We start from the raw sequence: 135257 nt of genomic DNA, 5'->3' as shown, positions 1-135257 counted from the left end.
TAAATAGGTGCAGCTTCTTGAATCAAGCTCCAGATGACACCAGATTTAGGTTGCTGACAATTTTGTATGATAAATGGCAGTTTAGGTGCAGGATTTCTGAACACTGTGCCAATGCCACCACATCATATTTATTTAACATGGCCGACATGGCCGACATGAGATATTGTGCGACCTCATGCAATTATGCTTCAAAGTGCACACATATTATAAGTCTTTTTGGACGCGTTTGAGACCGGTCTGAGAAATGTCCATATCTAGCTTTTAGTTTGAATACAATTTCATGAATAGCACGATTTGAAAATTTACTGCGCATGCCTGTTCCTAACAAACTAGCCAGGAACTAGGTTTAAAATAATGATTTTAACAGGAAATGTTTCAGTCATATCTGAATAGGAGTGCACATGTCCCAGGCATATTTTGGACATATGTAAAATATGTCACTTCATTGGACATGTATCAATCTGAGACATTTTTCAATGATCACGTTTTGGTAAGGAGTATGGCGAGCAATTAGCACATACAAAAAAGTTTCAGGAGAGACAACAGTGACAATCAATGTCCAGAACTGTCGCCTGGCATAAAAAAATATTTAAAAAGAAAAAAGGAGTATGGCTTCTGATCAAATTAGAATGTTAACAAAACAATTCAAAGCCACATTGGCTTGGACTCCTAACGAAAAGAGAGCCAAATTGCAAATTATGAGTATGCCAATTTTGACAAAGAAACAAAAGTACTACTTTTCACACTTGAGATTTGACGCAATTTTTTGTTTTGCAAAACAGATTTGCTAGATCAGCAAGTAAATTGTTATTACGTGTACACCATGGGTAAAAATAAACAGTATATGTTAAGATAATACATGTTAGAAAACAGTGATCCAAGAAGACGTCACTAGTAAATAAATGATGAGCCGGGAAACTCCATCATTTCAACCAATTACATATTGTCTGGCAGTCACAATTTTCTATGATTTGACAAGATAATTTACTTGCTATGCACATTCATATTTGTGAAGACTGTCCGGAAAAACAATGCCTCCGAAACTACATTGCAGTAAGATCGTAGAGTTATACTGTCAATACCTGGGTATTCTGTTGTTAACAGCACTCTATTTAAACAATGCTCCGTCTAGTTTAAATGAGTTCATTTGGTTTCTGAAATGAAATAGTTGGACAAACGCAGCACCCTGTTACATTTGCCGCATTTTCAGTTGCAATTGTCCTTGAGCCATCCATCTGTGTAGTTACAATCAGCCATGACATTTTACCATGTCCCATTTGCTTGAGAGTTTTTTTGTGGATACTGCTAAGCACTGCTCGAAAATGCCTAGGTGAACAATCACCGTTTTTTTGTATTTGGTCAACTCAATTTAATTAGTATCTAAGTTGAAGGATTGCCAACTTCATTATGAAATTTTGCAATTGTGGTAATGTACATATCCCAAAAACAGTCGTGCCATGATTAAACATTGTTGCAAAATAACTCTCGACAAATTCGTGGAACAACATAGTTCAAGATGGCTTATTCAGACACTGGATTAAACTGAACTGTTTTAGACTATCAATTTGTATATCTCTAGCTGTCAGTTAATTCTAACTTTTACTTCACTTGGCCCCTTTGGCGATCCAAAAAACATATCAGCTTTTAAAGACATTTTATTACACATAATATAAATTCTCTCACCAATCATTGACAAAAATGTCTAATGTTTGCCAGCAACCCGATTGATTTTCATTATTGAACATTATTTAATAATAATAATTTATTTGTTGTTTAATGGCCTTCGGCCCATTACCATCATACAAAATAATTGTTGACAAAAAATAAATTTATATTACGAAATATGTATAAAAATATAGATGAAGAGGGTGTCAATAGATAGTATAAGCACTATATAATGTGATGGGGATATTAATATTTATATATGCAAGCATATTAGGTTATTCTAACTTGATGTTAAATAAATAGAGCTAACGAGTTAATGACTTGGCTTTTAGAGGAGCTTAATAATTGTACTAGAGTATTCAAATTTTCATTATCGAACATTACTTGAATAAAAAAAACTACTGTAAATCAAATTGGTTGTACTTAAGGTATAGATTCAGGTTCGTAAGCACTTGGAAGTGATTTGTTTTGCTATAGTCTTGGCTATAGACTGTTAACATTTTGCAGCATTGTGAATAGTGGAACATACTCAAACGACGATTTTAAAATATAGAAAACAGGTACAAACATTCTCTCTTTTTAAATGCTTTGCAAGATTTAGCAAGGCTGTACATAAACAATAAATAGGAAATATGGTGAAAAAAGTAATGACGGGATCTCCATATTATGCACTACATTTAACTTTTTACAAAACAATAATAGGTTTAAATTTGGAACTGTTACAGCCATTTTAATTATGAGCATTAGCAAACTCCTTACTAAGTGAATGGTTATGCAAATTATCCATTATCTCCACATGTATTTTCCAGTTTACCATGGATGTTCAAATCTAAATACCTCTCACAATTCTTGTTTATTTCGATTGAAACTTTCACGCAACGTTTATCAGTTGTTTATTGACAAAAAGGGCGTCCAGCCGTATATATAGTATGTTTTGTTTTCGTATAACAAAGTTTTCAAGCACGATATGTGCTGTATATTCAATCCCGGTCAATGTCAAGACAAACTGGCAACACCGGTGGGAGCTAAGTAATTTTCCTACCAGAAAACACGAACGGATATAATGTCCGTTTTATGACAGTGACGTTAATCGTCTACATAAATGGTTATTGCATCACATCGACATGCTAAAATCCAAAATCAACCGACGCTTGCTGATGTTCGATCGACATTGGGTGGGTTGTGTCTAAATTTACCTTTCCTCAAACCTTTAAAAATACTCTGTATGACGCAGTTTTCTCACGATCTCCGGTGAAATGGACCGTGCGAAGTTAGACGGCAAGGTTGAAATGGGTCGTAATATTTTGCTACACAAGGGCCATTCGCAGTTTTTATTACTCAATCGCTCAAACGCCGGTTCGAAAAAGTCAAAATGAAAGGCAAACTATTGTAAATTGAGACAGGTTTCATTCAACTACAGACGAGACGAGTCGGTAAAAATTAAACGAACCACGACCTCTGGAAAGACCTCATTCATAGAGTGCCTTAGAACCAGAGGTCACTGAGCATGGCCGTACAACGTACTTGGCGACATCGCTACAGATACATGTTAGCAGAAAGGGGGTTTCCAATTAAGGTAACCAAGATGGCATCGCAAAGTGCTTGATTTTTCCCGCAGTGTTTAAAAACAGCAGCTCGTTGCCGATTTCTCTGTAATTTCCATGGTATTTTTAATTAACCGAGCATCTGACGTTAGTTAGTTAGTTAGTGAAAAAATAGTTATCGATGGCAGCACAGCAATGGTGTTTATTCGCAATGCTACCAGCACGGTGATCGTTACAGCGAAACGAAAAATGTACAAGTCAGTTTTAAATTGCCTTTAGAGAAAAAAATATGCGTAAAAAAATATTAAATAGTATACCACTGGAAGCTGCCAGACTGGAAGTTGTTGACATGTTGGGAGATAAGGATGGTAAAGTTTACTTATCATTTAAAACTGTGTTTTTTTGTTATTCCGCTTGCATGCTGGAAGCATCTACGTCTTATCTATTTTTTTGTCGTTTGCGAGACTAGTTGATAGCGCTTGAGGTAAGTTAAACAGGGTCGGGGATAGGAAGCTACACATCGCCGCACCATAACTGAGGCCAGCAACTCATTTGCAGATAACATCAACAGTGACTTGTCAATCAAAGAGCAACGCAAACAAACTTTCGGGACTTTTAATCACATACACATTTTAAAATCGATTTTTTAGTATGTTCCTGCATTGATAATGCTCTGCACTTTTAACACTATCTAGCCAAGTCTGTCTAGGTAAGAACAAGCAAAAAATCACTCCGAGTGCCCACAAATCTGCACCTTAATCTATGAAACTGTCTTAGTATAAAGTTCGATTATGATGAGCAGGGTGTAACATGGTGTACCAACTTCCTTCAAACTTTGGACACTATGTATGCATATTCACTGCATGCCATTTTGAGCTGAACGTTTTTAATCAGTTATTATGATTGAGTGGTTAACATGCCCATATCTTATTGCAAGATGCTTTACCATGTGCACGATATCGAAGCCCTTGGTGGGGGTCATGTTCAGTACACGCCATTTCTAGATGACGTTTTGGGTTCAGAAAATGAGGTTGTGTGATTCAATAAACACAACAACACAACATTTTAGGCCATTCTCAAAAAATAAAATAATGGCCAATAGCGCAAATAATCTGAATGCGCACTCACATATGCCCATTATAATACAATAACATAATAAAATATACGATTTAATTAGATAATCATGTTACAATATGTATTTAATAACTATTTGCATTAGTAGATATACATCAACATCAACACGTAGGATGTCCTGATTATGCATATTTTCTACATTATGGGTAGGTGAGTGGTTATTTAGACGTTGTTTAATTATTTAGTGCACTAAAGAGCCAATGCCATTCTGACCTTTGAAAGACTATTTGTCACATACTGTGTGTGCTGAACAGAATTATTCCTGTTTTATTGTCATATATACAAATAGTTCAGCCAATGTAAGACTCGACTCTAAAGTGTGGCACTTAGACAATGAGATCGGCTACATTTCAAGGCAAACATGTATACATATATGTGTGAGGCCAGTGAATTCGATTCTAGCAAAATAAAATACAGAACACATGTTCTTGGAACACTAAACACCATATATATATATATGATCTTTATGTACAAGTTCAAGGCCATCGGCCCATAAAAGTATATACATAAATATTCTTAAATTACAAAAAATCAGCAATATCGCTTCTAAGTTTCAATGTGTGATAAGCATAGGCTGCCAAACTTTTAATTATATTTGTTTCTTGTAAAGTTAATAATTCTACAAATTTATGAAAAGATGGAGGGTGGAAATAATATTTTGGAAGATACAATTGACGAAATTCAGAATAAAATGGGCATACTATTTCTATTTGATTTGTATAACAGACTTTACAAAGCCGCTGGTCTATCTCAAGAGTTCCCCTGTCATTTTCTATGCGTAGGCTATACGAAGAGCAACGAAAACGTGCTAAGGTTTTTCTGTGGGAGTTTATAGTGACCGAAGTAAGATATTTCTCCCGCTGTAGCTCTGTTTTAAATTCGCGAAAAGTCACGAGTTTTTCAAACGTACATATGTCACTTAGCCAGCTATGCTGCAAGTAACATTTGAATCCAACAGTAAATGTTTCCATAAACGTGCTAGTATTGTTAACTTCCTGACTGTACCAACATTTTTTCATATTACAAATAAACAACAATTTTTTTTATATCAGTGATCCATGTATGACTCTTCTATACTGTAAAGCATATCATAACATTTACGGGGATATCTATTATGGGGCATGTTAATTAATTTTGTCCAATATTTTGCACAGCGTTTCGCGGTATACTGAAAAAATGAGATACCTCCCACACTCACCTAATAAACAACTGTTTGGGGATTTTTGTGAGACACCAAGGTAATACCTACAAGCAAGAAACTGGATTCGTTCGAGGCAATCATACTGTCGAAACCCCCAAATTTCAGCACCATATGTTAAAATTGGCAAAATCCTGGAGTCGAAAAGTTTAAATAATACACCATAATTAAGGGGACCTGTTTGTCACTTATTTTCATAATGGCAAACATGGACTTTTTGGCTTGTTGTGCTAAAACCTTTGTTGCTGTCGACCATATAAGTCGACAAGAAAATACAACCCCAAGATATTTATAGTAGGAAACTGCCTCGATTTCTTCAACTTTTTTTCATTCTTAGACAAGTGACCACCAGCTTTAAAAACCAACATTTATGTTTTTCCCAATTCACTTTCATTTTCCACCTGACACAGTAACTATTTAATATTTTAAGAGATCTTTGCAACCCGATCACCGTATCTGAAAACATTGTTACATCATCTGCAGATAATAGGCAGAAAAGTTCGACAGGGTCGGAGGTAGATGAATGCTATGATCATTGCGTTGATGCAATTCAAAGAACAGTTTATGAAAAGGGAAAATAAAAAAGGGCTTAGCATGCAGCCTTGCCGAACGCCTACAGACAGTCAAAATATTCGGTCTTTCGATTTGGGGTGTGGACACACGATTTCACGTTTGAATATATGCTGGACAATATTTTAAACATTTTCCCGTTTATTCTCTCCTTTAACAGAATATATCACAACCTTTGTCTATAAACAGTGTCAAAAGCCTACGAAAAATGACGAACGAACAATACAATTTTCCCCATTTTCTGGTAATGTACTTTTGAATAATTGACTGCATAATAAAAATGTTATCAAACGTTGAGTAACTCTTCCTGAATCCCACCTGTGCTTCGTCGATCTTACCAAGTGCTTCTACCCAAAATACAGCCGTCTATTTAGTATCGAAGTAAAAATTTTACCAAATATACTGAGCAAGGAAATTGGAACACTAAATGTTACAATGGATGGTAAAGCCCTACTTAAATATGCAACACATTCAGAATTCTGAATAACGATGATTTCCCAGTGCTAGAGGCCGCTATAGACATATGTATAATATAGATTGCATGAATTCTTCTTAATCGGTCTGAAAATTTTGATAGACTTCACCGAATTTCATGTTGAGGAAATCCATGCTGGTGATTGGAGGATACTTGTTGCTCCTGTCCACACACTTGATGATACATGCCTTATCTGGGTTAACAAAACAGATAAGTGACTGGCGAGCTTGTTTTTTTATTTCACTGGATTCGGGGTTTACAACTCTGTGTACCTGTAAAGATAAAATACAAACATCTATCATTGCATCGAGGCAAAGATGGGATAAACATGTCTTTACAACTGTGATCTATATTTTAACCATATTATTACACAACTACACAACTAGCGTCTACGTAAATAATACGTACACACTAATGATTTTGAATATTCAGGGAAACGTACACAAGTTTTATGTAGGGGCTTACATGTGTAATACTACTTTTTGTTTATCAGAAAAGTACTTTTTGTTCCATACATCATCTATTCACTAGTTGTTTGTTGTCAACAATGTGTGCACACTTGGACGCTATTGGTAGTTAGCAGCCTGCTTGGAGTCTATTTTATACCGGCCTCGGACGTTTATTGAAAACTCAACCCAAAACTTACCGTTAAGCCATTCTTTATCAATAAAGATGAGAATATGTCACAAATGGCGTTAATGCTGTTACTTACCCTTGCTTTCAGTGTGTCAGAAGTCCATCTCTCCATTAAATATCCCAGATTCACAAAAACACCCCCTTTTTCTGGTTTGACGTCAATAAAGCTACCATCTTCACACGCCATCTAGAAAAATAATAATAAAGTCTAATCCATTTCTAGGACAAATACTCATAGTTGTTCAAATGTTCTTGCATAACACTCCAGAAAAGTTACATGTCAAGTGTGCAATCAGTTGACTATCTGTCTGATCGAAATGCGCATTTGCAGACTCGAGGAACATTGACGAAACTGTCATACTAAACCACGCGAACACTATATTGAATATCATTTAGCGGTAGCACGTAAGATACATTCGATGCGTTCATTTGCAATTCGCTCTAATTTGCGACGGTCATGCAAATGCACAAAATCTATTGGCTGTCATGATCACGAGTTCTAATATGTGTATATAATAACGCGATATTGGATCCTAGCTTGATGTCAGAAAGAGGTTTGTATCAATCCGAGCCATAAGTGATGAGTATTGCTAATGTAGCGGCAATAATACTTTGGTATATTCAAATTCAAAATAACTCAAATAACACCGAATACGCGCCTCGTATAACAATTCATTCCGTAGATGCAGGGAAATATATATTTTTAATCAATACTCATGTTTACCAAACCATGCTGATTAATTATTGGTTGCTTTGGCATGGTTTCTAGGGGACACGCCCACTTCTCTACTGTACTATAAATCTGGGAAGCATGCCTGTATCTAAATATCTAAAACTCTAAAAAAATACTCAAAATATGGGAGTCTTTTTCATTATTTACCCTCCAAATCGGAGCAATTTCGACCATATGATAATTTGCAGTCTCTATATATTATACAAAGCTGACTGTAAATTAACATACGTTACTAATGCTCAATATACACACAAAAGTAAAAAAATATCCTTGTTTACCAAATGACAAAACGATTCACAATAAAAATAGAAAACTAATCACCACAAAGAAATGAGCAGAGAGGTTAATGAAAAGAACCTAAATAATAAAGTCACACGAAGATCTATGGTTATCTTATATATGTTAGTCAAATATTTTGTCAATGTCTTCATTATAAGACTTGTTGCAATAGCTCATTCTTTATAGTGTCTGGGAGGTTACAGTTACGTGTATTGAAAAAGAAGAAGAGAAATCTATTATATTAGCCACATCTCTTGTACAATGCTTTCAATACTTGTGGCATTTGGAAAAAATGCTACAATGCTTGAGATATTGCAATTATCGATTATAATGAAAGTCAAACGACCATATATGATAATGTGATAATATATTAGCCATTAGTATACATAAGTCATTGCTCTTAAATACCAATTACGCAAATTACATGCAGAATCGAATCGGAATAGCCAAGGTAGATTGTGTTAGTGAAGTAACTGATACATGCCAGTAAATGGTCAAATCCAAAAATTAGCCGCCGAACCACGTGATCAATAAACAAATCTGTCTGTTTAAGAAGAATCACTAAAAGATGTGTTGTCTACAAAATGTTGTGTTAGGCGAAACACCGGTGTTTAACTAGTTTATGATTTAATGTCGGAAGTCCTTGACCTCAAGAAAGTGCTGCTAGAAGGCCTTGAAAGTATAATAATCAGAACCAAAGAAACATGCCTATGGACAGTATTGTGATCACGTATACATAGTGCTCCATGCAGAACAACGAAGGCTGACTCGAAGGTAATGAATTACGCAATAGCAAATAAAGCTGATCACATCACAACAATTGTTTGGTGATAAACATGATTATTTTTTTCACATTTAAATTACCTGTAACCCTCCTTTGTCATCTTGGAATACCAGAGTAATTGAACCATAATCTACATGTTCACCACATCGTATCTGATCGGTTTTGAGGTCATCGTCTTGGATTGGCGGATACCATACAGTACTCATTGTTGACATATTGGCTTCACTGTTAAGCCCTTCATGAGCTTTTACGAACAAAAGAGGATCCTACAAAAATAAGGTAATTTTTGAGAACGGTCTCTTTAAGATAAATGTTTGGCAGATGAAGGTACATTCGTTATCAGGCAAAACTATGGGTGTTCACATGCTTGAGGGGCCACTCAATTGTGTAATACGTAACTATAGTATACGTTGATAGAAAATAAGATAAAATAATATATTGGACAATTAGTAATATACACAGCAGTATTTAACTTGTTGATTGTTTTTTCCCATTCTTTAATTTGTTTGGCTGATTTTACTTTCGTGAAACCAAACACACACATTCATTATAGACACGTTATCCTTGTCAATTTTTAATGACAATCCATAGTTAAGAACCCAATATTTTGTCACACTCACCTCTATTGGTAAACCCCGCCCCACGACCTCTAATATGCGGTTGATTAACTGTATGCATTCCTGGTACAGAGTTGTCAATGCTTGGGAGAACTTTGGTACCTCTTCATTCGGGAATATCTACAGTACATACAAATATTGTTCAAATTATTAGAATCTGCCAAAATCTAGGATATATGTGCAATAATTATGGCCAATTGAAGTTATTGTACATATATTTGATGAAATTAATGGTATTCACTTAAAAAATCAAAAATATTGCTTCCTCAGGACTGAATACTTGTTGATACCGAATAACTTCCTTTCTGAAATCACAATGAATCAGAATAAAAGATTTATCGTCTTACCTTTGTATTTGCCTCTCCCTTCAAAGGTATATAATTGAATGATTCCTTATAGTCTCCAGGTCTGTTAGCGGAAAGACTGCATATAGCATAGACGCTTATGTATATTAAATTTAACATTCTTTTGTCTTAAGCTCCAATTAAATTTTGGGAGTTATTCACGTGGGTATATATGAACTTGTAATATTATTATAAACAATTATTAGTATGGCTATTTCTAAAATTATTCATCAACATCGTTTAATCATACAAATAAGACACAAGGTCAATAACACTATAGAATCATACATTTGAAGATACTTTGAAAAATAAAGTCTTAGATTGCACTGAATTCTTCATACAATATTTAAAAACAATTAAATTCCAAGAGTCGCAGAAAAAGACTTATGTATTCAATGCAAATATCTATTTCTGGTAAACGATTACAAAGACCGGGGATTTGGTAATAGGCGGTACAGGAAAGCGTTCTGTTTATTGTGATACAATATTGCATTGTGAACTCGAATCCCACCTATCTGAGTTTGTTTTGTAACGTGTGCTCCAATACGTCATATCACCAACAATAATAAAGGTACTTACCATTCACTGCCAATTGCAACATAACCATGGTTACTATTATCGGGTCTCGAGTATTTCACCTTCGTCTCAGTTGGTAAAGTGAAGAAATTTGCCGACTGCTGAAATGCGTTGTCAATCTAGAAGGATATAGAATGTTTCTAATTTATATAAGTGAAAGTACACATTGATTCAAGTGACTGTTTGACTGTATGTTCAGAGCGTTTATGACATGGCATTTACGACGATATACTTTTTATCTGTATCATATACATCAAATATGATCAGTAGACTATGAGAACAATACACTCTGACGAATTGACGAGGTCAACATAACTATCATACAATGTATGTTTTGATTTGCCTTACACAAATAATCTGCCTGTAAACTGTTCAACTACAGTAGTCACAACGCTGATTGATATCCATGTTCGGGTCAACGTAACATTCAGACATTGGAATCAATACCTCCAAAACACGAATACAATTTTACTGGGTAATATAATGTAGCAATATATCTTAAAAATCGTCTCTCTTTCAGGAAGTATTCAATCAATCGATATAAAACATTGCTTATTTTTCTTTTGATCTAAGAACTTTTAAAATCTTGTTATTGCATCACCAATATCACATGGGCTGCCACATTCACAAAGAGAACCTCAGCTCAGTCCGGCGTCTTCTCTACACCGATCTAACACATATCGCACAAGGAGTTCCGGGAGTTTGTTGTCGTCGATAGGCACGTATTTTACGGATATAATAAATTGTTTCAGTGATGTCTTAGCTATATAATTATGAATTAAACTGAGAAATATTATACAAATAAACTTGCCCTAAAATACCGTAGTTCTGGTCCGTGCTGGGGCGACAGCCTTTAGCTGTCATTTGACTTTTTGTGTTATATTACTGAAAACAGTAACACACACTTACAACATAATTTGATACAACATTTCTATTGTTGCATGTTCGTACTAAGTGCATTACAAATTCACAAACGCACTATCGTCTGTCTGAAAATAAAATAAAAAGAATTGATTGAACGCAAACAAAAGTCTAAAATGCTCCAGTTCATTGTGCCAAGGGCTGTACAATTCCCACCAACCATGAGCATTTCCTTTTGAGTGACTTAGAAAGCTGTAGCGTGAGCTTTACGACACTTGGTTTGACTCCTTTGATGCCGTTTGACACCTCTGACATAGCTCGTTCGACTCAGCTTGAATACACTGGAAATCACCCGCACAGTGACACACAGAACAGCGATGTTAAGGCCAATCCCAGCGAAGCAGATTGCCACCATACGCACTGTGCACTTAATATATAACATATTGTATATTTAACCTTATGTACCTTTGTATAACCTTGTTTGATAATTTGTAGAATGGCCTTTCATCTCTTGTAATGTACCTTTCATATTTTTAGAGCGTTTATTAGAATCACGTGAGATGGGAATATCTCTGATTATTTCGAAAGGGAATGAGTTAGCATATTCCTTTGCGGTCGAACCTGGTATTTCTACAGTGTAAGCGACGTCGGCTAAGTCGGTTGATGTTAGAGCTATTCACCCCAAACGTAAAGACATGTGACCCCGCATGTGGCCCAAGTACACCGTCACTGAGCGAAAGTTGTGCTTAGTAAATTACACGTTTTTTATACGCTATTGTCATGTTATTACATTGAAATTTGTATTATAACAACTTGTATGTTCGTAGTAGACATTATAAACATATACTACATACAGGATTTTTTTAAATACTTCATTTACAAGTTGTTTTCAACAGTGGCAGTACTTTAACATTTGAGACACAGCGCCGGTAATTATGTGATCATGGCAACGGCTACGGGAGTTTGTAAGATTTGGCAAGAAAGGGGACACCGAGGCATTACCTCAGCTGATCGTTTGGATGAAATAAGCTGAACTAATCTGCAATGAACTACGTACTGTGTGTACATTTGGGTCGAACTGCAACTCCAGTAGCCAAAACAATGTCATACACTGGCAAAATCAACCTTCCTATTACAAAGTATTTCCACTCACCGCAAGTTTTGGAATGCCGTGATTTATGAAATAAACACATCCAGCGGTAATGAAACCATGATGTACGTCATCAATAAGCTTCTGGTATGTCTCGGCATTAGGTGTATTTCTATTTAGATTATATGCCGAGAAGTCAAAAACGGGAATTGTCTGTGCTGCCATATTGCTACCATTTAATGAGTACAGAAGTCACGTAAGCCAGTTTATGTATTCATGAACCTTTACAATGATTTACGTTCTATGTGTACAAGACACGCAGGCCCTGTAGATAACAATAAAAAAAATACGGGCGACTTTTGAGGTTTCATTCCCAGGATGTGTAGATGAACATGTATATAAAGCGTGAATGTGTCGTGGAAGAACGGGAGTTATCATATCAAAATAGTTGTAGAAATACACTGGAACAGCAGTGCAGTGTTGAACAACTTTCCACAACGTAATTAGTCACCTTGCAACATTTTATTGTTTGACATCTGTGTATAATTGTGACAAATTTGTCACTATTTTGGTGTTATTTTTTATATTTATTGTTAATTTGTGTATATAGTTTAAAGTACTATAAAAGTATTATAATTAAATTAACGCATATCACATAATCCTAGTATTGGGGCGATTAAATGATACTAATTACAAGATTAATCTTTCTGGCAAGACGACGACATTTCATGCTAACTTGCTAAAGCTCTATGTTAAACCGGAAGTTGAGTCCAGTTTTAGTAATCCTAATAATGATACCTTTGAGGAGTGTTCATCTCGCCATACAGCCAACTCAATCTATACAGGATGTAGTAGTGAACAATTTGAACGAGGAACAAAAGATTGAGGTGAAGGAATTATTGGGAAAATACTCTGGTGTTCTGACCAATGTTCCAGGAAAGACCAATTTTGGAGAGCACGAGATAAGGATCGCAACTGATGAGCCAGTAAGCGGAACCTTAACCTAAACCCTATGCTATGAAAGATACAGTGAAGAAGCTCTGTCTAAGATGGAGCGCTATGGGGATAATAGAACTATCAAACTCTCCATACTTTCCCCCCAAATGTTCTGGTGAAGAAAAAGGATGGTTTTGTAAATTTCTGCATTGGCTTTTGACGCTTGAACAGCATTACAGTTTGTGATACTGAACCAATAGGGTCCCTAAAAAGCAAATTAATGTTGTTCCCCATCTTATAGCTACTCAATTGTTCGAAGCAGAATGCAGGGTGTGCAGAATTTCGTTGTATACTTGTTTGGGGATGAATTTGTGTTACAAACAGATCATAAATCACTTGTGTATATATAACATACTAATATGACAAATGCTGAAGTAATGCGCTCTACAGCCGTTTAGATACAGGATTGAATCATTTATGGGTGCAGATCATTGAGAGCTGACTTTCTAAGCAAAAGTTATTTTGCTGAGAACTAAAGGAAAAAGTGTCTCTGTAACACACTTTTTTTGGAAGGAAAGAGTGATGCGACAAATTTGTCACGAATTTGGTGTTATTTTTTATATTGACTAGTAATGTGTGTATGTAGGTTATGTTACTGTAAAATAAATAGAATTTAATAAACGCATATCACATAATCTACTTATGGTGCCAAGTAATGCAACTAATGTACAAGTGTACATTAACAAGTGTACGGCAACTAATGTACAAGTGTACATGAATCATATCATGGTCTAACTAGCAGTTTGTTGGTATGCGAGTGCGTATTGGAAGTTAGTTGTATGCACTTACAGGTGGGTTTATGGATTTTAACTATTGTATGCTGGAGTGATGACTGCTTTTGGGGTGCAAAGTAGGTTAGTGTGCTGGGTAATTCTGCAGTGTGATGTGGGCAGTTGTCCAGGAGTGAGCATCTTCTGTAATAGTGGTTATTCATTAGCGAAAAAAAAGAGAAAATGTGAATGCATTCATATTATTGCATGTAATTTCCAGTGAATCTCACTTGAGTGCTGACAGCACGGGAGTCTTGACATTTAATCCGTTTGCAAATAGAAAAAACGGAAACCTCAGGCAATAATTCATAGACCCCTTTCATAAGTCGAGCGCTTCAAATACTTCCTGTTTCAGATACGAGCCAGTAGATATATAAAAACTCCACTGTCTCAGTGAACATACACTGCAGCTATCCAGGAAGTACTGTTTTAAAGGTAAGAAACGCCGTGATTTATTTTGACCCGGTGTTAAGCTGAAAGGTAAAGTCTGCACCATGTGTATAAGGTTTTCATGATTTGTTTGTGTGTTTTTTTGTGCAAAAAGTCATATAAAAAAACATTGACCACTGTCTTCCATAGAGTACATCTGCAGACCAAATGTTTTTTTATACTGAAAAATAAGTGGCAGAGTAAACAATGCGAACAGCTAATGGCTGCATCCATTGGCGTGATCATGTAATTACCAGGGATCTGTTTCAAAGGTTAAACCATTCACGGCATGAACTCGCTGTTACATGGCGGTTATGCAGTAAAACCGCAGCGTAACCGTCGGACTATGTGGGTGTGTTACGTTTGAGTTGATTTTATGTATTTATTATTTGTGTAATTTCTAGTTGGGGTTTTATTGAAACGTCATATTGTCCTCGGTCGCTTTATGTTGTGTTCTTTTGTCAATTTATCCCTATTTTGCATAATTACTTGTACTGAGTTAGGGAGTCTGCTTTGGCTATAAAAAAAGCCTTTTGTTTTACGTTGAGGAGAGGACGGCAACTAGACGGTAAACTGATAGCAAGAAGAATCCAAATAGACGGTAAACTGATAGCACTATAATTTTTACCAGTATCACTGACTGGTTTATCAGTTTATTAGGAAATGGGGTTTGCTCTTGAACATTGTTAGCTGTCCGGTCTGGCTTGTGTTTTCGTTCCGGTGACGTGTTGGAAGAAGCTGCAAGAAGTCCACGTGTAAGCTGAAAATTGGTACGCTTCGATGGAGATGAAAGAATGAAGATTGACACCACCTGAGAGTTGTGACAAAAGTTCGAAGACGACGGAGTGACAGGCCAGCACAGAACGAACTCTTTGATTTGATAAGTATTGTTAATTTTGACTGTTTGTTCTTTTTGTCGTTTTTAAACGGAAGTCTATATTGGTTGTATGTTACTGTTAGCATTTTTGTTTGAGGTGTGGTGTAGCACACAAAGTTATGTGACATTTGAATAGGCCATTGAAAATATACTACCGTTCTATCTTGCACACTGCATGCATTCGGGCGTTTTATTTGTTATACGAGTCGAGTACCAGCGTCTGAACGTAACAGGGTGGCAGATCCGTCGCGTAACCGTCAGTCGGAAATGCTACGTTTGTCGTCCATTCAATCCAACGTAAATCAACGGTAATTTCTGAAAAACCGCAGATTTCCGTTCAATGTTTATAACGTATACTTTTAAATAACCGCTGATTAAGTTGGACGGAAGAAACGTAAGTAGTTTAGGCGACACTATAGGTACGAACATGAGGGCGCTGTTCATGGCTTGACGTCATAACGGTGACGTCATATTGGGATGGGATGACGTCATCCCATCCAAATATGACGTCACAATGGGGATATGTGAATAAATTATGAGGGCGCTGTTCGTGGGATGACGTCATAACGATGACGTCATCATCCCATACCGATATGGCGTCATCGTGGGATGTTATGACGTCATCCCACGAACAGCGCCATCATGGTTGTACCTATCGTGTCGCCGGGATGACGTCAGGCGTTCACAACCATTGACGTCAGGAAAGAATTTTCTGAACGAACGACAGAGGGCGCTCACACACACACACACACACAAATAAATACACGTCATTTTGAAAACTAACGTTGTTTATTACACAAAAGAAGAATATTAACATTAAAAAACATAACATTTTAAAAATGGTTGAAATACATAGGGTATACATTTTTGACAAAAAAACTAGTAAGATCAGTTACATTACATATATTTTTTTATTTGTTTTTGTGTTTTGTTTTTTGAAGTAATTAATCATAAATTGAAATGGTATACATTTTCAAACGCTGTTAAGTATTCACACTGAGTTATATAAGAATGATATTAGATGTCAAAATCTAGTAAGATAAGTTACATTAAATATATCTTTTGTTTATTTTTTTTGGTGTTTTGTTTTTTGAAGTAATTAATCATAAATTGAAATAGAATACATTTTTCAAACACTTAAGTATTCACACTGAGTAATATAAGAATGATATTATTATAAGTAATATAAGAATGATATTCTTAGGAGTAATAATGAGAATTAAAAAAATGACATTTTTAAAAAAAGAAGGTTGAAATACATGCAGTATACATTTTTAAACGCAGTAAAGTATTCACACTGAGTAAATAAAAATGGTTATACATGACATTTAAAAAAAATGATTGAAAATGATAGCAAAACTAGGTTGAAAACTCCCCAATTTTCCTACATTTCACTGTACCATAGAGAATAACTGCTAAAGTATGAACAACATGTTTATTCTATGTATGCTGCTGTATGATGTCAACAAGTTGGGAATCCATTTCGCGTGTTGATAACATGATTTTACAGGAGGGTAAGCACAATTCAGGGGTCGATTTATAACGTTGGAATAGCACACGATTATACCGTCGAGAATATTTTCCGACCAGTTCTGGGTGAATGCGTTGAAAGGCATCGTAACGAGTGGCAATTTTACGGGCATCAATATCGCGCAAAGCTTGGACGATGTATTGGCGAATTTGGCTAACCTGGGTGTCCTTATCGCAGAATCCATAAGATAAACAAGCGTGTCGTATTTGTGAAGGATGGTCTATTTCACAAGCTCGGCATTGCGCATAGTGGAATGGCATGTCGTTGCATTAAATGGCATGGCGCATAGTGGAATGGCATGTTGTTGCATTAAATGGCATTGCGCATAGTGGAATGGCATGTTTTGGCATCAAATGGCATGGGAATTGTGGAATGGTACGTGGTATTGCAACATAAATACTCAAATCTCAGGGATTAGAATGTAAACCTACCCCACCCTCGCCTCTAATGTTGGTTATCACAAACCACTTATTTTGCATCAAGGTAATACGTCATCAGTTATATCTGCAAGCCACTTACCTTGGAAAGCCACGCGATCGGAAATACATATATTTATCAACTATGCTTCAATGTTACCGTAGTACCTAGTGCGCCTACGTGTTTCTCACGGTTCACCGTACATATAAGCAATGGAGATTACATTTATAAATAAACATTAAGACTATTTAGATTTACTTTTGTTTAGTGACTGGTTGGGACTATTTTTATACAATAAAAATTCCTCTTTGTTATCTAAATAGTAATTCGCTTTTTTCTGTTTAACCTCGGTCTGTTTTTTGAAAGTTTAGTGTTGAAATAACATTAATATTACCGTTTCTAATTATTTCTTGTTATATCTACAAATGTCTAAAATATCTAAAAAAATATGTTGTGTAATGTAACAAATTGAGAACAGAACAGAACATCAACAAACAGTTTCATAAATTCGGACGTGATTAGGTTTCCAGCGTCACAGGGTGCTATTTAGTCGCCGAATTTCACATTCAAAGTCCAGATGAATTATATTGCAAATCAATACACATCGAAAACGTAACGAATACATTCTGGCCATATTTATTTAGATTTTATACTGACGGCTAAAATGGCGGATGATGTGTTTGATAATGGCGCGTGCATTCGATCTATACTCACCAGTGTTTGTGGAATACCATGGTTTGTCAAATAAAGAAAACCGATTGTCTTCAATGCATAATGTACTTCATCTACCAGTTTCCGGAAACATTCTTCGTCCGGGGACTCTCTCTGCAAACCATACGCAGTGAAGTCAATGACAGGGGTAGTTGGGGCTGCCATATTTGATAATTGTCGGTCCACGTCCGAACTGAATATAGGATGCCCCCAGTGGCGACCCTGTGTTAGGATATATCTTTAACACTTCAAAAACATTTGCTCTCGACACACGATGAACATGATTGCGATTAGCTATAATAAAACTGTCGCAATGATCCAAGATGGTATCAAAGGAAGAGACTTTCAAGACTATTTGAACAGCAGTCGTAGATTCAGGTGTCGCTTCTGCCTGCCCGTTAAATCTAGGGCGGTAATAGCATGGCATGTTCGTGGACTTCATTATTGTACGGAATACTTCACATGTCACCATTAGCGAAAACACTAATTGCCCCAACAATTCATGAATAATGAAAAGTGTTCACTGTGTACGCTGCATGGATTGGATGACAAAGCTTGCCATTTCATTGAACACGGGGAATATGATTTGGTCGTCTACTACTGACTTCCAAGTTATGATGCAGCATGGTACGATATCTGTGATAGCCGCCTTGAAGACATGTATACCTTGAGAAAAATACATGTTACTGCTAAAATAAACTTGTAAATATTTGTGTAAAAATAAGATTGTTGTTTTAAGTGTAGTTGATGATTGGGCTTCCCCGAGTACCTTGCGGCTAGAACACCGAAAGTATCTCAGCCACAAGACTTTTATTACGCGTAATCCTGGCGTGTATTTGTTATTAGAGGGCTCTCATGTTGATTTCTTCTTACTTCTTACAATTTTAGAATATTTTATCGATAGCTCATAATGATCTTTTTGTGAAATGGTTATAATTTACAAATAAAAATAATGTTATCGTGGTATAAGGTGTTACTTGATTCTTCAAGATCATCGTTCTGCCGATTACCAAGCGAGGAAATAGAACAAAAAAAAACACATATTATCATTGGCTAACTAGTCCTACTGCAAATTAGTTTGTGCTTCTCACTTTGAAAACAGCCAGAATGTACAAACATCGCGTGACCATGGCAATGTTTTGGTGGACATTTATAAAAGTAGTACCATTATTCTATCAGTGATACGTCATTAATAAAACACATTTACTGCTGACAGATTGTGGAACGATGTTGCTATGGTAATGATTACTAGGCACACCCTTTTTTCTCATGTTAAAATAATATTTTAAATACATTTCTAGGAATTATATATGTGCATACCTGACTGTATAACCAACCAGCAAATAGAACACATTTTCATTTAAGGCAGCTTCGCAACATAATTAAGTCAAATGGTTCAGTGTATTTTTTTGAGAAGTCACCCGCATTCAGATATTCACCCAACACGACATACCGACTATAATAGCTCTGAACGTCACGTGACACATATTTGTATTCGAGATATTGTTACATCATATATCACTCAACCTACAATAAAAAACATTCATCAATTTTGGGTCTAAAATCAATTGGTGATGCATTTATGAGTATGTTTTATATGCATTCAATCCAAAATTTACGCAACAAACTAAATATTAGATCATATAGTGGAGAATTTTGCAAGAAATTGATTATTAGATTTTTTTTTCATTTTTTTTCAAACTAATATGACAAGCAAACTATGTGAGCACCCGGGCCAATTGTCAAATTCTAATGTACTTTTGGGTCAAATTTTGAATGTTTTCTAATGTCGATTTTTCATATCATATTTTGTCTTAATTGGCCAAGAACGTTATGGAAATAATATATTGAAGGATTTCAGCTATTTCTTGTAAAAACAAAATGACTGCGAAATTTATTTAACCGGTTATAATTTCAAACTTGAGAGCATGTCAGATATAGATGGCCTGTGCCAAATGATTGTAAATATCATGTGATGATTAAAATACGAGGAATTGAGCAGATCTAGTTTGAAGTTTTTGTAAAATAAAAATTGATCTTGTGACTGACTACAATTTTATCCTACATCCTCAATTTCAGATCAATTGCCTGAAACATCAATTACATTAACAAATGTTTGAATTTTGGGCAGTTATGCAATAAGTTCAAGATGGCGACCAAACAATGTAAATAATCCAACCTTTTTTAATTATTCTTCTAAGAATCTCTAGTCCTAGATGCACATGCAAGATATCAAGTTGATTGGTTGATACAATCATTGAAAACAAATGCCAAAATTTTGAGAGTTTTGAGAGAAATTCAAAATGACGGCTTAAGCACATGACTGGTGAAAATTATTATATTTTTTCCATAAGGAGCCAGCGTTCTCTGTGCCACATGCGATTAAAGCAATCAAACGTAATAAATACTCAAAATACTGGTTTTTAATGAAAATCTAAGATGGTGGCAAAATAACATAACTGATCAGTTGAAACACTTAAGAAAAACAAATTTTTGTCAGAAATCCAAGATGACACTCCAATACCACGTGACTAATGCAAATTGCAACATGACAACTTTCTCTTCAATTGGATAACTTTGATATCAGTATGAAACTTCCGTCATACGTGGCCAAATCACGTGACCAACTTTGAGGAATGCCCGGACATCCTGGCTAACTCAAATTCAAAATAGCAGCCAAACAAATCGACCAATCCAAATTCCGATATGCACCATTTCATATGAGGGTCTATCATTATTGAAAGTTTCAAATAATTCTGTTCAATGGTTTTCTCAAACGAAATGGGACTAGTGTCATTCATGTTTGATACTGTGAGTGAAACATACTTCAGATGTGTCTCATCATCATCTACTATTTTGAAACTAGTATAATTTTGTATGACTGATGTGGCCAGATTTGGGACATGTTTGGCGTTTGATTAAAACATATATGTATAACCTAAAAGATGCTTCAAACATATCACAAACATAAACATGTTATAGACACATTTCAAGCATATGAATACATTTAGTGGTTACAATGAACGAAGACACACTAACATAAGTATGAAAATTGAGCATTTATTCCCAGCAACATTTTCAAAATAATTGACAAAAGCCATAACCCAATAAAATAACAAATGAATCAATACAAATCATATTCATATGGTGTAGAGCAAATGTGATAATTAGAACATCAATGTGAGCAGCACTTCCAAATGTGCTTGCATTCATTCCTATGTAGAAAAGCATATCAACATAACTCACTCATGCCTGTATTTATGATTTCAATGAATATTAATTGACTGAAACTGTCAAAACAATAGCTGCAACTTCTGGAATCTAGCTCCAGATGACGTCAGACTTTGATTGCTGACAATTTGGTATGATAAATGGCAGTTAAGTTGCAGGATTTCTAAACACTGTGTCAATGTTACCACATCATATTTATTTAAAAATCCAACATGACCGACATGAGATAGTGTGCGACCTCATGCAATTATGCCTCAAAGTGCACAAATGCTATAAGACTTTTTGGACACGTTTGAAACCAGTCTGAGAAATGTCCATATCCATCTTTTTTAGTTTGAATACAATTTCATGAATAGCACTGTTTAAAAATTTTCTGAACATGCCTGTTTTGAACAAACTAGTCAGGAGCAAGGTTTAAAATAATGATTTTAATAGGAAACGTTTCATTCATATTACAAACATATCTCAATAGTTTAATTCAAACATGTTCATATGCTGTTGCGAGGTGCTATACCATGCGCGCGAGTGCGAAGCTCTTGGTTGGGCCATGTACAGTACTGGCCATTTCTAGCTGACGTTTTGGGGTCAGAAAATGAGGTTGTGTGGTTTAATAACACAACAACACAACATTTAAAAAAATAATATAATGGCCAATAGCGCAAATAGTCTGAACATACACTCGCATATGGCCATTACAATACAATCGCACAATAAAATATACGATTTAATAAGATAAGCATGTTACAATATGTTTTAATATCTATTTGCATTAGTAGATATGCATCAACATCAGTAACGGCATTTTCCCCCTTAATACCACACGTAGGATGTCCTGATTATGCATAATTTCTACATTATAGGTGAATGAGTGGTTATTTGGACGTTCTTTATTTAGTGCACTGAAGAGCCATTCTGATCTTTGAAAGACTATTTGTAATATACAATGTGTGCTGAACAGCATTATTCCTGTCTAACAGGAGTGATATATATATATATACATTTGACAACCCAGTTTACCTTTCACGCTCATTATTGTCATATATACAAATAGTTCAGCCAATGTAAGACTTGACTCTAAAGTGTGTCACTTGGAGCTAAGTGTAAATATCCAACTCTCTTAGACAATGAGATTGATTTGATTCTAGCAAAGGAAAAATACAGAAAACATGTTCTTGGAACACTAAATGTTACAATGAATGGTAAAGCCGTACTTAAATATGCAACACCTGTCACATTATGAGAATTCCGAATAAAGATGATTCCCCACGAGTACTAAATGTCGCTATAGCCAAATATTTGTCATCATTTACAATATTGAAACTGATATTTATTTATAAAAATAAACGAACTCAAGTTTCGGAGAAAGACAATACTCACTAAATATCACTAGAATTGATCCCATATTTCGTCCGATTTAAACCACTAAAACCCCCTGATTTCACCGGATTTCATGTTGAGAAAATCCATGCTGATAATTGGAGGATACTTGTTGCTCCCGTCCACACACTTGATGATACATGCCTTATCTGGTTCAACAAAACAGATAAGTGAATGACCAGCTTGTTTTTTTTAATTCACTGGATTCTGGGTTTACAACTCTATGTACCTGTAAAGATAATATACAAATATCAATCAACGTATCGAGGCAAAGAAGGATAAATATGTCTCTTCGACTGTGCCCTATAGTTTATCCACATTATTACATAACTACACAGCTAGCGTCTACGTAAACATTACATACTCTCTAATGATTTTGAATATTCAAAAGAACATGAACAAGTTTCATGTATGGGCTTATATACGTAATACTACATTTTTGGTTCATCTATATATTTTTTAACTGTTCGTTTATCACAAAAGTACTCTTTGTTCCAAACATTATAAATCCACTAGTTGTTTGTTGTCAACAATGCTCTAAACATTATTTATGTTTATAAATTGTTATAAACATTGTTGACAACAAACAACACTCGTTAACGGCCTGCTGAGAGTCTTTATTCTACAGGCCTCGGACGTTTATTGAAAAATTTTCTTGTGCTTTATCATTAAACTGTGTTATGTCTTTATGATTCATCTTTGAAGTCGAGGGTGCGTCGATACTATGATTGCTAATGGTTGTTAATGCACAATCCGCAAAAATGGTCATCGGACAATGATGAAACTATCTTAATATATGCATCCAGTCTTATGCCATTTAAAAATAAAAAAAGCATGATGAGAAGATGTCACAAAATGGCGTTTATGCTGATACTTACCCTTGCTTTCAGTGTGTCAGATGTCCATCTCTCCATTATATATCCCAGATTCACAAAAACATCCCCCTTTTCTGGTTTGACGTCAATAAAGCTACCACCTTCACACGCCATCTAGAAAATTAAACAACAAAGTCAAATCCATTTCTAGGAAAATACTCATAGTTCATATGGTGTTCAATATTATCGCACGTGGCAGTTAAAATATACTATGTACACACATTGTATATCGTTTAGCGTTAGCACGTAAGATACATTCGATGCGCTCGAATAGCGACGGTCTTGCAAATGCACAAAATTGACGCGATATTGCGTCCTAGTTTGATGTCAGCAAGAGTTGTCTATCAATACGAGCCGTAGGCGATGATTGATGCTACTCTACCGGCAAAAATGCATTCGTATATTTCTACACTGAAAATAACTCGAATAACACCGAATACGCGTCTTATCGGGTAGTATAAAACACGGTAGCTGGTACAATGTAACAAAGATCGAAGGTGTGATGCCATGCTATTTTTAATCAGTTATGTATTACGCCTCTCCGCAGATGTAGGAATATATATATTTCTACTCAATAAAGAAGCAATTAATGTTTCACAAATTTGCTATTTAATGTGTGGTTGCTCTGGGCGTAGGCTTGGTTTCTGAGGACACGCCCACTTCTCTATTATATTATATAAAAAAATACACAAAATATGGGGGGGGGGGCTTTTTCATAATTCATCCCTTCAAATTGGAGCAATTTCGGCCAAGATTTAAGAAGATATGATAATTTGCAGTCTCTATATGATAGTAAGTGACAGTAAATTAACGTTACTGATCCATATACACACAAAATTACAAAAAGATTCACCAAAACAGAAAACTAATTATCACCAGGAAATAAACACATCTAATAGACGTCAATGAAAAGAACCTATATAATAAAGTCACACGATTATTTATGGTCATCTTATATGTTAGTCATATCTTTTTTTCAATGCCTTCATTATAAGACTTGCTGCAAGAGCTCATTCCTTATAGTGCTCGGAAGTTTACAGTTACGTGTATTGAAGAAGAAGAAGAAGAAGATTTTGATTTTAACAAGTGACATTTATTCTGGATGACATTAAATAGTAAATTTTGTTACATTACATACAAGTAAAAGGGCGAATTACAGAACAAATGAGGTGAAATGAAATATATATATATTTACAGTTTAACAATAGATATGAACCGCAATTCCTCGTTCTCCAGTTTACATAATAATGAGTAGTATGTATTACAATCCTGGCAGTGATAAAAATATAGTTAAATAGCTGGCAGTCAGACTTCCTTGCTTTATCATAAAGAGGACCAAAAAGGAACCATGCTAGGGGTATTACATCAGTATTTGCGATTGCTTTTGCTAGGTTAAAAATAGATGCGAGGAGTGAAATGAGCCATGGACATTCTGATAACATATGTAATAGGTCATCGGGAATATATTTACAAATTGGGAATTCACTTGTATTGTTACTTGAGTAGCGTACAGCTTGCATACATGTACCTGTAGATATGGCCCCTTTAAGTAGACGTCATTTAACAATTGGAGTGTCATAAATACATTAAAATTGGGCTCAATATCCGTTGGTATACCAATAATATCACTCCATGCGGAATCAAGTCTACCGTTGTTAGTATCAAGTGAATTAATTAAAAGATTGTAAATAACTCTTTTTTTTATATAAACATACAGACTTGTCTTCATTGTCAGAGCTGATATATAATGAGTAATTGTAGCGAGTGGTGTCAAGAGATGGCGGTGTCGCATACGACTTGTTTACCACTTCCGTGTCACTGAGAATGTTCTAGAAACGTAATGTGTCTGGGTAGAATATTCTAGATTTTTAGGAACTGGTTGAATAGTTAATAGAACACTGTAGAAGGCAATAGAAGGTAATGAAACATTTTAGAAATTTGTAGTAAGTTCCAGACTCATTATGTATGCTGATGTAATGGTCTATTTATGGACAGTGGGGGTATATATAGGGAGTTGTTCAGCACTGAGTTCAGATCGGAGATCTCGTTGAATTGTATTGGAGTTTAAGTATCTAGTTATTGAAGTAGTGGAGTTTTACCGCGTTATTGTACTTGATGTTTGTAGAGTATAATAATACCAGTACCAGTTGAAACCTCATCTGTTGGCTCCGTGTTCGTGTTTTATCATCGCTGCCAGGGAAGTCTTTCTGTTACTGTTGCCATTTTGGTATTTGAACCATCACACCTGTACTATACCAATTACGGTAATATTACGTTGCGTGTGACAGGCGGCTCATCTGTTTCTTCATTGAAGTAGTCCAGAAATGGTAAGTCCGGGAAGCTTGATAAAATACCAGTGTGAAAATGTTTTCGGTTTTTTGTTTAAGAATTCGGGTAGAGTGTATCTGGATCCGAGTTGCAAGTTCGTCAGTAGTTTTCCAGCGACGGTATTTCAGATTCATCATATCAACAAATCTGGTCACTCCATCACAGGCGAAGTGACCTGTAGAAAATGGTTGATTGGTGGAAAGATTAAGAATCAGCGGGCTATTATAAATAGGCTCGTTAAAGTATTTATGGATTTTAGAAGGTTCAGAAGCTCATGTAACTGTTATCGAGCTGAAAACGGCAAGACGTTCGTTGTAGAATACTGGAACGTTGAAAATGTGAGCGAGGTTTTCAAAAAATGCACAGAAGAGTTGTTTATTGTAGTTTAGGTTTCCGTAATGCCTTAAAAAGTAATCAGTAAAACAGAAGCTTGGATGATCAAAACCGGAGTAGAGGTAGCGTTGAAGATATTTGATTCTGATTTCTTTATTCCTTGATTTTATGTGAATAAGCCCGAGCCCGCCCCAGTGTTTACCTTGCCACATCTTATGGGTGACATAGAAATGAGGCGATGCCATAGTTTGGATGCACAAAGCTGGTTAATGACCAGTACCCGACCACGGTAAGAAAGTGCTTACACAAATTTACACCAGTTCTGTAGTTTGTTGTCAATTTTGGTTAAAACAATATTCCAATTACTCTGGCTGAATGTCTTGTTGTTCCCAATAAATCTACCTAGGCATTTTAAGACCTTTATTGTTCCATTTCAGATCCAGAGGATTGTCCGAACGTTTTATCCAAGCACCCGACCACAGTCCTTCATATTTATTAACATTAACGTTTGTATTTGATGAGTTTTGATAAATTTATAACCAGTACTTCAGTCTTTCATAATCATTATCCCGCGTTATGATGAAATCCACGTCATCTGCGTAGGCTGATAGGTGGCATTTTCTTTCTTTGCAGCCTGGTAAAGTCAACCCTCTAATGCCACTTTTAGTGAGATTTGTTTGTAATACGGGTTCATACTGCATAAAGTTGTCCCGAGAGAGAACTCCCTTGTCTTCTACACGATTAAAATAAGTGGAGATGTAAGAATTTGGTTAATTTTAATGAGACTTACCGAGTCAGTGTATATTGTACTAATAAAATTAATGAAAGTTTCTGCAAAACCGAACGCATGTAGAGTATTGAAGAAATACGATCAAACGCTATTTCTGATCAATTGAAACTATTGCTAACGGAATTGTTTTGTTGGTTTGCATAAAAAATAGAGTCACATAACAAATTAATATTGTCGGAAATGTTTCTTCCGGGAATAGAATAACTTTGATCAATATGTATGATTTCGGCGAGAACAGAGCGTAACCGAGCAAACAATGTTTTGGGAAGAATTTTGTAGTCTGTACAAAGTAAAGACACAGGACGCCAGTTTTAATTAAAATATTATTGCCCTTCTTTGGTATAATGATTATTAGAGCTCTCCGGTATGATAAAGGCAATGTGCCTTTGTTGATCGAGTCAGTGAATGCGAAGGTAGTCTGGCCCGATGATTGGTCAGAATTGTTTAAACAATTCGGTTGGCAGACGTCAATGCCAGGCTATATGTTGTTGTTGAGTTTATTCGCCATCGCTGATAGACAAATCGAAAAAGCTATAATTGATGGTTTCACTGACGGCCACGACGTTTTCGTTGCCCTTTTGACCGGAAGCGGCAAATGGATTGCATTTGAATTTGCTACGTTCTGTTTAGATGAAAAAACGTTTGGCATTGTCGACAAGTTTACCTTTAACGCGACCCACAATATTCACCTCATTATGCAGCGCGCACGCCCCCGCTTCTTGTTTGTAACAGATTAGCTGCAAATAAGACCAGTCTGTGGGGGTTTCACGTTCATCCCACCTTTCGCAGAACTATTTTTTTTATTTTTTTTTTAAATCACCACAGCTGGACCAGTCTAGGTCATCAGTTGTCGAACCATCACCCATTACCAGCGGTAACATGGACTTGTTCACACCTTTGTATTGTTCCAGCTTGATAAAAAAGGTAATTTCTGTGTCACTTCCGTGAAACTGCTTAAATCTTAAATCATTACCAGCCGTGACATGGACCTGTTCACACCTTTGTATTGTTCCAGGTTGATAAAAAAAGTAGTTGCTGCATCACTTTCGTGCAACTGCTTAAATCTCGACTGCACGATGGCGCCCTGTAACTGGGATTTAATAAGTTTATTGACAAAGGATTTCTTTTCAGTAATAAGCGATTGAACTTTATTACGAGTGGCGTCATTATTTTCAACGTATGTAGCTCGTTTTTGAAAGATTGTTTAGCGACTTTTAGTTTCTGTGTTCTGGCTTTGCTGTACTGTTGTGAAAGCAATTTAATTTTCAGTTTGTCTACGTCCCACCAATTTTGAATAGACGCGAACTTATCTTATTCTAAGCGCCACTGCTTTCATAAGAGTTCAATGAGATCACATTAATTCTGTTTGTGTAATAATTTAGTGTTGAAACACCATATCGGACTATGTGAGCGGTGAGTGCCACGTGCGATTTTTAGTTTGACAGGAGAATGGTCAGAATTAATTGCCTTTCACCCAGATAGAACTGCCTAAGTTCTCCTCGATTGAACTTAGTTGATTGGCTCTATCCACACCACCCATATACATATTGTAGTCGTCAATAATTTGAGGAGCAGGCAGGGAATAGAGAATTTTTCTCCCCAGTTCCTGTGAACGTATCAGACGTACAACACGTTGGTTATCATCTCTGTAGCCTTCTTTACATGATGTCAGCAGCAAGTTTACAAGGTTGGAATCTTTCCAGGTAATAGCCACTATTTGTCCCTTCTGCCAAGAAACAAACTGCCCTCTTTTCAAATCCTTTATTGTCTTGCTGTCAGGATTTCGCCTTGCATTGGTTCGGAGAACATTGGGAAATCCAATCCTGTCCTGCCTGACACTGCCAATAACATAGGTTTCATGTTGTGTTAGGAGCTGTTCTACCATATTTACGCTGGTATAAAAGCTATCGGTATAAAGCACATGATGCTTCCCACTCACTAGACTCAACAACCTGGTGCAGACGTTCAGAGTCCTGGATGTATTTCTGGAGTCTGCCTCATGGCTGCCAGTGTTGGTCATAAATTCGATGTTGGTAATATAACCATTAACTGCATCTGCAAGAGCATAAGCTTTGAATCCCCTTGATTTTGGCTTCCCTTGTATGAACACAGTGGGATACCACCATATTTCCCCCTGTAACCAATAATTGCCTCATCAATAGATATCTCTTTGTGCATGTTGTAACACTGCTGTGAAGTAGATAACACTGCATCAAGTACAGGTTGAACTTTGTACATTGGCTGCAGGCTGCGTTGTTCTTTTCTTCTCCGTTCATCAATAATGTTAGCTGGATCCATGGTGGGGTTATTACAATGGAAATACTGCAGTAACTTTATATAGCGATTACGAGGCATAATGCCAGAAATATATTCATTTCGCAAGGCTTGGAACTTACTCCACTAGTCTTCCATTGCTGGCTTGGGGTCCACACCCATCAGCACCATAGTACCAAGTAGTGCCCTTATTTCCTCATCACTGGTCTCTCTCCAGTATTTGTCATGCCCTTTCCTGTTAATTGACCATCTAGCATATCTATTTGTTTCCCTTTTCAATTTTTTTACCAGATGCTCTGGGAAAATCTTATAAAATGCATGAATGGGTCTGGACCTCCTTTCAAACTCAGTGGAGGCACCGGGTAGGTCACCAGTGAATGGCCTGAATGGTCTTAACCGACTTGTCCAACCATCTTCATCCTCGTCACTATCTGATTCACTGTCATCGGAGTCAGGGTACTTTTCTGGTTCTACATACGTGTCATGATCACCCCAGGTTGTTTCTATTAGGGTGACATGCTGATTTCTAACAATCCTGCGTGCTCTATCATTCAGTCCTCTGTCTGAATCTGATGGGGAGTAGTTGTCTTCCCCTGAAATGGAGGGGAGAGAATCTGGCAGTGACTGAGCTGATGATGGGTAGTCATCATTATTCTCACTAGACAAGTAGGAGTCATCAGTGGTGCTGTCTCCATGTGATGGCTGGTAATCTTCATCACTGTCCTCACTGGATGATGCTTCATTATTATCAGTATCAAAAGCCAGTGCATGTTCCATCATTCTTTGCCTTGCTTGCTGTCTTTTATTTCGTGCAGCAATCCTGGCCATTCTGACTTTACGAGCATAAGCACTTGGCCCTCTACAAAATTCATCCTCACTGGTATCAGTACTATGCTGGTATGGTGGCGGTGGTGATTCATTGCCCATACCAGCGTCAATTTCCCTTGAGTTATCTCCCTCTGTTTCTCCATGAGAATTATCTCCCCTGTACACAGGGTTTTCTGGAATACTTTTTGCCGCCTCCTCCTCATAGGAATTGTTAGGCCTTACCTCATTATCCTGGGGATTGTCACTGCCACTGACCTCAATGTCCTCAGGATCGGAGAAGGCACATCTTCCCAGGCATCAAAGTGCACATGAGTCTTCCTTCTGACATCACCCCGTGTTCTACATTCTCCTGTAAGAACAGCATTTTCTCCATCAGTCAGACGTAATGCAGCCACTTCCCTCAAAGTCATGCCTCATGCACCCTAGATAATACCAATAAAACTGGTATTATTGCCATGCTAATATTGCCATTGCCATGCTAATATGCATGCATTGAATTCACTTCATAGTATTGGAGCAGCCAGGCTAAAGTATCTGCAGTTACATGCCAGTTTTTTTACGAGCTACATTGAAAGTAGTGAAACTAAACACCAGCTAGATAGAACACAGTGGAAAAGATTTAAAAATCCACACACTGTAAATTGAATGTGCTTCAATACTTATGTAATAAGATTGAACTTACTTGGATAAAACATCATTACAGTGAAAATCCACTAGGTTTCAGAGCCAAAAAATCTGTACTGTCGAGGCTGTATACACAGGCTGAATGCAGTTGGGAAGTAAGTTGAAGTGTATGGTATGTGTATCATATACAAGTGACACCAACAGCTGAATCAATAAATCAAGAGGCCTTGGGTTTCAAATTCGCCTATTTTTAATCTGAGTCAGCTTTACATGGTGGAATTGCCTCCACTATCTTCAATCAAGCATATATTGACTGTCAACCTGCAGGCATATCATCGAGTTCTACTGGGTTCCACCCAGAGTATAGAAGATTAATACCTGTTTCGTTGATAGCGAAAATGATTGTTGTAGCAAGGTTTTTTTGAAAAGTAAATACTATCAACACGAGCAGCCTTTTTATCGTTTTCCCATATTTGAACTGAGATTGCTATTTTGCGGGTGCCACAAAATACACACCCCCCTTCCAGGAAGAAGAGGAAGAAGAAAATACATGTATTATATTAGCCACATCGCTTGTACAATGTTTTAAATATTTGAAAAAATGCTTGAGATATTACAATTATGGATTATATTGAAAGTCAAACGACCATATATGTTAATGTGATGATATATTAGTCATAAGTATATATCAGTCATTGCTCTTAAATGCCATCTATGCAAATTACTTGCAGGATCGAATCGAAATAGTAAAGGTAGATTGTGTTAGTGAAGTAAATGATACATGCCAGTATATCACATAGAGTAATTGGTCAAATCCAAAAGTTGGCCGCCGAATCACGTGATCAATACAAAATCTGAAAAAGTCGGTTAAAAAAGATACACTAAAAGTTGTTGTCAACAAAATGTTGCGTTAAGTGAAACAGCAGTGTTTAACTAGTTGATGATTTAATGTCGGAAGTTCTTGACCTCAAGAAAGTGCTGCTAGAAGGCCCTGAAAGTATAATAATCAGAACAAAAGAAACGGGCACTTGGGCAGCATGGTGATCACTTAGTGCTCCATGCAGAATAACGAATGCTGACTCGAGGTAATGAATTATGCAATAGCAAATGAAGCTGATTACATCACAACAATGGTTTGGTGATAGACATGATTATTCATTGCACATTCAAATTACCTGTAACCCTCCTTTGTCATTTTGGAATACCAGAGTAATTGAACCACATCGTAACTGATCGGTTTTGAGGACATCGTCTTGTATTCGCGGATACCATACAGTTCTCATTCTGGACGTATTGGCTTCACTGTTAAGCCCTCCATGAGCTTTTACGAACAATAGAGGATCCTACAAAAAATAAGGGAATTTTTGAGAACGGTCTCAAAAAGATATAACTTTTATCCCTTGCCACAGTTAATTAAATGATTGGCAGATGAAGGTACATTCGTTATCAAGCAAAACTATGGATGTTCACATGCTTGAGTGTATTCGTTTATTTGTTGATGGGGCCACTCAATTGTGTAATATTTATTTTAACCTTATTACTGTCAATGTATAATAAAGTAATGTATTGGACAATTAGGCTGAATCAGAATAATATAAACAGCAGTTTTTAGCTTGTTGAGTGATTGTTTTTTCTCCTCTTCAATTTTTTTGACTCATTTTACTTTTGTAAAACCAAAACACATTCGTTACAGACACATTATCCTTGTCAATTTTTAATGGCAGTCCATAGTTAAGAGCCCAATATTTCGTCACACTCACCTCTATTGGCAAGCCCCGCCCCACGACCTCTAATATGCGGTTGCCTAACTGTATGCATTTCTTGTACAGAGTAGTCAATGCTTGGGAGAACTTTGGTACCTCTTCATTCGGGAATATCTACATTACATAAAAATGATGGTTCAAATTATTAGAATCTATCTAAAGCTAGAATATATGTGTAATAATTGTGGCCAATTAAAGTTATTGTAGAGAAATCCATTGTATTAACGCTGATATGTGATGGAATCAACGGCATTCATTTAAAACATCAAAAATATTGCTTCCCCAGGACTGAATACTTGTTGATACCGAATCACTTCCCTTCTGAAATCACCATGAGTTAGAATAAAAGGTATATCGTCTTACCTTTGTATTTGCGCCTCCCTTCAAAGGTATATAATTGAAAGACTCCTTACAGTCTCCAGGTCTGTCAGCGGAAAAACTGCATATATACCATAGACGCTTATGCATATTAAATATAATATTTTTTGTCTTGAGCACCAATTGAATTTTGGGAATTATTCACGTGGGTATGAACATGTAATATTATTATAAACAATCATTAGTATGGCTTTATCCTAAAAAGTATTTCATCAACATGATTTAATCATACAAGCATAACGTAAAGTCATTAAAATAACACTATAAAATCATACATTTGAAGACACATTGAAAAATAAAGTCTTAGAATGCATTGAATTATTCATACAAAATTAAAAAACAAATAAACAACTCCAAGAGTGCAAATATCTATTTCTGGTAATAGACTGGATTAATAAAGGTACTTACAGTTCACTGCCAATTGCAACGTAACCATGGTTACTATTATCAGGTCTCGAGTATTTCAGCTTTGTCTCAGTTGGTAAAGTGAAGAAATTCGCCAACTGATGAAATCTAGAAGGATAATTTTTTTAAAACTTATATAGGTGAAAATACACATTGATTCAATTAATTGTTTGACTCTATGTTCAGCGCGTTTATGACATGACATTTACGACGATATACTTTTTATCTGTATCATATACAACACACCTGATCAGTAGACTATGTGAACCATACACTCTGACGACATGGCGAGGTCAACATATATATCATACAATGTATGTTTTGATTTTCCTTATACAAATAATCTGCCTTTAATCCGAGTTCAACTGCAGTAGTCACGCACTTAAACGCAGAGTGATATTGTTCGGGTCAACGCAGAATTCAGACATTGGAATCAATACCTCCACAACACGAATACATTTAATTTTACTGGGAAATATAATGTTGCAGTATATCTTTGAAAAAAACGTCTCTTTTTCAGGAAGTATTCAATCAATCGATATAAAACAATGCTCATTTTTCTTCTGCTCTAAGAAATATTGTTATTGCATCACCAATATTACATGGGCTACCACTTTCATAAAGTAAACCTCAGCTCAGCTCATCGACTCTGCAGTCCGGTGTCTTCTCTACACCGATCTCACGCATATCGCGCAATGGGTTCCGGGAGTTTGTTCAAAACTTCAAGCGTTTCAAAATCAGTCGTCGATTGGCACGTATTTTACGGATTTAATAAATCGTTTCAGTGGTGTCTTTACTAAATAATTATACATTAAACTGAGAAATATTATGGAAATAAACTTGCCCCAAAATAGCGTAGTTCTGGTCCGTGCTGGGACGACACAACGCCTTCAGCTGTCATTTTACTTTTGGTGTTATATTACTGAAAACTGTAACACACACTTACAACATATTTTAATACAACAATTCTATTTTCGTTCCCAGTGTATTACAAATTCACTAACGCATTATCGTTTGCCCCATTGGGAATAACAAAATGAATTGAACGCAAACAAATGACTAAAACATTCAAGTTTAAATTGTGGCAAGGTTTGTACAATTCCCAGCAACCATGAGCATACCCCTTTGAACCTTGAAAGCTATAGCTTTTACGACACTTGGTTTGACTCCTTTGATGCCGTTTGACAACTCAGATAGAGCTCATTTAACTCAGATTGTAAGGGCAATCCTAGCGAAGCAGATCGGCGCTATACGCACTGTGCACTTAATATATAACATATTGTAGAATTAACCGTATGTTCCTTTGTGGAACATTGTTTGATAATTTGTAGAATATCCTTTCTCTTGTAACTCACCTTTCACATTTTTAGAGCGTGTATTAGAATTCAATGTAGATCAATTCATGTGAGATGTGAATATCTCTGATTAGTTTGGAAGGCAATGTGTTAGCATTATGACTTCACGTACATACTTTTGTTATTATTTAGGATCAACTGCTTTCAGTAGATAATTTAAACATACATTTCATAAATACTTTATCTACTGTTCTCAGTAATGTCAATTTTTGAAAAGCCTCAACTAACTTTGAGACACGGTAATCACGTGATTATACCAGCTTCAGCCACTGGTTGATCGCATATTTACTTAGATTATGTAATTTTTTGTTATGAAAGTAAGCAGCAAGGCGTTACTTAAGCTGGCCGTTTTGAGTAATAAAGCCAACATTTCGTGATTAATCAGCTAAACTACATGGATGAATAAAGCTAGACTATCTGTAATGAAATGACGTTTATTCCACTTAAGTCGAACCTGGTATTTCTCAGTGTAAGCGTCGTCAGCTAAGTTGATCGATGTTAGAGCTATGCACCCGTAACGTAAAGACATGTGAGGGAGATTCTGTACTAGAAACCTATGATCCCAAATGTGGCCCCAAGCACACCGACATTACGCGAAGTTTTGCTTAGTGAATTATACGCTATTTTCATGTTATTACATAGAATTTTTTATTATAACAACTTGCAAGTTCAAAATAGACATTAAAACATATACTGTAGAATACTTTATTTTAGCTGGAATTAATTTTCGCTTAAAAGACGTTATGGGTATTTTGTTTGGAATATATTTTCACTGAGTTGAATGATTGTGAAATATAGGAAAAAAAAGTATATTTGCTGGATTATATTTTCACTTAAGCATCCCTTCAGCGAAAATAAATTACAAGCGAGAATAAAGTATCCTACAGTACTACACACAGGAATTTTATAAATACTTTATTTAAAAGTTGTTTTCAACAGTAGCTGTGCTTTAACATTTGGGACGCATCCCCTGCGGGAGTTGGAGATTTGACAGGGAAGGGAAGGGAACACCGAGGCATTACCTCAGCTGATCGTTTGGATGAATAAAGCAGGACTAATCTGCACTGAACTACTGTGTATACATTTGGGTCCAGTAGCCAAAATAAGGTCCAACACTGGCATAATCTACCTTCTCATTACAATGCGTTTTCACTCACCGTAAGTTCTGGAATGCCGTGATTTATAAAATAAACTCATCCAGCGGTAGTGAAACCATGATGTACGTCATCGATAAGTTTCTGGTAAGTCTCGGCATCAGGTGTATTTCTATTTAGATTATATGCCGAGAAGTCAATGATGGGAACTGTCGATGCTGCCATAATGCTACCATATAATGAGTGCAGAAGTCACGTAAGCCAGTTAATGTATTCATGAACCTTTACAATGATTTACGTTCTATGTTTACATGTCATGAATGCCCTGGAGACAACAAGTCAAACAATACGGGCGACTTTTGAGGTTTCATTCCAAGACGTGTAGATGAACGTGTATTTATACCACTTTTGGTCACGTGCATCATTGTTCTCGCCAACGAGTTATTCTTGCAAACAGGGTGAATTTATATGCAAATTGTAAAAAGCAACGCATTCGCAAATATGCAAGGTGTAAACGGTCACACTTTCATTCATATGCAAAGTGTAAATGCTACAATTTGTATCAAAAGTGTAGCGTTTACAATTAACATATCAATAGAAGTGTAACAGTTTACAATTTGCATATCAATCAAAGCGTTACCGTTTACAATTTGCATTACAAATTAAACAAAGTATATGCATTTAATCACACAAATCACTATGAGGGTGCAAATCGCACTAATTTAATTATACTTTCTATGGGAAAACAGTATTACAACACTACAATTCAATATTGACACATTTGTTTCCGTCCTGGATCTTAATTTTAATTTGTTTAGAACAACAATCATTTGAACGACACATTTGACTGAATTCTGCATGTGATGTTGCAGTCACTGGTTCAGGCGGTGGCTGTTCATATCTTTCAACCTTAGGCTTGTGTACGGAATCGGAATCGTCAATTACGATGGCGTTCTTTGATTAGTTGCTCATCAAAGCCTTTTTCATACATGGAAGTCGCCGCAGTAACCTAAAAGTATGAAAAGAATGATTTGAGAAGTAAATATACCGACATTTATTTGCATCGCGTTTGAAATACGTTTTCACAATGTACAATATTTGTTTTCAATCGGCGAAATTCAAACACATTTGAACCCATACCAAGATCCCACCCACCCCAGAATCACTTGAGACAAACTTACCTTACCCGAGTGTCCAGTATGATACCCATCTATTCCAGCCAGATCACACATTCTTTTTGGATATTGTAAAGCATTTACTCCAATCTTCTGTTTAAAAAATTTGAGCCCTCCGCTGGACGTCAGTGGACGTCGGTAGAAGGAACCTTTCGGTGGAATACATTGCAAATAACGTTTCAATAACTGAACACAACGCGTGTTGGAAGGATCGCCGTATTGGCGCACATTTTTATACGGGATTTTCCGCGAGTAATAGTCCTTGATTATTTTTACACGGTCTACCATTAAATTTCATATAGTCAGCTTGATTGTCTGATCCTTGTACGAACTGTTCGGCTGTAAGGCTACTATGTTCGTCGACTGCTCGGAGAGCAAACACTTTACACACATAAAAGTAGACCGCACAACTCAAATTTGTAGCAGACTATGGAAAAAACCTTATCCCACAATTTGTTTTCATCATCTGTGTATGGTTCAGCTTGACGTTTAATAACACCTATTCCCCGTCTGTCTATACTCTTCATTACACCGTCCAGGGTGTGATGGAATTCCATAAATTCCCGAGCATGTGTATCCATAAAGCACAAGTCAACTCTTTTGCATTCGTCACGTAAATCTCTGAATTGCGCTACAAAGCACACGCAGGCTATTAGATGAATATTCTGTTCCGTCTTGTCGACGAGCCTCGACAACAAAGCGACACAACCAAAATGTAAGTTCACGTACACCAAGTTCGCTGCATAATCTGGGAACAAATGTGAACACGTCACTACTGCTTACCCCGTGCTTCTCGACTCGTTCATTTCTGGCTCGGCCCCATTCATCCCACACAGACACTCCCCAGTTAGTACATCTACGCGTGTTTTTTGGCACTCGCGAATTCTGAATGGCAGCTATCTGTTCATTGTATACAGGTAAACCGAAACGTTGACGTTCTTGTTGTTTTGTTAACTTAAATCTTCTTTTTCGTCGTATTGAGAGCAAAATCTCTCAATGTCATCGTTGTACTCCGAATCGGAGATATCACTGTATTCGACCATCACTGAGCGCTGCCTGCATTCGAAATGACAAGACCATGCTTTGACACGTGGAAAATTCAAATGTATTCAAAATATTGACCAATGAGTGGAGTTTATTTGAAAAGACCATTCAGCAAATAAGGCTTATTGGTCATATCACTTAACATCCAATCCTATTCGATGAACGCAGATGAGCTTTACTAATTTGAATCTCAAAGAGCATTCTCAAGCAAATTTGAAGTGGCACAATCTCACGCACAACCGAAACAGTCACTAAAAATCTCTTGCAATTTAATCGTTTTATGCATGGGGATGCGTGGTATAAGCCGTTAATCGCAACTCGTTGTCGTGCGTTTACAACTATAAAGGCCACAGTTTTTTGTTAGCATCTTGTAAACGCAATCGGCCTTCGGCCTCGTGCGTTTACAAGATGCTGACAAAAACTGTGGCCTTTACAGTTATAAACGCACTCCAACTCGTGCGATTAACTGATAGTTATACTACCCCTACGAGTAGATTAACGGGAAATAGCGGCTCCTTTTGGAGCCTCGGTCTGGTAAAAGTCCGAGGCGCGCAGCTATACAAAGTTATACTGCGAATTTGACGAGTTTTACACGGCTTATTTTAAATCCTGTGGTCATGGCGGATGTTTGCAGCGCTATTGTGTAAATCGCAATTCTAAACCAGGTGTAGTCAACCGCAATTATCAGCCGTGCTCATTGGCTATAACAGATGTGTTGAAAAGTTCTAGCCAATCGGCATTTACTCAGCAGAGTTTGTTTTGTTTAACAATAAAATCCACCAACAGTGGACTTTATTGTATTACCATAACCAACACTGATTGGACCACGTAGAATTGCATATAAAACATTCGATCACGTGACTTTGGTGCTTATTTGTGAGAACAGTGTAGCACGTTGTTGGGTGAACTCCGGAGACCCGCCAGAATCATGTCCGCTCAAGAATTTGCTGCTCCGGAAATTGATTGGGATTTGGAAAACTGGTTGTTCCAAATTGATGTGGACGACGCCGAGGACTTTAAACTGAGCGATATTCAGAAAAAAATCAGTTTTTTGCTTCCAGTTGACAGCAAACAAGTCACCGAATACCAGCAGTCACGCAAACAACCAGACAACACGCATCGCTACAAAATGGGGCGTCAAAACATGGAATGAGTGGAAAGAGCAAAGCAGATGACTGATCTTGCTGGGATAAAAGGTATCATACTGGGCATTCAGGAAAGGTACGTATTAGAATTTGCACTTTAGTAATGCAATGTTCGATTTCCCCGCTGACGAGAAATAGTCATAACTTTATGTCGAAAATAATCACTACTCGTTAACTCCATTTTTTCATGCAAACTCTTTGGTGGAATACCATTTAAATATTATATTCACTGGCACGATATGTCTGATTCATTTCACGCGATAAAGATTTAATGCAAACGGCTTTGGCGTGTTTTAAAAAAGCTGAACGATTGAACGTACTATAACAATATATTGATATTTTACATCGCTATGAGGTGGACTGTTACAAGCTATTGTACTTTCATATTGATACATTATATTTTATTTTAATTAAACAGGTTACACAGGCAACCACGCTGTTCCGGCAATTTCGACGAGCAGCTAATAGCAGAAAGAACGGGTCACTCCAGTCTAGCAATTAGAAGCTACAAGCGGACGAGCGACGAACAGACGAAAGTGGTGTCAGACGCATTGCAGCCACCCAAACCGAAAACTGTGAAAGAAGCGAAAACGCATGACATATCTACCACCCCAACAGACGAGGACAAATCTAATACCACTGTCATAACCCAATCTTCCCAAGTGTCCGTGAATTTTGTAAAAGGAAATATGAAACTTGAAATACGTTTTTAAAATGTATCGTATAATCGTCATTGCGTATTTAAATAATTAAATGAAAATTCCACCTTGTTCTTCGTTTTCATTCAGTGGCCACCTGTTATGTTAATCAGCTTTTCACTCCTGTTGTGCTCATGAATATTTAAATTAACCCATTCATTATTAAAGTCCCGGCTTGTTAATGTATTGATAAAACAGTACCGTTAACAAGAATGCATAATTAATTAGGTTGAAACTGTCCGCTAACGAAAGTAACATAGTTAGAACAATGGGGACGTGACAACAAGTATAACTATACATAAAGCGTGAATGTGTCGTGGACGGACGGGAGTTATCATATTAAAATAGTTGTAAAAATACACTGCAACAGCACTGTACCGTTGAACAACTTTTCCACAACGTAATTAGTCACATGACAACATTTTATTGTTTGACTTCTGTGTAAAAACTCAACATGTATAATTGTGACAAATTTGTCACTATTTTGATGTTATTTGTTATATTTATTATTAATGTGTGTATATAGGTTATAGTACGGTAAAAGTAATTTAATTGAATAAACGCATATCTAATAAAGTAATGGGGCGATTGAATGATACTAATTACAAGATTAATCTCTCTGGCAAGACAACATTTCCTGCTAACTCGCTAAACTAAAGCTAAACCGGAAGTTGAGTTCAGTTATGGTAATCCAAATAATGATACCTTTGAGGAGTGTTGATCTCTCCCATCATACAGCCAACTCAATTTACACAGGATGTAGCAGTGAACTCCAATTTGAACGACGAACAGAAGGTTGAGGTGAAGGAATTATTGGGGGAATACTCTGGTGTTCCGGGAAGGACTAATTTTGGAGAGCACGAGATAAGGCTTACAACTGATGAGCCAGTGAGCGGAACCTTATCCTAAACCCTATGCTATGAAAGATGAAGTGAAGAAGCGCTGTCTATGATGGAGCGCTATGGGGATAATAGGATAGTCAAACTCTCCATACTATTCCCCAGTTGTTCAGGCGGAGAAAAAGGATGGTTCTGTAAAATTCTGCATAGACTTTTGCCGCTTGAACAACATTACAGTCTGTGATACTGAACCAATGGGGTCCTAGCCAAGAAATCGCTTTTACATCCCTAAAAACCAAATTAATTGTGTTCCCCATCTTATTGCTACTCAATTGTTCGAAGCAGTTTATGTTGTGTACTACTACGCGGAAAAGGAATGGTTAGCCATAGTCTGGGGTGTGCAGTATTTTGATGTATATTTGTATGGGCGTGAATTTGTGTTACAAACAGATCATCAATCACTTGTGTATATACAACATACTAAGATGACAAATGCTCGCTAGAGCAATGCACTCTACAACCGTTTAGATTCCGGATTGAATCATTTAGGAGTGCAGATAATGTGGGAGCTGACTTTCTAAGCTTTCTTTCTGTTATATTGACTAGTAATTTGTGTATGTAGGTTATATTAGTGTAAAATGAATTTAATTTAACAATTTAACGTATATCACATAATCTACTTATGGTGCCCAGTGGTTGATTGGCAACGTGTGTACAGGTGTACATGAATCAGATCACGGTTTAATTAGCAGTGTGCTGGTATGCGAGTGAGAATTGGAAGTTAGTTGTATGCACTTAAAAGAGGGTGTATGTATTTTATTTATTGTAGGCTGGAGTGATGACTGCATTTGTGATGCAAAGTAGGTCAGTGTGCTGGATAATTCTGCAGTGTGATGTGGGCAGTTGTTCAGAGGTGAGCAGCTTCTGTAATAGTTGTTATCCATTAGCGAAAAAGAAGAAATAATGTGAATGCATTCATGTTATTGCATATAATTTCCAGTGAATCCCACGTGAGTGTTGACAGCACGGGAGTCTTAATATTTTTTTCCATTTAATCTGTTTGCAAATAGAAAAACGGAAACCTCAGGCAATAATCGGAACTGGAACTAATTAACACTTCCTGTTTCAGATAGAGGCCATTAGGTATAGAAAATCCACAGTCTGTGTAGTTTTACTTTATTTCTATTTTGACCCAGTTAAGCTGAAAGTTGAAGTCTGTACCATGTGTATAAGGTTTTCATGATTGCTTAGTGTGTGTTTTTTTTGCAAAAAGTCATATAAACAAAACATTGACCACTGTCTGCCACAGAGTACATCTGCGAACCAAATTTGCGGCAATATTATTTTTTTTCATACTGAAAAATACGTGCCTAAAACTGAAGGTTTTTGTCAGTGTTAGTATCTTTGTCGTCTACTGGATTTGCAGTTTTTGTCTAGTTATACTGCTGGTGGTATACTAGCGTGGTGTGTAGAGAACGTCGACTCACTTTGCCGATGGTGCTCACAAATGTTCATTATGGATTAGTCCAGCTCTATTCATCCAAACGATCAGCTGAGGTAATGCCTCGCTGTTTACTACCCTGACAAAATCTTAAAACTCAAACAAAAATCGAAAGCATGGCAGAGTAAACAATGCGAACAGCTAATGGCTGCAGCCATTGGCGTGATCAAATAATTACCAGAGATGTATTTCAAAGGTTAAAGCATTGTGAAATTGCCACTATTAAGGTAGCAGGATAGTTTTTTTGCATGAAAAATGTAAACACCTATAATCGGAATAAATTTTACAAGAAACCATACAATCTATATATGTTTGGAAAGCTCTTGACTTGTATTTTCCTATTATTAATATTTTGTGAACATTGTGTTTGTTTTAGCGTCACGTGATTCTGAAAATCAGCGGGGCTGATAATTTAACTAACGTGAATAAAATTTTAATTGTCATCTCTACAGTCATTCATGCGATCAAAAACTTTACACTGTTTGAAGCAAAGGATATGAAGTTTAAATCCGTATTTCTATTTTTTGCATTAAGTTTTTTTTTCTTTCCGAAAATCACAAATTTCCAGCACGTTTTTTGGTGTTAAAGTTAGAGTATACCGTTGGTTTGCGCGAGGTTTGTGAAAAAACGCAATAGAATTTTGCAAATATGCAAATACGGATATGAAGCCAACATATCAAAGAGTAAGAAAAGCTAAACGGCGACATCGTAGCGCTATTCACTGAAACGCCATTTAAAATTAGGTCAACGGTAATTGCCAAAAACCGAACACCGAGAAATCGGCACTTTTATGATTTCAAACTTCAATCAACGTTAACTCCCGTTTCAGCTAGCAAAATTTACATGGGCTAATTGTAAATAAAATGCTTTGAAAGTTGTTTTCGAGAAAAATCATGAACTGACATTTATATCTGTGAAAAACTTTGTTTTTTGGCCGTTTTCTTTCACGCTGTGGAGTTTTGTGACGGTCTGTGCTGATAACGAACGGTGACGTCATTCATTAAAGCTTGGATTATGCAAAGTGGGCGGTTCTGTTTGCGAGTAACAAACAATACAGAGACTACACTTGGCAGTTGAAGTGTTTGCAAATACAGTGTATTTATTTTTGGGCTGTTTGTAAACTTATTAGTTCAAGCATGCCACGAGTTTCGGAGTCTCCTGGAGGCAGCTCGTACATACTGGCGAAAGGGCGGACCCGTTACTGGTTGAGGTAACCCCTAATAGCTTGACAGTTTCACCAGAGCGCTCCGTCCCTTTCCAATCGCTCGCATTCCAATGGCAGCCTTTTTATGTATTTAGAAAACTGCTCCCTTCTTTCGAGATGACGGGAAGCTAGACTGGCTCAGTTTCGATCGAATACAACTGCCTAGACCGTGACGCCTGCGCTCCACTATTGAGATATTGCCTACTTTGCAAAATTGACAAATCTCTTTTTCTAGGGCGCCATTCAACAGTGACATGTCAACGAGTCGAATCTCGCCGTCTTCAAACGATCGGCCGTGACATTCACTCTCACTTTCTTCTTCTACGTCGGAAGTTAACAATATTTTCCTGCGAGATACAGACATCTCTCTCGAACGTTTTGAACAGGAGTATCACCCACTATATCGAAGTCTGATTCATCGGACTTCCAGTGTCACGGTAAAACTTTCTTCGCCCACTTCATGGCTGACACTGGTTTCGACGGGGAAATCCGTTCTGTACGAACCCAGCATCGTCTCTTTCACAATCTTTTTTGACAGGAGTGATCATTCTTTTGATGTTTTTCTTCTTTCTTCCTCGCTTTGTTTTTCTTGGAAATTTTCGCGTGCTTACTATCTCGTCCATAATTAGTGAATGACAACTAAAGAATTACTGATAATAATTGTAAAATGTGACCCAGTGATGTATGCCGTCATGTAGCATTTCCTGTGCTATTAAAAATCAAACCCCGTGTAACCTCAGGTCTTATACTTGTAGATGAATCTCTTCAAAATTTAATTGTAACCAGACTCACAGTTATCATCTATAAAAACTACCTAGATTTTAGATGATCCTTTTATTTTTTACCGAAGTCGTACGAAAAAGTCAACCCTTGCCTTGCGTGAAACACTGGTCCACTATCCGATGTCAAGACGTCGGCCGGGGGGGGGGGGCACGCTACTATGCAAGTATGCCTACTTGGTGAAAACTCCTCTGAAAAATGGAATATATAAACCAGGTCCAAGCATATTCTTATCATTGATCAACCTGTACATGCAGTTTGTGGCCTGAATTTTCATGCAATGCATAGCCACCACAGATGGCCGTATTTTATTGTTTGCAACCATATTTTGTAAAAGGGAGCCCCCTCCCAATGTAACTGCATTACTTCTGGACTAAGAAAGTAACCTCGTGGTCAGACACCTTTCAATGACAAAGCCAAGAAAAAAATATTACAGAAATTTTTTTGTAAGTTTTTATTCTGTTAACATATAATTACATTGAAGTGGTACATTCATGTACTTTTTTGATTATTCAAAATTTGTTGTTTCTAAAGCGATTGTTTTGTCTTTGCTGTACTTCCTGTCTAGAAAGGCAGCAGTGCACACATCTTATCAGCTGTGTGTAAACTACAAACAGATATCTTATCAGTTGTTTGTAAATAGCAAATAAAGAAAGTGGCCCAAATTAAAACTATTTACCCTCAGTTCAGTTATGTTTGTAAACCATGCATATTAATGAGATGCACTAGTTCGGTGTACATTGGATAAACAAAAACTTGGCCATTTGTTTGCACACTAAAAAAAAATCAGTTTACTTGTACAAGATATTTTTTTTTCAATAAAATAAATACACCCATGTATGCAGCATGCCTTAGGGAGCTATTCGTGTGATTTTCAAAAAAAAATGTGAAAAGTGCCCAAAAAACTATTCTGCTACCTTAAAACAACTCGTAAACAATGTATTCATAAAGTATCTATAAAACTCATGTAGTATGTGTTTATAATGTCCAACTCGAATATACAAGTTGGTATGATATAAATTGCAATGTAATCCCGTGAAAATATGTGTATAATAAACGTGTGATTCACTAAGCACAACTTCGCTTATTTTCGGTGTGCTTGGGGCCAAATGTGGGGTCAAAGTTTCCTAGTACATGACCTCTTTTACATGTCTTCACGGCATGGAACTCGGGTTGTATATATCTAAGTTCGACTGACACTATTGAAATGACAGGTTCGAACCAAAGGGAAGCACATTAGTTCATTACAGATGTTCGAATATCATTAATAGATGAGTTTGCATCTCTAAGGTTATATTTTACCAGGCTGACTGCCATGTTCATAATTAGTAATACACCATTGGGCCACGGAGCAGGACTTAATAGTCGATGCGACACTTCCCTATCAGATTCGACAACAAATGAACTATATGTATCAAACTTAGATTTATGTATTCACATTTTACATCTTCAGAAAACTGCAAATTTCCTACGACTTTGTAATCGCTGCTAATCAAGATACGAATATTTTAAAAGAATTAGAGCGAAACGCTGTGATGGCGCACAATTCATCCACACTGACTGTTCCAACTGACGGATGAGGGCGCCTACGCCGCCGGCTCTTGACCACCATGAAGCAACTATTACCACGCACAGTTGCCACATTCATGGTTACCTCGGCAACATGCGGCTTCACTATTTTGAAGCCGCCATATTTATTAAAATGTTTTACAACCCTACTCACGCCAGGTAAAAGCGACTTCACTTGTATTGCATACGTTTTTATACTGCCCTCTTTCATCAGAGAGTGTTTTCCCACAGAGCCAGTATAAGCGTGACAAGACTGATTGTCACTCTTGTCCTGTTTCCGTCATTCAATACTGTCTCACGCAAATCCTCACAATCCCCAGACTGTATAATTCCAGGCCTAGTCCATACATCCTGATTTTCAAATCATCTTTTCATGAATTTCATTTTGTTGAACAGATTTTTGATTGAGAGCTTTGATTGAGATCGTAGAACTGATTCCTTCAGCTCAAATACTTCTGATCTAACCGATTTCATTTTCTCTAGTCATTACGGAAACATCCATATTAGTAATATCAATTGGTGGTAATTTACCCTAATCATTGGCAACAAAACACGGCAGATCTCGTCATCCGTTTCTGGAATCAATTTCAACTATTATTGGCCCTGTCGACGTTTAATGTATCGCGAATTATTACAACATAACAAACACAAATTTCTTAGAGCCTTCAGTATCCTCATTGTCGAAATGGTCAGTGCACAGCTTGACCATGATATCGGTTAGCAAAATATGGATCTTATCGACCAAGAAACACAGCAATTCATTAATTTCTGGACTATCTGTGGTCCGACATTGAGGTCCACCTCCTGTCGTGTGACAGCTATCAGCATTAGAATTACCGGATCCAAAGCGTTTTTTATTACAGTTAGGGCAAAATTGAATATCAACCTGAGAACAAACTACCCGTTGAGAAACCTCTCCACAGTCTTCACATCGAAGAGTACTCTTTGCACTCCCAAAAAATCCACGGCCAGTTATAACGTACACCATTCAGCCACAAACTTGGCATTGCCTAATTCACAAGTGTAGAATAATCTTCCAAACACCAACGTTTTCCATAATGTTCATGGGACATTCATAAAACCATATACTCATCCCTACACCCGATGACTCGTCAATTTTGAAGAAATATTCGTCTTTTTTCGCAGTGTCATGCAGGACTCTGTTAAACAACGCCCTCACAACTGAACTGTATTAGACTATCAATTGGTCAATCACTCGCTGCTAGTATTCTTACTTTTACTTTTACTCCGCTTGGCCTCTTCTGCGATCCAAATGACGTGCTTTCAGATTTTAAGAACATTTTACTACACATAATATACATTCTCATACCATTCATTGACAAAAATGTCTAAATTTTGCCAGAAATCCGATTGATTTTTATTATCGAACATTACTTGAATCCAAGAAAATTAAATGTAAATCAAATTGGTTGTACTTAATCTACATAACTGAATACATTTCTACAGAGTTCGATTAGATGAGCAGGGTGTAAGATGGTGTATCAACTTCCTTCCTATTTTGGACACTATGTATGCAAGTTCACTACATGTCATTTATGAGCTGAACGTTTTGGGTCAGTTATTATGATTGAATTGTCAATGTGCAGTGGCGAGTTTCTATACCATGTGCGCAAGTTCGAATCCCTTGTTGCATGATTTCATTTGCATGCTCGTTTTTTTTGAAATTATCTACATTTCCTCTGCCATGTGTCACTGGTAGTGGACAGTATGTGTCTCCAATATAATCATAAGGTGGGTAGTTCATACTTAAGCTTTAATAATAGATTGAACTTGCTTATGAATGAGGTTGTGTAGTTTAATAACGCATATAGACAATAAGATCGGCTACATGTCAAGGCAAATATGTATACATGTATTGTGAGGCCGGTGAATTTGATTCTAGCAAAGGAAAAATACAGAAAACATGTTCTTGGAACACTAACTGTCACAATGGATGGTAAAGACCTACTTAAATATGCAACACCTGAGAATTCCGAATGAAGATGAATCCCCACGAGTGCTATAGCAAAATATTTGTCTTCATTTACAATATTGAAACTGTTATATATTCATAAAAATAAACGTTTCCGAGAAAGAAGGCAACACTCACTAAGTACCACTAGAAATGAACACATATTTCGCCTGATATAAACCAATAAAAACCCCTGTTATAAAAATATAAAATTGCATGGATTCTCATTAATCGGTCTGAAAATGTTGATAGATTTTACCGAATTTCATGATGAGAAAATATATGCTGATTATTGGAGGATACGTGTTGCTTCCGTCCACACACTTGATGATACTTGCATTATCTGGGGCAAAAAACAGATAAGTGACTGACAAGCTTGTTTTTTTTAATTCACTGGATTCTGGGTTTACAACTCTATGTACCTGTAAATAATAGTATACAGACATCAATCAACGTTTCAAGGCAAATAAAGTATAAATATGTCTCTACAACTGTGCCCTATAGTTTAATCACATTATTACACATCTATACAACTATACGTGTCTACGTAAACATTACATACTTCCTAATGATTTTGAATATTCAAGAGAACATGAACAAGTTTTAAATGTGGACTTATATGTGTAATACTACTTTTTGGTTCATCTATATTTTTTAACTGTTCGTTTATCACGAAAGTACTCTTTGTTCCAAACATTATAAATTCACTAGTTGTTTGTTGTCAACAATGTTTGTACACTCGTTAACGGCATGCTGGGAGTCTCTATTCTACATGCCTCGGACGTTTATTGAAAAATCAACCAAAAACTTACTTAACGTCCTTGTGCTTTATCATTATACTGTGTTATGTCTTTATAATTCATCTTTGAAGTCGAGGGTGCGTCGATACTATGATTGCTAATGGCTGTTAATGCACAATCGGCGAAAATGTTCACCAGCCAATGTTGAAACTATCTTAATAAATGCGTTCGTGTCGTCTTATGTCATTTAAAAACTTTGAGATAAAAAACAAAGCAAGATGAAAAGATGTCACAAATGGCGTTTATGCTGATACTTACCCTTGCTTTCAATGTGTCAGGTGTCCATCTCTCCATTAAATATCCTAGATTCACAAGACACCTCCTCCGGTTTTTTGACGTTAATAAAGCTATCATCATCACACGTTTTCTTGATTTTTTAAAAATAGTTAATCGATCGATTGTTTGTCATGATCACGAGTTATACTACTAGTATATATAATTGTATATAATAACGCGATACTGAATCTTGGCTTGAAGGTAGCAAGAGGTGTGTATCAATCCGTACCGTGGGCGATGATTGATGCTACTCTTGCGGTAAGTATGCATAGGTATATTTTTAAAGCAAAAAAAGCTCAAATAATACCGAATACGCGCCCGGTATAATACTTCTGAAAATAAACACATGAGATTGCCGATATGAGCAGTGTCCTAGTTATCGAGTAGTATAAAACAGTAATAGGTACAATATGACAAAGATCGGTAGTGTGACATCATGCTATGTGCTATTTGTCATGTCTTCCGTAGATGCAGGGAAATATGTATTTTAACCCAATGAAGAAGCAATTAATGTTTTGGTCGTAGGCTTCGTTTATACTTCTTCCCACTTCTTTACTGTACTATCAATCTGGGAGCAAAACTGTATCTACACTATCTCAAACTTTAAACGACAAATTGTCTCTCAGTATGAGGGTCTTTTTCATAATTGACCCTCCAAATTGGAGCAATTTCAGCTAATATTTATTAAGATATGATATTTTGCAGTCTATATATGATAGAAAGGTGACAGTAAATTAATATACATTATTAATACTCCATATACATACAAAAGAAAAAAATATAAAAAATGAAAAACTAATCATCACTAAGAAATGAACACATCTGATAGAGATTAAAGGGAAATTCAAGGCTAACAACATAATACTCCCAGATTAAAGAGCTCGGTAAATGTAAGAACATGCAATTCACAGTTTTTTACATCACTTTTCATTCTCTAGATATTCAACTTTTCACCAATTCATGTAGTCCGCCATCTTGATTCTTCAGGAAAGGATTATGGGTAAAGTATGACATCATATAATCTGTTGTCATCATCTATAACTTCACAAGTTGAACTTCAAATTGGCTGAAAGTTTAGAACATGGTAGCATATATGTACTGGTGCCAAACTTGCTTGTAAAGTAGTTGCCATGGAAACAGAACTGAAAATATTAATTTGTATGTTTTTCTACCAAATATATATATAGTATTAGTCGCAGATACTGTCGCCCTGATATTAATAACAAGAATGTTTTTGATCCCTACGCTAAGTGACAAACATAAGTCAGGTGCAATTAAGAAAAAGACATGACTGTGAACAAGGGTTTCAGTGACATCTGGGTCACTATAGTTACCACACCACACCACACCACTGTGTATTAATCAGTTTACTCTGATCCTGAGCTACTAGTAAGATATCAATGTCAACTGGAGGGACAATGCAAATTTATTTGAAAGTAAACTATAGGCATCTTGATTGTACGCAAGGTATGTAATGTTACATAATACACTATTTCTAAAAATCGCGCCCTCTATTGATGCAATTTTCCTATGATGTCAAGCTGACCATGGAGGTAAAAGACAGTCTTTTACCTCAATGAGCTGACGTATAGGGGAGAATTGTGTTAACTCCACCTTGGATTTTGTGGGATAGAAAAATGAAGCATAAAAGGCGTTGGGGGAAACTCGTATTTTATGGTTGCAGACAGCTTGCAGTCACAAACAGTAAAAAATCTGAAAAAAAATCTTCAAAACAATCTTACCAGTGAAATTAATGGAAAGTTCAAAAATACAATCATACGTTGCTTGAAAACAGGTTTACAGATATTGTTAGCACAATGCTGTATGGCAAAGGTACGAGTTTTCCCAAACACCCTCTATAGTTCAATTTTCTAGCACACAATCCTTTGCAAAATCCAATATAGAGTTAATGTTTCTTCCATATATGGGTGAACACAATGTCGTTTAAAACGGGAGGGTCGTCACACTCGCACATGCGGGAATTGAGTCCAAAGCGATGATAAAACACGCTAAGAACGCAAAGGCTCATGGGTAGACGCTTGTTTGTAATCAATGACACGCTATGGCTACCTGACGCAAGCGTAGGTTTCGACTCCCCAACTCCCCAGTTGTTCGTTTCTTAAATAAGTAAAACGCCTCAATAACAAAAATCATAATTGATAGACGATTACAGATCAGACCTATATCGACGGAATTCCTGTCACCCATTAACGTCAAAGTAGCGTCTCGTCACCAAAAAGCGTGGTTAATAAGAATAGCAATTTTATTTCAATATATGTTTTAAATATACGTTCATAAAGTTTAGGATGTCATTTTGAAAACAGAATGTATTATCAGATATATTATTGATAATTAGTATGGTGTATTTGACAAGGCACATAGTTTCACAGTCAAAAAAATTGATAAATGATCAAGATAAAGAATAATCAACAAGATCAAAACAAAGAATAATCAACAAGATTAAGACAAAGAATTATCAACTGTATCTAGAAACACATTTTACGAATTTATATAGTTTGTATACTACCAGCTAGTATTGTGAACTTGGACTACATTTCTAAGACTAAATCATAAGATGTTTCGTAATGTATTTTGTGACGTCGAAGAAGAATACGATGTTTACATGCATATGCAAAAGTCTGGTATGGGAAACATTCACAAATCATAAATTTAGCAATTGTATATTTAAGATTATATCTTAAAAGTTTCGTAAAATTTGTGTTTAAGGTAATCGTCAGGGCGTATTGGTGGGTATTTATCACTACCATCCACACACATGACAACAGAAAAATTATCAGGAACGTTGAAAAATGCTATCGATTGACGACTGGATTCTCTTTTTTTGATGCTTTTTGGTATTCCAACTTTATGTACCTGTAAACAAACATAAAATACAATTAACTCCATGACGTAACAGCATTATCGTAAGTGTATTACATATGAAAAAAAAAAACATGATCTCAATTCTGGCGTTTCGTAGAGTTAAAGCGGGCGAGTCACCCGCGCATGCGTCAGATGGCCATAGCGTGTCAATGTTTAAAAACAAGCGAATATCCATGAGCCTTTGCGTTTTTAGCGTGTGCTGTTATCATCGCTTGGGACTCAATTTCCGTGCGTGCGCAGGTGTCGATCCTCTCGCCTTAATACTCAAATGAAGGAATAACAACATGCTTTAACAACATACATTTTCAGTCATTCATTTAGAAAGTTAGCCTGTCCAAGAACAAAAACAATTGAAAAGTAAAATATTTTAAAACAAACATTTGATAAAATATATTCACTATATCAACAAGACAATGATATCTAGACCTCATGCTATACGTCCTGTTTCACATGTAGAACCCGCAATAATCTATGTAACAGTTATATTTAAACACAGGCAAACCATATATATTATAAATAGGCGATGTCACTCACTGCGGAAACGAGTTTATCAGAAGTCCATCGCTGCATTAAATCTCCTATGTTGACAATAATACTTCCATCTATGGGCGTGGCGTCAATAAAACTACCATCCAGACATTGTATCTGTGAAATATAAACATTTTAAAACCAGTCTGTTGTATTTATATATTGATGTTTTTTTTTGTATTCACAGAAATGTTTTGACTGACTACGCCGTGGTCTATAAATATAAGGACAGCAGAGTGTCAGTGATATATTCAATTATAAAAAAAACAACAACATCGTATTCAGTTAAATACGACACTTATATAAAGTATTCATATACGAATACGAGTTTTGATTGCCACAGATTCCATACAAAATAACTCTATTCTTACGTTGGAGAGATGTATATTCAACCCCCGAAAAATAGGCATTTCCTCAAACGGATAGTTCAGCTTTATGGGTAAAACCAGTCATCAACGATATCGATGATGCCTGACTGTTCACGTCTAGTACCAAATCTTACATACTTCCAAACAAACCTTCAGGCGAGACAGATGAGACATGTGACAGACCAATGAACGGAGTCGTTGGCGCGATCACGTGATTGCCAGGGATGTGCCACAATGCATAAGCATTGCGAGGTTGCCACTTAGAAACACAATTAGGAAACAATTTGTTTTGAAATTGTTGTTTCTAATATCAGACATGCAAGTTGTTGAGCCTAAATAATCCTACAATGTCATGTAAATTATAGGTTTGTGTACAAATCGTCTTTGCAGTAAAATCGTGTCAAAATGCTTCCCGATAACATACATGATATTTCTAAATTGACTGATTCTATCGTCATGATATGATGTAAAGCTGTTTTTTGAGAAAAGTTTTTGATCAGACTCCAACAAACTGTTGAAAATAACCTACCTCTAGTCCTCCAATGTCATCTTGGAATAGTAATGTCATTGATCCATAATCTGAATGCTCTCCACATCGTATCTGATTGGGTTTCAATTCAATATCCTGTGATATTGGTGGGTAGTAGAGAGTTCTCAGTGTTGTAGTATTGTCTGGTCCTTTGATGCCTTGATGAGCGTTTACAAATAGTAATGGATCCTGTGAAAATGAAATAACGCAAAAATGTGATCACTCTAAAAATAAATCATTAATAACTCAATAAAGCTGCAATTAATTATATGATAATATAGAATTGATAGTGATAGGTTAATAGAAATTGTTCTTAGTACAGCAGTATTATATATTATGCATGAGTGTTGGCCAAAGAACTGACGCATCTGTCGATTTCATCGATATTACCACATAGTTTTGTTCTTTCCCTTGGATAAACTTACCTCCAGTTGTAGACCCCTCGCCATGACCTCAAACAGCCGATTGGATAATTCCATGCATACATCAAATAAATTTAGAATGGATTCTGTGAACTTAAGATCCGAATTGTCTGTCGGCATCATCTACAAATAGACAAGTCATTTCAACAATCCCCACATTGTATTTTGTTGAACTGACATTTGGGAGACAAAAGAATGTTGCATATCTCTCATGTTGAACTTCAATCTGTATCACTTTTATATTTGTGCATTTGTACTGGATTCAAACAAATTTTTAACAAAAGTTAAAACGAATGAAATACATATCACTGTAAATTATATATTATTAATCAATAAATGTATGTTATTTTCATTTAAAAAAATTACTCGGATAGTGTCGAAAGCAAAGGTATTTTGTAATAACGTTGTTATGTGTATTTCATTTCCATTGCTATTGTCTTGTCTACCCCATACTCGCAGTGAAAGAACCCCCTGTCCAGTGTGAGTTCTGCGGGTGGCACTTTCAATTGCAATAAACAGGCCTTACACTGTAACAATACTCAATTTAAACAAAGCATGACGAGAAATTATGTTTGAATTTTCAGACCAATCAGTAATCTTAGAAATATTACATCATTGTCGCTTATTAGTAGTAATTATACCCTTAATGTGTCTGGTGCCGTTTTTGGTCTGTTAAATGTTAAATACAAATAATTAATACAGTTACCTAATCTCTGATTCGACAAACACATTTATATAAATATCATATTATCACACCTCCCGTTACTCCTGACATATATATATAAACTCACCTTGGAATTACCAATACAAAACATAGGCACGTAGTTATAACATTCCTTGTAATCCCCAGGTCTACTCGGGTTTGTTCTGAAAATTAAATCAAATGTTTATTGTTCAATTGTAACAACTACGACAGACAGATTCTCTAAACAGGCAATCGAGAGTGCTTTAAAATATGTCAAATTTGAAAAAGGCAAAAGACGAAATCCTAAATATTTTTATAAACGTGAAATACAGTACAATGTTTAAATATTAAACGTGGAATGAGCCACTTTCTGATACAATCGGATGTATTTACGGCGTGTATTTTATTTTATATTTTATTTTAATATTTTTTAATTACGTATTTGTGATTAGGTATATTTAACATCTGAACCAATGCATATGTACCGAGATTGCAACGAGACCTCCTATGACTGGTTTAGTCAACGAATCACAGACCTCCTTCTGTAGCGCACCTGATGACGTCACCAGAATCAGGTCACAAACACACTCAAATAAAATGGCGATTATACCGACTTTAGCGATGAAAACGATCGGGGAAATAACGGCTTTTCGATAAGTTGTCAAATGCAACGAAAATCATCTATGATTTTTATGTTAATATTGTGGCTTAAATGGTTCCAGTTTAGGTTGTTATTTTGCGTAGTTATTCCAGGAGTGACGATTTTTTTCCACCGGTTCCACCGAACACCGGTATCTTTTTCCAGTCACTTGCCCTAGAGACGGGTGACTGTTTTGGTGACTGTCTTGCCAAACTCGTCTACGGTATTGAAGCCGTAGCTGTAAATATTTATTAAAATGTATCAATATTTTGTACAACAACGAATATTAAAGTAATTGAGCTGATTTGGACTAGAATAAAATAGTTTTTATTTCGCACACATCTAAATTGATCAGGAAATATATTCTCCAATATTCTGCGTATACACCGTTATACAGTTTAAAATCAGTTTGCATTGCTTACTATAGCTGCCTAGAGTATTCTATCATTATGATTTATTTATTTTTTTGTTTCCATCTAGATAATTATGCTCAGTGTTTGGTGTAAAGTCGAAGAGATGACTGAATAAACGAACCTTGGCTGGCGAAGATGCATCAGGAAGTGTACATATTTGTTGGAAATGAAAATTTTGGAATATAATAGTTCAATGACGAGAATTCAAATTCCCACAGATAATTTATGAGGGCAACACAAATTTGCGGGAAAACGGATGAGACAAACTAATAAACACTAACACCGATGAGAACATGCAGTCTTGCTACACTGCGAAAAGTATAGGCTTCTCACTTTAACAGTTTAAGGTGCGAGTGAGTAAAAGGAAAAATTAAATAAATTGTCTGTCGCAGTACATGACAGAACATGATTTTTTAGCCTTCAAAGGCAAATGAAAAACAGCATTTAACCATCTTTTCCGGGCATTTTCCCCGGCCAACCTTTGATTGAGATGAGATGATTGTCTTCAAAATGAAACCCATGCGACGCAACATGATCTTTTTTCTTGTACATTGGAATTGTTTGTTAAATATTTTCTCCAATGAGTACGCCGTCGGCCAATTTAAAATGTTAGCTATGATTGGCTGTAGCTTATACGAGATTTGAACGGGATTTATATTTTCATTGGGTCAGATCAAATAAACAATAGATTAAAATAAAATAAAATAAAATAAAATAAAATAAAATAAAATAAAATAAAATAAAATAAAATAAAATAAAATAAAATAAAATTAAATTTATAACCTCCAAATATTTAGATGCTAGTAGCATACATAAAATGAAATATACTCGACATACCATTGCAGATCATTTAAGGAGTTGAATATGATCATTTTAAGAGTTATTCCATCGGTTTTGATTGTGTATAGTGAATGAGATTGTTTGTTTCAGACTTGTTCTAAGTATGCGCCCGCTTAGTCCGTCTTCAATATAGCAAGATGGGAGTTAGGGTTAGTAAAGAATTGTTTTAAACTAAAATATAACTAACACAAAATGATTCAATGTTAAGCAGTGGAACTACTTACGCTTCGCCGCCATTTTCGATGTAGCCGTGGTGGCTATTCTTCATTTTCCGATATTTATTCTTTGTTTCAGATGGCAAGGAAAAGAACATAGATGAATGCTTGAATGCATTATCAATCTGCATCAAAATAAATAAATAAATAAATAAATAAATAAATAAATAAATAAATAAATAAATAAATAAATAAATAAATAAATAAATAAATAAATAAATAACATGGTGGATCCTTGGAAGGAAAAGATGCATGGCGCACAGTAAAATGGCATGTCGTTGCATCAAATAACATGGCACAAAGTGAAATGACATGTAGTTTCATCAAATAACATGGCACATAGTGGAATGGCATGTGTTTACATAAAATTGCATTGCGGATAGTAGAATGGCATGTCATTGCATCAAAAAGCATGGCGCATTGTGGAATGGCATGTCGTTACATAAAATGGCATTGCGCATAGTGGATTGGAATATCATTGCATCAAAAGGCATGGCGCATAGTGGAATGGCATGTCGTTACATAAAATGGCATTCCGCATTGTGGAATGGCATGTTTTTGCATCAAATGACATAGTGTATGGTAGAATGGCATGTTGTTGCATAAAATGGCATTGCACATTGTAGAATGGCATGTCATTGCATCAAATGACATGGCGCTTGGTGGAATGGCATGTCGTTGCATAAAATGGCATTGCGCATTGTGGAATGGCATGTCATTGCATCAAATGACATGGCGCATGGTGGAATTGCATGTTCTTGCATCAAATTGTATGGCACATATTGGAATGGATGTCGTTGCATCAAATGACATGGCACGTAGTGGAATGGCATGTGGTATTGTGAAATTGCAACATAAATACTCAAATCTCATGGATTTGAATATCAAACTATCAAACCCTCGCCTCTAATGTCAGTTTTCACAAACCACTTATTTGGCATCAAGGCAATACGTTATAATTGCAAGCCACTGACCTTGAAAAGCCGTGCGACCAGAAATACATACAATATATTTACCAACTATGCTTCTAATATGGTATAGTATTCACCCAAAGCATGCGAGCTTTTGCCAATAATGTTGAAATTCCCAATGTGCCGATTATTTCTCACGGGTTCGCCGTACATACAAACAATAATGATAACATTTATAAATAAACGTTATTGCTATTTAGATTTACATTTATGTAGTGACTGGTTTGAACTATTTTTAAACAATGAAAATGCTACTTTGTTATCTAAATACTAATTCGCTATTTTTTGTTTGACCTCGATCTATTTTTTAAAATTTCAGTGTTGATATAACATTAATATTGCCATTTATTATTTATTTCTTGTAATATCTATAAATGTCTTAAAATATTACTTTGTGTAATGTAACAAATTTAATATCTAATAAAATAATGAAGAGAAAATAACATTTACTTAATTGGAACGAGGATGGTATTCAAAAGTGTTAAGTGATATGTGTAATTCGCAATATATCCTCCTTGCAAATAGCAGCACATCAACGAACAGTTTCATAAATTCGGACGTGATTAGGTTTCCAGCGTTTCAGGGTGCTACCTAGTCACCGAATTTCACTTTAACATTCCAGATGAATTATATTGCAAATCAATACACATCGAAAACGTAACGAATACATTCTAGCCGTATTTATTACGATTTTATACTGAAGGCTAAAATAGCGGATGATGTGTTTGATAATGGCGCGTGCATTCGATCTATACTCACCAGTGTTTGTGGAATACCATGGTTGGTCAAATAAAGAAAACCGATTGTCTTGAATGCATTATGTACGTCATCTATAAGTTTCTGGAAAAACTCCTCTTCCGGAGACTCTCTCAGCAAACCATACGCAGTGAAGTCGATGACAGGGATTATTCGGGCTGCCATGTGTGGTAACTGTCTGTCCACGTCCACACTGAATAAATGATGCCCCCCAGTGGCGATCCTGTGTTAGGATATATTTGTAACACTTCAAAAACATTTGCTTTCGACACACGATAAAATATACATTATTGCATATAGCATTTATGATTAAACTGTCGCAATAATCAAACTCCAATATTGTATCAAATGAAGATACTTTCAAGGCCATTTGAACAGCAGTCGTAGGTTCCAGGTGTCGCCTCTGCCCGTCCATTCAATCCAGGGCGAAAATAACATGGCATGTTCGTGGATTACATAATTATATCAGTAATGTACGGAATGCTTCACAAGTCACTATTTGCGAAAACACTAATTGCCCCCAACACTTCATGAATAATGAAAAAAATGATCTTGTGACTGATCACTACAATTTTATCGTACGTACTCAATATCAGATCGATTGCCCAAACATCATTTTTAAACAAATGTGTGAATGAGACATACTTCAGATGTGTATCACCATCATCTACTATTTTGAAACTAGTATAATTTTGTATGACTGGTGTGGCCAGATTTGGGACATGTTTGGCGTTTGATTAAAATATTTATGTATAATCTAAGAGATGCTTCAAACATATCACAAACATAAATATGTTATAGACTCATTTTAAGCACAGGAATACATTGAGTGGTTACAATGAACAAAGACACACTAACATCAGCATGAAGATTGAGCATTTATTCCCAGCAACATTTTCCAAATAATTGACAAAAGCCATAACCCAATAAAATTACAAATGAACTAATGTAACTCATATTCATATGGTGTAGACTGCCTTCATCAAGTAAATGTGATAATTAGAACATCAATGCGAGAAGCACTTTTAAATGTGCTTGCGTTTATTCCTATGTTGAAAAGCATATCAACATAACTCCATGCCTGTATTTGTGATTTCAATGAATATTGAATATTGACTCAAACTGTTCAATAAATAGGTGCAGCTTCTTGAATCAAGCTCCAGATGACACCAGATTTAGGTTGCTGACAATTTTGTATGATAAATGGCAGTTTAGTTGCAGGATTTCTGAACACTGTGCCAATGCCACCACATCATATTTATTTAACATGGCCGACATGACCGACATGAGATATTGTGCGACCTCATGCAATTATGCTTCAAAGTGCACACATATTATAAGTCTTTTTGGACGCGTTTGAGACCGGTCTGAGAAATGGCCATATCTAGCTTTTTAGTTTGAATACAATTGCATGAATAGCACGGTTTGAAAATTTACTGCGCATGCCTGTTCCTAACAAACTAGCCAGGAACTAGGTTTAAAATAATGATTTTAACAGGAAATGTTTCAGTCATATCTGAATAGGAGTGCACATGTCCCAGGCATATTTTGGACATATGTAAAATATGTCACTTCATTGGACATGTATCAATCTGAGACATTTTTCAATGATCACGTTTTGGTAAGGAGTATGGCGAGCAATTAGCACATACAAAAAAGTTTCAGGAGAGACAACAGTGGCAATCAATGTCCAGAACTGTCGCCTGGCATAAAAAAATATTTAAAAAGAAAAAAGGAGTATGGCTTCTGGTCAAATTAGAATGTTAACAAAACAGTTCAAAGCCACATTGGCTTGGACTCCTAACGAAAAGAGAGCCAAATTGCAAATTATGAGTATGCCAATTTTGACAAAGAAACAAAGGTACTACTTTTCACACTTGAGATTTGACGCAATTTTTTGTTTTGCAAAACAGATTTGCTAGATCAGCAAGTAAATTGTTATTATGTGTACACCATGGGTAAAAATAAACAGTATATGTTAAGATAATACATGTTAGAAAACAGTGATCCAAGAAGACGTCACTAGTAAATAAATGATGAGCCGGGAAACTCCATCATTTCAACCAATTACATATTGTCTGGCAGTCACAATTTTCTATGATTTGACAAGATAATTTACTTGCTATGCACATTCATATTTGTGAAGACTGTCCGGAAAAACAATGCCTCCGAAACTACATTGCAGTAAGATCGTAGAGTTATACTGTCAATACCTGGGTATTCTGTTGTTAACAGCACTCTATTTAAACAATGCTCCGTCTAGTTTAAATGAGTTCATTTGGTTTCTGAAATGAAATAGTTGGACAAACGCAGCACCCTGTTACATTTGCCGCATTTTCAGTTGCAATTGTCCTTGAGCCATCCATCTGTGTAGTTACAATCAGCCATGACATTTTACCATGTCCCATTTGCTTGAGAGTTTTTTTGTGGATACTGCTAAGCACTGCTCGAAAATGCCTAGGTGAACAATCACCGTTTTTTTTGTATTTGGTCAACTCAATTTAATTAGTATCTAAGTTGAAGGATTGCCAACTTCATTATGAAATTTTGCAATTGTGGTAATGAACATATCCCAAAAAACAGTCGTGCTATGATTAAACGTTGTTGCAAAATAACTCTCGACAAATTCGTGGAATAACATAGTTCAAGATGGCTTATTCAGACACTGGATTAAACTGAACTGTTTTAGACTATCAATTTGTATATCTCTAGCTGTCAGTTAATTCTAACTTTTACTTCACTTGGCCCCTTTGGCGATCCAAAAAAACATATCAGCTTTTAAAGACATTTTATTACACATAATATAAATTCTCTCACCAATCATTGACAAAAATGTCTAATGTTTGCCAGCAATCCGATTGATTTTCATTATTGAACATTATTTAATAATCATAATTTATTTGTTGTTTAATGGCCTTCGGCCCATTACCATCATACAAAATAATTGTTGACAAAAAATAAATTTATATTACGAAATATGTATAAAAATATAGATGAAGAGGGTGTCAATAGATAGTATAAGCACTATATAATGTGATGGGGATATTAATATTTATATATGCAAGCATATTAGGTTATTCTAACTTGATGTTAAATAAATAGAGCTAACGAGTTAATGATTTGGCTTTTAGAGGAGCTTAATAATTGTACTAGAGTATTCAAATTTTCATTATCGAACATTACTTGAATACAAAACTACTGTAAATCAAATTGGTTGTACTTAAGGTATAGATTCAGGTTCGTAAGCACTTGGAAGTGATTTGTTTTGCTATAGTCTTGGCTATAGACTGTTAAAATTTTGCAGCATTGTGAATATTGGAACATACTCAAACGACGATTTTAAAATATAGAAAACAGGTACAAACATTCTCTCTTTTTAAATGCTTTGCAAGATTTAGCAAGGCTGTACATAAACAATAAATAGGAAATATGGTGAAAAAAGTAATGACGGGATCTCCATATTATGGACTACATTTAACTTTTTACAAAACAATAATAGGTTTAAATTTGGAACTGTTACAGCCATTTTAATTATGAGCATTAGCAAACTCCTTACTAAGTGAATGGTTATGCAAATTATCCATTATCTCCACATGTATTTTTCAGTTTACCATGGATGTTCAAATCTAAATACCTCTCACAATTCTGGTTTATTTCGATTGAAACTTTCACGCAACGTTTATCAGTTGTTTATTGACAAAAAGGGCGTCCAGGCGTATATATAGTATGTTTTGTTTTCGTATAACAAAGTTTTCAAGCACGATATGTGCTGTATATTCAATCCCGGTCAATGTCAAGACAAACTGGCAACAACTGTGGGAGCTAAGTAATTTTCCTACCAGAAAACACGAACGGATATAATGTCCGTTTTATGACAGTGACCTTAATCGTCTACAGAAATGGTTATTGCATCACATCGACATGCTAAAATCCAAAATCAACCGACGCTTGCTGATGTTCGATCGACATTGGGTGGGTTGAGTCTAAATTTACCTTTCCTCAAACCTTTAAAAATACTCTGTATGACGCAGTTTTCTCACGATCTCCGGTGAAATGGACCGTGCGAAGTTAGACGGCAAGGTTGAAATGGGTCGTAATATTTTGCTACACAAGGGCCATTCGCAGTTTTTATTACTCAATCGCTCAAACGCCGGTTCGAAAAAGTCAAAATGGAAGGCAAACTATTGTAAATTGAGACAGGTTTCATTCAACTACAGACGAGACGAGTCGGTAAAAATTAAACGAACCACGACCTCTGGAAAGACCTCATTCATAGAGTGCCTTAGAACCAGAGGTCACTGAGCATGGCCGTACAACGTACTTGGCGACATCGCTACAGATACATGTTAGCAGAAAGGGGGTTTCCAATTAAGGTAACCAAGATGGCATCGCAAAGTGCTTGATTTTTCCCGCAGTGTTTAAAAACAGCAGCTCGTTGCCGATTTCTCTGTAATTTCCATGGTATTTTTAATTAACCGAGCATCTGACGTTAGTTAGTTAGTTAGTGAAAAAATAGTTATCGATGGCAGCACAGCAATGGTGTTTATTCGCAATGCTACCAGCACGGTGATCGTTACAGCGAAACGAAAAATGTACAAGTCAGTTTTAAATTGCCTTTAGAGAAAAAAAATATGCGTAAAAAAATATTAAATAGTATACCACTGGAAGCTGCCAGACTGGAAGTTGTTGACATGTTGGGAGATAAGGATGGTAAAGTTTACTTATCATTTAAAACTGTGTTTTTTTGTTATTCCGCTTGCATGCTGGAAGCATCTACGTCTTATCTATTTTTTTGTCGTTTGCGAGACTAGTTGATAGCGCGTGAGGTAAGTTAAACAGGGTCGGGGATAGGAAGCTACACATCGCCGCACCATAACTGAGGCCAGTAACTCATTTGCAGATAACAACAACAGTGACTTGTCAATCAAAGAGCAACGCAAACAAACTTTCGGGACTTTTAATCACATACACATTTTAAAATCGATTTTTTAGTATGTTCCTGCATTGATAATGCTCTGCAATTTTAACACTATCTAGCCAAGTCTGTCTAGGTAAGAACAAGCAAAAAATCACTCCGAGTGCCCACAAATCTGCACCTTAATCTATGAAACTGTCTTAGTATAAAGTTCGATTATGATGAGCAGGGTGTAACATGGTGTACCAACTTCCTTCAAACTTTGGACACTATGTATGCATATTCAATGCATGCCATTTTGAGCTGAACGTTTTTAATCAGTTATTATGATTGAGTAGTTAACATGCCCATATGTTATTGCGAGATGCTTTACCATGTGCACGATATCGAAGCCCTTGGTGGGGGTCATGTTCAGTACACGCCATTTCTAGATGACGTTTTGGGTTCAGAAAATGAGGTTGTGTGATTCAATAAACACAACAACACAACATTTTAGGCCATTCTCAAAAAATAAAATAATGGCCAATAGCGCAAATAATCTGAATGCGCACTCACATATGCCCATTATAATACAATAACATAATAAAATATACGATTTAATTAGATAATCATGTTACAATATGTATTTAATAACTATTTGCATTAGTAGATATACATCCACATCAACACGTAGGATGTCCTGATTATGCATATTTTCTACATTATGGGTAGGTGAGTGGTTATTTAGACGTTGTTTAATTATTTAGTGCACTAAAGAGCCAATGCCATTCTGACCTTTGAAAGACTATTTGTCACATACTGTGTGTGCTGAACAGAATTATTCCTGTTTTATTGTCATATATACAAATAGTTCAGCCAATGTAAGACTCGACTCTAAAGTGTGGCACTTAGACAATGAGATCGGCTACATTTCAAGGCAAACATGTATACATATATGTGTGAGACCAGTGAATTCGATTCTAGCAAAATAAAATACAGAAAACATGTTCTTGGAACACTAAACACCATATATATATATATATGATCTTTATGTACAAGTTCAAGGCCATCGGCCCATAAAAGTATATACATAAATATTCTTAAATTACAAAAAATCAGCAATATCGCTTCTAAGTTTCAATGTGTGATAAGCATAGGCTGCCAAACTTTTAATTATATTTGTTTCTTGTAAAGTTAATAATTCTACAAATTTATGAAAAGATGGAGGGTGGAAATAATATTTTGGAAGATACAATTGACGAAATTCAGAATAAAATGGGCATACTATTTCTATTTGATTTGTATAACAGACTTTACAAAGCCGCTGGTCTATCTCAAGAGTTCCCCTGTCATTTTCTATGCGTAGGCTATACGAAGAGCAACGAAAACGTGCTAAGGTTTTTCTGTGGGAGTTTATAGTGACCGAAGTAAGATATTTCTCCCGCTGTAGCTCTGTTTTAAATTCGCGAAAAGTCACGAGTTTTTCAAACGTACATATGTCACTTAGCCAGCTATGCTGCAAGTAACATTTGAATCCAACAGTAAATGTTTCCATAAACGTGCTAGTATTGTTAACTTCCTGACTGTACCAACAATTTTTCATATTACAAATAAACAACAATTTTTTTATATCAGTGATCCATGTATGACTCTTCTATACTGTAAAGCATATCATAACATTTTCCACCTGACACAGTAACTATTTAATATTTTAAGAGATCTTTGCAACCCGGTCACCGTATCTGAAAACATTGTTACATCATCTGCAAATAATAGGCAGAAAAGTTCGACAGGGTCGGAGATAGATGAATGCTATGATCATTGCGTTGATGCAATTCAAAGAACAGTTTATGAAAAGGGAAAATAAAAAAGGGCTTAGCATGCAGCCTTGCCGAACGCCTACAGACAGTCAAAATATTCGGTCTTTCGATTTGGGGTGTGGACACACGATTTCACGTTTGAATATATGCTGGACAATATTTTAAACATTTTCCCGTTTATTCTCTCCTTTAACAGAATATATCACAACCTTTGTCTATAAACAGTGTCAAAAGCCTACGACAAATGACGAACGAACAATACAATTTTCCCCATTTTCTGGTAATGTACTTTTGAATAATTGACTGCATAATAAAAATGTTATCAAACGTTGAGTAACCCTTCCTGAATCCCATCTGTGCTTCGTCGATCTTACCAAGTGCTTCTACCCAAAATACAGCCGTCTATTTAGTATCGAAGTAAAAATTTTACCAAATATACTGAGCAAGGAAATTGGAACACTAAATGTTACAATGGATGGTAAAGCCCTACTTAAATATGCAACACATTCAGAATTCTGAATAACGATGATTTCCCAGTGCTAGAGGCCGCTATAGACATATGTATAATATAGATTGCATGAATTCTTCTTAATCGGTCTGAAAATTTTGATAGACTTCACCGAATTTCATGTTGAGGAAATCCATGCTGGTGATTGGAGGATACTTGTTGCTCCTGTCCACACACTTGATGATACATGCCTTATCTGGGTTAACAAAACAGATAAGTGACTGGCGAGCTTGTTTTTTTATTTCACTGGATTCGGGGTTTACAACTCTGTGTACCTGTAAAGATAAAATACAAACATATATCATTGCATCGAGGCAAAGATGGGATAAACATGTCTTTACAACTGTGATCTATATTTTAACCATATTATTACACAACTACACAACATCATCCATTCACTAGTTGTTTGTTGTCAACAATGTTTGCACACTTGGACGCTATTGGTAGTTAGCGGCGTGCTTGAAGTCTATTTTCTACCGGCCTCGGACGTTTATTGAAAACTCAACCCAAAACTTACCGTTAAGCCATTCTTTATCAATAAAGATGAGAATATGTCACAAATGGCGTTAATGCTGTTACTTACCCTTGCTTTCAGTGTGTCAGAAGTCCATCTCTCCATTAAATATCCCAGATTCACAAAAACACCCCCTTTTTCTGGTTTGACGTCAATAAAGCTACCATCTTCACACGCCATCTAGAAAAATAATAATAAAGTCTAATCCATTTCTAGGACAAATGCTCATAGTTGTTCAAATGTTCTTGCATAACACTCCAGAAAAGTTACATGTCAAGTGTGCAATCAGTTGACTATCTGTCTGATCGAAATGCGCATTTGCAGACTCGAGGAACATTGACGAAACTGTCATACTAAACCACGCGAACACTACATTGAATATCATTTAGGGGTAGCACGTAAGATACATTCGATGCGTTCATTTGCAATTCGCTCTAATTTGCGACGGTCATGCAAATGCACAAAATCTATTGGCTGTCATGATCACGAGTTCTAATATGTGTATATAATAACGCGATATTGGATTCTAGCTTGATGTCAGAAAGAGGTTTGTATCAATCCGAGCCATAAGTGATGAGTATTGCTAATGTAGCGGCAATAATACTTTGGTATATTCAAATTCAAAATAACTCAAATAACACCGAATACGCGCCTCGTATAACAATTCATTCCGTAGATGCAGGGAAATATATATTTTTAATCAATACTCATGTTTACCAAACTATGCTGATTAATTATTGGTTGCTTTGGCATGGTTTCTAGGGGACACGCCCACTTCTCTACTGTACTATAAATCTGGGAAGCATGCCTGTATCTAAATATCTAAAACTCTAAAAAAATACTCAAAATATGGGAGTCTTTTTCATTATTTACCCTCCAAATCGGAGCAATTTCGACCATATGATAATTTGCAGTCTCTATATATTATACAAAGCTGACTGTAAATTAACATACGTTACTAATGCTCAATATACACACAAAAGTAAAAAATATCCTTGTTTACCAAATGACAAAAAGATTCACAATAAAAATAGAAAACTAATCACCACAAAGAAATGAGCAGAGAGGTTAATGAAAAGAACCTAAATAATAAAGCCACACGAAGATCTATGGTTATCTTATATATGTTAGTCAAATATTTTGTCAATGTCTTCATTATAAGACTTGTTGCAATAGCTCATTCTTTATAGTGTCTGGGAGTTTACAGTTACGTGTATTGAAAAAGAAGAAGAGAAATCTATTATATTAGCCACATCTCTTGTACAATGCTTTCAATACTTGTGGCATTTGGAAAAAATGCTACAATGCTTGAGATATTGCAATTATGGATTATAATGAAAGTCAAACGACCATATATGATAATGTGATAATATATTAGCCATTAGTATACATAAGTCATTGCTCTTAAATACCAATTACGCAAATTATATGCAGAATCGAATCGGAATAGCCAAGGTAGATTGTGTTAGTGAAGTAACTGATACATGCCAGTAAATGGTCAAATCCAAAAATTAGCCGCAGAACCACGTGATCAATAAACAAATCTGTCTGTTTAAGAAGAATCACTAAAAGATGTGTTGTCTACAAAATGTTGTGTTAGGCGAAACAGCGGTGTTTAACTAGTTGATGATTTAATGTCGGAAGTCCTTGACCTCAAGAAAGTGCTGCTAGAAGGCCTTGAAAGTATAATAATCAGAACCAAAGAAACAGGCCTATGGACAGTATTGTGACCACGTATACATAGTGCTCCATGCAGAACAACGAAGGCTGACTCGAAGGTAATGAATTACGCAATAGCAAATAATGCTGATCACATCACAACAATTGTTTGGTGATAAACATGATTATTTTTTTCACATTTAAATTACCTGTAACCCTCCTTTGTCATCTTGGAATACCAGAGTAATTGAACCATAATCTACATGTTCACCACATCGTATCTGATCGGTTTTGAGGTCATCGTCTTGGATTGGCGGATACCATACAGTACTCATTGTTGACATATTGGCTTCACTGTTAAGCCCTTCATGAGCTTTTACGAACAAAAGAGGATCCTACAAAAATAAGGTAATTTTTGAGAACGGTCTCTATAAGATAAATGATTGGCAGATGAAGGTACATTCGTTATCAGGCAAAACTATGGGTGTTCACATGCTTGAGGGGCCACTCAATTGTGTAATACGTAACTATAGTATACGTTGATAGAAAATAAGATAAAATAATATATTGGACAATTAGTAATATACACAGCAGTATTTAACTTGTTGATTGTTTTTTCCCATTCTTTAATTTGTTTGGCTGATTTTACTTTCGTGAAACCAAACACACACATTCATTATAGACACGTTATCCTTGTCAATTTTTAATGACAATCCATAGTTAAGAACCCAATATTTTGTCACACTCACCTCTATTGGTAAACCCCGCCCCACGACCTCTAATATGCGGTTGATTAACTGTATGCATTCCTGGTACAGAGTTGTCAATGCTTGGGAGAACTTTGGTACTTCTTCATTCGGGAATATCTACAGTACATACAAATATTGTTCAAATTATTAGAATCTGCCAAAATCTAGGATATATGTGCAATAATTATGGCCAATTGAAGTTATTGTACATATATTTGATGAAATTAATGGTATTCACTTAAAAAATCAAAAATATTGCTTCCTCAGGACTGAATACTTGTTGATACCGAATAACTTCCTTTCTGAAATCACAATGAATCAGAATAAAAGATTTATCTTCTTACCTTTGTATTTGCCTCTCCCTTCAAAGGTATATAATTGAATGATTCCTTATAGTCTCCAGGTCTGTTAGCGGAAAGACTGCATATAGCATAGACGCTTATGTATATTAAATTTAACATTCTTTTGTCTTGAGCTCCAATTAAATTTTGGGAGTTATTCACGTGGGTATATATGAACTTGTAATATTATTATAAACAATTATTAGTATGGCTATTTCTAAAATTATTCATCAACATCGTTTAATCATACAAATAAGACACAAGGTCAATAACACTATGGAATCATACATTTGAAGATACTTTGAAAAATAAAGTCTTAGATTGCACTGAATTCTTCATACAATATTTAAAAACAATTAAATTCCAAGAGTCGCAGAAAAAGACTTATGTATTCAATGCAAATATCTATTTCTGGTAAACGATTACAAAGACCGGGGATTTGGTAATAGGCGGTACAGGAAAGCGTTCTGTTTATTGTGATACAATATTGCATTGTGAACTCGAATCCCACCTATCTGAGTTTGTTTTGTAACGTGTGCTCCAATACGTCATATCACCAACAATAATAAAGGTACTTACCATTCACTGCCAATTGCAACATAACCATGGTTACTATTATCGGGTCTCGAGTATTTCACCTTCGTCTCAGTTGGTAAAGTGAAGAAATTTGCCGACTGCTGAAATGCGTTGTCAATCTAGAAGGATATAGAATGTTTCTAATTTATATAAGTGAAAGTACACATTGATTCAAGTGACTGTTTGACTGTATGTTCAGAGCGTTTATGACATGGCATTTACGACGATATACTTTTTATCTGTATCATATACATCAAATATGATCAGTAGACTATGAGAACAATACACTCTGACGAATTGACGAGGTCAACATAACTATCATACAATGTATGTTTTGATTTGCCTTACACAAATAATCTGCCTGTAAACTGTTCAACTACAGTAGTCACAACGCTGATTGATATCCATGTTCGGGTCAACGTAACATTCAGAATCAATACCTCCAAAACACGAATACAATTTTACTGGGTAATATAATGTAGCAATATATCTTAAAAATCGTCTCTCTTTCAGGAAGTATTCAATCAATCGATATACAACATTGCTTATTTTTCTTTTGATCTAAGAACTTTTAAAATCTTGTTATTGCATCACCAATATCACATGGGCTGCCACATTCACAAAGAGAACCTCAGCTCAGCTCATCGACTCTGCAGTCCGGCGTCTTCTCTACACCGATCTAACACATATCGCACAAGGAGTTCCGGGAGTTTGTTGTCGTCGATAGGCACGTATTTTACGGATATAATAAATTGTTTCAGTGATGTCTTAGCTATATAATTATGAATTAAACTGAGAAATATTATACAAATAAACTTGCCCTAAAATACCGTAGTTCTGGTCCGTGCTGGGGCGACAGCCTTTAGCTGTCATTTGACTTTTTGTGTTATATTACTGAAAACAGTAACACACACTTACAACATAATTTGATACAACATTTCTATTGTTGCATGTTCGTACTAAGTGCATTACAAATTCACAAACGCACTATCGTCTGTCTGAAAATAAAATAAAAAGAATTGATTGAACGCAAACAAAAGTCTAAAATGCTCAAGTTCATTGTGCCAAGGGCTGTACAATTCCCACCAACCATGAGCATTTCCTTTTGAGTGACTTAGAAAGCTGTAGCGTGAGCTTTACGACACTTGCTTTGACTCCTTTGATGCCGTTTGACATCTCTGACATAGCTCGTTCGACTCAGCTTGAATACACTGGAAATCACCCGCACAGTGACACACAGAACAGCGATGTTAAGGGCAATCCTAGCGAAGCAGATTGCCACCATACGCACTGTGCACTTAATATATAAAATATTGTATATTTAACCTTATGTACCTTTGTATAACCTTGTTTGATAATTTGTAGAATGGCCTTTCATCTCTTGTAATGTACCTTTCATATTTTTAGAGCGTTTATTAGAATCACGTGAGATGGGAATATCTCTGATTATTTCGAAAGGGAATGAGTTAGCATATTCCTTTGCGGTCGAACCTGGTATTTCTACAGTGTAAGCGACGTCGGCTAAGTCGGTTGATGTTAGAGCTATTCACCCCAAACGTAAAGACATGTGACCCCGCATGTGGCCCAAGCACACCGTCACTGAGCGAAAGTTGTGCTTAGTAAATTACACGTTTTTTATACGCTATTGTCATGTTATTACATTGAAATTTGTATTATAACAACTTGTATGTTCGTAGTAGACATTATAAACATATACTACATAGAGGATTTTTTTAAATACTTCATTTACAAGTTGTTTTCAACAGTGACAGTACTTTAACATTTGAGACACATCGCCGGTAATTATGTGATCATGGCAACGGCTACGGGAGTTTGTAAGATTTGGCAAGAAAGGGGACACCGAGGCATTACCTCAGCTGATCGTTTGGATGAAATAAGCTGAACTAATCTGCAATGAACTACGTACTGTGTGTACATTTGGGTCGAACTGCAACTCCAGTAGCCAAAACAATGTCATACACTGGCAAAATCAACCTTCCTATTACAAAGTATTTCCACTCACCGCAAGTTTTGGAATGCCGTGATTTATGAAATAAACACATCCAGCGGTAATGAAACCATGATGTACGTCATCAATAAGCTTCTGGTATGTCTCGGCATCAGGTGTATTTCTATTTAGATTATATGCCGAGAAGTCAAAAACGGGAATTGTCTGTGCTGCCATATTGCTACCATTTAATGAGTACAGAAGTCACGTAAGCCAGTTTATGTATTCATGAACCTTTACAATGATTTACGTTCTATGTGTACAAGTCACGCAGGCCCTGTAGATAACAATAAACAAAATACGGGCGACTTTTGAGGTTTCATTCCCAGGATGTGTAGATGAACATGTATATAAAGCGTGAATGTGTCGTGGAAGAACGGGAGTTATCATATCAAAATAGTTGTAGAAATACACTGGAACAGCAGTGCAGTGTTGAACAACTTTCCACAACGTAATTAGTCACCTTGCAACATTTTATTGTTTGACATCTGTGTATAATTGTGACAAATTTGTCACTATTTTGGTGTTATTTTTCATATTTATTGTTAATTTGTGTATATAGTTTAAAGTACTATAAAAGTATTATAATTGAATTAACGCATATCACATAATCCTAGTATTGTGGCGATTAAATGATACTAATTACAAGATTAATCTTTCTGGCAAGACGACGACATTTCATGCTAACTTGCTAAAGCTCTATGTTAAACCGGAAGTTGAGTCCAGTTTTGGTAATCCTAATAATGATACCTTTGAGGAGTGTTCATCTCGCCATACAGCCAACTCAATCTATACAGGATGTAGTAGTGAACAATTTGAACGAGGAACAAAAGATTGAGGTGAAGGAATTATTGGGGAAATACTCTGGTGTTCTGACCAATGTTCCAGGAAAGACCAATTTTGGAGAGCACGAGATAAGGATCGCAACTGATGAGCCAGTAAGCGGAACCTTAATCTAAACCCTATGCTATGAAAGATACAGTGAAGAAGCTCTGTCTAAGATGGAGCGCTATGGGGATAATAGAACTATCAAACTCTCCATACTTTCCCCCCAAATGTTCTGATGATGAAAAAGGATGGTTTTGTAAATTTCTGCATTAGCTTTTGACGCTTGAACAGCATTACAGTTTGTGATACTGAACCAATGGGGTCCCTAAAAAGCAAATTAATTTTGTTCCCCATCTTATAGCTACTCAATTGTTCGAAGCAGAATGCAGGGTGTGCAGAATTTCGTTGTATACTTGTTTGGGGATGAATTTGTGTTACAAACAGATCATAAATCACTTGTGTATATATAACATACTAATATGACAAATGCTGAAGTAATGCGCTCTACAGCCGTTTAGATACAGGATTGAATCATTTATGGGTGCAGATCATTGAGAGCTGACTTTCTAAGCAAAAGTTATTTTGCTGAGAACTAAAGGAAAAAGTGTCTCTGTAACACACTTTTTTTGGAAGGAAAGAGTGATGCGACAAATTTGTCACGAATTTGGTGTTATTTTTTATATTGACTAGTAATGTGTGTATGTAGGTTATGTTACTGTAAAATAAATAGAATTTAATAAACGCATATCACATAATCTACTTATGGTGCCGAGTGGTTGCTCGGCAACTAATGTACAGGTGTACATGAATCAGATCATGGTCTAACTAGCAGTTTGTTGGTATGCGAGTGCGTATTGGAAGTTAGTTGTATGCACTTACAGGTGGGTTTATGGATTTTAACTATTGTATGCTGGAGTGATGACTGCTTTTGGGGTGCAAAGTAGGTTAGTGTGCTGGGTAATTCTGCAGTGTGATGTGGGCAGTTGTCCAGGAGTGAGCATCTTCTGTAATAGTGGTTATTCATTAGCGAAAAAAAGAGAAAATGTGAATGCATTCATATTATTGCATGTAATTTCCAGTGAATCTGACTTGAGTGCTGACAGCACGGGAGTCTTGACATTTAATCCGTTTGCAAATAGAAAAAAACGGAAACCTCAGGCAATAATTCATAGACCCCTTTCATAAGTCGAGCGCTTCAAATACTTCCTGTTTCAGATACGAGCCAGTAGATATATAAAAACTCCACTGTCTCAGTGAACATACACTGCAGCTATCCAGGAAGTACTGTTTTAAAGGTAAGAAACGCTGTGATTTATTTTGACCCGGTGTTAAGCTGAAAGGTAAAGTCTGCACCATGTGTATAAGGTTTTCATGATTTGTTTGTGTGTTTTTTTGTGCAAAAAGTCATATAAAAAAACATTGACCACTGACTTCCATAGAGTACATCTGCAGACCAAATGTTTTTTTTATACTGAAAAATAAGTGGCAGAGTAAACAATGCGAACAGCTAATGGCTGTATCCATTGGCGTGATCATGTAATTACCAGGGATCTGTTTCAAAGGTTAAACCATTCACGGCATGAACTCGCGTGTTTCCGGTACGGTTACACAACTGTTACATGGCGGTTATGCAGTAAAACCGCAGCGTAACCGTCGGACTATGTGGGTGTGTTACGTTTGAGTTTATTTTATGTATTTATTATTTGTGTAATTTCTAGTTGGGGTTTTATTGAAACGTCATATTGTCCTCGGTCGCTTTATGTTGTGTTCTTTTGTCAATTTATCCCTATTTTGCATAATTATTTGTACTGAGTTAGGGAGTCTGCTTTGGCTATAAAAAAGCCTTTTGTTTTACGTTGAGGAGAGGACGGCAACTAGACGGTAAACTGATAGCAAGAAGAATCCAAATAGACGGTAAACTGATAGCACTATAATTTTTACCAGTATCACTGACTGGTTTATCAGTTTATTAGGAAATGGGGTTTGCTCTTGAACATTGTTAGCTGTCCGGTCTGGCTTGTGTTTTCGTTCCGGTGACGTGTTGGAAGAAGCTGCAAGAAGTCCACGTGTGAGCTGAAACTTGGTACGCTTCGACGGAGATGAAAGAATGAAGATTGACACCACCTGAGAGTTGTGACAAAAGTTCGAAGACGACGGAGTGACAGGCCAGCACAGAACGAACTCTTTGATTTGATAAGTATTGTTAATTTTGACTGTTTGTTCTTTTTGCCGTTTTTAAACGGAAGTCTATATTGGTTGTATGTTACTGTTAGCATTTTTGTTTGAGGTGTGGTGTAGCACACAAAGTTATGTGACATTTGAATAGGCCATTGAAAATATACTACCGTTCTATCTTGCACACTGCTTGCATTCGGGCGTTTTATTTGTTATACGAGTCGAGTACCAGCGTCTGAACGTAACAGGGTGGCATATCCGTCGCGTAACCGTCAGCCAGAAATGCTACGTTTGTCGTCCATTCAGTCCAACGTAAATCAACGGTAATTTCTGAAAAACCGCAGATTTCCGTTCAATGTTTATAACGTATACTTTTAAATAACCGCTGATTAAGTTGGACGGAAGAAACGTAAGTAGTTTAGGCGACACTATAGGTACGAACATGAGGGCGCTGTTCATGGGTTGACGTCATAACGGTGACGTCATATTGGGATGGGATGACGTCATCCCATCCAAATATGACGTCACAATAGGGATATGTGAATAAATTATGAGGGCGCTGTTCGTGGGATGACGTCATAACGATGACGTCATCATCCCATACCGATATTGCGTCATCGTGGGATGTTATGACGTCATCCCACGAACAGCGCCCTCATGGTCGTACCTATCGTGTCGCCGGGATGACGTCAGGCGTTCACAACCATTGACGTCAGGAAAGAATTTTCTGAACGAACGACAGAGGGCGCTCACACACACACACACAAATAAATACACGTCATTTTGAAAACTAACGTTGTTTATTACACAAAAGAAGAATATTAACATTAAAAAACATGACATTTTAAAAATGGTTGAAATACATAGGGTATACATTTTTGACAAAAAAACTAGTAAGATCAGTTACATTACATATATTTTTTTATTTGTTTTTGTGTTTTGTTTTTTGAAGTAATTAATCATAAATTGAAATGGTATACATTTTCAAACGCTGTTAAGTATTCACACTGAGTTATATAAGAATGATATTAGATGACAAAACTAGTAAGATAAGTTACATTAAATATATCTTTTGTTTATTTTTTTTGGTGTTTTGTTTTTTGAAGTAATTAATCATAAATTGAAATAGAATACATTTTTCAAACACTTAAGTATTCACACTGAGTAATATAAGAATGATATTATTATAAGTAATATAAGAATGATATTCTTAGGAGTAATAATGAGAATTAAAAAATGACATTTTTAAAAAAAGAAGGTTGAAATACATGCAGTATACATTTTTAAACGCAGTAAAGTATTCACACTGAGTAAATAAAAATGGTTATACATGACATTTAAAAAAAATGATTGAAAATGATAGCAAAACTAGGTTGAAAACTCCCCAATTTTCCTACATTTCACTGTACCATAGAGAATAACTGCTAAAGTATGAACAACATGTTTATTCTATGTATGCTGCTGTATGATGTCAACAAGTTGGGAATCCATTTCGCGTGTTGATAACATGATTTTACAGGAGGGTAAGCACAATTCAGGGGTCGATTTATAACGTTGGAATAGCACACGATTATACCGTCGAGAATATTTTCCGACCAGTTCTGGGTGAATGCGTTGAAAGGCATCGTAACGAGTGGCAATTTTACGGGCATCAATATCGCGCAAAGCTTGGACGATGTATTGGCGAATTTGGCTAACCTGGGTGTCCTTATCGCAGAATCCATAAGATAAACAAGCGTGTCGTATTTGTGAAGGATGGTCTATTTCACAAGCTCGGCATTGCGCATAGTGGAATGGCATGTCGTTGCATTAAATGGCATGGCGCATAGTGGAATGGCATGTTGTTGCATTAAATGGCATTGCGCATAGTGGAATGGCATGTTTTGGCATCAAATGGCATGGGAATTGTGGAATGGTACGTGGTATTGCAACATAAATACTCAAATCTCAGGGATTAGAATGTAAACCTACCCCACCCTCGCCTCTAATGTCGGTTATCACAAACCACTTATTTTGCATCAAGGTAATACGTCATCAGTTATATCTGCAAGCCACTTACCTTGGAAAGCCACGCGATCGGAAATACATATATTTATCAACTATGCTTCAATGTTACCGTAGTACCTAGTGCGCCTACGTGTTTCTCACGGTTCACCGTACATATAAGCAATGGAGATTACATTTATAAATAAACATTAAGACTATTTAGATTTACTTTTGTTTAGTGACTGGTTGGGACTATTTTTATACAATAAAAATTCCTCTTTGTTATCTAAATAGTAATTCGCTTTTTTCTGTTTAACCTCGGTCTGTTTTTTGAAAGTTTAGTGTTGAAATAACATTAATATTACCGTTTCTAATTATTTCTTGTTATATCTACAAATGTCTAAAATATCTAAAAAAATATGTTGTGTAATGTAACAAATTGAGAACAGAACAGAACATCAACCAACAGTTTCATAAATTCGGACGTGATTAGGTTTCCAGCGTCACAGGGTGCTATTTAGTCGCCGAATTTCACATTCAAAGTCCAGATGAATTATATTGCAAATCAATACACATCGAAAACGTAACGAATACATTCTGGCCATATTTATTTAGATTTTATACTGACGGCTAAAATGGCGGATGATGTGTTTGATAATGGCGCGTGCATTCGATCTATACTCACCAGTGTTTGTGGAATACCATGGTTTGTCAAATAAAGAAAACCGATTGTCTTCAATGCATAATGTACTTCATCTACCAGTTTCCGGAAACATTCTTCGTCCGGGGACTCTCTCTGCAAACCATACGCAGTGAAGTCAATGACAGGGGTAGTTGGGGCTGCCATATTTGATAATTGTCGGTCCACGTCCGAACTGAATATAGGATGCCCCCAGTGGCGACCCTGTGTTAGGATATATCTTTAACACTTCAAAAACATTTGCTCTCGACACACGATGAACATGATTGCGATTAGCTATAATAAAACTGTCGCAATGATCCAAGATGGTATCAAAGGAAGAGACTTTCAAGACTATTTGAACAGCAGTCGTAGATTCAGGTGTCGCTTCTGCCTGCCCGTTAAATCTAGGGCGGTAATAGCATGGCATGTTCGTGGACTTCATTATTGTACGGAATACTTCACATGTCACCATTAGCGAAAACACTAATTGCCACAACAATTCATGAATAATGAAAAGTGTTCACTGTGTACGCTGCATGGATTGGATGACAAAGCTTGCCATTTCATTGAACACAGGGAATATGATTTGGTCGTCTACTACTGACTTCCAAGTTATGATGCAGCATGGTACGATATCTGTGATAGCCGCCTTGAAGACATGTATACCTTGAGAAAAATACATGTTACTGCTAAAATAAACTTGTAAATATTTGTGTAAAAATAAGATTGTTGTTTTAAGTGTAGTTGATGATTGGGCTTCCCCGAGTACTTTGCGGCTAGAACACCGAAAGTATCTCAGCCACAAGACTTTTATTACGCGTAATCCTGGCGTGTATTTGTTATTAGAGGGCTCTCATGTTGATTTCTTCTTACTTCTTACAATTTTAGAATATTTTATCGATAGCTCATAATGATCTTTTTGTGAAATAGTTATAATTTACAAATAAAAATAATGTTATCGTGGTATAAGGTGTTACTTGATTCTTCAAGATCATCGTTCTGCCGATTACCAAGCGAGGAAATAGAACAAAAAAAAACACATATTATCATTGGCTAACTAGTCCTACTGCAAATTAGTTTGTGCTTCTCACTTTGAAAACAGCCAGAATGTACAAACATCGCGTGACCATGGCAATGTTTTGGTGGACATTTATAAAAGTAGTACCATTATTCTATCAGTGATACGTCATTAATAAAACACATTTACTGCTGACAGATTGTGGAACGATGTTGCTATGGTAATGATTACTAGGCACACCCTTTTTTCTCATGTTAAAATAATATTTTAAATACATTTCTAGGAATTATATATGTGCATACCTGACTGTATAACCAACCAGCAAATAGAACACATTTTCATTTAAGGCAGCTTCGCAACATAATTAAGTCAAATGGTTCAGTGTATTTTTTTGAGAAGTCACCCGCATTCAGATATTCATCCAATACGACATACAGACTATAATAGCTCTGAACGTCACGTGACACATATTTTTATTCGTGATATTGTTACATCATATATCACTCAACCTACAATAAAAAACATTCATCAATTTTGGGTCTAAAATCAATTGGTGATGCATTTATGAGTATGTTTTATATGCATTCAATCCAAAATTGAAACCAAAGTACATTAGTGTATAAATGTGATTTACGCAACAAACTAAATATTAGATCATATAGTGGAGAATTTTGCAAGAAATTGATTATTAGATTTTTTTTTCATTTTTTTTCAAACTGATATGACAAGCAAACTAACTATGTGAGCACCCGGGCCAATTGTCAAATTCTAATGTACTTTTGGGTCAAATTTTGAATGTTTTCTAATGTCGATTTTTCATATCATATTTTGTCTTAATTGGCCAAGAACGTTATGGAAATAATATATTGAAGGATTTCAGCTATTTCTTGTAAAAACAAAATGACTGCGAAATTTATTTAACCGGTTATAATTTCAAACTTGAAAGCATGTCAGATATAGATGGCCTGTGCCAAATGATTGTAAATATCATGTGATGATTAAAATACGAGGAATTGAGCAGATCTAGTTTGAAGTTTTTGTAAAATAAAAATTGATCTTGTGACTGACTACAATTTTATCCTACATCCTCAATTTCAGATCAATTGCCTGAAACATCAATTACATTAACAAATGTTTGAATTTTGGGCAGTTATGCAATAAGTTCAAGATGGCGACCAAACAATGTAAATAATCCAACCTTTTTTAATTATTCTTCTAAGAATCTCTAGTCCTAGATGCACATGCAAGATATTAAGTTGATTGGTTGATACAATCATTGAAAACAAATGCCAAAATTTTGAGAGTTTTGAGAGAAATTCAAAATGACGGCTTAAGCACATGACTGGTGAAAATTATTATATTTTTTCCATAAGGAGCCAGCGTTCTCTGTGCCACATGCGATTAAAGCAATCAAACGTAATAAATACTCAAAATACTGGTTTTTAATGAAAATCTAAGATGGTGGCAAAATAACATAATAACTGATCAGTTGAATCACTTAAGAAAAACAATTTTTTGTCAGAAATCCAAGATGACACTCCAATACCACGTGACTGATGCAAATTGCAACATGACAACTTTCTCTTCAATTGGATAACTTTGATACCAGTATGAAACTCCTTCCTACGTGGCCAAATCACGTGACCAACTTTGAGGAATGCCCGGACATCCTGGCTAACTCAAATTTAAAATAGCAGCCAAACAAATCGACCAATCCAAATTCCGATATGCATCATTTCATATGAGGGCCTATCATTATTGAAAGTTTCAAATAATTCTGTTCAATGGTTTTCGCAAACGAAATGGGACTAGTGTCATTCATGTTTGATACTGTGAGTGAAACTTACTTCAGATGTGTCTCATCATCATCTACTATTTTGAAACTTGTATAATTTTGTATGACTGATGTGGCCAGATTTGGGACATGTTTGGCGTTTGATTAAAACATATATGTATAACCTAAAAGATGCTTCAAACAATCACAAACATAAACATGTTATAGACACATTTCAAGCATATGAATACATTTAGTGGTTACAATGAACAAAGACACACTAATATAAGTATGAAAATTGAGCATTTATTCCCAGCAACATTTTCAAAATAATTGACAAAAGCCATAACCCAATAAAATAACAAATGAATCAATACAAATCATATTCATATGGTGTAGAGCAAATGTGATAATTAGAACATCAATGTGAGCAGCACTTCCAAATGTGCTTGCATTCATTCCTATGTAGAAAAGCATATCAACATAACTCACTCATGCCTGTATTTATGATTTCAATGAATATTAATTGACTGAAACTGTCAAAACAATAGCTGCAGCTTCTTGAATCAAGCTCCAAATGACATCAGACTTAGGTTGCTGACAATTTGGTATGATAAATGGCAGTTTAGTTGCAGGATTCCTAAACACTGTGTCAATGCTACCACATCATATTTATTTAAAAATCCAACATGACCGACATGATATATTGTGCGACCTCATGCAATTATGCCTCAAAGTGCACAAATATTATAAGACTTTTTGGACACGTTTGAAACCAGTCTGAGAAATGTCCATATCCATGTTTTTTAGTTTGAATACAATTTCATGAATAGCACGGTTTAAAAATTTTCTGAACAGCCTGTTTTGAACAAACTAGTCAGGAGCTAGGTTTAAAATAATGATTTTAATAGGAAACGTTTCATTCATATTACAAACATATCTCAATAGTTTAATTCAAACATGTTCATATGCTGTTGTGAGGTGCTATACCATGCGCGCGAGTTCGAAGCTCTTGGTGGGGCCATGTACAGTACTGGCCATTTCTAGCTGACGTTTTGGGGTCAGAAAATGAGGTTGTGTGGTTTAATAACACAACAACACAACATTTAAAAAAATAAAATAATGGCCAATAGCGCAAATAGTCTGAATAGACACTCACATATGGCCATTACAATACAATCGCACAATACAATATACGATTTAATAAGATAAGCATGTTGCAATATGTTTTAATATCTATTTGCATTAGTAGATATGCATCAACATCAGTAACGGCATTTTCCCCCTTAATACAACACGTAGGATGTCCTGATTATGCATAATTTCTACATTATAGGTGGATGAGTGGTTATTTGGACGTTCTTTATTTAGTGCACTGAAGAGCCATTCTGATTTTTGAAAGACTATTTGTAATATACAGTGTGTGCTGAACAGCATTATTCCTGTCTAACAGGAGTGATATATATATACATTTGACAACCCAGTTTACCTTTCACGCTCATTATTGTCATATATACAAATAGTTCAGCCAATGTAAGACTTGACTCTAAAGTGTGGCACTTGGAGCTAAGTGTAAATATCCAACTCTCTTAGACAATGAGATTGATTTGATTCTAGCAAAGGAAAAATACAGAAAACATGTTCTTGGAACACTAAATGTTACAATGAATGGTAAAGCCGTACTTAAATATGCAACACCTGCCACATTATGAGAATTCCGAATAAAGATGATTCCCCACGAGTACTAAATGTCGCTATAGCTAAATATTTGTCATCATTTACAATATTGAAACTGATATTTATTTATAAAAATAAACGAACTCAAGTTTCGGAGAAAGACAATACTCACTAAATACCACTAGAATTGACCCCATATTTCGTCCGATTTAAACCACTAAAACCCCCTGATTTCACCGGATTTCATGTTGAGAAAATCCATGCTGGTAATTGGAGGATACTTGTTGCTCCCGTCCACACACTTGATGATACATGCCTTATCTGGTTCAACAAAACAGATAAGTGACTGACGAGCTTGTTTTTTTAATTCACTGGATTCTGGGTTTACAACTCTATGTACCTGTAAAGATAATATACAAATATCAATCAACGTATCGAGATAAAGAAGGATAAATATGTCTCTACGACTGTGCCCTATAGTTTATCCACATTATTACATAACTACACAGCTAGCGTCTACGTAAACATTACATATTCTCTAATGATTTTGAATATTCAAAAGAACATGAACAAGTTTCATGTATGGGCTTATATACGTAATACTACGTTTTTGGTTCATCTATATATTTTTTAACTGTTCGTTTATCACAAAAGTACTCTTTGTTCCAAACATTATAAATCCACTAGTTGTTTGTTGTCAACAATGCTCTAAACATTATTTATGTTTATAAATTGTTATAAACATTGTTGACAACAAACAACACTCGTTATCGGCCTGCTGAGAGTCTTTATTCTACAGGCCTCGGACGTTTATTGAAAAATTTTCTTGTGCTTTATCATTAAACTGTGTTATGTCTTTATGATTCATCTTTGAAGTCGAGGGTGCGTCGATACTATGATTGCTAATGGTTGTTAATGCACAATCCGCAAAAATGGTCACCGGACAATGATGAAACTATCTTAATATATGCATCCAATCTATGCCATTTAAAAACCAAAAAAGCATGATGAGAAGATATCACAAAATGGCGTTTATGCTGATACTTACCCTTGCTTTCAGTGTGTCAGATGTCCATCTCTCCATTAAATATCCCAGATTCACAAAAACACCCCCTTTTTCTGGTTTAACGTCAATAAAGCTACCATCTTCACACGCCATCTTGAAAATTAAACAACAAAGTCAAATCCATTTCTAGCAAAATACTCATAGTTCATATGATGTTCAATATTATCGCACATGGCAGTTAAAATATACTATGTACACACATTGTATATCGTTTCGCGTTAGCACGCAAGATACATTCGATGCGCTCGAATAGCGACGGTCTTGCAAATGCACAAAATTGACGCGATATTGCGTCCTGGTTTGATGTCAGCAAGAGTTGTCTATCAATCCGAGCCGTAGGCGATGATTGATGCTACTCCACCGGCAAAAATGCATTCGTATATTTCTACAGTGAAAATAACTCGAATAACACCGAATACGCGTCTTATCGGGTAGTATAAAACACGGTAGCTGGTACAATGTAACAAAGATCGAAGGTGTGACGCCATGCTATAAGCTATTTTTAATCTGTTATGTATTACGCCTCTCCGCAGATTTAGGAATATATATATTTCTACTCAATAAAGAAGCAATTAATGTTTCACAAATTTGCTATTTAATTTGTGGTTGCTCTGGACGTAGGCTTGGTTTCTGAGGACACGCCCACTTCTCTATTATATTATAAAAAAAATACACAAAATATGGGGGGCTTTTTCATAATTCACCCCTCCAAATTGGAGCAATTTCGGCCAAGATTTAAGAAGATATGATAATTTGCAGTCTCTATATGATAGTAAGTTGACAGTAAATTAACTGATGCTCCATATACACACAAAATTACAAAAAGATTCACCAAAACAGAAAACTAATTATCACCAGGAAGTGAACACATCTAATAGACGTCAATGAAAAGAACCTATATAATAAAGTCACACGATTATTTATGGTCATCTTATATGTTAGTCATATCTTTTTTTCAATGTCTTCATTATAAGACTTGCTGCAAGAGCTCATTCCTTATAGTGCTCGGAAGTTTACAGTTACGTGTATTGAAGAAGAAGATTTTGATTTTAACAGGTGACATTTATTCTGGATGACATTAAATAGTAAATTTTGTTACATTACATACAAGTAAAAGGGCGAATTACAGAACAAATGAGGTGAAATGAAATATATATATATATATATATATACAGTTTAACAATAGATATGAACCGCAATTCCTCGTTCTCCAGTTTACATAATAATGGGTAGTATGTATTACAGTCCTGGCAGTGATAAAAATATAGTTAAATAGCTGGCAGTCAGACTTCCTTGCTTTATCATAAAGAGAACCGAAAAGGAACCATGATAGGGGTATTACATCAGTATTTGCGATTGCTTTTGCTAGGTTAAAAATAGATGCGGGGAGTGAATTGAGCCGTGGACATTCTGATAACATATGTAATAGGTCATCGGGAATATATTTACAAATTGGGAATTCACTTGTATTGTTACTTGAGTAGCGTACAGCTTGCATAAATGTACCTGTAGATATGGCCCCTTTAAGTAGACGTCATTTAAAATTGGAGTGTCATAAATACATTGAAATTGGGCTCAATATCCGTTGGTATACCAATAATATCGCTCCATGCGGAATCAAGTCTACCGTTGTTAGTATCAAGTGAATTAATTAAAAGATTGTAAATAACTTTTTTTTCATATAAACATACAGACTTGTCTTCATTATCAGAGCTGATATATAATGAGTAATTGTAGCGAGTGGTGTCAAGAGATGGCGGCTCATCTGTTTCTTCATTGAAGTAGTCCAGAAATGGTAAGTCCGGGTAGCTTGATAAAATACCAGTGTGTAAAAGTTTTCGATTTTGCGTTTAAGAATGCGAGTAGAGTGTATCTGGATCCGAGTTGCAAGTTCGTCAGTAGTTTTCCAGCGACGGTATTTCAGATTCATCATATCAACAAATCTGGTCACTCCAGCACAGGCGAAGTGACCTGTAGAAAATGGTTGATTGGTGGAGGGATTAAGAATCAGCGGGCTATTATAAATAGGCTCGTTTAAGTATTTATGAATTTTAGAAGGTTCAGAAGCTCATGTAACTGTTATCGAGCTGAAGACGACAAGACGTTCGTTGTAGAATACTGGAACGTTGAAAATGTGAGCGAGGTTTTCAAAAAATGCACAGAAGAGTTGTTTATTGTAGTTTAGGTTTCCGTAATGCCTTAAAAAGTAATCAGTAAAACAGAAGCTTGGATGATCAAGACCGGAGTAGAGGTAGCGTTGAAGATATTTGATTCGGATTGCTTTAATCCTTGATTTAATGTGAATAAGCCCGAGCCCGCCCCAGTGTTTACCTTGCCACATGAAGTTGTTGAATGCTGTTTGCAGCGATTCGATCAGATCTTATGGGTGACATAGAAATGAGGCGATGCCATAGTTTGGATGCACAAAGCTGGTTAATGACCAGTACCCGACCACGGTAAGAAAGTGCTTACACAAATTTACACCAGTTCTGTAGTTTGTTGTCAATTTTGGTTAAAACAATATACCAATTACTCTGGCTGAATGTCTTGTTGTTCCCAATAAATCTACCCAGGCATTTTAAGACCTTTATTGTTCCATTTCAGACCCAGAGGATTGTCCGAACGTTTTATCCAAGCACCCGACCACAGTCCTTCATATTTATTAACGTTAACCTTTGCATTTGATGAGTTTTGATAAATTTATAACCAGTACTTCAGTCTTTCATAATCAATATCCCGCGTTATGATGAAATCCATGTCATCTGCGTAGGCTGATAGGTGGCATTTTCTTTCTTTGCAGCCTGGTAAAGTCAACCCGCTAATGCCATTTTTAGTGAGATTTGTTTGTAATACGGGTTCATACTGCATAAAGTTGTCCCGAGAGAGAACAACCTTGTCGTATTGTCGCATACGACTTATGTACCACTTCTGTGTCAGTGAGAATGTTCTAGAACCGTACTGTGTCTGGGTGAAATATTCTAGATTTTGTTTAGAAACTGGTTGAATAGGTAATGGAACACTGTAGGAGGCAATATAAGGTAATGGAACATTCTAGAAATTGGTAGTAAGTTCCAGACTCATTATGTATGCTGATGTAATGGCCTATTTATAGACAGTGTGGGTATATATAGGGGAGTTGTTCAGCACTGAGTTTAGATCGGAGATCTCGTTGAATTGTATTGGAGTTTAAGTATCTAGTTATTGGAGTAGTGGAGTTTTACCGCGTTATTGTACTTGATGTTTGCAGAGTATAATAATACCAGTACCAGTTGAAACCTCATCTGTTGGCTCCGTGTTCGTATTTTATCATCGCCGCCAGGCAAGTCTTTCTGTTACTGTTGCCATTTTGGTATTTGAACCATCACACCTGTACTATACCAATTACGGTAATATTACGTTGCGTGTGACACGTATACACGATTAAAATAAGTGGAGATGTAAGAGTTTGGTTAATTTTAATGAGACTTACCGAGTCAGTGTATATTGTACTAATAAAATTAATGAAAGTTTCTGCAAAACCAAACGCATGTAGAGTATTGAAGAAATACGATCAAACGCTATTTCTGATCAATTGAAACTATTGCTAACGGAATTGTTTTGTTGGTTTGCATGAAAAATAGAGTCGCATAACAAATTAATATTGTCGGAAATGTTTCTTCCGGGAATAGAATAACTTTGATCAATATGTATGATTTCGACGAGAACAGAGCGTAAACGAGCAAACAATGTTTTGGTAAGAATTTTGTAGTCTGTACAAAGTAAAGAAACAGGACGCTACTTTTAATTAAAATATTATTGCCCTTCTTTGGTATAATGGTTAATAGAGCTCTGCGGTATGATAAAGGCAATGTGCCTTTGTTGATCGAGTCAGTGAATACGAAGGTAGTCTGGCCCGATGATTGGTCAGAATTGTTTAAACAATTCGGTTGGCAGACGTCAATGCCAGGCTATATGTTGTTGTTGAGTTTATTCGCCATCGCTGATAGAAAAATCGAAAAAGCTATAATTGATGGTTTTACTGACGGCCACGACGTTTTCGTTGCCCTTTCGACCGGAAGCGGCAAATGGATCGCATTTGAATTTGCTCAGATCTGTTTAGATGAAAAAAAGTTTGGCACTGTCGACAAGTTTACCTTTAACGCGACCTACAATGTTTACCTCATTATGCAGAGCGCACGCCCCCGCTTCTTTTTTGTATCCGTTCAGTGATGTCACTGCATATCATGAATAAATAATAACGACAGATTAGCTGCAAATAAGACCAGTCTGTGGGGGTTTCACATTCATCCCACCTTTCGCAGAACTATTTTTTTATTTCTTTTTAAATCACCACAGCTGGACCAGTCTAGGTCATCAGTTGTCGAACCATCACCCAATACCAGCTGTAACATGGACTTGTTCACACCTTTGTATTGTTTCAGGTTGATAAAAAAGTAGTTGCTGCATCACTTTCGTGCAACTGCTTAAATCTCGTCCGCACGATGGCGCCCTGTAACTGGGATTCAATAAGTTTATTGAGCAAGGATTTCTTTTCAGTAATAAGCGATTGAACGTTATTACGAGTGGCGGCATTATTTTCAAGCGTATGTAGCTCGTTTTTGAAAGATTGTTTAGCGACTTTTAGTTTCTGTGTTCTGGCTTTGCTGTACTGTTTGTGAAAGCAATTTAATTTTCAGTTTGTCTACGTCCCACCAATTTTGAATAGACGCGAACTTATCTTATTCTAAGCGCCACTGCTTTCATAAGAGTTCAATGAGATCACAATAATTCTGTTTGTGTAATAATTTAGTGTTGAAACACCATATCGGACTATGTGAGCAGTGAGTGCCACGTGCGATTTTTAGTTTGACAATACGAGCAGCCTTTTTATCGTTTTCAAATATTTGAACTGAGATTGCTATTTTGCGGGTGCCACAAAATACACGCCCCCCTTCCAGGAAGAAGAGGAAGAAGAAGATACATGTATTATATTAGCCACATCTCTTGTACAATGTTTTAAATATTTGAAAAAATGCTTGAGATATTACAATTATGGATTACAATGAAAGTCAAACGACCATATATGGTAATGTGATGATATATTAGTCATAAGTATATATCAGTCATTGCTCTTAAATACCATCTATGCAAATTACTTGCAGAATCGAATCGAAATAGTAAAGGTAGATTGTGTTAGTGAAGTAAATGATACATGCCAGTATATCACATAGAGTAATTGGTCAAATCCAAAAGTTGGCCGCCGAATCACGTGATCAATACAAAATCTGAAAAAGTCGGTTAAAAAAAGATACACTAAAAGTTGTTGTTGTGTTAAGTGAAACAGCGGTGTTTAACTAGTTGATGATTTAATGTCGGAAGTTCTTGACCTCAAGAAAGTGCTGCTAGAAGGCCCTGAAAGTATAATAATCAGAACAAAAGAAACAGGCACTTGGGCAGCATGGTGATTACTTAGTGCTCCATGCAGAATAACGAATGCTGACTCGAGGTAATGAATTATGTAATAGCAAATGAAGCTGATTACATCACAACAATGTTTTGGTGATAAACATGATTATTTATTGCACATTCAAATTACCTGTAACCCTCCTTTGTCATCTTGGAATACCAGAGTAATTGAACCATAGTCTGCATGTTCACCACATCGTAACTGATCGGATTTGAGGTCATCGTCTTGGATGCGCGGATACCACACAGTTCTCATTATAGACGTATTGGCTTCACTGTTAAGCCCTCCATGAGCTTTTACGAACAATAGAGGATCCTACAAAAAATAAGGGAATGTTTGGCCACAGTTAATTAAATGATTGCCAGATGAAGGTACATTCGTTATCAAGCAAAACTATGGGTGTTCACATGCTTGAGTGTGTATTCGTTTATTTGTTGATGGGGCCACTCAATTGTGTAATATTTATTTTAACCTTATTACTGTCAATGTATAATAAAGTAATGTATTGGACAATTAGGCTGAATCAGAATAATATACACAGCAGTTTTTAGCTTGTTGAGTGATTGTTTTTTCTCCTCTTCAATTTTTTTGACTCATTTTACTTTTGTAAAACCAAAACACATTCGTTACAGACACATTATCCTTGTCAATTTTTAATGGCAGTCCATAGTTAAGAGCCCAATATTTCGTCACACTCACCTCTATTGGCAAGCCCCGCCCCACGACTTCTAATATGCGGTTGCCTAACTGTATGCATTTCTTGTACAGAGTAGTCAATGCTTGGGAGAACTTTGGTACCTCTTCATTCGGGAATATCTACAGTATCATACATAAAATATTACTCAAATTATTAGAATCTATCAAAAACTAGGATACATGTGTAATGATTGTGGCCAATTAAAGTCTTTGTAGAGAAATCCACTGTATTAACGCTGATATGTGATGGAATCAACGGCATTCATTTAAAACATCAAAAATATTGCTTCCCCAGGACTGAATACTTGTTGATACCGAATCACTTCCCTTCTGAAATCACCATGAGTTAGAATAAAAGGTATATCGTCTTACCTTTGTATTTGCGTCTCCCTTCAAAGGTATATAATTGAAAGACTCCTTATAGTCTCCAGGTCTGTCAGCGGAAAAACTGCAAATATAGCATAGACGCTTATGCATATTAAATATAATATTTTTTGTCTTGAGCACCAATTGAATTTTGGGAATTATTCACGTGGGTATGAACATGTAATATTATTATAAACAATCATTAGTATGGCTTTTTCCTAAAAAGTATTTCATCAACATGATTTAATCATACAAGCATAACATAAGGTCATTAAAATAACACTATAGAATCATACATTTGAAGACGCATTGAAAAATAAAGTCTTAGAATGCATTGAATTATTCATACAAAATTAAAAAAACAAATAAACAACTCCAAGAGTGCAAATATCTATTTCTGGTCAAAGACTGGATTAATAAAGGTACTTACAGTTCACTGCCAATTGCAACGTAACCATGGTTACTATTATCAGGTCTCGAGTATTTCAGCTTTGTCTCAGTTGGTAAAGTGAAGAAATTCGCCGACTGATGAAATGCGTTGTCAATCTAGAAGGATATTTTTTTTTAAAACTTATATAGGTGAAAATACACATTGATTCAATTAATTGTTTGACTCTATGTTCAGCGCGTTTATGACATGACATTTACGACGATATACTTTTTATCTGTATCATATACAACACACCTGATCAGTAGACTATGTGAACCATACACTCTGACGACATGGCGAGGTCAACATATATATCATACAATGTATGTTTTGATTTTCCTTGTACAAATAATCTGCCTTTAATCCGAGTTCAACTGAAGTAGTCACGCACTTAAACGCAGAGTGATATTGTTCGGGTCAACGCAGAATTCAGACATTGGAATCAATACTTCCACAACACGAATACATTTAATTTTACTAGGAAATATAATGTTGCAGTATATCTTTGAAAAAAACGTCTCTTTTTCAGGAAGTATTCAATCAATCGATATAAAACAATGCTCATTTTTCTTCTGATCTAAGAAATATTGTTATTGCATCACCAATATCACATGGGCTACCACTTTCACAAAGTAAACCTCAGCTCAGCTCATCGACTCTGCAGTCCGGTGTCTTCTCTACACCGATCTCACGCATATCGCGCAATGGGTTCCGGGAGTTTGTTCGAAACTTCAAGCGTTTCAAAATCAGTCGTCGATCGGCACGTATTTAATAAATCGTTTCAGTGGTGTCTTTACTAAATAATTATACATTAAACTGAGAAATATTATAGAAATAAACTTGCCCCAAAATAGCGTAGTTCTGGTCCGTGGTGGGACGACACAACGCCTTCAGCTGTCATTTTACTTTTGGTGTTATATTACTGAAAACAGTAACACACACTTACAACATATATTAATACAACAATTCTATTGTCGTATCCAGTGTAGTACAAATTCACTAACGCATTATCGTTTGCCCCATTGGGAATAAAAAAATGAATTGAATGCAAACAAATGACTAAAATATTCAAGTTTAAATTGTGGCAAGGTTTGTACAATTCCCAGCAACCATGAGCATACCCCTTTGAACCTTGAAAGCTATAGCTTTTACGACACTTGGTTTGACTCCTTTGATGCCGTTTGACAACTCAGACAGAGCTCATTTAACTCAGATTGTAAGGGCAATCCTATCGAAGCAGATCGGCGCTATACGCACTGTGCACTTAATATATAACATATTGTAGAATTAACCGTATGTTCTTCTGTGGAACATTGTTTGATAATTTGTAGAATATCCTTTCTCTTGTAACTCACCTTTCACATTTTTAGAGCGTGTATTAGAATTCAATGTAAATCAATTCATGTGAGATGGGAATATCTCTGATTAGTTTGGAAAGCAATGTGTTAGCATTATGACTTCACGTACATACTTTTGTTATTATTTAGGATCAACTGCTTTCAGTAGATAATTTAAACATACATTTCATAAATACTTTATCTACTGTTCTCAGTAATGTCAATTTTTGAAAAGCCTCAACTAACTTTGAGACTCGGTAATCACGTGATTATACCAGCTTCAGCCACTGGTTGATCGCATATTTACTTAGATTATGTAATTTTTTGTTATGAAAGTAAGCAGCAAGGCGTTACTTAAGCTGGCCGTTTTGAGTAATAAAGCCAACATTTCGTGATTAATCAGCTAAACTACATGGATGAATAAAGCTAGACTATCTGTAATGAAATGACGTTTATTCCTCTTTAGTCGAACCTGGTATTTCTCAGTGTAAGCGTCGTCAGCTAAGTTGATCGATGTTAGAGCTATGCACCCGTAACGTAAAGACATGCGAGAGAGATTCTGTACTAGAAACCTGTGATCCCACATGTGGCCCCAAACACACCGACATTAGGCGAAGTTGTGCTTAGTGAATTATACGCTATCTTCATGTTATTACATTGATTTTTTTATTATAACAACTTGCAAGTTCAAAGTAGACATTAAAACATATACTGTAGAATACTTTATTTTAGCTGGAATTAATTTTCGCTGAAAAGACTTTATGGGTATTTTGTTTGGAATATATTTTCACTGAGTTGAATGTGAAATATAGGAAAAAAAGTATATTTGCTGGATTATATTTTCACTGAAGCATTCCTTCAGCGAAAATAAATTACAAGCGAGAATAAAGTATCCTACAGTACTACACACAGGAATTTTATAAATACTTTATTTAAAAGTTGTTTTCAACAGTAGCTGTGCTTTAACATTTGGGACACATCCACGGTAATTATGTGATCATGACAATGGCTGCAGGAGTTGGAGATTTGACAGGGAAGGGAACACCGAGGCATTACCTCAGCTGATCGTTTGGATGAATAAAGCAGGACTAATCTGCACTGAACTACTGTGTATACATTTGGGTCCAGTAGCCAAAATAAGGTCCAACACTGGCATAATCTACCTTCTCATTACAATGTGTTTTCACTCACCGTAAGTTCTGGAATGCCATGATTTATAAAATAAACACATCCAGCGGTAGTGAAACCATGATGTACGTCATCGATAAGTTTCTGGTAAGTCTCGGCATCAGGTGTATTTCTATTTAGATTATATGCCGAGAAGTCAATGATGGGAACTGTGGATGCTGCCATATTGCTACCATATAATGAGTGCAGAAGTCACGTAAGCCAGTTAATGTATTCATGAACCTTTACAATGATTTACGTTCTATGTGTACATGTCATGAATGCCCTGGAGACAACAAGTCAAACAATACGGGCGACTTTTGAGGTTTCATTCCAAGACGTGTAGATGAACGTGTATTTATACCACTTTTGGTCACGTGTATCATTGTTCTCGCCAACGAGTTATTCTTGCAAACAGGGTGAATTTATATGCAAATTGTAAAAAGCAACGCATTCGCAAATATGCAAAGTGTAAACGGTCACACTTTCATTCATATGCAAAGTGTAAATGCTACAATTTGTATCAAAAGTGCGGCGTTTACAATTAACATATCAATAGAAGTGTAACAGTTTACAATTTGCATATCAATCAAAGCGTTACCGTTTACAATTTGCATTACAAATTAAACAAAGTATATGCATTTAATCACACAAATCACTATGAGGGTGCAAATCACACTAATTTAATTATACTTTCTATGGGAAAAACAGTACTACAACACTACAATTCAATATTGACACATTTGTTTCAGTCCTGGATCTTAATTTTAATTTGTTTAGAACAACAATCATTTGAACGACACATTTGACTGAATTCTACATGTGATGTTGCAGTCACTGGTTCAGGCGGTGGCTGTTCATATCTTTCAACCTTGGGCTTGTGTACGGAATCGGAATCGTCAATTACTTGCTTTCGGTAGTGGAGGTTGGAGAGCATCAGATACGATTTTCTGAAGAGAGTTACTTGTTCGTTTATATGGTCTCAACCCATCATCCGATCTGTGACCAGTGCGTTCTTTGATTAGTTGCTAATCAAAGCCTTTTTCATACAAGGAAGTCGCCGCAGTAACCTAAAAGTATGAAAAGAATGATTTGAGAAGTAAATATACCAACATTTATTTGCATCGCGTTTGAAATACGTTTTCACAATGTACAATATTTGTTTTCAATCGGCGAAATTCAAACACATTTGAACCCATCCCAAGATCCCAACCATCCCAGAATCACTCGAGACAAACTTACCTTACCCGAGTGTCCAGTATGATACCCATCTATTCCAGCCAGATCACACATTCTTTTTGGATATTGTAAAGTATTTACTCCAATCTTCTGTTTAGAAAATTTGAGCCCTCCGCTGGACGTCAGTGGACGTCGGTAGAAGGAACCTTTCGGTGGAATACATTGCAAATAACGTTTCAATAACTGAACACAACGCGTGTTGGAAGGATCGCCGTATTGGCCCACATTTTTATACGGTATTTTCCGCGGGTAATACAGTCCGCCTTGATTATTTTTACACGGTCTACCATTAAATTTCATATAGTCAGCTTGATTGTCTGATCCTTGTACGAACTGTTCGGCTGTAAGGCTACTATGTTCGTCGACTGCTCGGAACGCAAACACTTTACACACATAAAGTAGACCGCATAACTCAAATTTGTAGCAGACTATGGAAAAAACCTTATCCCACAATTTGTTTTCATCATCTGTGTATGGTTCAGCTTGACGTTTAATAACACCTATTCCCCGTCTGTCTATACTCTTCATTACACCGTCCAGGGTGTGATGGAATTCCATAAATTCCCGAGCATGTGTATCCATAAAGCACAAGTCAACTCTTTTGCATTCGTCACGTAAATCTCTGAATTGCGCTACAAAGCACACGCAGGCTATTAGATGAATATTCTGTTCCGTCTTGTCGACGAGCCTCGACAACAAAGCGACACAACCAAAATGAAAGTTCACGTACACCAAGTTCGCTGCATAATCTGGGAACAAATGTGAACACGTCAATACTGCTTACCCCGTGCTTCTCGACTCGTTCATTTCTGGCTCGGCCCCATTCATCCCACACAGACACTCCCCAGTTAGTACATCTACGCGTGTTTTTTGGCACTCGCAAATTCTGAATGGCAGCTATCTGTTCATTGTATACAGGTTAACCGAAACGTTGACGTTCTTGTTGTTTTGTTAACTTAAATCTTCTTTTTCGTCGTATTGAGAGCAAAATCTCTCAATGTCATCGTTGTACTCCGAATCGGAGATGTCACTGTATTCGACCATCACTGAGCGCTGCCTGCATTCGAAATGACAAGACCATGCTTTGACACGTGGAAAATTCAAATGTATTCAAAATATTGACCAATGAGTGGAGTTTATTTGAAAAGACCATTCAGCAAATAAGGCTTATTGGTCATATCACTTACATCCAATCGTATTCGATGAACGCAGATGAGCTTTCCTAATTTGAATCTCAAAGAGCATTGTCATGCAAATTTGAAGTGGCACAATCTCACGCACAACCAAAACAGTTGCTAAAAATCTCTTGCAATTTAATCATTTTATGCATGGGGATGCGTGGTATAAGCCGTTAATCGCAACTCGTTGTCGTGCGTTTACAACTATAAAGGCCACAGTTTTTTGTCAGCATCTTGTAAACGCAATCGGCCTTCGGCCTCGTGCGTTTACAAGATGCTGACAAAAAATGTGGCCTTTACAGTTATAAACGCACTCCAACTCGTGCGATAGTTATACTACCCCTACGAGTAGATTAACGGGAAATAGCGGCTACTTTTGGAGCCTCGGTCTGGTAAAAGTCCGAGGCGCGCAGCTATACGAAGTTATACTGCACGGCTTATTTTAAATCCTGTGGTCATGGCGGATGTTTGCAGCGCTATTGTGTAAATCGCAATTCTAAACCAGGTGTAGTCAACCGCAATTATCAGCCGTGCTCATTGGCTATAACAGATGTGTTGAAAAGTTCTAGCCAATCGGCATTTACTCAGCAGAGTTTGTTTTGTTTAACAATAAAATCCACCAACAGCGGACTTTATTGTATTACCATAACCAACACTGATTGGACCACGTAGAATTGCATATAAAACATTCGATCACGTGACTTTGGTGCTTATTTGTGAGAACAGTGTAGCACATTGTTGGGTGAACTCCGGAGACCCGCCAGAATCATGTCCGCTCAAGAATTTGCTGCTCCGGAAATTGATTGGGATTTGGAAAACTGGTTGTTCCAAATTGATGTGGACGACGCCGAGGACTTTAAACTGAGCGATATTCAGAAAGAATTCCGTTTTTTGCCTCCAGTTGACAGCAAACAAGTCACCGAATACCAGCAGTCACGCAAACAACCAGACAACACGCAGCGCTACAAAATGGGGCGTCAAAACATGGAATGAGTGGAAAGAGCAAAGCAGATGACTGATTTTGCTGGGATAAAAGGTTATCATACTGGGCATTCAGGAAAGGTACGTATTAGAATTTGCACTTTAGTAATGCAATGTTCGATTTCCCCACTGACGAGAAATAGTCATAACTTTATGTCGAAAATAATCACTACTCGTTAACTCCATTTTTTCATGCAAACTCTTTGGTGGAATACCATTTAAATATTATATTCTCTGGCACGATATGTCGGATTCTTTTCACGCGATAAAGATTTAATGCAAACGGCTTTGGCGTGTTTTAAAAAAGCTGAACGATTGAACGTACTATAACAATATATTGATATTTTACATTGCTATGAGGTGGACTGTTACAAGCTATTGTACTTTCATATTGATACATTATATTTTATTTTAATTAAACAGGTTGCACAGGCAACCACGCTGTTCCGGCAAAATTTCGACGAGCAGCTAATAGCAGAAAGAACGGGTCACTCCAGTCTAGCAATTAGAAGCTACAAGCGGACGTGCGACGAGCAGACGAAAGCAGTGTCAGACGCATTGCAGCCATCCAAACCGAAAACTGTGAAAGAAGCGGAAACGCATGACATATCTACCACCCCAACAGACGAGGACAAATCTAATACCACTGTCATAACCGATTCTTCCCAAGTGTCCGTGAATTTTGTAAAAGGAAATATGAAACTTGAAATACGTTTTTAAAATGTATCGTATAATCGTCATTGCGTATTTAAATAATTAAATGAAAATTCCACCTTGTTCTTCGTTTTCATTCAGTGGCCACCTGTTATGTTAATCAGCTTTTCACTCCTGTTGTGCTCATGAATATTTAAATTAACCCATTCATTATTAACAGTCCCGGCTTGTTAATCTATTGATAAAACAGTACCGTTAACAAGAATGCATAATTAATTAGGTTGAAACTGTCCGCTAACGAAATTAAGTAACATAGTTAGAACAATGGGGACGAGACAAAAAGTAGTATAACTATACATAAAGCGTGAATGTGTCGTGGACGGACGGGAGATATCATATTAAAATAGTAGTAAAAATACACTGCAACAGCACTACCGTTGAACAACTTTTCCACAACGTAATTAGTCACATGACAACATTTTATTGTTTGACATCTGTGTAAAAACTCAACATGTATAATTGTGACAAATTTGTCACTATTTTGATGTTATTTGTTATATTTATTATTAATGTGTGTATATAGGTTATAGTACGGTAAAAGTAATTTAATTGAATAAACGCATATCTAATAATCCAAGTAATGGGGCGATTGAATGATACTAATTACAAGATTAATCTTTCTTGCAAGACGACAACATTTCCTGCTAACTCGCTAAAGCTAAAGCTAAACCGGAAGTTGAGTTCAGTTATGGTAATCCAAATAATGATACCTTTGAGGAGTGTTGATCTCTCCCATCATACAACCAACTCAATTTATACAGGATGTAGCAGTGAACTCCAATTTGAACGACGAACAGAAGGAATTATTGGGGGAATACTCTGGTGTTCTGACCAATGTTCCGGGAAGGACTAATTTTAGAGAGCACGAGATAAGGCTTACAACTGGATGAGCCAGTGAGCAGAACCTTATCCTAAACCCTATGCTATGAAAGATGAAGTGAAGAAGCGCTGTCTATGATGGAGCGCTATGGGGGTAATAGAACTATCAAACTCTCCATACTATCCCCCAGTTGTTCTGGCGAAGAAAAAGGTTGGTTCTGTAAAATTCTGCATTGACTTTTGCTGCTTGAACAACATTACAGTCTGTGAGACTGAACCAATGGGGTCCTAGCCAAGAAATCGCTTTTACATCCCTAAAAACCAAATTGTGTTCCCCATCTTATTGCTACTCAATTGTTCGAAGCAGTTTATATTGTGTACTACTACGCGGAAAAGGAATGGTTAGCCATAGTCTGGGGTGTGCAGTATTTTGATGTATATTTGTATGGGCGTTAATTTGTGTTACAAACAGATCATCAATCACTTGTGTATATACAACATACTAAGATGACAAATGCTCGCGAGAGCAATGAACTCTACAACCGTTTAGATTCCGGATTGAATCATTTAGGAGTGCAGATAATGTGGGAGCTGACTTTCTAAGCTTTCTTTCTGTTATATTGACTAGTAATTTGTGTATGTAGGTTATATTACTGTAAAATGAATTTAATTTAACAATTTAACGTATATCACATAATCTACTTATGGTGCCCAGTGGTTGATTGGCAACGTGTGTACAGGTGTACATGAATCAGATCACGATTTAATTAGCAGTGTGCTGGTATGCAAGTGGGAATTGGAAGTTAGTTGTATGCACTTACAAGAGGGTGTATGTATTTTATTTAGTATAGGCTGGAGTGATGACTGCATTTGTGATGCAAAGTAGGTCAGTGTGCTGGATAATTCTGCAGTGTGATGTGGGCAGTTGTCCAGAGGTGAGCAGCTTCTGTAATAGTTGTTATCCATTAGCGAAAAAGAAGAAATAATGTGAATGCATTCATGTTATTGCATATAATTTCCAGTGAATCCCACGTGAGTGTTGACAGCACGGGAGTCTTAATATTTTTTCCATTTAATCTGTTTGCAAATAGAAAAACGGAAACCTCAGGCAATAATTGGAACTGGAACTAATTAACACTTCCTGTTTCAGATAGAGGCCATTAGGTATAGAAAATCCAGTCTGTGTAGTTTTACTTTATTTCTATTTTGACCCAGTTCAGCTGAAAGTTGAAGTCTGTACCATGTGTATAATGTTTTCATGATTGCTTTGTGTGTGTTTTTTTTGCAAAAAGTCATATAAACAAAACATTGACCACTGTCTGCCACAGAGTACATCTGCGAACCAAATTTGCGGCAATATTATTTTTTTTCATACTGAAAAATACGTGCCTAAAACTGAAGGTTTTTGTCAGTGTTAGTATCTTTGTCGTCTACTGGATTTGCAGTTTTTGTCTAGTTATACTGCTGGTGGTATACTAGCGTGGTGTGTAGAGAACGTCGACTCACTTTGCCGATGGTGCTCACAAATGTTCATTATGGATTAGTCCAGCTCTATTCATCCAAACGATCAGCTGAGGTAATGCCTCGCTGTTTACTACCCTGACAAAATCTTAAAACTCAAACAAAAATCGAAAGCGTGGCAGAGTAAACAATGCGAACAGCTAATGGCTGCAGCCATTGGCGTGATCAAATAATTACCAGGGATGTATTTCAAAGGTTAAAGCATTGTGAAATTGCCACTATTAAAACAACTCGTAAACAATGTATTCATAAAGTATCTATAAAACTCATGTAATATGTGTTTATAATGTCCAACTCGAATATACAAGTTGGTATGATATAAATTGCAATGTAATCACGTGAAAATATGTGTATAATAAACGTGTGATTCACTAAGCACAACTTCGCTTATTTTCGGTGTGCTTGGGGCCAAATGTGGGGCCAAAGTTTCCTAGTACATGACCTCTTTTACAAGTCTTCACGGCATGGAACTCGGGTTGTATATATCTAAGTTCGACTGACACTGTTGAAATGACAGGTTCGAACCAAAGGGAAGCACATTAGTTCATTACAGATGTTCGAATATCATTAATAGATGAGTTTGCATCTCTAAGGTTATATTTTACCAGGCTGACTGCCATGTTCATAATTAGTAATACCCCATTGGGCCACGGAGCAGGACTTAATAGTCGATGCGACACTTCCCTATCAGATTCGACAACAAATGAACTATATGTATCAAACTTAGATTTATGTTTTCACATTTTACATCTTCAGAAAACTGCAAATTTCCTACGACTTTGTAATCGGTGCTAATCAAGATACGAATATTTTAAAAGAATTAGAGCGAAACGCTGTGATGGCGCACAATTCATCCACACTGACTGTTCCAACTGACGGATGAGGGCGCCTACGCCGCCGGCTCTTGACCACTATGAAGCAACTATTACCACGCACAGTTGCCACATTCATGGTTACCTCGGCAACATGCGGCTTCACTATTTTGAAGCCGCCATCTTTATTAAAATGTTTAACAACCCTACTCACGCCAGGTAAAAGCGACTTCACTTGTATTGCATACGTTTTTATACTGCCCTCTTTCATCAGAGAGTGTTTTCCCACAGAGCCAGCATAAGCGTGACAAGACTGATTGTCACTCTTGTCCTGTTTCCGTCATTCAATACTGTCTCACGCAAATCCTCACAATCCCCAGACTGTATAATTCCAGGCCTAGTCCATACATCCTGATTTTCAAATCATCTTTTCATGAATTTCATTTTGTTGAACAGATTTTTGATTGAGAGCTTTGATTGAGATCGTAGAACTGATTCCTTCAGCTCAAATACTTCTGATCTAACCGATTTCATTTCCCTAGTCATTACGAAAACAACCACATGAGTAATATCAATTGGTGGTAATTTACCCTAATCATTGGCAACAAAACACGGCAGTTCTCGTCATCCGTTTCGGGAATCAATTTCAACTATTATTGGCCCTGTCGACGTTTAATGTATTGCGAATTATTACAACATAACAAACACAAATTTCTTAGAGCCTTCAGTATCCTCATTGTCGAAATGGTCTGTGCACAGCTTGACAATGATATCGGTTAGAAAAATATGAATCTTATCGACCAAGAAACACAGCAATTCATTAATTTCTGGACTATCTGTGGTCCGACATTGAGGTCCACCTCCTGTCGTGTGACAGCTATCAGCATTAGAATTACCGGATCCAAAGCGTTTTTTATTACAGTTAGGGCAAAATTGAATATCAACCTGAGAACAAACTACCCGTTGAGAAACCCCTCCACAGTCTTCACATCGAAGAGTACTCTTTGCACTCCCAAAAAATCCACGGCCAGTTATAACGTACACCATTCAGCCACAAACTTGGCATTGCCTAATTCACAAGTGTAGAATAATCTTCCAAACACCAACGTTTTCCATGATGTTCATGGGACATTCATAAAACCATATACTCACCCCTACACCCGATGACTCGTCAATTTTGAAGAAATATTCGTCTTTTTTCGCAGTGTCATGCAGGACTCTGTTAAACAACGCCCTCACAACTGAACTGTTTTAGACTATCAATTGGTCAATCACTCGCTGCCAGTATTCTTACTTTTACTTTTACTCCGCTTGGCCTCTTCTGCGATGCTAATGGTTGTTAATGCACAATCGGCGAAAATGTTCACCGGCCAATGATGAAACTATCTTAATAAATGCGTTCGTGTCGTCTTATGTCATTTAAAAACTTTGAGATAAAAAACAAAGCAAGATGAAAAGATGTCACAAATGGCGTTTATGCTGATACTTACCCTTGCTTTCAGTGTGTCAGATGTCCATCTCTCCATTAAATATCCCAGATTCACAAAACATCTCTTCCGGTTTTTTGACGTCAATAAAGCTATCATCTTCACACGTTATCTTGATTTTTTTAAAATAGTTAAAATACCCATAGCAATCCAAAACAGTCACATGTCAAGTGTGCAATCAGTTGAATTTCAAGGCACATTGACGAAACTACCAAACTAAAACATTATAATATGTTGTTCAATAATATTGCAAAACGTGACTTTTGAAAGAATACTACATACAAATATTGGATATTATTCAGCGTTAGCACGTAAGATACATTTGATGCGTTCGTTTGCAATTCACTTTAGTTGTTGAGCCTAAATAATCCTACAATTGCCTGTCATCACGAGTTATGCTATATGTAATTGTATATAATAACGCGATACTGAATCTTGGCTTGAAGGTAGCAAGAGGTGTGTATCAATCCGTACCGTAGGCGATGATTGATGCTACTCTTGCGGTAAGTATGCATAGGTATATTTTTAAAGCAAAAGAAGCTCAAATAATACCGAATACGCGCCCGGTATAATACTTCTGAAAATAAACACATGAGATTGCCGATATGAGCAGTGTCCTAGTTATCGAGTAGTATAAAACACGGTAATAGGTACAATATGACAAAGATCGGTAGTGTGACATCATGCTATGTGCTATTTGTCATGTCTTCCGTAGATGCAGGGAAATATGTATTTTAACCCAATGAAGAAGCAATTAATGTTTTGGTCGTAGGTTTCGTTTATACTTCTTCCCACTTCTTTACTGTACTATCAATCTGGTAGCAAAACTGTATCTACACTATCTCAAACTTTAAACTACAAATTGTCTCTCAGTATGAGGGTGTTTTTCATAATTGACCCTTTGAATTGGAGCAATTTCAGCTAATATATATTAAGATATGATATTTTACAGTCTATATATGATAGAAAGGTGACAGTAAATTAAAATACAATACTAATACTCCATATACATACAAAAGTAAAAAAATATCAAAAGTGAAAAACTAATCATCACTAAGAAATGAACACATCTGATAGAGGTTAAAGGGGAATTCAAGGCTAACAACATAATACTCTCAGATTAAAGAGCTCGGTAAGAGTAAGAACATGCAATTCACATTTTTTTCATCACTCTTCATTCTCTAGATATTCAACTTTTCACCAATTCATGTAGTCCGCCATCTTGATTCTTCAGGAAAGGATTATGGGTAAAGTATGACATCATAGAATCTGTTGTCAGAAATTGATCATCTATAACTTCACAAGTTGAACTTCAAATTGGCTGAAAGTTTAGAACATGGTAGCATATATGTACTGGTGCCAAACTTGCTTGTAAAATAGTTGCCATGGAAACAGAACTGAAAATATTAATTTTTATGTTTTTTCTACCAAATATATATATAGTATTAGTTGCAGATACTGTCGCCCTGATATTAATAACAATGTTTTTGATCCCTACGCTAAGTGACAAACATAAGTCAGGTGCAATTAAGAAAAAGACATGACTGTGAACAAGGCGTTTCAGTGACATCTGGGTCACTATAGTTATCACACCACACCACACCACTGTGTATTAATCAGTTTACTCTGATCCTGAGATACTGGTAACATATCAATGTCAACTGGAGGGACAATGAAAATTTATTTGAAAGTAAACTATAGGCCTCTTGATTGTACGCAAGGTATAGAATGTTACATAATACACTATTCCTAGAAATCGCGCCCTCTATTGATGTAATTTTCCTGTGATGTCAAGCTGACCATGGGGGTAAAAGACAGTCTTTTACCTCAATGAGCTAAGGTATAGGGGAGAATTGTGTTAACTCCACATTGGATTTTGTGGGATAGAAAAATGAAGCATAAAATGCGTTGGGGGAAACTCGTATCTTATGGTTGCAGACAGCTTGCAGTCACAAACAGTAAAAAATCTGAAAAAAAATCTTCAAAACAATCTTACCAGTGAAATTAATGGAAAGTTCAAAAATACAATCATAAGTTGCTAGAAAACAGGTTTACAGATATTGTTAGCACAAGGCTGTATGGCAAAGGTACGAGTTTACCAAATACCCTCTATAGTTCAATTTTCTAGCACACAATCCTTTGCAAAATCCAATATGGAGTTAATGCTTCTTCCATATATGGGTGAACACAATGTCGTTTAAAGCGGGAGGGTCGTCACACGCGCACGCGCGGGAATTGAGTCCAAAGCGATGATAACACACGTTAAGAACGCAAAGGCTCATGGGTAGACGCTTGTTTGTAATCAATGACACGCTATGGCCACCTGACGCAAGCGTAGGTTTCGACTCCCCAACTCCCCAGTTGTTTGTTTCTTAAATAAGTAAAACGCCTCAAAAACAAAAAATCATAATTGATAGACGATTACAGACCTATATCGACGGAATTCCTGTCACCCATTAACGTCAAAGTAGCGTCTCGTCACCAAAGGGCGTGGTTAATAAGAATAGCAATTTTATTTCAATATATGTTTTAAATATACGTTCATAAAGTTTAGGATGTCATTTTGAAAACAGAATGTATTATCACATATATTATTGATAATTAGTATGGTGTATTTGACAAAGCACATAGTTTCACAGTCAAAAAATTGATAAATGATCAAGACAAAGAATAATCAACAAGATCAAAACAAAGAATAATCAACAAGATTAAGACAAAGAATAATCAACTGTATCTAGAAACACAGTTTACGAATTTATATAGTTTGTATACTACCAGCTAATATTGTGAACTTGGATTACATTTCTAAGACTAAATCATAAGATGTTTCGTAATGTATTTTGTGACGTCGAAGAAGAATACGATCAGTGTATGTTTACATGCATATGCAAATGTCTGGTATGGGAAACATTCACAAATCATAAATTTAGCAATTGTATATTTAAGATTATATCTTAAAAGTTTCGTAAAATTTTTGTTTAAGGTAATCGTCAGGGCGTATTGGTGGGTATTTATCACTACCATCCACACACTTGACAACAGAAACATTATCAGGAACGTTGAAAAATGCTATCGATTGACGACTGGATTCTCTTTTTTTGATGCTTTTTGGTATTCCAACTTTATGTACCTGTAAACAAACATAAAATACAATTAACTCAATGACGTAACAGCATTACCGTAAGTGTATTACATATGAAAAAAAACACATCTAAATTATGGCATTTCGTAGAGTTAAAGCGGGCGAGTCGTCACCCGCGCATGCGTCAGATGGCCATAGCGTGTCAAAGTTTACAAACAAGCCTATATCCATGAGCCTTTGCATTTTTAGTTTGTGCGGTTATCATCGTTTGGAACTCAATTCCTGTGCGTGCGCAGGTGTCGATCCTCTCGCCTTAATACTCAAATGTAGAAATAACAACATGCTTTTGAACAACATACATTTTCAGTCATTCATTTAGAAGGTTAGCCTGTCCAAGATCAAAAACAATTGAAAAGTAAAACATTTTAAAACAAACATTCGATAAAATATATTCACTATATCAACAAGACAATGATATATAGACCTCATGCTATACGTCCTGTTTCACATGTAGAACCCGCAATAATCTATGTAACAGTTATATTTAAACACAAGCAAACCATATATATTATAAATAGGCGATGTCACTAACTGCGGAAACGAGTTTATCAGAAGTCCATCGCTGCATTAAATCTCCTATGTTGACAATAATACTTCCATCTATGGGCGTGGCGTCAATAAAACTACCATCCAGACATTGTATCTGTGAAATATAAACATTTTCAAAACCAGTCTGTTGTATTTATATATTGATTTTTTTTGTATTCACAGAAATGTTTTGACTGACTACGCCGTGGTCTATAAATATAAGGACAGCAGAGTGTCAGTGATATATTCAATTATAAAAAAACAACAACATCGTATTCAGTTAAATACGACACTGATATAAAGTATTCATATACGAATACGAGTTTTGATTGTCACATATACCATACAAAATAACTCTATTCAAGACACATGAACATGTGTGACATATCAGGTTTGTGGCGTCGCCCCTCCAGCAAAACTTGACCCTTAAAATGCAGGAAATAGCGTTTCAGAGAGTATTGATTTTCCAATTTTTAAGGGGAGCATTCCCCCAGCCCTCCTAGTAAGGTCGCGCGCAAGGTTAGTGAAAAATTTCGTGCCACCGCCTCTGCAGGTCATCACCTAGTAAGAGCTATTATGTTCGTTGAATGCTAACCATCCAACTACTTTATTTACTGTACACGGTAACTATGCGTAGCAGTAGGGACTTCGACAAGCTTGACAGGTAATTCTTACGTTGGAGAGATACAGACCCGCCAGAAAATATTTACGCACCTGTCATTTGATCGTTTTCGTAACTAAAAATAACAATTCCGGGTAACATGATGTGTTGACTTTAAAATATACTAAATTTAAGAAGTACTAGTGCATTTTAGTCAAAATAAAATGGTAGATTTGTGTTTAGTTTTTTTGTATGTAGACGTTTTTTCAGTGAGCGAAAATCGCCATGGTTCGCTCTATGGGAGCGCGCTCATTTGCATATATTTGCATCTCATTAAAACTTCGCGCCATAAAACATGTGCGATAGTCGTGTCCTTTCTCATGCAAATTTGAACCAATTGGGAAGCTGAAATTATTTCAACACGCGCTTCTGGGCGGGAATACCTGTCAGTTGTAGTTCATGAATATTCCTATCGAGGTCATAGTGTCAGATACGTAATTTTTATTTACAAACATTGAGCCATGCCGAAAGTTAGGGAATTGTCAGAATTTACTAAAGGGAACATTGAAGCACTGTATACAGAAGGAGTGTCTAATAGGGAAATTGCAAGAAGACTGGGAATTTCTGAAGGCTCCATACGTTTCAACCTGCGAAAACTTCGTCTGCGAGGTAGTATGGGCAATCGTCGTCGATCAGGTCGACCAAGGCGTACAACGCAACGCGAAGACGGCTACTCATCAGGTCTAGTTTAGCGAATCGGTTTCACACCGCCCGTGATTTGCGTGCCAATTTTAATCAACTCACTGGGAAAAGATTGAGTTTGAGCACTATAAAATCAAGACTATATAAGGATGGTAATCTTCGCGGCTGTGTTGCAAAAAAGAAACCTAAACTGCAACCTCGACACATCGCAGCGCGGTTGCAATTTGCCAGACAACACATCGACTGGACTCCGGCGCAGTGGGCTCAAGTTATCTGGTCGGACGAATCAAAGTTTACGGTGTTTCGTAGCCGTGGAAGATTATTTGTACGTCGGAGACCAGGTGAAGAATACGAGCTGAAATGCATTAAACCTACAATAAAATTTGGTGGTGGTAGCGTCATGGTGTGGGGATGTTTTTCGGCTACCGGCTTAGGGTCGCTGGTCCGTGTACCGACGACCATGAACCGATGGAAATATTTGGATATCCTGCAAAACGAAATGATACCGTCGGCACTAAGACTCGTTGGACCCAATTTTCATTTCCAACAGGATAATGCCCCCGTTCACACAGCATTGGCAGTGACGGATTTTCTAAATAATCCACAAGAGTACGGATATTTTTTCGACAACTTTACCACTTTGAATTGGCCTGCACAGTCTCCAGATTTGAATCCCATTGAGAACCTCTGGGAGTTGATCGATTTAGAGGTGCATTCCCGACCAGTTGCTAACATCGAGGATTTATACGCGAGTATAATGGAAGCTTGGGGACAGTCCCAAGTGAACATGTGTCGGAAACTCGTCGATACCATGCCAAAACGGCTCAGAGAAGTCATCCAGCGAAGAGGTGGACACACGCTTTATTGACAATCGCCGCGTTCTATGTCTTCATTAATATTCATGAGCTTGCGTTTACACGGTATTCTCCATAGAGAATTCGAACGTTTTTTCACTGTTTCGTTCAGACTGCCGTTTTTATTCAATCCTGTATGACAATGACAATTTTGTTGTTTTTATTGTGTGTAAAAACGCATATTTTATTAGATATATAAATATATTTATTCAAACCGTTATTGAGTTTATTTTATTGTATAATATCGTAGGTAGTAGCTGCCTGTAGTGTGGCGCGTAAATACTTTCTGGCGGGTCTGTATATGTTCAACCCCCGAAAAATAGGCATTTCCTCAAACGGATAGTTCAGCTTTATGCGTATAACCAGTTTTCAACGATATCGATGATGCCCGACTGTTCACGTCTAGTACCAAATCTTACATACTTCTAAAAAAATCTTTAGGCGAGACAGATGAAACATGTAACAGACCAATGAACGGAGCCGTTGGCGCGATCACGTGATTGTCAGGGATGTGCCACAATGCATCAGCATTGCGAGGTTGCCACTTAGAAACACAATTAGGAAACAATTTGTTTTGAAATTGTTGTTTCTAATATCAGACATGCAAGTTGTTGAGCCTAAATAATCCTACAATGTCATGTAAACCATAGGTTTGTGTACAAATCGTCTTTTCAGTAAAATCGTGTCAAAATGCTTCCCGATAACATACATGATATTTCTAAATTGACTGATTCTATCGTCATGATATGATGTAAAGTTGTTTTTTGAGAAACGATTTTGATCAGACTCCAACAAACTGTTGAAAATAACCTACCTCTAGTCCTCCAATATCATCTTGGAATAGTAATGTCATTGATCCATAATCTGAATGCTCTTCACATCGTATCTGATTGGGTTTCAATTCAATACCCGGTGATATTGGTGGGTAGTAGAGAGTTCTCAGTGTTGTAGTATTGTCTGGTCCTTTGATGCCTTTATGAGCGTTTACAAATAGTAATGGATCCTGTGAAAATGAAATAACGCAAAAATGCGATCACTCTAAAAATAAATCATTAATAACTCAATAAAGCTGCAATTAATTATATGATAATATATAATTGATAGTGATAGGTTAATATAAATTGTTCTTAGTACAGCAGTATTATATATTATGCACGAGTGTTGGCCAAAGAACTGACGCATCTGTCTATTTCATCGATATTACCACATAGTTTTGTTCTTTCCCTTGGATAAACTCACCTCCAGTTGTAGACCCCTCGCCATGACCTCAAACAGCCGATTGGATAATTCCATGCATACATCAAATACATTTAGAATGGATTCTGTGAACTTAAGATCCGAATTGTCTGTCGGCATCATCTACAAATAGACAACTTGAAGTCATTTCAACAATCCCCATATTGTATTTTGCTGAACTGACATTTGGGAGACAAAAGAATGTTGCATATCTCTCATGTTGAACTTCAATCTGAATCACTTTTATATTTGTGCATTTGTACTGGATTCAAACAAATTTTTAACAAAAGTTAAAACGAATGAAATACATATCACTGTAAATTATATATTATTAATCAATAAATATATGTTATTTTCATTTAAAAAAATTACTCGGATAGTGTCGAAAGCAAAGGTATCTTGTAATAACGTTGTTATGTGTATTTCATTTCCATTACTATTGTCTTGTCTACCCGATACTCACAGTGAAAGAACCCCCTGTCCAGTGTGAGTTCTGCGGGTGGCACTTTCAATTGCAATAAACAGGCCTTACACTGTAACAATACTCAATTTAAACAAAGCATGACGAGAAATTATGTTTGAATTTTCAGACCAATCAGTAATCTTAGAAATATTACATCATTGTCGCTTATTAGTAGTAATTATACCCTTAATGTGTCTGGTGCCATTTTTGGTCTGTTAAATGTTAAATACAAATAATTAATACAGTTACCTTATCTCTGATTCGACAAACACATTTATATAAATATCATATTATCACACCTCCCTTACTCCTGACATATATATAAACTCACCTTGGAATTACCAATACAAAACATAGGCACGTAGTTATAACATTCCTTGTAATCCCCAGGTCTACTCGGGTTTGTTCTGAAAATTAAACCAAATGTTTATTGTTCAATTGTAACAACCACGACAGACAGATTCTCTAAACAGGCAATCGAGAGTGCTTTAAAATATGTCAAATTTGAAAAAGGCAAAAGACGAAATCCTAAATATTTTTATAAACGTGAAATAGAGTACTATGTTTAAATATTAAACGTGGAATGAGCCACTTTCTGATACAATCCGATGTATTTACGGCGTGTATTTTATTTTATATTTTATTTTAATATTTTTTTATTACGTATTTGTGATTAGGTATATTTATCATCTGAACCAATGCATATGTACCGAGATTGCAACGAGACCTCCTATGACTGGTTTAGTCAACGAATCACAGACCTCCTTCTATAGCGCACCTGATGACGTCACCAGAATCAGGTCACACACACACTCAAATAAAATGGCGATTATACCGACTTTAGCGATGAAAACGATCGGGAAAATAACGGCTTTTCGATAAGTTGTCAAATGCAACGAAAATCATCTATGATTTTTATGTTAATATTGTGGCTTAAATGGTTCCAGTTTAGGTTGTTATTTTGCGTAGTTATTCCAGGAGTGACGATTTTTTTCCACCGGTTCCACCGAACACCGGTATCTTTTTCCAGTCACTTGCCCTAGAGACGGGTGACTGTTTTGGTGACTGTCTTGCCAAACTCGTCTACGGTATTGAAGCCGTAGCTGTAAATATTTATTAAAATGTATCAACATTTCGTACAACAACGAATATTAAAGTAATTGAGCTGATTTGGACTAGAATAAAATAGTTTTTATTTCGCACACATCTAAATTGATCAGGAAATATATTCTCCAATATTCTGCGTATACACCGTTATACAGTTTAAAATCAGTTTGCATTGCTTACTATAGCTGCCTAGAGTGTTCTATCATCATGATTTATTTATTTTTTTGTTTCCATCTAGATAATTATGCTCAGTGTTTGGTGTAAAGTCGAAGAGATGACTGAATAAACGAACCTTGGCTGGCGAAGATGCATCAGGAAGTGTACATATTTGTTGGAAATGACAATTTTGGAATATAATAGTTCAATAACGAGAATTCAAATTCCCACAGATAATTTATGAGGGCAACACAAATTTGCGGGAAAATGGATGAGACAAACTAATAAACACTAACACCGATGAGAACATGCAGTCTTGCTACACTGCGAAAAGTATAGGCTTCTCACTTTAACAGTTTAAGGTGCGAGTGAGTAAAAGGAAAAATTAAATAAATTGTCCGTCGCAGTACATGACAGAACATGATTTTTTAGCTTTCAAAGGCAAATGAAAAACAGCATTTAACCATCTTTTCCGGGCATTTTCCCCGGCCAACCTTTGATTGAGATGAGATGATTGTCTTCAAAATGAAACCCATGCGACGCAACATGATCTTTTTTCTTGTACATTGGAATTGTTTGTTAAATATTTCTCCAATGAGTACGCCGTCGGCCAATTTAAAATGTTAGCTGTGATTGGCTGTAGCTTATACGAGATTTGAACGGGATTTATATTTTCATTGGGTCAGATCCTTGTTTGGCATTCGCAATTACCAAAACTTTTAAAAAACTATTAACAAATAAACAATAAAATAAAATAAAATAAAATAAAATTTATAACCTCCAAATATTTAGATGCTAGTAGCATACATAAAATGAAATATACTCGACATACCATTGCAGATCATTTTAGGAGTTGAATATAATCATTTTAAGAGTTATTCCATCGGTTTTGATTGTGTATAGTGAATGAGATTGTTTGTTTCAGACTTGTTCTAAGTATGCGCCCACTTAGTCCGTCTTCAAGATAACAAGATGGGAGTTAGGGTTAGTAAAGAATTGTTTTAAACTAAAATATAACTAACACAAACTGATTCAATGTTAAGCAGTGGAACTACTTACGCTTCCCCGCCATTTTCGATGTAGCCGTGGTGGCTATTCTTCATTTTCAGATATTTATTCTTTGTTTCAGATGGCAAGGAAAAGAACATAGATGAATGCTTGAATGCATTATCAATCTGCATCAAAATAAATAAATAAATAAATAAATAAATAAATAAATAAATAAATAAATAAATAAATAAATAAATAAATAAATAAATAAATAAATAAATAAATAAATAAATAAATAAATAAATAAATAAATAAATAAATAAATAAATAAATACCATGGTGGATCCTTGGAAGGAAAAGATGCATGGCGCACAGTAACATGGCATGTCGTTGCATCAAATAAAATGGCACAAAGTGAAATGACATGTAGTTTCATCAAATAACATGGCACATAGTGGAATGGCATGTGTTTACATAAAATTGCATTGCGGATAGTAGAATGCATGTCATTGCATCAAAAAGCATGGCGCATTGTGGAATGGCATGTCGTTACATAAAATGGCATTGCACATAGTGGATTGGCATATCATTGCATCAAAAGGCATGGCGCATAGTGGAATGGCATGTCGTTACATAAAATGGCATTCCGCATTGTGGAATGGCATGTTTTTGCATCAAATGACATAGTGTATGGTAGAATGGCATGTTGTTGCATAAAATGGCATTGCACATTGTAGAATGGCATGTCATTGCATCAAATGACATGGCGCTTGGTAGAATGGCATGTCGTTGCATAAAATGGCATTGCGCATTGTGGAATGGCATGTCATTGCATCAAATGACATGGCGCATGGTGGAATTGCATGTTCTTGCATCAAATTGTATGGCACATATTGGAATGGATGTCGTTGCATCAAATGACATGGCACGTAGTGGAATGGCATGTGGTATTGTGAAATTGCAACATAAATACTCAAATCTCAGGGATTTGAATATCAAACTATCAAACCCTCGCCTCTAATGTCAGTTTTCACAAACCACTTATTTGGCATCAAGGCAATACGTTATAATTGCAAGCCACTGACCTTGAAAAGCCGTGCGACCAGAAATACATACAATATATTTACCAACTATGCTTCTATTATGGTATAGTATTCACCCAAAGTATGCGAGCTTTTGCCAATAATGTTGAAATTCCCAGTGTGCCTAGTATTTCTCACGGGTTCGCCGTACATACAAACAATAATGATAACATTTATAAATAAACGTTATTGCTAATTAGATTTACATTTATGTAGTGACTGGTTTGAACTATTTTTAAACAATGAAAATGCTACTTTGTTATCTAAATACTAATTCGCTATTTTTTGTTTGACCTCGACCTATTTTTTAAAATGTCAGTGTTGATATAACATTAATATTGCCATTTATTAATTATTTCTTGTAATATCTATAAATGTCTTAAAATATTACTTTGTGTAATGTAACAAATTTAATATCTAATAAAATAATGAAGAGAAAATAACATTTACTTAATTGGAACGAGGATGGTATTCAAAAGTGTTAAGTGATATGTGTAATTCGCAATATATCCTCCTTGCAAATAGCAGCACATCAACGAACAGTTTCATAAATTCGGACGTGATTAGGTTTCCAGCGTTTCAGGGTGCTACCTAGTCACCGAATTTCACTTTAACATTCCAGATGAATTATATTGCAAATCAATACACATCGAAAACGTAACGAATACATTCTAGCCGTATTTATTACGATTTTATACTGAAGGCTAAAATAGCGGATGATGTGTTTGATAATGGCGCGTGCATTCGATCTATACTCACCAGTGTTTGTGGAATACCATGGTTGGTCAAATAAAGAAAACCGATTGTCTTGAATGCATTATGTACGTCATCTATAAGTTTCTGGAAAAACTCCTCTTCCGGAGACTCTCTCAGCAAACCATACGCAGTGAAGTCGATGACAGGGATTATTCGGGCTGCCATGTGTGGTAACTGTCTGTCCACGTCCACACTGAATAAATGATGCCCCCAGTGGCGATCCTGTGTTAGGATATATTTGTAACACTTCAAAAACATTTGCTTTCGACACACGATAAAATATACATTATTGCATATAGCATTTATGATTAAACTGTCGCAATAATCAAACTGCAATATTGTATCAAATGAAGATAATTTCAAGGCCATTTGAACAGCAGTCGTAGGTTCCAGGTGTCGCCTCTGCCCGTCCATTCAATCCAGGGCGAAAATAACATGGCATGTTCGTGGATTACATAATTATATCAGTAATGTACGGAATGCTTCACAAGTCACCATTTGCGAAAACACTAATTGCCCCCAACACTTCATGAATAATGAAAAAAAATGATCTTGTGACTGATCACTACAATTTTATCGTACGTACTCAATATCAGATCGATTGCCCGAAACATCAATTTTAAACAAATGTGTGAATGAGACATACTTCAGATGTGTATCACCATCATCTACTATTTTGAAACTAGTATAATTTTGTATGACTGGTGTGGCCAGATTTGGGACATGTTTGGCGTTTGATTAAAATATTTATGTATAATCTAAGAGATGCTTCAAACATATCACAAACATAAATATGTTATAGACTCATTTTAAGCACAGGAATACATTGAGTGGTTACAATGAACAAAGACACACTAACATCAGCATGAAGATTGAGCATTTATTCCCAGCAACATTTTCCAAATAATTGACAAAAGCCATAACCCAATAAAATAACAAATGAACTAATGTAACTCATATTCATATGGTGTAGACTGCCTTCATCAAGTAAATGTGATAATTAGAACATCAATGCGAGAAGCACTTTTAAATGTGCTTGCATTCATTCCTATGTTGAAAAGCATATCAACATAACTCCATGCCTGTATTTGTGATTTCAATGAATATTGAATATTGACTCAAACTGTTCAATAAATAGGTGCAGCTTCTTGAATCAAGCTCCAGATGACACCAGATTTAGGTTGCTGACAATTTTGTATGATAAATGGCAGTTTAGTTGCAGGATTTCTGAACACTGTGCCAATGCCACCACATCATATTTATTTAACATGGCCGACATGGCCGACATGAGATATTGTGCGACCTCATGCAATTATGCTTCAAAGTGCACACATATTATAAGTCTTTTTGGACGCGTTTGAGACCGGTCTGAGAAATGTCCATATCTAGCTTTTAGTTTGAATACAATTTCATGAATAGCACGATTTGAAAATTTACTGCGCATGCCTGTTCCTAACAAACTAGCCAGGAACTAGGTTTAAAATAATGATTTTAACAGGAAATGTTTCAGTCATATCTGAATAGGAGTGCACATGTCCCAGGCATATTTTGGACATATGTAAAATATGTCACTTCATTGGACATGTATCAATCTGAGACATTTTTCAATGATCACGTTTTGGTAAGGAGTATGGCGAGCAATTAGCACATACAAAAAAGTTTCAGGAGAGACAACAGTGACAATCAATGTCCAGAACTGTCGCCTGGCATAAAAAAATATTTAAAAAGAAAAAAGGAGTATGGCTTCAGTAGTTTAGGCGACACTATAGGTACGACCATGAGGGCGCTGTTCATGGGATGACGTCATTACGATGACGTCATATTGGGATAGGATGACGTCATCCCGTGATTTGACGTCATATTTGGATGGGATGACGTCATCCTATCCCAATATGACGTCATCGTAATGACGTCATCCCATGAACAGCGCCCTCATGGTCGTACCTATAGTGTCGCCAGGATGACGTCACAATGGGAATATGTGAATAAATTATGACCTATAGTGTCGCCGGATGACGTCACAATGGGAATATGTGAATAAATTATGAGGGCGCTGTTTATGACGTCATATTTGGATGGGGTGAAGACGTCATAAAATGTGACGTCATCTTATGAGGGTGCTGTTCATGACGTCATATTTGGATGGGACGGTGACGTCATATGTAATGACGTCATCCCATGAACAGCGCCCTCATGGACGTCACAATGGGAATATGTCACAATGGGATTGTGTGAATTAGCATAATTGATGACTAAACGAACTGTAGAGGGCGCTCACAACCAAATTACGTCACGAAGGAATTTTCTGAACGAACTGTAGAGGGCACGCACACACACACACACACACACACACACATACACACACACACACATACACACACACACACAAATAAATACACGTCATTTTGAAAACTAACAGAGTTTATTACATAAAAGAAGAATATTAATATTAAAAAACATGACATTTTTAAAATGGTTGAAATACATAGGGTATACATTTTGACAAAAAAAACTAGTAAGATCAGTTACATGAAATATATTTTTTGTTTTTTTTGTGTTTTGTTGTTTTTTGAAGTAATTAATCATAAATTGAAATGGTATACATTCTCAAACGCTGTTACGTATTCACACTGAGTAATATAAGAATGATATTATTAGGAGTAATATAAGAATGATATTCTTAGGAGTAATAATATGATTTAAAAACGACATTTTTTTTTTTTTTTAAAAAGGTTGAAAATACATAGATACATACATACATTGAAATACATACATTTTCAAATGCGGTTAAGTATTCGATTATAATAAAAAACGAGAAAAACGAGTAACATCGAAGAGTCAATACACACTTTTTTCTAATCAGAATCAGAATCGCTCATCTGTGATGAAAAGAAAAAAAGAGAAATAATATGAAATCGATAGTTACATAAAGAGGGTACAAGTTATATATACATGTGGAATTTCAAAAGTATAAGTCATCTAGTAAAACTGTGTGGGAAAAAATATTTGTCATAAATAGGGAGGTTGAGTCCGGTTACGTTTTCGATATATCTGTTCACATAAATGTCATTCAAATGTCTATCATGCGTAAAAGAGTCGGCTACGGACTTCATAGGTTCCCCTTGACATCTGCGCAGCAAGTAATACAGGACGTATTGACCACACACTGTAGAGAACGGAGCTTGTAGTATTTGATGATTGTAGATCCATGTACAAACGTTTTTATCGAGAAATCTCTTAAATTCCACGTAATAAGGTTGACATCCGTACGAGTCAAAATATTCTCCGCGGTAGGGATCCTTTAGATAAAAAGCCACCCAATGTGTCCCACCTCCGCTACTGTCATCGGTGTTTGATACGAACGCTGCAGGATACTCCAACACTTTTGCCTTAGGCAGTTGATCTCTAGCATAAACGCCGAAGAACACATTTCTAGTGTATGGATTAGTCGACAGAATACGATTCAGTTGATTCGTGTCCATCGCAGCTAGAAATCGATCAATACGTTTCTGTCTCTGTCAATCTCGATAATGTTGTCGTATTCAGCATAAATCAAAACAGACACAGTCTCAGTCAATGCTTGTCTGAACTGAATCTCAAGACCAATCTTTCCTTCTTGTATCAAATTGAGGTGATAATCACTGGCCGATTCGTCGGGAGTGAGGTCAAATGCGAAGATTGTGTACCCTTCGGGATATTCGTCTCGAGTGATGCCGTTGCCTTGGTCTTGACCCATTTTATTTGTACCGGTAAATAGACTGTAATAAGCCATGATGCAACTTCTACCACCACCTGCTGTGAAGTCCGTCTTCAATGGCTTTGCCGGAACTTGCTCACCTCTAACATTGAGAACCAGTGATGTGATACCGTAATTCTGGAAGTTGAATGGATTTGTTTCGTAGGATCCGTTGAAAGACGTATTAGAAACCAGACACAGGATGATCCTTTTGGGCAGCTGACCGAGGAAGATCAAATCTTTGTTTAATGACATTGTACCAGCCGGGATGGAAGCGATTTTCATAACGCATCGATCGATGGGGTATTTTGCAGTACCCTGTTTCAACGCTTCAACGTGTCCCAGTTGTACGCTGGGGCTCAACTTGACTTTTCTCACTAGGAGGGTAGCATCGGTGATGACTACTTTGAATGCTGGATTTTCGGTTGAACTGATCAAGCAGAACTGATTTTTACTTCGATGTAATTTCAGTCTAACTTCCACCCCATTGAGTAAATACTTTGGTTGAAAAAATATGTCTCCGTGTATTCGTCCGATCATGTCGACCGTCTTACTGAGCGATGTATATGCGTATCGACGTTTGAGTCCCATGTTAGCATCACCATCATCAGCTCTCGGGTTTGCGACATTCATTTTTCCAGCAGTGTCCTTCTCAAATATTGCAGCACCAATCTGCGTTGATTTGGCGTCCCCTCCATAATTCAATAGCGTTTCGATCATGGCTCTGTAAGAATAAGTAGGAGATGCGTCCGAAATCTGCTTTCCATTCAGGTACACATCGATTTGATTGAAGAGGGAATGCAACCACAAGTTTGCAGGCCCTACAGTGGCGTCCGCAGCCAAATTACTTCCGTTGGCATTCGTGATTTTAGCCTTGATGTGCAAAAGCGTAGAACCAATATCGATGTAGTCACTTCCGGCCGAAGGTATTACGAATTCGATCGGACCATCGGCTATATTCGTGAGTGGGTTTACCTCTTCATAACTTCCTTTTTCAATACTTGTCTGTGTCGGAGGAATAGTAAAGAGATCGAGTTCCGTCTTTGCACATTCGCAGGAGTGTTCGTGTACAAAAGCCATGATGTTCAGTCGAATATATCCTGAGATCTTCTCCTCTTCTTAGCCTTGGAAGAAATGACACGTCTCGTTGTTGTCTTCTTCCTTTTGATGCTGCGTCCTCGTCCTGTTTGAGAGGGTCTTCCAAATAAATTGCTCAATACCGAGGAAGTAATTTGACGACCTGCAGTCTTTGCTCTACTCGAAGCCGCTTTTTTAAAGTTTTTCCCTTGTACAACGTCACCTAGAATACCCAAACCGGCATCGAGCGCTGGTTTTGCCACTGCTTTCAGACCCTGTGTTAACAGAGGTGCGGCCGATCTCGCCAATCCAGAAAACATACTTCCGATTCCATATCCACGTTGCAGTCTTGCGCCAGAAAATACAGATCCCCGTCCAATCTGATTCATGTAGTAATTTCTATAAACCCCCACGTGGGGGGTGTAAGGTCGATGTCTGTTCATTTCCTTTTCTTCACACTAGCGAAGGACGAGCTTTGCGAAAACTCAGCGTCACGATCACACGCCCACGTTGAAATGGCACCTTCTCCCCTGTATCAGACCTTATATCAATCTCCACAGTCTCGAATGTTGACGTTCGAATTGGGAGAAAGTATGGTTTGTTGTAAGTGTGATTGACGCTATCACCGTGGGTTCCTTCAATGTTGACTATTCTCAAGAGAGGTACGGAAACATCACCGACCATTTGGTGTTCGACTATATTGCAATACACGTAGAGGGAATACAAACTTCTAACATCAGCAAGGTAGGGACTAGTGCGTCTTTCGTTTGTAATTGTTGTATTTGTGGGAAATCCTAACAGTTCGGCCAATCCCCCCATCAAGATTACACGAGCTCCTTCTTCGACCGCAATGGTCACTCTCCTAGACCTCGAATTATATGTCATCAGTATTTCATCTGGCAGACCTTTTTCTCGAATCGCGTCTAAAATCATTTCGATCGAGTTGTAGTAGCCCGGATTCAATTTCACTTCTCCGTGATCTCTCAGACTGGGTGAGGCATCGTAAAAGATCCTATTTTCACCATGTACAACATTGTACCATGAATTTGGGTAGTGGATGTCGGCCAACGCTACTTCCCAATTGCCATCTAACGAAACCGTTCTCGGTAGTTTGACAGTGTATTTTGTCAACGTGTTGTTCGGGAACACATCAAGCGAGGTATTACTAGGGAGCGTCAAAAAGAAATCCTGCCCCGACATGATGATCTTTGAAATGAATCAGGTCATCGTGTGAAAAGGTATTTATAAATGTTCCAAGTCTCTGATTCAAGAATTAAACGAATCGTCATACCCACGCCACTTAACGAAATATTCCACACGGCCTTTACGTTTTCTCTTGCGCAGTACTTTCTCCACAATGTACAATGCATCATCGTCCTTTACTATTTTCTGAAGTTCTTCTTCGTAGAAAGTACCTTCCAACATTTCACCGTTGTAATCTGACATTTTGTAAACAGGTGGTTGCGTATTGAGGCGTCCAACAATCGTGAATACCTCTTCGGTCCAATTGGGCAAGTATCCTTTCTTGAAAACGTGTTTGGTTTTACTGATTCTGACTCTGTCACCGAGTTTATAAATCTTCTTCCACCCCTTTTTCTCTGTGCTTAAATCACCATACAATACGTCTCTGACCTTTTTCTGGTTTGCATAGGTAACAAGTGAGGGTTTGGTATTTATACTTCTGTGATGAGTATTGTTGTAAGAACGTACCATGTCGTCTAATACAGGCAGATAAGTCAACGTGTTGTTCTTCGTGAAATATCTGAAAATTTTTCCCTTGATGGTTCTGTTATATCTCTCCACAACGCTGACTTTAGTCTCATTGCCTGTAGTGAAGAACTTAATGTCTTCGCTCTTGAGGTAGTTCTGAAAAAGTCTGTTGGTGAATTCAGTTCCTCTGTCCGTGTGCAAAACGTCGGGGCGACGCCCCTTCTTAAGTATTTTCCGAAATGCCTCGACCAAACTCCCCCCTCTCTTGTCTTTCAGAGGTACGACGAAAGCATATTTCGAAAAAACGTCGATACACGTCAATAAGAACTTGTATCCTCTGTTGTATCTGGATATCGAGGAGAGATCGCATAGATCGGCCTCCCACTGCTCGTCCACTTGGAAAACCACTACCCTCCTTCTTTTAAAGGACCGTCTGGAGGGTTTGTGCAGAGTGTATGTATCCTGTTTACTCAACCACTTCTTCACGTCCGACTTGGTTATCTTTTTTCCTCTTTTTGTTTTTTTTACGGCAGCGTAAAGGGAATTCAAACCCCCGTAACTTCCAGGACTTTGGACATCGTAAAACAGTTCGTCTAGGATGGTGTCCATCTTCTTCGTCATTGTTTACGGGTGTGGTTATTTCACACGCGCAGAGGCAGTGGATACGTTCGATAAACGAAAGCAAAGCAGGACAGCGTGGATCCATCATGACCGACTGAACCAAAGTGAGATCTAGCGGTTGCGAAGAGGTTCTATTTAATACGTCACCCACGTGTGTCGAGGATGAATGGGAGTGGAAACCACATGGGGTCCACGTCTCTTCGGAACTCTCCCCTTGAGTGTGTTGGTATGCATGTAAGACCACCGATCAGTATTGCCAACTAGGTCTTGAGGTACATTTGACATTTTCATAACTTCGGCAAATTCTCTTCAACCTGTGGGGGTGAAATTCTTCCTTTTACGCAAGAAATCATTGACTAAATCGATGATGTACGTGCCTGGCACGGATTGTCCATCAATGATTAATTCAGCATTTTCACCCCAGTCGACCCGTTGGTTCTGTTTAACTTTCTGTAGTAGAAGCTTCGCTTTTCTCTGCATGCTCTTGGGAACACTTTGTAAGACTTCGGATGTAATTTGATCTGGTACACCGTCTTTGTCGGGTTGATATTCCCGTTCGGCTACAGGGACAGCACTGGGTAATTGCTGCGTAACGGAGATTGGAATCGGTTCGTTTTTCTTCTCCCGCAACAACAAGTACTTGCGCAGAACTTGTTGGTACAGTTTGACTTTTTCATCTTCAGGCAATTCTTCCATTTGCGTTATGTCATTCATGTCTCTATCCAGCGAAGTCAATGATTTCACCACAGGTCTCGTCATTTGAGCATTCTGGCTTTGAATGGTAGATAATAGCTCAGCAGGGACTAAAGCCATCTTCTTCACGGATTCCATCTATTTAAGACCGAGTAAAGGTGGGAGTATGCTCGAAATTAAGGGAGCGATTAAGGCGGTTAGGAAACCCCCTTTCTGAACCAGAATTTTTTTCTTTTTCTTGACTGAAGTTTTCTTATTGGACAGCACTCGGAGATGTTTCACGTACAACGCCAATTTTCGTTTCTGACTAGGTGATAGCTGGACGTTCCCTTTCAACACATTGAGCGAGCATTCGCACAGACACTGTATCAAGTCACTAGAGGCTCCATCAATTATCCCCTTTTGTTGTTTCGAGTTGGCCTTGTGCAATACAGAGAGAAAATCAGCGTTCTTTCGCATGCGGGATGACATGGTGAAATGACTGACGATGAAAGACTGTCTTTTTTTTTATACCTTTCTCACGTACACTATCGGTACCTGAGATGAAAGTATGTTCGTTCGAATGCGTATTTCCTCAGGGGTGTCTGGCATCAGATCCACGAGGAGGTAACCGTGAGGTTCTTGGGTGGCATCGGTGAATGCCTCCTGAAGAAACTTAATGTTTCCGGGGTACATTTGCCTAGCCAGAACGTTGACTTGTGATGCGTCCCTTGGATTTTTAAACAGGAAAATGTAGTGCGTGTTGAGACTTATGGTTCTCGATTGTCTGCCCTGATGAAAGAGATTTTGCAAAATCAGTATCACGGATAAATTTCGATGGTGAGATCCCTTCGTGAAGAACTGGGCGATTTGTTTATCGTTACCCGTTTCTGTCATCAGATCATCTATCACCAACAAGTTTCTTTTAGACGGCTCAATTATTCTACCAATATCTGGAGGTATCCCTTCGATAAAGCGAATTTGAGGCACTGTCTTCATCATTTCCAAATAGGCTGGCTGAAACTCGCCGTAGCACCAATAGATAACGTCTGGTGGTGGAGATATGACGCTGTCACATTGTTCTAATATCTGTTTGACTAAAAACGTCTTTCCAGACTGTGTAGGACCGCACACAAGAGAGGTAAATGGGTGTTTCAATCTTGCATCCATGACGATATAATAGAACCTCGCTCGTTATCGCGTCTCGTTTTACGTTCTTCAATGTACTTTTTCAACATCCAGTTCAAAACAAAATAAGGTAGTGTGCATAAGCCAGAATAGATGAGTGATAGAACCATGTCCGATTTGGTAGAATCCATGTCAATGTGATTGTTCAAAGTTCAAATGGATGAATGGAGTAAACGATGATCTCGCTTTTATTTATATATTTTTTGTTTTGTTTTTAGAAACCGTATGGGAGGGTACAGTAATCGTCTTGTATCACCCGTTTGTCATACACTAAACTGTATGTTTTAACTTCTTCTCTATTGAATATTCTATCTCCCTTGCGCGTTATTTTTCGGGGGTCTTTGACATGTAGAGGGCCGCTTGTTCTCCGAACGAGTCGATTCATGGAGTCAAAATTAATTTCCAGTTGATTTCTGTAATTGAGGGTGAACCCTCTCACTTTACACACTGTTTGGTTCCTACTTTTGTCCGGTTTGTGTAATCGGTATGCGTAATTCTTCGGTCCTCCCGATACGAAATGTGTGATGTAATTATCCACTGGAGTTATTTCTCTCGTCAAATCTCCGAGATAATCACATGTTGGTGGATCCCATTCTCCAGCTCGGTGGATGTAAATGATAGAATCTGTGTCAAAGTACAAGACTCTACTACCTAATTTCTCCAGAACACTGTAGAGTTTAAGTCGAGCATAGCTTGTCGTCATGGCAGCCAGTACAACGTTCGTATTGGGTGCTTCGGTAATGTAGTCTTCTTTATCGCAGTGCTGGACAAGAACCATTTCGTCAGAGACAAAAGAAAGATCTGTGACATTCTTTGTACTATCCATCAACATTTCCAACAGTTTGGCGGACGTTTCTACATATGTGCTCTGTCCAAAGTTTGATCTCTGTCCCAGCTTTCCCCAGAATGAGTTGAGGTTTAGCTTGGCAAGAGCTCTGAGGCCTGGATTTGGGGTTATCTTGCTTCTATCCAAGACGATACCTTCTCTTTCGTGGTATCTTTGGATGTACATGGTTCGGTCTTCAATGGTGTGACACCACTCGGGATAACCAGAAGACTCTTGTTTAATTTTCAGAAACATGTTGATGTACTCTGTGAACAACCCTCCTTCTCCAGTCTCGGGGTTGTAGGTTGCCGACTCATCGTAATGCCAAACTTCATATACCTTGGTGATGTGATACCCTACTTCTTCAGCCTTTTTCAATTCCGGAGTGCACCAAACACCCGTCAGTTGACGTTCATTGACACTGTGGTGACATTTGTCTTGATTCATGGTTTCCGCGCATTTGGAACAGAGTGGGAACATCAGTTTGTTGTTCACCCTGAAAGGTAGAACTGGTATATACAATTTCCTCGGAGGTAAAACATCGCACTTGATAATACCGAAATAGTCCGTGGGTTTGACGATAAAGTCTTTAGTTACGACTGTTGGGTGGCCAACTGGATATCGCGAGGTCTTATTGATGTATGGGTAGAGGCTGCAAAAGTCAACATATTCTATCTTTTCGCCTTCCTTGATCTCGTAATACAGACGCAGAGCATTAGTACGACCGCCGAGAAAAGCCTCTCTGCCTCTGATAGGATTTGAGATATCTAAGTTTCCGACAAACCTCTCGACTTTGTGATTGTTCTTCATCAGGTTTTTGAAATCACATTCCCACATGGTGACTAGCGAGTATCCTTTCGATTTCAACCACTCTTCCCTCGCCAGTAGCCTTTCATAGAGGGATGTCATACTGAGTTCATTCTTGCGATTTGTTTCATTTCTTCTGGGAAAACACTTTGGGCACCCATGGAAGTAACAACCGTAGTACTCATACAAGGTTTCGGTAGAAGCATCATATCCGTCTATGTGATAAGGTCCGATTTTCATCTCTCTTCTGGAATTACGAACATGTTGAATACGCGTATTATTGACGTGTGCCTCGTATTCCATCCACCTTATAGCATCTGCGGATTGATTCTGGGCGCTGAGATAACCTTTCTCAGGCACAACACCGATTGTATCAGGAGTCAGGAAATTCTTTCGAAATATGACGTTGCACACGGAGGCGATCGTGATGCAACAGCTGAAAGGGTCAACTTCGGTGAGATCCATCATCATTGATCTAAATGCCAAACAACACTCTTCGAGTATGCGTACGTCACTCCGACAGTACTTGAGCAGTTCTTTACGTAAATCATAAACAGAGTTCTTTTCTACTTCTCCATTGTACCATGTGTAGAATTTCTTTCTAACCTCCTCCTTCATACCATCTGGGTCAAAATAACGATCCTCGGGTATCGGTCCTCTGTAACTGTCTCCAGCGGTTCTCGGAAACAGGTGGGGAAAAAAGCCTTTGTGTAACTCGTCTATGCCAAAGGTCTTAGGAAGTTTAGATAGAGCCATGGGCAGGAAATTCAAGCTATCAATGAATTTGATATCTGCACGACGGATGTATAGTTGCATGACTTTTGAACCATTCATGATGACTTCGGGTAGTATATTGTGATCATGACAGTATTTCAGAATCATAATTCCATCATATCCCTTTGAATTATGTGCGATGAAAATCATTCCATTATGCTCTTTTTCTAATGCCCACTCGCAGAAATCTTCCAAGGTACGTGAACCATTGAACACTTTCTCCGTATTCGGTGGAATTCTCGCTACGCACAGATCTGGAATATGAGTGCAATGTTCGTCGGTCGTGCATTCAAAATCGTAAAAGACGTAGTTACCATGGCTGTCTGAGTCATCCTCCTCCTCAAATTCTTCCATCGATTCGTCAGATTCTTGGTTCTTTTTTCTATCGGTGAGTGGTTGAATGTAACACAGGTGGTCGTACGTCTGAAAAGACTTGCAGGTTTTGCAGTAAACTTCGTTACATTTGTGAGACCCATCACGATATTTGAGGAGTTTGTGACATTTTTCGCAACGTTGAACTGACTGGCAGAGAGTTTTTACCCCATTAACCGACTTTTGATGCCGTTCGAAACATTCTTCGTTCTTGAAAAATCTGTGACAATTTCCGCATTTTTGCCATCGTGTAACCACACAGTCCCTTTGATTTCCACAACTCAAACACCCCGTCGGACACATGTGATCATAACGGTGAGAATAAGACTTGTCACACCTAGTGCAATAGTACTTCTTTCCTAGAAAACCTGTCATTTTTGTGATGACGTTGTAGTGTTTATCTTTTAGAAACAAATATATGTCTTTTGAACCTTCTGCGGCATCGCCCACAAAGATGATGGAGTCAAAATGATCGTGCGACAATACGTGTATTCTGAAATTCGGTAACACGTTCTGGAATTTTTTAATCTCTTCGATACCACATGGTCCCTGTTCGACTCTGGCTTTCCGTAAAAGTTCTCTAGCTTGAACGGATTGCATAGAGTAGTTTGCCGTTTTTTTCCTCTTCATGGTACTCCACATCGATGGTGGATTTTCGTCTTTTGTTGCGTGTGCCATGGCGACCACGATCGCTCTAGCGCAACACATCTGGTCATCGGAAACGATTTCAATGACAGATTTGGAATTTTTCAACCTGTCTGCGATCTTCGTATCAAACTGTCGCTTCCTCCCACGTGTTTTGCCGGCACCAAGGGGCATTTCAACAGATACCGTCCTGATGGTGATGTTTTCCTCGAGGGATATATCTTGGTAAGATTGTAGAATCCTCTCCACTTTGGACATCACCTTGTCGACATTCATGTCCTCCACCGGTATAAATGGTAGCCAAATTTCGTTGTTCAAGTTGGGTACGTTTATGGAAATACGAATTTGGTCACGTCCGTCAAGGTCAGAGGTGATCAGTTCGAGCAGTTGATGAAAGGTAGCGTGTAATACGTTATGAACTTCATCGAACGTATTAGCATTTGGTTGCGAAACTTTTACAACCCAATCTGTTCCACTCACCTTAAACTTTTTGACAAAACGTTTTCTCTTACTGACAAGATTGAAATTAATCTTGTCGGTGATATTCTCGTCACTATCATCCGTGTCAGTATCACTGTAATAAAATTCAAAAATAAATAAATAAATAAATAAATAAATAAATAAATAAATAAATAAATAAATAAATAAATAAATAAATAAATAAATAAATAAATAAATAAATAAATAACATACCTTACATGGTTTTTACCACCTCCACGTTGATAACTCGAGGTAGATGGTCTGTTAACAGATCCTATTGGACTCGGTGTGTTCATTTCTCCATATATAGAGTACAGGCTTTTCTTACAGGACTTGGGTGTTGCAAACCCAGTACTTGTAGAGCTTACATGTGAACTGCTACCAGATTTAATTAGAAATTTCAACTTCTGATTGAAATCCGGTGTAGCTATACTACTGGCTGGAGACCATGAACTATTGAAAAATACAACATCGTATTTTGTAAATAAATAAATAAATAAATAAATAAATAAATAAATAAATAAATAAATAAATAAATAAATAAATAAATAAATAAATAAATAAATAAATAAACTTACGAAACACTATCTTTCGTAGGTGATTGCTGAGGTGTTTCGTCTTCACTGAAAAATAAGTTATATTATTTTTATTATTCATATTGTTTACCATATCTTCACATGCATATCGAACGAATTCTATATATAGTATTCGAATACACACCTGTTTATAATAATACATTCATGCTCTAGGTCTGACGAAGTTTGAGGTTGTGTAAAATTCTCCCTGTAGAGAAAGTTAAAAACATGTTTTATTTTTCCCTCACATAAAATTTTCAAAATGCTCATAAATAAATAAATAAAATAAATAAATAAATAAATAAATAAATAAATAAATAAATAAATAAATAAATAAATAAATAAATAAATAAATAAAATAAATAAATAAATAAATAAATAAATAAATAAATAAATAAATAAATAAATAAATAAATAAATAAATAAATAAAACTTACGAAACATTATCTTTCGTAGGTGATTGCTCAACTGTGTCGTCTTCACTGAAAAAATAAATGTTATATTATTTTATTATTCATATTCATATTCATATTGTTTACTATATCTTCACATGCATATCGAACGAATTCTATGTATAGTGTTCAAAATACACACCTGCTTATAATAATACATTCATGTTCTAGGTCTGACGAAGTTTGAGATTGTGTAAAATTCTCCCTGTAGATGAAGTTAAAAACATGTTTTATTTTCCCCTCACATAAAATTTTCAAAATGCTCATAAATAAATAAATAAAATAAATAAATAAATAAATAAATAAATAAATAAATAAATAAATAAATAAATAAATAAATAAATAAATAAATAAATAAATAAATAAATAAATAAATAAATAAATAAATAAATAAATAAATAAATAAATAAAACTTACGAAACATTATCTTTCGTAGGTGATTGCTCAACTGTGTCGTCTTCACTGAAAAAATAAATGTTATATTATTTTATTATTCATATTCATATTCATATTGTTTACTATATCTTCACATGCATATCGAACGAATTCTATGTATAGTGTTCAAAATACACACCTGCTTATAATAATACATTCATGTTCTAGGTCTGACGAAGTTTGAGATTGTGTAAAATTCTCCCTGTAGATGAAGTTAAAAACATGTTTTATTTTTCCCTCACATAAAATTTTCAAAATGCTCATAAATAAATAAATAAAATAAAAATAAATAAATAAATAAATAAATAAATAAATAAATAAATAAATAAATAAATAAATAAATAAATAAATAAATAAATAAATAAATAAATAAATAAATAAATAAGTTACCCATCATCTGAATTGTCATATTCTACCATATGTTTGAAAAAATGAAAACAGCACCAACTTAAGTCCAGTTCAAAAACATACTCACATATACAAAAAACAAAAAGATATAACCTAGTGAGCATTGGGAATATTGGCATGGATTTGAGTTAGTGTAGCGACCTACATAACAGAAAACAACACCAACTTAAGTCCAGTTCAAAAAAAACGTACTCACACATACAAAAAACAAAAAGATATAGTCTAGTGAGCGTTGGAATATAGGCATGGCCTTGGGATAGTGTAGCGACCTACATAACAGAAAACAGCGCCAACTTAAGTCCAGTTCAAAAAAAACGTACTCACACATACAAAAAAACAAAAGATATAGCCTAGTGAGCGTTGGAATATCGTCGTAGTCTTAAGTTAGTGTAGCGACCTACATAACAAACTAAGGTCATGTCTAGTGAAAAGACACCCTAAGTAATTTAGAAAAATGCAACTCCACACATAATAATTGTTTAAAGCTGAGGGGTACGCTCGGTAATTGAGTTCAAGCAATGACTCGATTCAAAAAAAATGATTTTTTTGTGAATGAGAGATATGACATCAATTGAAAACATTGTAGTATTCCTTTTCTGTAAACAAATCTCCATTATTATACATTCTGACTACTTAGACTTACATATTTGAGATGTGTTTTGACATTTCTCACTGTCTATGTGGCAAAATTTTTTCCCAGTGATTTAAACTGATAGTTTTTCAAAACAAAACATTGACTAGTGTTTGAAAACGTGAAAACAAAAATAAAAAATGAATCGATTACCTTTTAAAAGTGGAATCCGCTTGATCCAATTCTAGAGCCCGCTTGGACATCGTGTTGGAAGTTAGGTGTCGTAGAGCGTAAATGTCTTCGTATAACACGGAAGTTTAATCAACTCTTTTGGCATTCATATTTCATCATCATAGTCGGCTGTGATATTTTACGGTGTCTTTGATGTCTGTTTTGGCAGTCGGTTGTGATATTTTACGGTGTCTTTGATGTCTGTTTTGGCTTGATACAATTGTATCAGGACACCAGTTGTACGCATTCATCGTTCAACACAAGAGCAAGTGCTTCCGAGGAATGTGTGGTAAATTCAAATTAGGTTACCAGCCCCCCCCCCTTACCAGTAGTGAATGTCTACCTACATTATCACCGAGATTAATGTCTCAAGGAATGTTGTATCTGTAGGAAAATAAAAAAGATGATTCATTCTCAACATCTAAAAATATAATGCATTGTCCAATCAGCGAGCGAACATTAGAATATAAAAAAGATGATTCATTCTCAACATCTAAAAATATAATGCATTGTTCAATCAGCGAGCAACATTAGAATTTGAAACACGTGTAGTCAGTGGATCACGTCATTTCTTCAGATAGTAGCCTTGGTTCAAGATGAATCCGCTAAACACGTATTTAGACGAGTTCGCTGGGTCTTTAGCACAAGACGTTGTGACTTCATCTCCAATCTATGAACAGGGCAACATGACGAGTCGTCCTAAGAAAGACGTTGTGACTTCATCTCCAATCTATGAACAGGGCAACATGACGAGTCGTCCTAAGAAACGCAGGGCTATTAATTTGGCTTCCGACGGCTCATCGCGTTCGACCGTTAATTCGCTAGCTACTACTACATCTGAGTCAATGCGTTCATCAACTGGTGAATGTTCTAAAAAGGTAGCACCTGACGTCAGTGCAATGGGTGCTAAATCCTCCACCATTGCCCCACGAGGTGAGAATATCTTTACCCGATTGATTTGTTCGAGCAAATCCCTTTACGTAACAATTAACTCATTCCGTGGGAAACGTTATGTACATATTCGGGAATATTACAATGGGTACCCTACGAAGCGTGGGGTAGCATTAACAATGGAACAGTACAACAATTTCATTGAAATTTTACCCCAAATCAACAGTGTTATCAGGTACGTTTTTTTTGTTTTTTTTTACAAACAAATAACACATTAATCAATGATTTCTGTAAGCTGTCGTGAACACCTCACATCCATTGCTGTTATATCGATACGTTCAGAATGAAAAACACAAGTAGTCAGTCAATTCGTTAGTAACATTGCAATCAGATTTCCCACTATACTGTCATGATTTATATTTTCAGCCTAACGGTGGGCTGCCATGGCATCTACTGATAGGGGTTAAATGACGAGGTCAGTCAGTTTTGACAGTGGTTGCCATGACATCTACTGATAAAGGTTAATGACAAAGTCAGATGGCGAGCTAGTCAAAATTTAATGCTGTCTCGGGTGATTTTAACCATCAAATATACCTATTGCAATCAGATTTCCCACTATACTGTCATGATTTATATTTTCAGCCTAACGGTGGGCTGCCATGGCATCTACTGATAGGGGTTAAATGACGAGGTCAGTCAGTTTTGACAGTGGTTGCCATGACATCTACTGATAAAGGTTAATGACAAGGTCAGATGGCGAGCTAGTCAAAATTTAATGCTGTCTCGGGTGATTTTAACCATCAAATATACCTATCACAATACGTTTGAAACTGTTGATAGAGATATTTTTTTTTTCCACAGGAAACAGAAAACTAATGGATAAACTGATTTTAAAAAAAAATGTAGCTGAATTTATCTGTTCACAAGTCAGACACATCGTTCGCTCCAATTGTCTAGGTTGTCAAATAGACCATCCTTCACAAACACGACACGCTTGTTTATCTTATGGATTCTGTGATAAAGACAGCCAGGTTAGCCAAATTCACCAATACATCGTCAAAGCTTTGCGCGATATTGATATCCGTAAAATTGCCACTTGTTACGATGCCTTTCAACGCATTCACCCAGAACTGGTCGGAAAATATTCTAGACAATATAATCGTGTGTTATTCCAACTTTATAAATCGAGCCCTGAATTATGCATACCGTCTTGTAAAATCATGTTATCAACACGCGAAATGGATTCCCAACTCTTTGACATCATACAGCAACATATATAGAATAAAACATGTCATTCATACTTTAGCAGTTATTCTCTATAGTACAGTGAAATGTAGGAAACTTGAAGAGTTTTCTGTTGACCTCTAACCCTATTCCATTTTATTTCAACCTAGTTTTGCAATTATTTTTAAATGTCATGTATAACCATTTTTATTTACTCAGTGTGAATACTTTACTGCGTTTTGAAAATGTATTTCAATTTTCTTTTAAAAAAAAAAAAAAAAAATGTCAATTTTTAGTGAAATGTAGAAACTTGGGAGTTTTCTGTTGACCCTAACCCTATTCCATTTATTTCAACCTAGTTTTGCTATTATTTTTAAATGTCATGTATAACCATTTTTATTTACTCAGTGTGAATACTTTACTGCGTTTTGAAAATGTATTTCAACTTTCTTTTTTAAAAAAATGTCAATTTTTTAGTGAAATGTAGAAACTTGGGAGTTTTCTGTTGACCCTAACCCTATTCCATTTATTTCAACCTAGTTTTGCAATATTTGTTTAAATGTCATGTATAACCATTTTTTATTTACTCAGTGTGAATACTTTACTGTGTTTGAAAATATATACTGTATGTATTTCAAACTCATTCTTATATTACTTCTAATAATATCATACTTATATTACTCAGTGTGAATACTTAACAGTGTTTGAAAAATGTATTCTATTTCAATTTACGATTAATTACTTCAAAACAACAAAACAAAAAAACAAAATATATATTTAATGTAACTGATCTTACTAGTTTTTGTCATCTAATAATATCATTCTTATATTAATCAGTGTGAATACTTAACAGCATTTGAAAATGTATACCATTTCAATTTATGATTAATTACTTCAAAAACAAAACACAAAACAAATAAACAAAAATATATGTAATGTAACTGATCTTACTAGTTTTTTGTCAAAAAATGTATACCCTATGTATTTCAACTATTTTAAAATGTCATGTTTTTAATGCTAATATTCTTCTTTTGTGTAATAAACGTTAGTTTCTAAAATGACGTGTATTTATTTGTGTGTGAGTGCCCTCTGTCGTTCGTTTTGAAAAATTCATGATGATGACGCCACATTTTACGACGTCATCACCCCCAATATGACGTCACCGTCCCATCCAAATATGACGTCATGAACAGCGCCCTCATAAGATGACGTCACATTTTATGACGTCTTCACCCCATCCAAATATGACGTCATAAACAGCGCCCTCATAATTTATTCACATATTCCCATTGTGACGTCATCCGGCGACACTATAGGTCATAATTTATTCACATATTCCCATTGTGACGGCATCCTGGCGACACTATAGGTACGACCATGAGGGCGCTGTTCATGGGATGACGTCATTACGATGACGTCATATTGGGATAGGATGACGTCATCCCATCCAAATATGACGTCAAATCACGGGATGACGTCATCCTATCCCAATATGACGTCATCGTAATGACGTCATCCCATGAACAGCGCCCTCATGGTCGTACCTATAGTGTCGCCTAAACTACTGGCTTCTGATCAAATTAGAATGTTAACAAAACAATTCAAAGCCACATTGGCTTGGACTCCTAACGAAAAGAGAGCCAAATTGCAAATTATGAGTATGCCAATTTTGACAAAGAAACAAAAGTACTACTTTTCACACTTGAGATTTGACGCAATTTTTTGTTTTGCAAAACAGATTTGCTAGATCAGCAAGTAAATTGTTATTACGTGTACACCATGGGTAAAAATAAACAGTATATGTTAAGATAATACATGTTAGAAAACAGTGATCCAAGAAGACGTCACTAGTAAATAAATGATGAGCCGGGAAACTCCATCATTTCAACCAATTACATATTGTCTGGCAGTCACAATTTTCTATGATTTGACAAGATAATTTACTTGCTATGCACATTCATATTTGTGAAGACTGTCCGGAAAAACAATGCCTCCGAAACTACATTGCAGTAAGATCGTAGAGTTATACTGTCAATACCTGGGTATTCTGTTGTTAACAGCACTCTATTTAAACAATGCTCCGTCTAGTTTAAATGAGTTCATTTGGTTTCGGAAATAGTTATCCATTATCTCCACATGTATTTTTCAGTTTACCATGGATGTTCAAATCTAAATACCTCTCACAATTCTGGTTTATTTCGATTGAAACTTTCACGCAACGTTTATCAGTTGTTTATTGACAAAAAGGGCGTCCAGGCGTATATATAGTATGTTTTGTTTTCGTATAACAAAGTTTTCAAGCACGATATGTGCTGTATATTCAATCCCGGTCAATGTCAAGACAAACTGGCAACAACTGTGGGAGCTAAGTAATTTTCCTACCAGACAACACGAACGGATATAATGTCCGTTTTATGACAGTGACGTTAATCGTCTACAGAAATGGTTATTGCATCACATCGACATGCTAAAATCCAAAATCAACCGACGCTTGCTGATGTTCGATCGACATTGGGTGGGTTGAGTCTAAATTTACCTTTCCTCAAACCTTTAAAAATACTCTGTATGACGCAGTTTTCTCACGATCTCCGGTGAAATGGACCGTGCGAAGTTAGACGGCAAGGTTGAAATGGGTCGTAATATTTTGCTACACAAGGGCCATTCGCAGTTTTTATTACTCAATCGCTCAAACGCCGGTTCGAAAAAGTCAAAATGGAAGGCAAACTATTGTAAATTGAGACAGGTTTCATTCAACTACAGACGAGACGAGTCGGTAAAAATTAAACGAACCACGACCTCTGGAAAGACCTCATTCATAGAGTGCCTTAGAACCAGAGGTCACTGAGCATGGCCGTACAACGTACTTGGCGACATCGCTACAGATACATGTTAGCAGAAAGGGGGTTTCCAATTAAGGTAACCAAGATGGCATCGCAAAGTGCTTGATTTTTCCCGCAGTGTTTAAAAACAGCAGCTCGTTGCCGATTTCTCTGTAATTTCCATGGTATTTTTAATTAACCGAGCATCTGACGTTAGTTAGTTAGTTAGTGACAAAAATAGTTATCGATGGCAGCACAGCAATGGTGTTTATTCGCAATGCTACCAGCACGGTGATTGTTACAGCGAAACGAAAAATGTACAAGTCAGTTTTAAATTGCCTTTAGAGAAAAAAATATGCGTAAAAAAATATTAAATAGTATACCACTGCAAGCTGCCAGACTGGAAGTTGTTGACATGTTGGGAGATAAGGATGGTAAAGTTTACTTATCATTTAAAACTGTGTTTTTTTGTTATTCCGCTTGCATGCTGGAAGCATCTACGTCTTATCTATTTTTTTGTCGTTTGCGAGACTAGTTGATAGCGCGTGAGGTGAGTTAAACAGGGTCGGGGATAGGAAGCTACACATCGCCACACCATAACTGAGGCCAGCAACTCATTTGCAGATAACATCAACAGTGACTTGTCAATCAAAGAGCAACGCAAACAAACTTTCGGGACTTTTAATCACATACACATTTTAAAATCGATTTTTTAGTATGTTCCTGCATTGATAATGCTCTGCAATTTTAACACTATCTAGCCAAGTCTGTCTAGGTAAGAACAAGCAAAAAATCACTCCGAGTGCCCACAAATCTGCACCTTAATCTATGAAACTGTCTTAGTATAAAGTTCGATTATGATGAGCAGGGTGTAACATGGTGTACCAACTTCCTTCAAACTTTGGACACTATGTATGCATATTCACTGCATGCCATTTTGAGCTGAACGTTTTTAATCAGTTATTATGATTGAGTGGTTAACATGCCCGTATGTTATTGCGAGATGCTTTACCATGTGCACGATATCGAAGCCCTTGGTGGGGGTCATGTTCAGTACACGCCATTTCTAGATGACGTTTTGGGTTCAGAAAATGAGGTTGTGTGATTCAATAAACACAACAACACAACATTTTAGGCCATTCTCAAAAAATAAAATAATGGCCAATAGCGCAAATAATCTGAATGCGCACTCACATATGCCCATTATAATACAATAACATAATAAAATATACGATTTAATTAGATAATCATGTTACAATATGTATTTAATAACTATTTGCATTAGTAGATATACATCAACATCAACACGTAGGATGTCCTGATTATGCATATTTTCTACATTATGGGTAGGTGAGTGGTTATTTAGACGTTGTTTAATTATTTAGTGTATAAAGAGCCAATGCCATTCTGACCTTTGAAAGACTATTTGTCACATACTGTGTGTGCTGAACAGAATTATTCCTGTTTTATTGTCATATATACAAATAGTTCAGCCAATGTAAGACTCGACTCTAAAGTGTGGCACTTAGACAATGAGATCGGCTACATTTCAAGGCAAACATGTATACATATATGTGTGAGGCCAGTGAATTCGATTCTAGCAAAATAAAATACAGAAAACATGTTCTTGGAACACTAAACACCATATATATATATATATATATATATATATATATATATATATATATATGATCTTTATGTACAAGTTCAAGGCCATCGGCCCATAAAAGTATATACATAAATATTCTTAAATTACAAAAAATCAGCAATATCGCTTCTAAGTTTCAATGTGTGATAAGCATAGGCTGCCAAACTTTTAATTATATTTGTTTCTTGTAAAGTTAATAATTCTACAAATTTATGAAAAGATGGAGGGTGGAAATAATATTTTGGAAGATACAATTGACGAAATTCAGAATAAAATGGGCATACTATTTCTATTTGATTTGTATAACAGACTTTACAAAGCCGCTGGTCTATCTCAAGAGTTCCCCTGTCATTTTCTATGCGTAGGCTATACGAAGAGCAACGAAAACGTGCTAAGGTTTTTCTGTGGGAGTTTATAGTGACCGAAGTAAGATATTTCTCCCGCTGTAGCTCTGTTTTAAATTCGCGAAAAGTCACGAGTTTTTCAAACGTACATATGTCACTTAGCCAGCTATGCTGCAAGTAACATTTGAATCCAACAGTAAATGTTTCCATAAACGTGCTAGTATTGTTAACTTCCTGACTGTATCAACAATTTTTCATATTACAAATAAACAACAATTTTTTTATATCAGTGATCCATGTATGACTCTTCTATACTGTAAAGAATATCATAACATTTACGGGGATATCTATTATGGGGCATGTTAATTAATTTTGTCCAATATTTTGCACAGCGTTTCGCGGTATACTGAAAAAATGGGATACCTCACACACTCACCTAATAAACAACTGTTTGGGGATTTTTGTGAGACACCAAGGTAATACCTACAAGCAAGAAACTGGATTCGTTCGAGGCAATCATA

At 36.4% G+C, this 135257-nt stretch overlaps 7 protein-coding genes and 1 pseudogene across 7 annotated transcripts; all 8 read right to left on the bottom strand.

Annotated features, from left to right (window-relative positions):
* Window positions 1-6234: 6234 nt before the first annotated feature.
* On the bottom strand, window positions 6235-18418 carry LOC146732667 (uncharacterized). Its single transcript, XM_085492106.1, has 7 exons — window positions 18241-18418; window positions 10559-10674; window positions 9983-10058; window positions 9639-9755; window positions 9099-9284; window positions 7299-7409; window positions 6235-6858 (listed from the first exon to the last, which is right to left on the bottom strand). The coding sequence occupies exons 1-7, from the start codon at window positions 18400-18402 to the stop codon at window positions 6664-6666; spliced, it is 963 nt and encodes a 320-aa protein (XP_085348232.1). The 5' UTR covers window positions 18403-18418; the 3' UTR covers window positions 6235-6663.
* Window positions 18419-51586: 33168 nt separating this feature from the next.
* Window positions 51587-58310, bottom strand: LOC102803503 (uncharacterized). Its single transcript, XM_085491887.1, has 7 exons — window positions 58149-58310; window positions 56428-56543; window positions 54417-54492; window positions 53629-53748; window positions 53204-53392; window positions 52313-52423; window positions 51587-51769 (listed from the first exon to the last, which is right to left on the bottom strand). The coding sequence occupies exons 1-7, from the start codon at window positions 58308-58310 to the stop codon at window positions 51587-51589; spliced, it is 957 nt and encodes a 318-aa protein (XP_085348013.1).
* Window positions 58311-65018: 6708 nt separating this feature from the next.
* LOC146732666 (uncharacterized) lies at window positions 65019-77066 on the bottom strand. Its single transcript, XM_085492500.1, has 7 exons — window positions 76889-77066; window positions 69210-69325; window positions 68634-68709; window positions 68290-68406; window positions 67750-67935; window positions 65951-66061; window positions 65019-65642 (listed from the first exon to the last, which is right to left on the bottom strand). The coding sequence occupies exons 1-7, from the start codon at window positions 77048-77050 to the stop codon at window positions 65448-65450; spliced, it is 963 nt and encodes a 320-aa protein (XP_085348626.1). The 5' UTR covers window positions 77051-77066; the 3' UTR covers window positions 65019-65447.
* Window positions 77067-81571: 4505 nt separating this feature from the next.
* On the bottom strand, window positions 81572-82513 carry LOC146732665 (uncharacterized). The gene is made up of 2 exons (XM_085491886.1): window positions 82403-82513; window positions 81572-81754 (listed from the first exon to the last, which is right to left on the bottom strand). The coding sequence occupies exons 1-2, from the start codon at window positions 82511-82513 to the stop codon at window positions 81572-81574; spliced, it is 294 nt and encodes a 97-aa protein (XP_085348012.1).
* A 5274-nt stretch (window positions 82514-87787) lies between these two features.
* On the bottom strand, window positions 87788-92048 carry LOC146732664 (uncharacterized). Its single transcript, XM_085491885.1, has 6 exons — window positions 91887-92048; window positions 89359-89474; window positions 88935-89010; window positions 88566-88682; window positions 87996-88181; window positions 87788-87811 (listed from the first exon to the last, which is right to left on the bottom strand). Exons 1-6 carry the CDS (start codon window positions 92046-92048, stop codon window positions 87788-87790), a joined length of 681 nt encoding a protein of 226 aa, XP_085348011.1.
* An 842-nt stretch (window positions 92049-92890) lies between these two features.
* On the bottom strand, window positions 92891-94738 carry LOC146732663 (uncharacterized; annotated as a pseudogene).
* An 8822-nt stretch (window positions 94739-103560) lies between these two features.
* LOC146732662 (uncharacterized) lies at window positions 103561-112395 on the bottom strand. Its single transcript, XM_085491884.1, has 7 exons — window positions 112234-112395; window positions 110462-110577; window positions 108471-108546; window positions 107680-107799; window positions 107255-107443; window positions 104288-104398; window positions 103561-103743 (listed from the first exon to the last, which is right to left on the bottom strand). Exons 1-7 carry the CDS (start codon window positions 112393-112395, stop codon window positions 103561-103563), a joined length of 957 nt encoding a protein of 318 aa, XP_085348010.1.
* Window positions 112396-115011: 2616 nt separating this feature from the next.
* LOC146732661 (uncharacterized) lies at window positions 115012-127842 on the bottom strand. Its single transcript, XM_085491883.1, has 10 exons — window positions 127793-127842; window positions 126740-126802; window positions 126583-126627; window positions 126308-126370; window positions 126151-126195; window positions 125859-125921; window positions 125717-125761; window positions 125352-125591; window positions 125139-125232; window positions 115012-115109 (listed from the first exon to the last, which is right to left on the bottom strand). The coding sequence occupies exons 1-10, from the start codon at window positions 127840-127842 to the stop codon at window positions 115086-115088; spliced, it is 732 nt and encodes a 243-aa protein (XP_085348009.1). The 3' UTR covers window positions 115012-115085.
* Window positions 127843-135257: the final 7415 nt, after the last annotated feature.

Source organism: Saccoglossus kowalevskii, chromosome 17 (genome assembly GCF_978046115.1).
Source record: "Saccoglossus kowalevskii chromosome 17, keSacKowa6.1, whole genome shotgun sequence".
Lineage (NCBI taxonomy): Eukaryota > Metazoa > Hemichordata > Enteropneusta > Harrimaniidae > Saccoglossus > Saccoglossus kowalevskii.
The sequence above is the reverse complement of the archived record's forward strand: the minus strand, read 5'-3'. Positions and strand labels throughout refer to the sequence as shown.

Bases quoted from the DNA above. Each gene is read 5' to 3' on its own strand.
- LOC146732662 (XM_085491884.1), bottom strand. From the start codon at position 112,395: ATGGCAGCCCGAATAATCCCTGTCATCGACTTCACTGCGTATGGTTTG. The intron at 107,800-108,470 runs GTGAGTTTATAT...GTCTATTTGTAG, and splicing joins TTTGTATTGGTAATTCCAAG to ATGATGCCGACAGACAATTC. The intron at 103,744-104,287 runs GTTAGTGACATC...GTTTGTTTACAG, and splicing joins CTGATAAACTCGTTTCCGCA to GTACATAAAGTTGGAATACC.
- LOC146732664 (XM_085491885.1), bottom strand. From the start codon at position 92,048: ATGGCAGCATCCACAGTTCCCATCATTGACTTCTCGGCATATAATCTA. The intron at 89,011-89,358 runs GTAAGTACCTTT...CTATATTTGCAG, and splicing joins GTTGCAATTGGCAGTGAACT to TTTTTCCGCTGACAGACCTG. The intron at 87,812-87,995 runs GTAATTTGAATG...TTATACTTTCAG, and splicing joins ATGACAAAGGAGGGTTACAG to GGCCTTCTAGCAGCACTTTC.
- LOC146732661 (XM_085491883.1), bottom strand. From the start codon at position 127,842: ATGTCCAAGCGGGCTCTAGAATTGGATCAAGCGGATTCCACTTTTAAA. The intron at 126,803-127,792 runs GTAATCGATTCA...CTTCATCTACAG, and splicing joins GCGGATTCCACTTTTAAAAG to GGAGAATTTTACACAATCTC. The intron at 125,922-126,150 runs GTAAGTTTTATT...CTTTCTCTACAG, and splicing joins CCTACGAAAGATAATGTTTC to GGAGAATTTTACACAACCTC.
- LOC102803503 (XM_085491887.1), bottom strand. From the start codon at position 58,310: ATGGCAGCCCGAATAATCCCTGTCATCGACTTCACTGCGTATGGTTTG. The intron at 56,544-58,148 runs GTGAGTATAGAT...ATTTTGATGCAG, and splicing joins ATGGTATTCCACAAACACTG to ATTGATAATGCATTCAAGCA. The intron at 51,770-52,312 runs GTGAGTGACATC...GTTTGTTTACAG, and splicing joins CTGATAAACTCGTTTCCGCA to GTACATAAAGTTGGAATACC.
- LOC146732667 (XM_085492106.1), bottom strand. From the start codon at position 18,402: ATGGCAGCCCCAACTACCCCTGTCATTGACTTCACTGCGTATGGTTTG. The intron at 9,756-9,982 runs GTAAGACGATAA...TATGTACTGTAG, and splicing joins AGGGAGAGGCAAATACAAAG to ATATTCCCGAATGAAGAGGT. The intron at 9,285-9,638 runs GTGAGTGTGACA...TTATTTTTGTAG, and splicing joins GGCGGGGTTTACCAATAGAG to GATCCTCTTTTGTTCGTAAA.
- LOC146732666 (XM_085492500.1), bottom strand. From the start codon at position 77,050: ATGGCAGCCCCAACTACCCCTGTCATTGACTTCACTGCGTATGGTTTG. The intron at 66,062-67,749 runs GTAATTTAAATG...TTATTTTTCTAG, and splicing joins ATGACAAAGGAGGGTTACAG to ATGGCGTGTGAAGATGGTAG. The intron at 65,643-65,950 runs GTAAGTAACAGC...TTATCTTTACAG, and splicing joins CTGACACACTGAAAGCAAGG to GTACACAGAGTTGTAAACCC.
- LOC146732665 (XM_085491886.1), bottom strand. From the start codon at position 82,513: ATGGCGTGTGAAGATGGTAGCTTTATTGACGTTAAACCAGAAAAAGGG. The intron at 81,755-82,402 runs GTAAGTATCAGC...TTATCTTTACAG, and splicing joins CTGACACACTGAAAGCAAGG to GTACATAGAGTTGTAAACCC.